The sequence below is a fragment of the Python bivittatus genome, unplaced genomic scaffold (genome assembly GCF_059951505.1).
Source record: "Python bivittatus isolate LINGU-HERP-01145 unplaced genomic scaffold, Pbiv_v1 ctg000330_np1212, whole genome shotgun sequence".
Taxonomy (NCBI): Eukaryota; Metazoa; Chordata; class Lepidosauria; order Squamata; family Pythonidae; genus Python; species Python bivittatus.
The window spans coordinates 51,098,055-51,242,233 of record NW_028277058.1 but is presented as its reverse complement, the minus strand read 5'-3'; the positions used below and the strand labels follow the sequence as shown (position 1 = coordinate 51,242,233).

Below are 144,179 nucleotides of genomic sequence, written 5' to 3'. Positions count from 1 at the left end.
TTGATGTCATTAAAAATAATATGCAAAAGATTCTGATCACATAATAACTGGAGGCTGGCTGTTACAGCTGAGTGGTTCTTGTTGGCTTAATTGAAAATATACAAATGGATGTTGTCACTGGACCTTTTGAAGACTTATATATGCCCAGAGGCCTTAAAGGGTGTGTGGGGGGGTGCTTCTCAGTGGGGTAAGAATAACTTATTGATTTCATTTTCATTGTTTTAGTGAAGAAGGCAAGGAAAATGCTTGGGCTTGCTCCAGCTGGACTTTCAAGACTATTTCATATCAACTTTCTCTGGAAAAGATCCTGAAGAAATTTAGAAAAAAATATCCTTATATGTTTGCTATATGTTATTGTGAATACATTAATGTATTTTGATATTTCTTCCAAGCTGTACTGGAAAGACTTGTATCCTGAAAGATAAAGAATATAAATAATGGTAAATAAATGTTGTATCCCATACTATCCAGTGAGAATTGATATGGCGATTCCCAGGGAATTCAGGTATGTTTCCAAGGTTATATTCTACAGATCAAACATTTTGCAGCTTAAGAAACATTGAACCATGTCTCACATACAGTAATTGAAGGTCATTGGAGAATGAGCATGTATGGCCCTACATCAGTGGTTTTCTGTTTTTCCTGGTTAGGACCCTGAGTAAGTAAGTAAAAGTAGAAGTCCAGCAGTGTTTTTTATCTGCTTATTAGACAGCTGCCAGAAGGAAAGAAAAGAACTTCTTGATCACTATTGTAAGGACCAAACTCTCCTTAGGTTTACTAACACAAAATCTCACTCACGTAGCTGGATGCCCAATCCTTAAGCAATGCTGTGGTTTGGGGTCACCTCCCCAAACAGTTTAAAGTAGCATTCTGAGCTCTTCCTTCTATCTAGCTGCAGGAGGGTTGGACCATCCCAGAGCGCTGAGTTGATCCTTGAGAAGCACAGGATCTAGGGCAACTTCCACCCTGGTCAAGGTCAGTCACATCTTTTGAAGCAACCACATTCATCACAATCCAAACATTGTCTATGTTTTCACTATTGATTGTGACAGTTCTCACCCTGTCAGTAAAAGATAAGAACAAATCTGACTGTTGCAAAAACAAAGAATGGATGGAAACTGGCCAACATAGGAAAATGAAACCCAAGGTTTGAACCATGCTTCTATAAATAGGGCTAGTTCTTACTTATATCTCAGTTTTCTTTCAAAAAATCAAGGTAGTGTACCCAGAACGTCCTCCTCCCATTTTAATCTCCAGTAACAAACCCTGTGAGATGGGTGGGTTGAGACAAAATGACTAGGCTAAAGTCATCCAGTGAGCTTCTATGGTTGAGGGTAGACTAGAATCTTGGTCTCCCTGCTCCTAGTCCAACACTTTAACCACGATACCATATTGGCTCTTAAATCACTGCAGTAATTCTTTTGGAGAGAGGCAGGTTGGTGTAGTGGTTAAGGCATCTGGCTAGAAACCAGGAGACTGTGAGTTCTAGTCCCACCTTAGCACAAAGCCAGCTGTGTGACCTTGGGTCAGTCACTCTTTCTCAGCCCCAGGAAGAATAGGGCAAGGGCAAACCACTTCTGAAATCTTACCAATATCAGGGACTTGATATTACCAATAATCTTACCAATATCAGGGACTGCAGGGACTTGTGCAGGCAGTCGCCAGGGGTCACCACTGACTTGATGGCACCAAAAAAAAAATGGGGGGGGGGGTTATGACTTCCTATTTTTTTTCCATAAATATTACTCAATCTAGATCTTGGATTTTCTTGTGAGCTTTTCTAAGTAGTTGTAGTCCTGCTTGAGTGAGTGAAGCATGATAGGACTGTCCTTTTTGGTTTCCCCAAAGCTGAGAAAATCCTACATTTTTAACACAACAGAAAAGGTGTGGAACTTCCCTAGACATCAACTTTTCTCATTACTGTACTTATAACCTGAACAGATTGATTTGCTGAATTCTTCCCCATCTCTTGCTGTCTATAACATCATCTCCCAGAATTCCTAGCCAGGCTTTTCTTTACCAGAAGAAAATGCAATGTGGGTCTTCTCACTTACAAGTGAGCAAGCCTTCCTTCCAAAGATGGTGAACGATTCACTCCTGTTCAAACTGTACATTATGTCAGCTCTTTTAAACCATTGAATGTATTTATATACAATTTTTAAAATAACCATAGGACAAGGGGGAAAAGACGGGGACTATAGGAAGTTACACCACCACCGCAATCAACATAATGCTTCTGTGTCAAACAGTTCTTGTGAATATAATTCAGACGAGCAAAAATTAACTGTCCTATTATGGATGGTGTCAGATTTTGTTTATGAAAGTGAGTGAATGTTTCAGAGCAATTCAGTTTCCTGTATTTAGAATTCTTCAGAAATGAACTCTTGAGCTTCTTTCTTCTGAATCAGTGAACCAGGGGTCATGCAAAGTGGTAAGTAAATCAAGCTCTAAGCCAAAACTACTAAATTCCAGTCTTTGTGCCCACGATGTATATTCTTAAGAGTTTTCTATCTCTGAAGATGTGCTGTTTCCTGCTGATAAATACTCTTAGGTGGAGAATGGGGAGGCAAAGCATGTACTGTATGAACATGTGGATATACTGGAGCTTTCACCTTTGGCCCTGCCTAGTTTTAGACTGTGGAAGTAGTCCATGTCTTCAGCTCAATAGCTGAACTCAAGAGACAGTAAAAGCTGTCATGTGAGGAAAGGAAGATTTTGGGATCAAGACTGAGGCATTTCAGATGTTTCAGGTGGTATTTCCAACCATTTAATAATCAGGCTGCAGTCCTACAAAACATGCCTTTATTTATTTATTTATTTATTTATTTATTTATTCATTCATTCATTCATTCATTCATTCATTCATTCATTCATTCCCTATCTTTCCTTTCTTGGAGTTCAAAGTGGGATACAAAGCATTCCCTTCTCCGGTTTTTCCCCACAACAATCACCTTGTAATGAGGTAGGTTGGTCTAAGAGAGTGGCTGGCCCAAAATCACCCAGTGAGCTTCCATGGATGAGGTTGGACTTGAAGCTGAGTCTTCCTGGTTCTAGTCCAAAACCTTAACTACTACACCACACAGGGTCTCATTGTGCTATAAATTGGAGTATTTCCACCACTTCATTCTCTAAGTCTATCCCGCTTTCTCTCTATGCTACTATGGAGTACAGTCAACTCTTAGTAACTCTTCCTCTTTCCCCAAGTCTGGTCAATAAGAAGTCCAACTGGTCTACTACCCCAGCTCCACCACACACAGTTCCATGTACATAATAATAGGACACCGTGCTGTGGGACACTTGCTAATCATGGCCCAGTGGTGGAGTTCAGAGCCAGACTACATCAAAGAATATCTGTGATGGATTTTCCCAACATCTTTTTCAGAAAGCAGATAGAGTGATGGGCTGGAGGAGAGGTCCAGATCAAGACTACAACATAAGGGATAAGGAGGCTAATCCTTGTTTCCATATTATTCCCAATTTAGTGAGATTGGTAGGATACAGCATTGGGGTGTTTGCAGTATAAAGCAGAAGGACCATCCCTATATCCCACAGTCTGTAATCTTAATGCAAAATTCCTCTTTTTTTACTATCCTAATTTACATGTGCTATGAAATGCAAATCCAAAGACTGCACTGTATAGTTTCACTGATTTGGAGAGAGACTCCAAAGTGCAGTAAAATTTTCTGGGAGGATGTGTTGGACAAGAACATCCTTACACAGCTAGGCTTTACTCGCTTTTGGCACCTCTCACCTTTCTGATCAATCTCTGAGTTCTTTCTTTTGTATTTAACTATACATCCTGTTCAGGAACTGGGATTCTATCCCACAGAGCCTCCCTCATTGTTATGGATTTTTCTTTCCTCCTGTACTATCCAAGAGGAGATCTTTTTTTTAATGGTGTAGCTATTCTGAAAGTCTCTTAGCTTTTAAAATATCAACCTCTTCCAACAACTACAGCTGTGTCAACTCACCTAACCGACAATGTCACACACACACACCCCAGTAAAGTAACGGTCCTGAACTGAAAATGTTCCTTTCCTGCCTCTCCACCCAAAAAGCATATAAAGTTATAACCATGGATGGGCATTCCACTTCCTCAGGATAAGTGCTCCACCTTTATGAAACACTCTGCTTCCCACTTCCTCCCAACCCAGTCACATTTCCTGTATGGAAGATATTTAATTTCTAGCCTTGCCTAATGACACTGCCTTTGGAGCTATGTATGGCTTTTACAATTTGTGGAAGATGAGTGGCAATAAAAGACCCTCACCCTGAATCTATCCACGTGTCTACTGTTGTATGCTTTCCCCACAATAGACTCATAATGCCCATGCTACATACCAAGAAAAAGGCATTTACAAAATAAATGATTGCACATGTGGAACCCAAAATTTCAGTTCACATAGGAACTGAATCTTTCTGTGGACAAGTCCCTGGGTTGGACTTTCAACTGGCCTTGATCTACACTTGCAGAAAATGAGCTGAGAGAAAGCTGAGATTTCATATTTGTGACATGGGTACCAGTACAAATGAGTCAAAAGCCAAGAAGCCCAATCCATGGGACAAGTCCACCATCAAGACTGCAGAAAAAGGCTATACATTTTTCCTGCTAGTTCTCATTCAGCTGAATGAAAGAGAATCTGTTTTTTAAATGTTTTAATTAATTAATTAGACTTTGGTGCCAGCCAACTCCAGAGTGACTTTGGAAGGCTCACAATGTTAAACAACAACAACAACCAAACACAATAAGATAAATGCAAATACAGTAAGGAACGTCTCTTTCAAAGAAAGAAGGTATTAGTGAAATTCTCATGGGTGGAATGTGATGTTCTTGCAGGTGCAGGGTGGCAAGGGATCTGAGCATCCTGTCTTTGCTTCCATTGCACAATCTTTTCTCCAACAGTCTGCATCTTTCCACGTTTCCTACATTTTAGTTAAATGTTAACCAAAGCAAGAACGTCTCTTTTTTTCAGCTCAGAAAGTGTAGCTATTCAGGAAGTCTTCAGAGAGAAGCAAAAATGGGCAACAGAAAACTAGCCAGCATTAGCATCCTCTACTCCCTCCAACAATTTATTACCCTCAAAAATACCCGAGAGAAAATTTTAAATAACACTCAAGCACCTTGAGAATAAGAGAAACAGGGCTTCTTCTGCTTTTGTGATGGCAAGGTAGATTTTGGCCCAGCATTTTTCAGGATGGGAAGAGAAAAGAAACTGGAAAAACAAAACTGAATGGAGACAAGAACAAAAGAGATATTTAGCTAGGGAAGGAGCCAAAACAGAGAAATTCTCACCAGCAACACTTTCGATCTTCAGGTGATTCTTCAAAGGCATCTACACTTTTCAGCAGGGATGTCCACACCACGGGCAGCTCACCCATTTTCCACTCAACAGTGTTTCAGTTCTCAGCAAATGTGAAACAACTCTTCTCCCTGACTTTAAAAGCAATTGTTTGGGAGAGGGGTTCCCAATTATTAAATAGTGCTACCAAAGGTCCCCAATGAAATTTCAAGAAGCCTGCTGCTGTAGCAAAAAAACCAGTTCTTTATCTATTCACCAGTCCCTTCTTTCAGAAGAAAAAGAAACTCATAGAAAGGTCTCTGAGGCAGATTTAATAAAGAAGTTCAGAGGTTTGTTAGAACTATGCAACCTGTTGCGGTCCTTGTATATTTCAGAGACTTCTTTCAACAATGAATACATTGTCTCTCCCATTTTCAAATTAATGTATCTCTCTAGGAGAGGAAAAAGAAGCTTTTAGAAGCTGAATTGTTTGCAGAGACTGCAGAAGAGATCCTCAGGATAAGAAACTGAGATTTTTTTTTCGTGTTTTAATTCTTTATCAATGTTCAGTCCTATGCACTGATTTGACTAAGAAGGAAGCCCTAATAAATTCAACATACTTAGATAAACATGCCTATAGAATTTCATCCAAAATCACTTTCAATAACCCCTAATCTGTTAAATCAAGCTAATCCACTGTAGGTGGCAGTAGAAGAGTCTTTCTTTAATCAATTTTCTATCCTACAACATTCATAGACTCAATAAAACCACTAGTACAAAATATTCCTCACCCCTGCCAAAAGTCTATAGTCAACTGTTGTTGTTGTTTTTTTAGCAAGCTTGGAAATTACAGTGATGGGCTGTAAATGCTGTTTCTGATTAAGAGCACACAAAAATGCAGTACTGAGATAACAGATTAATTAGCCTTTGAGGTCACTATAGACTGGCTGAGTGAATGCAGGTTGTACAAAATGCAGTAGGCAAAGCTCAGATCTTCCTAGAAGATTATAGGTGCTTCAATTTTCTATTCATAATCTTCAGATTAGATGATACTTTGCCAGAACATGGAACAAGAGGGCCCAAACGTTTCTAAAAGAGAAGAAATCAACATGAGGAACATTCAGTCTTGAGTTCTTTCAGATCAGAAGTGTTATCGATGCTGCTAAAGACAAGCTGCAAAGAAGGTACGCTTGGATTTACAGCTAATTCATAATAGCTTTTCTTTTTTTAATTCTTTGACTGAGTTCACACAACATATTAAACCAGGGGAACACAACTCATAATTTACAGGGGACATAGCAGCACAGTTGGGTGGCACTGGCCACATCCCCTACAGGCCACATTTTGGTGGCATGATTTTGAACTCTTTTAGAAGTGGGGATAAGAGCACTTGACCTTCCAAAGGCCTCTTGCTTCCATTCCCTCCTTAGCCGCACCTCAGAAAAATAATACTAAATAGGTCACTATCCTGCAAATGTCAAAGCATTACCAAGAAGCCTTCTACAAACATGGAGAAGATTGGAAGCCAGATTTGCCCTCTGCAACATTCTAAGCCTTGCCTGTCTCTGTTCCAGGCCAGAAAGACGTTTGTTTTTATTTGATATGTTATGTAAACCAGTCAACCATCATTTATTCAATAAACCATAATGAAACAAATAACAACCCAGCACAATGTACAACCCAGGATCTGAGATTTTCCTGGAGTTTACAGGGGAAATACTTAGGCTGAAATTCAATCCATGAACTAAAACAAGGAGCAGGGAAGTGTTTGAAAAGTGAATATGCTTTGAAAGCTTTATGTTTGGACTGTTTAGGTCTTTGTGGGCATCCATGGGAATTCCGTCCCTATCTTAGAACTTTAATTTTTTTCATTTTAACTGAACATGTTTTGCCTTTAATCCTCTCCCAAGATACATTCCTTAAATGGCTAGCATCTTTGCCAACTGCTCAAGTCTCACAAGAAGCCTGCATACCAGCTTTAAAATAAGCTTCCTTGAAAAGCATAGCAACAGTTCTGTGGCTTACATTTCTATCATTTCCAGATTTGTAGAGCTGCAGAGTGCTTTTACAAATGATAAACTGTGTCTTTGCTGCCAGTCCTAACTCTCTCTCCCTCCTTTTCGTCTTGGTAATATTTAAATTGTGCTTACCAACGCACTTACTGAAAAACCAGCTGCACTAAGTTGCAGGGTGGCTACACGCATGATGTTCCCAAAGCACATTTTGCGTTTTCATGGATTAACAAGCCTATTCTTCAGTAGCAGTGACATTACAGTGTCCAGACAGAAGTCGTATTTGACTTCTGCCTTTCAAAGACTTAGCAGTTCATTTTTTAGCCTAAGCAGGAGATGGCATAAAACTAGGAAATTCATATTTATGTCAGAATTTCTAGCAGTACAAGAGACCAACTATAAATTGCAACCACTGTCATTTAAAAAATGCTTGAAATATACCCTTCCACAGAATACTATTCCCATTTTGCAAGCTAGTCCCTCCAGATGTATTGGTCTCCAATTCCCATTTTCCACTGCCATACTGTATGGGGATGATGGGAATTGTAAGTCAACATCAGGCTGAGGGAAGCTGTTTGTAGCAACTGGATAAGAACCGTGTAGCAACATCAGGCACATGGTGGCATAAACCTTGAATGCATAAGTACATCCCATGCATAGATTGTCATACATAGATAATCATACATAGCATACTATATATAACATGCTATTAACATTATATAACTCATAATCCTTTATTGTTTCTCAAGATTTCTTGTCTGGAAAGAAAGAATTAGGGTTCATCTTCATATCTGCTTACTGCTGCACAAAGATGCCTTGATAACCATTTTCAAGGGATACGTCTTCATGATGACACCTCTGTTACAGTCTAAACTTATCTTCCATTGTTTCCTTAACCATGGTTAGCCAAGCACAGCTGGCTAGATTCACAAAACAGGCTAAGACACAGACCATGGTTTACAAATCACAATGGAAGGATATGGCAAGTAAACTTGATCTCTAACAGCTCTGTGGGAACCCACTCAGTAAGTCTGCAAAGAGCTTCCTGAATTAGCTGACCATCAAAAAACAATCATGTATCACTTAGACATCTCTGTCCCTGTGGTGGCTTTTTTTTAATCCTCTTGATCTATTATCTCTTTTGCTGATCTGTTTAGCACTCTTCTTCAGAGAGGTCTATGAAGCTATCCCAACATGTGGTGGCTGATGGTCGTTCCCAATGAAGATTTTATTCCACTGCTCAGATTTATGACCCTTCTGCAAAGAGAATATTTCATACCCTAAGGGTAATAAGCTGGCTTAATAGAGCAATGGGTTGGATATCAGTTCAAATTTTCACTTAACTGTGCCAAAGGAGACAGGAATGTTAGGTAAGTTGGCCGCCTTGAGTTGACCACAGTATATTTAAAACGTCAGGATAAAAATCTAATAATAATTCCAAGAGCAGTCATTGTAGGCAGTTTACTGATCTTTTAACTTATGTGGACTATGATGAGAAAAAGGGAAATAAATGTAACTGCATTCACATGGCACACTAAACTGCCAAATTTTGATTTCACTTCTCACATCATCCTAACACAAAAAAGGGTCAATTTTCATTAAAACGAGCACAGAGTTGCCAGGAACAGCGATCTGTAATCATGGTTTATTCTTAGTTAAGTAGTGCCAACTGTGGTCTAGCCAGTTAGTTTATAGTTAAGAAACTGTCAATCCTCCAGGATTAATGCCAGAGCGCAGGAGTGAACTGTCTCTGTTGCTACCCTATTATTTATTTATTTCCTCCTTCCACCTCTTCGGCAGGGGCTCTTTTTAAAACAAAAGGGGCGGGGGAAAGAATTAATTTTCCTCACCCTCCATGCAATAACTCTAGCCTTGTTTGGATTGCCATCACCTTTTAATGGTTGCTGTTTACAAAGAAACAGGGAAACTAGCTGGCCAGTTCCATCTACTCAAAATGAGGGAGACTGGACAACCTTGGTTGCCATATTATCTAGCTTGCATACCCTGGAGAGCCCTTAACCATGATCAATGCTAATCTGTGGTCAGGGAGTGGTGTTAATGCAGTCAATGAGCGCTGTTTTGGGGAAAAGGGTCAGTGCTACTTAGACAAAGACTAGGATGCAATCAGAACTCTTTTTCCAAAACATTAGTCTCAACTATTTTAAATTCATTTAAATATATTAATATATTTTTGCCCTGCCTTTTGCTCCTTGAGAGGAGTCCTCAAAGCAGCTGTAGGAAAGCGATGGTGGTCATGAAAACAATCAAAGCAGGGACATGTAGTGGCTTTAAAAATCAGCATAAAACAATCCGGCAGAGGAGGGGAGTGATCAGCATCCCGGGGAGGCAGACGGAAGAGCCATGAAAGCATTTGCTGTAATAAGTTAGTTGGTCCTGAAAGCTGCGGGACCTACTTGCCTGGTTTTCTTGTGACAAACTCAGCTACTCCCCCGAAAAACTGTCTAAACAGGAAGCTTCATAAGGAGGAGTGACTAAAATAAATGAGCCATAAGTGGAATCAATCATGCTGGTTTTAAAAAGTACTAAGTAAGCAATTTTAAGCTCACTAAATTACAGCAGATTTAAAAATGACTGGGTAAGTGTCTGTTTGGCAAACTCACGTGGCTGTTGAAATTGCTTCACTCAAAGGAACTCTGCCCGGCTTTCCCCCTTCAGTCTCTGCCATTTTCTTATTTTTTTTCTTTATTCCAAACTTCAAATGGTTTTCCTCCATCCCTTCCTTGCAGATTATTGTCTTCCAACCACCACCCCCATAAATTGCTTGATTTGCTTTGGCGGGCAAGTCTGTTCCCAAGTATTTTTCAGAGATTTGGTTTGTGTTCTGAGCGAGCAGGAAATGCCTGGCTATCTTTTCTAGGCAAATAGAGAGACTCTATGCCAAATGCTTTGGGGGGCATTTTTTAGCTGTTCAGAAGTAATTTACCCCTCCAGACCTATTGTTTTTCCCTTCCCTCTCCCCCCCGCACTTGTTTTAATAAAATTATGAAGTCCATGACCCCAGCATGTGCCCCAAAGCAAGGATTAAAGCTTTAACCACAGAAAAACAACCATAAATAGTAAAGCCATTGTTCTTACGGCGTTCTGAACCAATCCTCCAGATTAAACGGTAGTCTCATGTAACCGGGTGTTTTGTCTACTTTCTGCTCTTTTTGTACTGCATTGCAATCAATATAGTCATCAGTAGCTTTTTCTGAGTCTAGCAGTATGATTGCCAGCTATTTGGATGATGAGTGTGTTCGGTCTCCGTGTCAGCCTAATCTCCAGTGATGTAAAAACCCTCCGTCTGGCTTGAATTGTATTACTTTAGACTTCGGAAGAGGATCCGTGGAATGAATGCCCCCAGACTGGAGCAATCACAAAAAGCTTCTTTACACCATAAAATATCTGGGAACTAGAACACTTTTAAGGTACAGATTATGGTGGTTTTCTGCCCTTGTACAGGCAGTATTTAATTTGGTATAGTATTCTCAGTGATTTGGGACTAAGACTCATTGCATTTTGTTTTGACACCCTGCTCTTACTCTTCTAGAACCTCATCCTGAGGTGTCTTCAGGGTGTAGTAAAAAAAAATCAAGATGGCAGCCTTGAGGAGCAGTTGAAGCTCTGCCTGTTTTTTATGTGCAACACACATAAGCTTTGATTTCCCCCTCAAGGTTGCCATCTTGACTTATTTTACCATTCCCTGCAGACATCCCTGCCCTCATTGGTGGTCTGAAATCCTATAGCCCCCCCAACATATCCCACATACTTTACACAATGACAGTGAAGGCAGGTACAACTATATAAGCCTCAAATAATGGTGGTAATGATATTTTAATGTACAATGTAGGAATACACAGACACCAATCTGCACAAGACATAACAGTCTTTAAATATTTGGGTCATCATGGAGAAAATGTATCTATGTGGTTACTAGGAGTCAAAAACAACTTGATGGCACATGATGAGTCAATCAATCAATCAATCAATCAAATATTTGGAGCCAGACCCATTCAGACAAATTAAGCAATCAGCTACAATAGCTGTATCCAACTGATGACCTTCAGATATATTAACTTTCTGAATTTTTGTCAATTACGTTTGCTGGAAACTCTGGAAGTTGCAGTCCCAATGTGCTAAGTTTACTACATTTAGAAAGGCTGATCTAGTTCTTCCACACATCAATAATGTTTATGGGTTCCTTGTTTTGTGGGTCTTGTTTTTTAAAAAAAAAAGTTTCTTAAAAAGCTGCCTTATAGCCAATCACCCTCTGTTGGGTTGACTTGGTGCTATGTGCTTTACATCTTTGGTTTGATTTAGGTGTAATGCAAACCCAGTCATTGTAGCTTGTAAACCATGGCTCATGGCTTAATGAGGTTTCTGAGGCCATCTAATTATGATTTATTCAATAAATCATGGTTAAATCAACCATGGCTTAGTAGAATATGCTTGTGCACCCTATTTATCCATTTGCTTCATTACTGCCCAGTCTTACTTAGCCATTTTCTATTTTTTCAGGCAAAGAATAGTCACTCTTATTCTAATCAATACCCCCGTGTTAGAAAGGAGGAATAAGAAAAGTGTTATTCTAGTTTGAATTATATCCTGCCTCTCTGCCTTAGTGGATTCAACACAGGGCTTTCTGAAAGTCAGACGTGTATCCTTCTGTTAGCTTCTGGCTTTCATGATAGATAACCATTTATTCCAGAGAGAGAGATTCCTGTGTGATGATGATGGGAGGGTAAAAACTGTCAGCCCCCCAATTTAGCCCTCCATTCCACTGCAATGAAACAGCTCTGCTTTATACCGATGCATTAGTCATCCAAACATTTGCTATGCTGAAATAACATTTTCCCAAATGTCCAAATAATGCATTGGAAAATTAGCCTGCCTGGCTTCTGTGGAGTCCTTGGGGTTCTCTGAGCTTGGCTGTTTTCTTGCAAACGTTTCGTTACCTGGCTAGGTAACATCTTCAGTGCTAGAATGGAGTGGGGTTTGCTCTCTGTTTATATACTGAGAGCATGTATAAACTGTATAAACAGAGAGCAAACTCCACTCCATTCTAGCACTAAGATGTTACCTAGCCAGGTAACGAAACGTTTGCAAGAAAACAACCAAGCTCAGAGAACCCCAAGGACTCCACAGTTCAACCCTGAGCTACACATATTCGCTTCTCTTGGCTGTCTAGCTTGAAAAGGAGCCACCAGAGTTTTCATGCAGAGTCTGGAACCAGGCCTCTAACTTCCGAAAGAACAAAACATGGTTCTTCCAATGTAAGGTTGGGAGAGGTAGGAAACGTGTTGCTATCACATTTCATAGCCATCACATCTGGCTTAAGTATGCACAACACCTTGTCCCTCTCCCATAAACCAGATGCTCAGCTAGACAATGTGAATGGTTTCACCGGCCTGCAGAGAGTGTCCTCAGGCATGGTTTGCAGCTATTGGTCAACAGATAGGAGAAAGCAATCAAAGATGGTCATGAGAATATCTTTTCCTGAAGCAGAGATGACAACTGAATCCATGGGTCTCACTACACCATAATGGGTTAATTGGTTGGTTTTGACTCAGTTGATGTGTGAATCCAGCCAAGGTTAAACAAACCATGGCTTGCTATGTCAGTGACTGGGTTAACTCAAGATGCAGAACAACAGTATCCTTTCTTTGCTTTCAGTTTGGCATTTTATATGAAACAAGCCCTTCTGGTTTGTAAACCATGACTATTTTGTTTGCTGGTTTGGTGGATTTATATGGCCCCTATATTTGGAAGAGCAACTCTGGGCGATTTATAGTTAGAAGAAACATGAAAAACAGGGAATTAAAAATAAAATAAAACAGCTTCAGAACATTAAAAAATAGGATAGTAGAAGAACAGTGATAACAGTAACGCAGAAACAGTAATATTGCAGAAGCAACCAAACCAACATACCCCTCATTTAAAAATCTTACACACTACATGATCTGATCCCACAGTTTTGCTTTAATACTCAGCTTCCCTAGACTCTAACGCAGGGTTCCTCAACCATGGCAACTTGAAGATGTGTGGACTTCAACTCCCAGAATTCCCCATTGCTGGCTGGGGAATTCTGGGAGTTGAAGTCCACACATCTTCAAGTCGCCAAGGTTGAGGAACCCTGCTCTAACCGTTATCTTACCTCACATCTATCATGTAAACATCACAGAATACCAACCTCAATCCCAACCAGCCACCACCACCATCTGCCCCCAACCACCTAATCAATGTATCCATTCCCTACCTTTCAATCACAGCATTCTCTATCCTCCACATTCTCACTATAAGTGCTAACTGCCCAGACTATTACAATAAGCATTAGGGGTTGTGAAAAACGTGGGAATCACTATCATTTCCCCATTTTTCATCTGGGGGGCCAAATAGTCATGTCCCCACAACATTAGCCCTCCAGTACAGAAAGCCAAAATTCATAATTCACAGTGTTAAAATTGTATGTTCAAAGTATGTCCTTACAGCTTAATGTACTGAGTGAATCCAATAAACTGTTGATCATTGTAATTAGGGTTGAACAAACTATAGCTTAGTGCAATGTGTGAATCAGACCAGGGAGACTCTTTCCATAAGCATAAGAAAACCTGAATCTTATTTCAGCCCTTCATCCTAGGGAAACCATTCTTATGAGATCAGAGAAAAAAATGAGATAGACCCACCACCATCACCACCATAGTTGGGTCATCTGCTCTTTGGTGTCTTCCCTCTCAGAATTATCTCCTGCAGTAGTAATGGTAGTTTTTTCTTCTCTTTCCTCCCTCTCTCCACACCTGTGTCTTTTCTGTCAGAACCACATAATGTGCTATGAATCATTTTAAGGACATGGGCAGAAAAATTGAATACACATGAAGTAAATAAATCGAGTATCATATATGAGCAAACATTGATATTCTTGAATTTAAATTATGATATGGTTGAACAGCCTGACAGAAGTTCCTTTCCTCCTGAGTAGATTTGGGCCCAATGTTGTATCTTTTCAGAGCCAACTGTCTGTTCCTCTTCAGACAGGCCCCAAGGAAGATTAATTGTCTTTAAAGACTTGTGATCTAGTGCCCTTGTGTTCTTTCTTTGCTGAAGAAGAAATGTATTTTTGGCTTCTGAACAGTACCAGAAAAGGATGGAGGGGAGGGGTAAAAAAATATGCTTCAAACATTCAAACCCAGACCAGCTTTATTTTTTTAATCTCCTGAATTTACTTCATATAATGACTAATCCATCTACTGAATGTAAACAAAAATAGATTTCTTTAGGAATGTTCATTACAGAAGAACTCTTGCTCTTTCAGAGACTGTTTGCAAAGAATTTTTAATTTAATTTAATTTAATTTAATTTAATTTAATTTAATTTAATTTAATTTAGGAGAGCATTTTAAAAGATATTTGTCTCCTGAATACAAATATGTATTCATACGAAAATTGTATGAAATGAAATAGTTCATACAATCATCTTAGCTCAAAGGTACTGGGATAATCTGAAGCACAAGTGGCTAACTGTATAAGCACCATGTTCAAGTATGGTGCATTAGGCACAACTGTGATAGATTAGAACAGTGTTTCTCAACCTTGGCAACTTTAAGATGTGTTGAGAAACACTGGATTAGAATATCCAAAGATTAAATCACCACCTTAATATCAGCTTCCTCCTGCATTGGAAGTATAATTCTCACCTTTCTAAAATAAGCAAAGTCTTAACAAAACCTCAGGAGTTCAGTAACTACTATTATGAAAGAAACACAAAAGACTCGGGGCACACCTAAGAAACTCTGGATCCAGTACTTGACAACCAGCTCCAGCTGGCTGTGATGTTCATATTAAGGATTCCTTAGCCTGATTTAAAAATACATTCACACACAATGTGAAACGATACCAACGTTCCTCAGATTGGTACCCACCACATTCGTTGGCATTACTACTAAAAGGATTAAGGCCAACATGGTACTCTAGTAATGTGGGTGCAAAAGGATCCAGAAGGATTGAGACTGGGAGAGTCCCAGTGATATATGTCCAGAAAACTATTAGACTTTTAGCCATTTTGTGTACAAAAGTTATAAGCCCTCAGGACCCCCCAATATCCCCAGACATACTGGGGGGGGGAAGCTGATGGAAGCAATGGACATTTATTTAAGTAATAAGCAATCATCCTCATGGAGAAAATCTATCACTAAGAGTCAACACTGACTTGATGGCACATAATCAATCAATCAATCAATCAGCAATAAACAGGAAATACAGAAAATGCCCATTCAACTTTCCCCCTTGTTCTGGACCATGTTCCAGGTTACTATTAAAATGATTGAATGAGGTGAAGAAGATCTCGAGAATGAGCCCTGATTCAGAGAGGAAATGTCTATGGGATGCCCCACATATAGAAGTCATTGCACATGTTCTCTTTCATTGCCAACTATATAACTGAGCCCAGGTGCAGCATTTAGACAGCTTATAGGGACCCCATCAACAGGCTTTATTTCCTCCAAGGGTCAAATACATAGGCAGCCAGGTAGACTGCCAAGTTTATAGTTAAAGCCATTCAACCGAGAGCTTCCTACCTAGATCAGATTGGGGCCAAGGGGATGAACTTATTTGAATATTTTACTGGGCTCTCTTTCTATATCCCAATATGTTGTATTAATTTTACTCTGTTTTACTATGCTAATGCTGTGTTACGATTTGATACGGTCATGTGACTAATCAATAAACCAGTGTTTCTCAACCTTGGCAGCTTTAAGAGGAGTGGACTTCAACTCCCAGAATTCCCCAGCCAGCCATGCTGGCTGGGGAATTCTGGGAGTTGAAGTCCACTCTTCTTAAAGTTGCCAAGGTTGAGAAACACTGCAATAAATAATAACGGTTTTTTGCAAACATATGACTGTGACTGACCCCTGAAACCCTTAAACTAGAAGACTCCATGGGAACTTCTACCTGATCTTTTCCTTGATCGCTTTGTGGATCTCAGTCCACTAAACCCTGTGGATCTATCTATATCTGCTTTAAAGTCAATCCAGAGAAACAATACTTTGCCAACTGGAAGGGGGGTTATCTTTTTAAAAAAAGAGTGCCAATATATCAATGTGCCGTGAATTCTAATTTTACAATTTTTTAACAACCACCTCTTTTTTCTGAGTTTAAAAGTTCAAAAAAGAGACTGAATTAAACTAAAGAACAAACCCTTTCAGTTGTCCTAGACAGGAGCCCTCAAAAGAAACAGGAGCCACACAATAAATCCTTGAGCTTTTTCATGGTGTCCATTCATTTCTGCAGGGCTTGTGCTCAAAGTGACAAAGTTTAATAAAGTAGCATATTTAGTATATGGCTTCAATATATTTGGCTGAATTTTTATGCAAGATAGAATTAGGGTAGTGGAGTCAGAGCAGGGCTGGGTGTTGTGTGTGTAGGTTGATCCTCAGCTCTGAGAAAGTCCTGATCAAAAGATCCACCCACACAGATATTTAAAATAGAAATAATATTCTTGTTGGCATCAATGGGACTTTTCTTCCTATTACTGATAATGTCAGATGGAGAAATTCTATTAAGCAGATATGCCAGCAAAGGATTAAAGTATGAATGTAAGTTTTCATCTTAAAGTGGCCAAGTTTGTACAACACTGCTTTAACCACTACACCCAACTGGCTCTCTCTTTAAGCATAGCTTATTTCAAAAACTACAGCTGGCTGGGCTTGCACAACATGGTAAACCATACAGTTTACAAACTCTTTCCCCAGCTGATCAATACCTGGAAAAAAGACAGTACATAAATCTAACCCATACATAAAATGGCTGGGGCAATACACTAACTCCAAAACAAACAAGAGACATTATCATTTAGTGTAACTATACTTACTGAAGCTGGGAATACCTTCAGAAAACTGGATCCCATTCTCTGTAGTGGTGTTTTTCAACCTTGGCAACTTTAAGATGTGTGGACTTCAACTCCCAGAATTCCCCAGACAGAATTCTGGGAGTTGAAGTCCACACATCTTAAAGTTGCCAAGGTAGAAAAACAGTGCTCCAAGGTAGAGTATGTTGTCATATAATAAGCAGCCCCTGTAAACAAGGCGGGCAGGCAGGCAGACACATGTACACACACACTCTCTCTCTCTCAAGGACTGGATTTTAAAAAGAAGCTGTCCTTGTCTGGGGAGGAATAGGAAATGTTATTTTGCATCTTGAATACTATTTAATTTTTCAATGTTTAAAATAAACAGCTATTTATTGTGACAAATGCATCAAAAAAACCCAGAGGATAATCATTTCCTCCAGCTGTTTAATTTATTTAAAAACTAAAACAAGGCTAAGTCCGGAATAAAAGGAAAGAGAACAGACATTTTGGTGGTTAGCTGTGGCTGAATGATGAGGCTGAAAACTAGACACTAGTCAGAAAGATTATTCATGGGTATCACAGTTCAAGATGTAACCATCCTGTTTTAATTTCCTTGTATATTTGAATGTGTGACTGTCCTGAAAGTTTCCGTACAACAGACCAGAGTTTAAATTACTACCATATTAAGACATCTAACAAAATGTACCTGCCAGTTGCCTTAAAGCATCCATATCTTTGATTAAAACATATGTAACAGAAAATATAAACCACAAATAAAAACTGTAGAACAATCTTGCAAATATTTCAGGAGAGCCTTTGCCCACCTCCGTGTGGTATGCCAGTTACACCCCTTCCTGGATCGGGAGGCTCTCCAGTCAGTCATTTACGCCCTGGTCATCTCTCGGCTAGACTATTGCAATGCGCTCTACATGGGACTACCTTTGAAGAGTATCCAGAAGCTACAGCTGGTCCAAAATGTGGCCACGCAATTTTGAGTGCCCCAAGAATGGCACATATAACACCTTTACCATGCGAGCTGCATTGGATCCCAGTCTGCTTCTGGGTCCAATTCAAAGTGTTGGTTATCACCTTTAAAGCCCTACATGGCATGGGTCCAGGTTACCTGAGGGACCACCTCACCCCCGTCACATCAACCCGTCCCACCCGGTCAGGCAGAGAGGGCATGTTGCAGGTCCCGTCAGCAAGAGAATGTCAGCTGGCGGGGCCCAGGAGAGCCTTCTCTGCTGTTGTTCCCACCCTTGGGAACATTCTCCCCCCAGAGGTGCAGCAGGCCCCTACCCTACCGGCCTTCTGGAAAGAATTAAAGACCTGGCTCTGCCAGCTTGCGTGGGGTGATAACCTTATACAATCCTGGGGGTGGCTAGCGCCTCAATGATGCTCCCTGAGTGACTGCCAATTATTCTTGGTTCTATTTATTTTCTATTTAAAATTGTAATTTTGTAATTTTAATTGATTTTAACTGTTTTGTAAACCACTCAGTCATTCAATGGGATAAGCAATGACTATATATACATATATATAATATATACACACACACACACTGCAGACTACAATTTCTCCCAATGCAACTTACTTGCAACTTACTTGCAAGTTAACATGGATAGAGCTACACTGAGTAGTAGAGGGTTGTTTGGTCATATATCAAAATATAGGTCTGTTGTAAGCAATGTTTGCAGAATTAAGTCTAGGGGCCAGATGATAAGAGACAGGATACACCACCAACAGTGGCAGCCACTGATCATTTGATCCTTCATGAATTTGTCTAATCGTCTTTGGAAACCATATAAATTGGTCACCATCACCACATCTGATGGCCATGAATTTTACAACTGAACTATGAATTGCGTAGAGAGGCCTGAAACGTCCTAACACTTGATCCGTGTCGAAAGCAACATCAGTAAACTTACCAAGTGTTTTGCTGTCAACTTCACAACCATGATCATACTTGTATCTCCATCTTTTTTTGTACATTTCCATAAAGTGCCAATGTGCCAAGAAGATATCTTTTTCCTCTCTCCAGCCCATTATCTCTGCCAGACAAATGGAAATTCACTACCCTGCCAGCTGTACAAACAGAAGGCATGATAAATTGCAGAAAGCCACAGATAGACATCTGGAACAGAATTATATTGCACTCCACATGGCATCTCTATCTGTGGCATTCAGGCACTCTGTGTTAAGTAGGATGGGCAAGAGTTGCTCCCATTGTAAGGGCTTAATCAACCCATTTCTGTTTTGCAAACCAGGAAAAAAAAAAATAGCTTGATACCCAAGCAAAGCAGCAGCTTATAAATGCTTACCAAGGAGTGAGAGCCACAGAGTAAGCCCTGGGATCGTCTGCAGAATAAGTATGCATTATTAAGTCCAGATTTCTAGAGTTGCTTTCTCTGTGTCTGTATGTACTTGTGAGAATGATTTGTATAAGTACAGATACAGTGGGGCAAAAAAGTATTTAGTCAGCCACCAATTGTGCAAGTTCTCCCACTTAAAAAGATGAGACCTGTAATTTTCATCATATGTATACCTCAACTATGAGACACAAAATGGGGAAAAAATCCAGAAAATCACATTGTCTGATTTTTAAAGAATTTATTTGCAAATCATGGTGGAAAATAAGTATTTGGTCACCTACAAACAAGCAAGATGTCTGGCTCTCACAGACCTGTAACTACTTCTTTAAGAGGCTCCTCTGTCCTCCACTCGTTACCTGTAGTAATGGCACCTGTTTGACCTTGTTATCAGTATAAAAGACCCCTGTCCACAACCTCAAACAGTCACACTCCAAACTCCACTATGGCCAAGACCAAAGAGCTGTTGAAGGACACCAGAAACAAAATTGTAGACCTGCGCCAGGCTGGGAAGACTGAATCTGCAATAGGCAAGCAGCTTGGTGTGAAGAAATCAACTGTGGGAGCAATAATTAGAAAATGGAAGACATACAAGACCACTGATAATCTCCCTTGATCTGCGGCTTGATCTGGGGCTCCATGCAAGATCTCACCCTGTGGGGTCAAAATGATCACAAGAATGATGAGCAAAAATCCCAAAACCACATGGGGGGACCTAGTGAATGACCTGCAGAGAGCTGGGACCAAAGTAACAAAGGTTAGTAACTTCAGTAACGCCCTACGCTGCCAGGGACTCAAATCCTGCAGTGCCAGATGTGTCCCTCTGCTTAAGTCAGTACATGTCCGGGCCCCTTCTGAAGTTTGCTAGAGAGCATTTGGATGATCCAGAGGAGGATTGGGAGAATGTCATATGGTCAGATAAAACCAAAGTAGAATGTTTTGGTCTAAACTCAACTCCTCATGTTTGGAGGAGAGAGAATGCTGAGTTGCATCCAAAGAACACCATACCTACTATGAAGCATGGGGGTGGAAACATCATGCTTTGGGGCTGTTTTTCTGCAAAGGGACCAGGACGACTGATCCGTGTAAAGGAAAGAATGAATGGGGCCCATGTATTGTGAGATTTTGAGTGAACACCTCCTTCCATCAGCAAGGGCATTGAAGATGAAACGTGGCTGGGTCTTTCAGCATGACAAGGATCCCAAACACACTGCCCAGGCAACGAAGGAGTGGCTTTGTAAGAAGCATTTCAAGGTCCTGGAGTGGCCTAGCCAGTCTCCAGATCTCAACCCCATGGAAAACCTTTGGAGGGAGTTGAAAGTCCGTGTTGCCCAGCGACAGCCCCAAAACATCACTGCTGTAGAGGAGATCTGCATGGAGGAATGGGCCAAAATACCAGCAACAGTGTGTGAAAACCTTGTGAAGACTTACCGAAAACGTTTGACCTCTGTCATTGCCAACAAAGGATATATAACAAAGTATTGAGATGAACTTTTGATATTGACCAAATACTTATTTTCCACCATGATTTGCAAATAAATTCTTTAAAAATCAGACAATGTGATTTTCTGGATTTTTTCCCCCATTTTGTCTCTCATAGTTGAGGTATACCTATGATGAAAATTACAGGCCTCTCTCATCTTTTTAAGTGGGAGAACTTGCACAATTGGTGGCTAACTAAATACTTTTTTGCCCCACTGTAGATGGGGGATCCATTGATTTTACAAAGGGATGTCTTACGGTACAGGCAATTTATTTCAATCAGTAAAGAATTCAATTTTTTTATGCTGGCCCTACCCTTTTTTGTAGAGTGAACAGTGGCTGGCGTGTATATGTACATCCATTTATGCACACCCAGGTACAAGAGTATCACACATGCCCCTCTGGCTTAAAATTCTATTTTACCCCTTAAAATGCTTCCTAAGATCATCTGATTGGGGAAAACAGGTATACTTTCTTCTGGATATTCATACGAAGACCATGGTAGGCATAAATCATTACCCATCAATAAATATTTAAGTCAATGCAAACTGGAGTCACCTCTTGCAAATAAAATCTCAATGCTCTGTCTCCCTCTGCTGTTCATCTAGATCCTTACCAAATTGTGAAAATAATTGGCACCTTTGTTTCCATGGATTCCTAAAAGGTGGTCTACTCTCCCAGGCACCTGAGAGGTGTTAGGGAGAGATCTACAAGGCCCTCATCAATGTTTTCATCTGAAGCAAGGTAGATAGTAGATGGAGACAAACTTTTTTTGTTGTGACCTTGTATCTTCCACGTGTGTGGGGCATACTGGTAAAGGCATTGGTCTAGGAGTGTTTCTCGGCTTTCACAACTTTAAGATATGTGGACTTCAACTCCCAGAATTGCCCACCCAGAATTTCACAACCAGCATTCTCACTCAAGGTTGAGAAACACTGGTCAAGGATGATGATCATGGTTCAAGAATATCCTTAGCCACCAAAGCTCACTGGATAATCCTGCAGTAACCACTCTTTCAGACCAATCTGCCTTACAGATCATCTTGAGGTCCTGGAGAAAAGGCAGGATATAAATTGAGCAACAAATACTAATGAGAGTTTACAAGAGTCTTTCAAGATACATTCGGCTGGTACAGCTTTTATTCATCCTTTGTACATGGACACATGTCCATTAAGTCCACTTGGTGTGATTTGCCTCTCATTTTAATGTTCTCAAGTTTTATTTGTATGCTTCTTTGAAGGCTATAGCTGAAAAGTAGCCCATAATCCAAAACAAAAAACAAAAAACACACCGCAGGGCCAAATTCTGTCCTCTTCCAGGATATCCATTCTTCCCTCCTATTCTTTCCTTTTTCCAATCCTCAACATTCCATGGCAGTTTTGAGCAGTTTCTGCCTTAAATTTGCTTCCTCAGAATTGCTTTGGACTTTAGGAAAGCACATTTCCCCGTTCCTTGGGCAGGCATGACACAATTTTGGCTACATCCACAAAAGCAGTCACCTCTAAACACCAAAATGGGTAATTATCAAGGAAGGTTTTTACAGTATTTTTAAAAAGACCATTTTCCAAAAAACATTCCTTCTGCCTCGCCATCACCTGAATAATTTCCAAACACTTGAGTATATAGAAACATTTCTCTGAATTCTGCATCTGCCATTCCCAGGTTATGATATGAAGACACAAGTTATGGCAGCCTAAAACTCAACCAGCTTTGGATCAGATTGATGTCTGGATCTATGGAAGAACTTAATGTACAACATTTCCAGTGCCAAGCTACAAGGGAAGCAAGGCATAGATATAATTCTATATTAAGATTAATGGAATTACTTTTTTCAGAAAGACACACACACAGAGGAAGTTTTAATGTGCAAATTGAATTGTATTTGTCAGGTATACAGATGAAGAGTAGCTTTATTTGAATAAACAAAGTAGTAGTACAGGTAGTCCCCAGTTTAAGAACAAGTTCTATTCTCAAGATCTGTTCTTAAGTTGAATTTGTATATAAGCCAGAACTATGTTATTGTATAATACTGTATAAATAGTATTGTGTAACTCAAACCATTGTGTATTTAATTCACATTTTGCTACAATAGGCTCCGTTCGTAACTATTGGTCATCTGAAACCCAGGCATTCTTAACCCAGGGACTCCCTGTATACATCGTTCAGGTCTCTGCGGTTTCAAATTCTTCTTCTCCTGAACCACTCATAATCTTATAACATTTGTGATGTGTTCACAAAGTTTCTAAAACTACTAATTGGATCCCTTGCAAAATAGTTACCTGTTGACTGCCAAAGTTCAACATCTTTGTTGAACTTTGTATTTCACCGTTTAATTCAAAACAGAGAAAGTTATTGGAACACTTTGTTGTATTCAACTTAACTCCAACTTCTCACTGTCACCTTCTTCTACCAGCCATCCTTGTTCATCTGCCTTAATACTGAATAGGAAAATAGCAAAGGGCCCCTCTAACTTGCTGAAGAATGCTATGATTTTTTGAAATAACGCAATTGACTTAATCAGATGCTGGTTCCAGAAAGAGGACATCACTGTCACAGTGCAACATAAGCTGTTCCACATATCTGGCTGTATGCGGTATTCCAGTTATGCCAGTGTTGTCCAAACTTGGCCACTTTAAGATGAGTGGACTTCAACTCCCAGAATTCCCCAGCCGGCATGGCTGGCTGGGGAATTCTGGGAGTTGAAGTCCACTCATCTTGAAGTGGCCAAGTTTGGACAACACTGAGTTATGCTAAACAAGAGATTTGCTATAAAAAGCAACTGAATCACTTTATACAGACACTGTTGGGCACTTTCTCTAATGGCAGAAAGCAAACAATGGAGGCTGACACTGTTACTCATTTTATCAGACCACTAATATACATGCATACATAAGGGCATCCCTGTAAGTGCAACTGAGTCAAAAACTGTGGAATTATATAGCGAGCCACTCTTTATCCAAAGATTCAAAAGATTTAATTAAACTGAACTGACACATTTCTGTTATATATGTAATTTGTTTCTGTATGTAACACCAAGCCACGATTTAAACCATGTTTGCCAAGCAAACAGCAACAACTCCATTCACCATAATTATTCTGCTGTAAGGGTGGGTTCATATATCACACTAAGCTGAAGAACATGCCACATTATGGCTTAGTGTGTTACGCCTAACAGTCACTCTCCTCCTTCCCTTTAGATGTGACATCCCCATATTTCATTTGGTTAAATATTTAACTTACATACGCTAAGATTGCTGTGAATTTAGCTTTCTTGTTTGTTCAATAAACTCAGACATTCACAGCCAGCGAAACGTGGAATTCATCTCTCTGCAACAATGAAATAAGATTGTTCAACACATACCATACCCTCAAAATCAGTTTACTTCAGCCTTTCCCTCTCTTGGCTATAAAGAAAATATCTGATTGTACTTGATTTAGGGGCAGAACTTAAGGAATAGAAGTGACTAGACCAAGGAGAAGTGACTGGATCAAGAATGCGGGGGGGGGGGTTATCATCTCCTTAGCAGCCTTGGAATAAATTTGTTAGAATCCTCAAGAAGCAGGAAGTCTAGAAAAAGTGAAGAGACACAAAGAAGAAACAGGTTAAAACATGTGATAGGAATTTGCATTAGATATTTTAGAGTGTGTGCGCGCACTGGGCTAAGTCAAGTTTAATACTATCGCTCTGAACAAATCAGAGCAATTAAAATTGCATGTTAATTTTATTTATAATCTTATGGTAGTCTGTATAATAAACTCAATCATTTCTCATCTCATAGGGTGCAAGCATTCATTTGCAGCAGACCAGCCCCATCTTGTGGTCTGCTTGAGCATTTTCTGTATTTCTTTTGGATTTTTTGTTTAATTGTTGATCTTGGTCAAGGCCATGGTCATTTCTTCTCTAGAGTGCTGGACTTATGCATTTTAAAGTTTAAAGTAAAATGTATATTTTATCTTTTAAAAAAAATTGATTGGCCTATCTCCCAAGGAAGAAAGTACAAGCTGAAACCATTAGTCACATGCCTCTATAGTACAAAGCATTACTTATACTATACCCATTTTTAATTTTTTGTCTCTGTAATCACCAGAAAGGCAGCATAAGTTGAATGTCTTATCTCTCACACAAGCTGGGGTTAGAGAGGGCACAAAGTGACGTGCCCCTGGAAGATAGGTGGTAACAGTGAGAATTACCAAGCCTCTAACTCAGAGCAAGAGGCAGGACCAGGAGGTGTGAAAGAATGTCTGAGATTTCCATTCAACAGGGTCAACCATTCCACCCCAAAGACCTTGGAGGTTTAAAAACGATTCTACCGATTTAACTATTCATATAAACAGTGCAGAACTACAGAGGCACATGAACAAAGATATACAGCACAGTGAAAAGCTTCTGGAATTAGGAATGAAATCTTAACATTCTCATTATATCATTTGCAACACAATGTATATCTCTAAAGCAAAATTTAGATATACATTTTTTAAAAAATGAAAGAAGATCTAAACTTATACCATCAACATTTCTCAAGCTTTATGTGAACTTCATTTCTACTGGGCTTCTCTTTAAAATGGTCCTCTCCAACATGAAAAAATAATAACTAGAAAGATTCAGGCAAAGGGAATAAAAATAAGGGCTTTATTCAAAATTAGTTGAACATCAGTTATACAATAAAAGTGGGGCCCGACAAATAGGTTACCCAATGCAAGAGGCTGTCCAATGATAAAAAATAAAAGACTACATTAAGACGGTGAGTGAACCATCTTTGAGAAGGTTTACTATGTGTGATCCTCAGTCCTTAATAATCCTCCTATGAGCCTGTATTAAATCAGAAAGTGTTTTCTCCATTTATTTGCAGAAATCTGGTTCTCACACAGGGTTTCTCTCATATGAAAAGTTGAGAAAAATATACAGAAACATTCTGTTGTTCTAGCTAAAGCCTAATCAATTCATTTGCCACCATGACTCATAGTAGGATATGAAATCCAACCTCCAGAGAGAAACTGCTAAAATCTAACAGCCCTTGTCTAACACTTAGTGAGAAGTGAAAGCTAAGCAAGTAGGCACAGTACAAACCACAAAGTGCCATATTTGCTGCACATCATGAGAGTTACGGGCAAAGCATTTGTAAGGTGGTCTTTATTTCTCAGCCACAGGCTTGGCCTTCCCTTGATCTTCCACTTTCTTGATGGCAGCTTGTATGGCTTCTTCGTCACCAAGAAATTGGTGCTGGCCAAGCGGTTTCAGATTTTCATCAAGTTCAAGGAGAACTGGGACACCAGTGGGAAGAGTCACGTTGACTATAGCCTCATCAGAGATACCTGTAGAGAAGCAAGGAACAAATTTACACACTATCTTATGCTGGCTCTAGGTGGGCTTTAGAACTATCATGAAATGTAACCCCAAGGAGTCAATATCCACAAAACAGAATTCCCTGTCTTTCCCTACTTCCCAGTCCCCCATCTCATATACCAAGAAAAACACTTCAGTCTTTCACTCAAGAAAGATACTATCAATTTTGAAGACCAAGTGGGAAAAAACTGGGCAGCATTCATTTCTGTACCAATAGCCTATTCTCTCATTTGCTCATTCATGCCCCAAAGACGGTCCATTTCCTGGAGTTGCTGATGGGATTGTTTCACATCTGTCACCATCTCAGAAGCAGAGGCTATCATGGTAAAGCTGATGAACAAACCAATGCTTCATGTAGCCCAGTGTTTTTCAACTTGCCAACTTTAAGATGTGTGGACGTCAACTCCCAGAATTCCCCAGTCAGCAATTCTGGGAGTTGAAGTCCACACATCCCGAAGTTGGCAAGTCTGAAAAACACCGATGTAATCTTTGTATTTAGGCAGACGTAGAAAGGGAGGTGCTTTCAATATGGCAGATTTTTCAAAATACATTTCAGTCCTTCTCACGCCTCTTTAGAAACCCAATTTCCTTGAGTAATCAAATGCCCTACAAACATCAATTTGAGAAAATGTAGGCAATCATTTATGGGTGAAATTAAGGTTGCTGTTTTTATTTACAGTTCTAAAACTGCTAATAACCAATGTTCTGACGTAGAATTAAAATAGCATGCACCAACCGAACGAAGCAGAATGCAAAATGCCCTAGCAATTTTGAGCTTATATAAATAGAGGCCAGTTCTTAGATTTGCTAAAAATTTTAGAACCTTTTGCTTGTTTTAAAATGTTCTAAATTAAACCACATGGAGTGTTCAGAAATTTTCTTTAAAATGAAACAAGAAAAATCCTGATTGAGTTAATGCAAGAGAGATGCAAATGAGACTGGGATCAAACATCAAGCTTAGCTCAAAATCGGGGTTTACAACCACAAATGAGATTGGATTCAGTGCAACATTCTGGACCAAAAAAGCCACACCTTCTTATAGATTTACAATGAGCTGAGCTAGTCAGCAAGTCAGTTCTGTACAAACGTATTGAGGACAAGGTTACAAAACAGACGCATATCACATATCCTTCCAAGGATCCATGCAATATATAATGCCAGAACTCCAACCCAGCATAACAGATGTTTTGACAAGTATGAAGAAAGTACTTGTTTTACTTTTAAAAACAAGCAAAACCACCAAGCATAATCTCTGACCCTAACCAATGTGTTTCCTTCTTCGACGTAAGACCCACGCTGGATCACCCAAGGTTCCAGTTTTTAAGAGACCATCCAGATTCTTCTAAGAAGTCCACAAAGCAAGGCAACAGTCTTACCTTGGTATCTGCCCACTTCCCAAAGAAATATACATACATGCATACACACACAAAAGCAACCAGCTTTTGTAACTATTATCCTACAAAAATTGAACTGCCCTCTTTTAAAAGGATATAAATCATGCCTTATGTTGATGAGTTTCCTGAGTTATGGATGCACCATGCCCTCCATGGCCCTTCTCCAATCCCAGACAATGCATCTGGCCTGGTATGTTGGGCATATCTGTGATTCTTCTTGTCCTTAATGTTTGCCTTCTCTTTCTCTTTAAGGAAGGAAGGTTTCTCTGCCAAACATTTCAGGACAGAATCAATGAAGCAGTATGACTGTCAACAATGGATCTATTATAAGAGTCAGAACTTCGTAAAAAGAGGAAAATGCAGCAGGGGTAGCCGTGAAGAAAACGGTGTTAATCCTGCCATACCAACAAGAGCTACATACACTTTACAGGAGAAAGTTACAATATTTTCCCCAAATGTTATCAGTTGTTTAAGAGATGCAGAACAGCTGAGAAACATCCATCTTTCCTTGACGCACTATACAGGACAAACAGGAGAAAAACCCGCTGACAGCTGAGTTGATGGGAAAATTTCTCAGAGCTGTATTCCTGGAAAATGAGTTTGCATTATGAAAGGAGAGTGTGGAAGCCTGGTAAAATTCATGAAATCATTAAAGCTACAATGTAGTCCACATTTGAGAGCAAAATCCAGTGAAATTGGAAGGATGAATCCATCAAGGCTGAGCAAAGTAAGAACTGAATAATAACAAGAGATCAACCTTTTTTGATCCAGGACCACAAAACCGGTATCTTAAGCAGCCATCTTATCCTGTAAAATTGGCAAGGGTTTGAGTGGAGTTTAAAAAAACTCCTAAAAAAAAAAAAAGACTCAATTGGCCCCACTTAGCATCCAAAAGCTGCAGAGAAGAACTACAGGTAGTCCTCAACTTACGACGGCGCTGAAAAAGTGACTTACAGCCAGTTCTCAACTTACAACCATCACAAAGTCCCCATGGTCATGTGATCAAAATTCAGGTGCTTGGCAACCGGCATGTATTTGCAATGGTTGTAGCATCCTAGCCATTTGCGATCTTCCCAGGGGGTTTCTGACAAGCAAAGTCAATGGGGGAAGCTGGATTTGCTTAACAACCATGTAATTCGCTTAATGATCATGGTGATTCGCTTAATGACCGCAGCAAAATAGGCCATAAAATCGGGTGCAACTTACTTAATGACTGCATCGCTTAGCAACAGAACTTCTGGTGCCAACTGTGGTCATAAGTCAAGAACTACCTGTAAAAAAATCCAAAATATAGCTAAAAGCTGTTTGCCCCTGCAGGTAGGCAACCATCTTTATTAAATGCTCCCTTATCTCGACAGGTGGTAGCATCTGGCCAATCTCACTTGCACTCTGAAGCTAAGCAGCATCAGAGCTGGTTAGTCTAGAGATAAGAGACCACCAGGGAATGGCAGGTCTGTAGTGAAAAACAGCTTGGAAAGAGCCAGTGACAAACAACTTCTGAACTGCTGCAAAGAAAACAACATGGACATGTCTATACAGTCATCAGGAGCCAACGTCAATTTGAGGACCTCTTTATCTTTTATTGATTTCATGACCTTAATTTAGCCAATTACAACTCACATGATGTCACACACCAATCCCTGCATGTGCCAAATGGGTGCTTACATTATCACATGCTTGACAAGAAATACATTTCCTTCTTATTTACAAAAGTGACTTTGCTAGGTTGCAAAAAAACAATTAGTACTCAATATAACAGCTTTCCCCAACCAGAATTCCTAGACTAGTTACTGTGAGGAATTCTGGGAAATGCAGTCTACACATTCAGAGGGTACTCAGAGTGGTAAAGACTGCATTATAGTCCACTGAGCAAGAAATAATATAGGAAAGTACATAATGATAAGTAGCCACTGGTCAATCAGGAAAGGTAGGGGAGTTGCTGTTGTGCAAAGCAAACTATAACAGAGCATTACAAATTATGCCTGTTGCAATAAGATGCAGATGTAGCTTCTTAGTGAGTCATATTTGGACCTTCACTTAGAACAGGGAGTTACAGCTATGAACTTTAAATGCACATATCCCTATCCTCCTAAAATAACACTCCAATACACAAAAATCACAGAAGCCCTATATGGGAAATGGTGTCCAACTTGATGTCCTTCCAGATGTGTCCCAATTACAACCAGAATTGGGACCAAACTTACATCTCTAAGTGATGCAATCATTAAGTCGCACCCAATTTTACATCCTTTTTGCTGCAGTCATTAAGCAAATCACCACGAACATTAAGCAAATCACGTAGTCATTAAGGGAATCCGGCTTCCCTCACTGACTTATATTTATCAAATTTGTCACCGCCCATCTCGTTGAAATGACTTTACTTGTTGGAAGCCCCCTGGGAAAGTTCCAAATGGCAATCATGTGACCCTGGGACATTGCAACTGTTGTAAATACATACCAGTTGCCAAGTGCCCAAATTTTGACCACATGACCACAGAGACTCTGCAATGGCTGTAAGCACAAGGACCAGTCATAAGTCACTTTTTTTCAGTGCCATCATAACTTCAAACGGTCATTAAACAAATTGTCGTAAGTCAAGGACTACCTGTATAACCACATCAAACCCATCCAGCACATTCAACAGACATTAGAACTGTTATAGGCCAACATTTCTGGGAAGCATTCACTTACACGAGGTTACTCTCAGATTTGTTTAAGAAATAGTGGGAGATTCAAAAGATGAAAAGCATTTGGAAAGACGGGTGATCTAAGGCTGTTCTTATCTCCATGAGTGTTCACCAGGGCTGAAAATTAGCACTGGCCTATTTCAATAAATTAGTGAACTGCTGGTGCAAAACATAAATGTCAACCAAAGTCAGTGTCCAATTACTTCAAATACTTGTAACATTAACTAGCTGACCTTTCTATATCCATCTCTTTGCATTCTGCAATCCCAGCACTTTTCATCAAGCTAAACCGAATAAAGCAGTACTACTCAGAAGCAGCAGGGAATCATACGCAGCAATCCAATGGCATAGACAAGGGAAGAGTCTTCCCCAATCCAGTGCCTTCCAAGTGAATTGGAGCTGCAAATCCCAGATCTCCCCCAGAATGAACGGTATTTTGGGAGTTATAGTTCAAATATCTTCAGGGTGCCATGCTGGTAAAGGCTATTCCAATATGGGCACTTATTGCATAATTTTTTTAAAAAAATACTGCTAGGCACAGGGATGAACAAGTCTTATGATCCAGCTGCTTAAGAAGCTTACTGTCACGGGATCATCTAAATTAAAGGAATAGCTATCTTTCAAAATGTCATTTAATTGTTCGGCTTTTTAGAGGCAGACAGGCTGATCTGGCATGGGATGGGGTTCCTGTCCTGTGATTTCAGTACAGTATCTGAAAATCTTGTCTATTTCCTATAAGCTGTAATGTTTCTGTGGCCATTTTCAGTCATCGCAGTTTCAACTGCGGCTCAAATTCTTTTACGAATCTAGAAAACTTTATTCATTTTAGGTATAACTACAAGCATCAGTTTTTAAATCTCAGATTAAAACTGACACACATAGATGGTTAAAAATACCACTCAATTTGCAAGGAAAGATAAATATGGCAAAATTGGTTTTTCTTGAGGATTGATATATTTATTTAGATACATTCCTCTGCTAATACCATTCCTCTGCTAATACCTTTAAATTACTTTGAGGAGACCAAGTATTTGAAAAAAATATATATAGGAAAGCTGAACTCCTAGATTTTCTTTATGTAAATTACGACTATTAGATCATGTTGGAGGAGTTAATTTTCCAGACTTTTGGCTTTATTACCAGACACATATTTTTAACTCAATTGCTCTAACTGAATGCAAGTGATCAATCAAAAACTTCATTAAGGGACACACTCAGAAAGTTATGAAACCCTCTGATATCACAGCAGAGGTATAAGGCAGGGCCAGAAGCCAGTCTTTTGATTAGGGCAGCATATAAATATAATACAATATTTAGACACAGCTACAGTGTATTTCCTGTATTAAAAGCTGTAAGGCACATTTGACAGATGTCGGAACAGACTATAATTTCAACTCTTAGTTTACACAAAAAATTGCATTTGGGAAATCCCTGTTTGAAAATAGTAATTAAAACTTACTGGCAGGGGAAATCAAGGGCAAATAGTGGTATTAATATTTTAGATCAGCAAGCAGTGGTGTTTATTTTAAAGCAGCAAAAAACCCCTTTTTCCTAGAATGTCCCCGTTTTCCATGGGAATTCATCTGCTTCCAGCAAAATCAGGCTGGCAGCATTACTAGACGGACTTTCTCCCCCTTTTCAAACCACTGTCTCCCAAAACAGGATGCATTAATTAAAAACGAGAAACAGGCGCTGCCTTTTGACAAGGCATACAAAGCAACTAGAGTCCTAGGAAAAGGGAGGGGAAGGACAACTTCCAGGCCAGAACAAAGAGGCGAGTTATCAAGCAGTGCTTATGTCCAGTTCAAGCCATCTGTTCTTCCCATGCTGGTAGTCTTGCCTGAATAGCAATTGGTGGCCACTGGGATTTTGCTAGAAGACAACCACATCTAGATTCTCAGCAGTTCTTCCACTCAATGTTTTAGGGAAGAGATTATGAGTGTATTCATACTTCCCTTTTACTTCCCTAAATCCACATTTCACTGGAGGAACAGAACAAAAATTGACGCATAGACAACAAGCAAGCAAACTGTTTCTAAGCAACCTTCTGTTCTTTCACTTCTAAGCGACATTATCAGCCACAAGAGCACCATAATTTAGGACTAAGACATATTATGGATTTATGGAGGCCCTTGACTTTGAGCGTAAAAGACCTGCCCCAAATGTGGCAAGAGCCACATGTAATTCTTAATCTTCAACTTTCCAGCATTCCAAGGAACTGCTTGTGTTGTGTAGGATTAAGATGTACTTATTTAATAAGAACTTGACAGGTTGCTCCAATGTTGGGAAATAGCACATTTAAGTAAGCCTCGCTGAAGAAATCATTTTAAAATTACGACATGATAGTTATTGCTCTACTTCTCAGGAGGGAAAAATCTCACCTAAAATAAAAGATGCTACTAGCTCTGGGTAACAGTGAGGAACAAGTTGGTTCTAGGAATGATCTAAATCAAATAAAAGCATGCAAGATTTGGAGACAAAACAGGCATTTATTTACTACTAATTTCCAGGACTCTGTACAGTAATCCCTTACCTTCTTGATGATAAACCTAATTAATGAGACCCCTTGTGACTCTGAGTTTTATTCTGCTACTGGGGCAAGAAAGGTGGTTTAAGGAGGCAATGAAAGGGTGGTGGTAAACCCTGAACATGTATTTTCTGAGCCCAAAGCAGCCCACAGGTACAGTGGGGACACCCATGCTAGACCCAAAGCACATTGGCCTGTTTTGGGTCTGAATGCTGCCCACCTCTAAAGTCAAGCCTTAAGCAGGTAATAAGAATGAGGTCCCTTATACTTTACAACAGTGGTTCTTAAACCACTGTTACTCCAGTGGGGTAATTTGGGCATATCTTGGGGTAATGGAGTAAATTGTGAGTGCTTGTTTGTGAGCTGAGGATCCAGTTTGGGACTGCCACTGCAGAGATGCTTCTGTAAAATAACAGGTTGAGGGTTTTTTGTTTTTTTTGTGGGGGCAATGACATTATTTAAGGCCACAAAAGGAGTAATGGGGTCCAACAGTTTAAGAACCACTGCTTAGGAGATTGGTCCAGGACTACTAAGATGAAAAGCAGATAATAAAGTGGAAGTTAGGTTGGTGATAAGAGCTATGCAAAATTTATGACAAGACTTGCCCAAGGACTTTTGTACCTTTCCAGGCATGCCATAAATTTCTACTACTACTGCAACCCATGGCATCCATTCTTTGCTATCCCCACCTCAAAACAGTACATGACCGGAACAGACAAGCTGGTCTCCTCCAAGTGTTTTTAACTGCAATTTCATCAATTCTGGCCAACATATTAGTCATGAGAGATCACAGGAGTCACAGTCCAAATCATCCGGGAAAGACCAGGTTTGCTTACAGTTGACACTCGATTATAAAATACTCTCTACATAAAATAAATCATGCCCAAGATTAGAGTAGCCTGATGGAGAGGGAAAAATAAGGATTAGATTTAGCTAAAAGAGGTTAGATATGAACACTGTTTAGATTCAGACACGTTGCTTGCTTTTGGATAAGCATATCTGAATGCAACTCACTGCAGTTTGTAAACCACATCTCAGAGCTTAGCTTACATAAAAACCAGGCCACCATGACGTGCTCAACCATGACTGAAATAAGCCATGGCTTGCTGCACCATACGGACCCAGACCTTCTCTTAAAGCCTAATTTGAACAGATCACCAAGACAAAAACTGCAGCCTACATTACTAAGTATTTATCTTGGTATCTGAAGGAGTAACTATGCCACAGACAACACAGTTGAAAGTGCTACAAATTGAAAGTCGATCCAATTCTCATCTCTACAAATACCATGATTTTGGGGAAGGGGAGGAGAAACCATAATTAGGTGAACATAACATCAATAGCATACATATATACTTTTAGCAGGGTCCTCCAGGGTTAGGGAGATCCATACCAAAGAAGATATCACATTCCAACAAGGCTTCCAAACCACTGTGCTGAAGAGGCCTCACTAGAGCCTGAGGCAAAGTCTGCAAGTGTGATCTCTACTCCAAAATGGATCTCTGTAAGCCCAGAGAAAGCCAACTGAAAGTATGTACATCCAACCCTGGCTACGAATATCCCAAGAAAATCTTAAGCATACATTTTTTTAAGCAATTATTTTTTATTAGTTCTGAAAAAGCCACCTTAGCAGTAGCAACACTGCATTCAGAATTTAATAGTACCTTCCAGATGCTTCAGAAGAGCCCTCGTGCTGTTCCCGTGGGCAGAAATTAACACAGTCTTGCCTCTCCTGATTTCCGGAGCTATCCTTTCATTCCAGTAAGGAAGGAGTCTATCCAACACTTGTTTTAAGCTCTCAGACTTAGGAAGCTTCTCCATCGGTACATCACAGTGCTCATACCTGCGATCACTATATATTTCATGATAGTAAGGGTGGACCTCAGTGACGGGGGGTGGGGTGACATCGTAGCTCCTTCTCCACTTTTTCACTTGTTCCTCACCATGGTTCAAAGCCATCTCTGTCCTGTTGAGGCCAATCAGCGCCCCATAGTGTCGTTCATTCAGCCTCCAGGAAGATTCAGTGGGGACCCACTCCTGCCCCATCTCCTCAAGCACAAGCCATGCAGTTTGAATAGAGCGGCTAAGAATGGAGGTAAACACAAGGTCGAACTCAAAACCAAGCATTTTGAGGTGCCTCCCACAGATCTGAGCTTCCTTCACCCCATCAGGACTCAGTTTCTGGTCAACCCAGCTACAGAATCGATTCTCTTTGTTCCAAGCCCCTTCACCATGTCTTAGCAGGATGAGTCTGTGTTTGGTCATTTTGATTGGAACTTTCTTGAATCTGCAGGATCTACTGAGAAGCTATCTATATGGAAATGAAAGAAATAAGTCAGATGCTTTGGACCACTCTCTAGCATTAACATTATGAACTCATCTAGAATTTCTTGAGGCCATCATGAATAGCAGCAGGCATGCTTCCTCCAAGCTAAATTGTTACCAAGACTAATCTTCCTCTGCAACACACAGATTTCTTCCAGGAGAGGATCGCTTTTGCTCTGGAGCTCATTTATAGTCCAACCAAGGCATTAGCAAGACCTAACAAGATTAGCCAATGCCACATGTGAACTGGATGGGAACATGCCTACCATCCAGAATCCTGGGCCAATTCTTATGGCAGATGTGCAGCAATTTCTCACTGACAAGTTGATATGGAACAATTATTTGACAAAAGAAGTTTTGAAAAGTATTGATTGGGGTCATGGAAAAACCACTAGGCACAATATACTGCCCATTGCATTTTAACACCTTACTTCAAGATTCTGTTCCTGGAAAAAACCCTGGGCCAAGCTTGAATGAAATGATAACCAACTTTACTCTTAGTAAGATCCTTCATGTGGTTTAGAGGAAGATTTTGCTTCGTTACAGTTTAATCCAGTTTAGCTCTAACTTTAATCTAAGCACCAGCCTACGGTTAATCTTAACAGAACAAGCCACCTCAATAACAGTGACTTGAATTTTGCTTATTTCAGAAAACCATAGTTAAGAACAACCACAGTCTGCCTGGGATTAAACCAAAATTTTAATGGCAATTCTGAAGGAAATCTGAAGGGAAAGCTTTCAACTTCCTTTTTGCAGCTCCACAGGGAAAGGCAAGGCAAGTGAAGGGTCTGGGACTGACACAGCTTTATTCTTTGTAAACTATGGTTCTCCATTACATGCAGCTAAGGAAAAGGTTAGCTGGAATAGGATCTCCACAAGAACACCAACCTCCAAGGAGGTTCTTCTCAGGAAAAGTTCAGTGCATGCTTTTTCTATTGGCTTATTTTATCCCAGGAGATAATGGAGTCCTTTTTTTTTGAGAATAAGTTTCCCTTTTCACTGACCTGTGATTTAATTACCTTCACACCCCACTCCCTCTTCTGCCAGTTTTAGGCATCTAACAGATTGTTGGTAGATATTTTGTTCGTTAACATCTAAACACTGCACATATCCTTCTGTATATATATGAATTCCAAACACTATGTATAGATAATGTTTGCAATTCATTAGTCGATACTCATAACTCTCAGTATGTGGCAACAGGATGGTGAAGGAGGAGTGTGAGTATCAGAGACAACAATCACCTCCGCACTTGGTTATTTGCTTTGGGGCATCTGATGGTACCAATAAAGATCTCTGCATTTAAAGAATGGTTGCATGTGGCAGACAAAGCAACCAGAATTCTGGTGAAGTCACATTTACAGGAACAAGGGAGTTCAGCTGATTCCACTTAACCATTCCTGTTGGCAAAAGTCATCAAAGAAACAAGAAACTGAAAGCTCAGAATGTCACTCTAACTGGTTTTCCAGACTGGATGCCCCCAAATAAGCCAAGATGTATCAACCAAGAATTATCCCTGATAGGTAAGAGCTGCATCAAGTCAGGACCCATCAACCTTCACTTTGGGTTCAGTTGGCTGTTCATACTGGATGGAGGACCCAAGTGAAAACAACTGAGCAGAGGGTACCAGATGTAGATCACTTACAGTTAACTAGGATATTCCAGAATTCTGACAATCAGCAAAAGAATAATGTGGCCTGGAGATGCATCAGATCACTGAAGATGAAACTAAAACATTAAAAAAAGCAAAAAAATTAATAAAGCTCCAGAACCTGATATTTTTTCTGCATTAAAAGACTTTTCAAGCAATTTTAGTTAAACTATTAACTCAAATAATGAATGACATTCAGAAATCAAGAACTTCATCAAGGGAAGATGCTTTCATCTTTCATTTATAAAGAGGGAAATTACCTGAACCACACAAAGTCATACAGATCTATTTCTTTATTGAATGTACTGTACATTACAATCAATAGCAATGCTTGCAAAGAGAATGACTTAACTAAATATATCCTGATCAGAATGGACTTATTCCAAACAGATATAAGAGATGTCAGATATATCCTAAATCTTAATAAACAAAGTGACTATGATTTTTCTTGATGCAGAGAAAACCTTTTACAACTTGGAATTCTAAAGAAGATTAACTCTGGCTCTGATTTTTTCACACTGGTACAGAGTATTTATTAAGAACAAAAAGCCAAGATAATAGTCAATGGCTCTGTCACAACAATGCCCTATAATGAAGGGGACAAGAAAGGTTGTCTTTTCTTATTTTTATTGGCATTAGAACCACTGGCAATAGTAATACAGCTAGAAAACAAAATTTCAAGAATTTAGCAACTCAAGAAGATAAATTGGATTTCTTAAATCAGAATAGATTTTCAACAGACTAGACATAATTTAATATAATTTATAATTGCATTTTATGATTTATACTGTGTAGACTACTGCTTCTGATAGTGATATTCTGTTTAGAACTTAATAGCAATTTGCAGTTTTTATAAAACAAGATAATTCATTTGATCATTTACAATTAAATTACGACATATTGAATAACTTTAATTTCAAAGATACTTGTAGTCCCCACATAGTCCCTGTTTATTCACATTGTACTATACTTTTGATTTTTTCTTAAAATGCCTAATAAAAACATATTTCTAGGAAGATGAGCCATGACAGAATCATGCAAACTGAACTAGGTAATTTCTATCCCACGTACTACTTTCCAATTTCTTGCCACATATTGATGAAAATCAAACCACTCAATCTTTTAATACTCAGTTATTAGTCACACCCTGTAATTTTTATCTTGATGACCAACCAATTAACAATATACCAAGAGCGCTCTGATCAAACTGAACTCTTCCTAAGAAAATGCTGCTGTTCCTGATTTAAATAATTCTAATAATTTTGGTTCTGAGCATTAAATACAGAAGATCTCCTGCTGTGCAATTTCACTTATTTGAAAATAAATTATATTCATAACTAGGATTATCCATATGGTACAAGTAAACTATATAAACCCATTGCATGTTTATTATACAGCAAAACAGTACAGCAACGGTTTACATCATGAAGTAATGCATTCTAAAACAATATTTGGAGGAGCCACCATAACATAGCCCTACTATACTTCAAACTTCTTACTTATGGACTTCCAGAGGAAGAAATGGCAGACTGAAGACAGCTTTGTGAAAAGTGGAGCTGAAGACCTCAGCAAAGAACGAACAGGCAGTGAGTAGACCAGCTCTTTGAACCCCTCCAGACAAAGAGAACAGGAGATTGTCCATAAATGCTCCAGACAGTTGCTCGTGAGCAGGCTGCAAGACAGCTGTCTCCAGGGTTTTGAGCCCTGGGAGATGAGGGAATAGCCATCTTGCTCAAACTGCAGTCCGTGCCTTTAAAAGGATACTAAGTTTGCATACTTCCTTTTCTAATCACATTCAGAAATTGGTTATCAACTACTTTCAACTATTAAAAACCTTTGAATTGACAATCCTGAAAGCACCAGGTAAGTCTGCCTTCAATCCTTAATGAAAGAAAATTTTAACTACAAACTTAAGAACTTTAAAAAAAATTGAGACAAACAGCAAAAAGCTAAGTAAGGCTTTGATTTTATATAACATTACAAATAGATTAAGAGTCCAAATAAATTTGAAATAAGATTTTAGAATTATAAAGAATCCTTCCTGTGGGAAAGTTGACTTGTTTGAATTTTTTCTAAGACATAAAAGAGATAATTTTAAAAATTGGACACTAGTGGGAAGTAAAGATTTTAATTAAAGGAGAATACATAAACCTGATTAACAGCTACAGAACAACACAAATTATAACATTGGAAATACTGAAGTATACTTTTGAAAAATGGAATCAGAATTTAATATCAGCAATGTCAATAGCAATGTTTGCTTTTACAGATAGACTGTGTCCAAAAGATGTTTTGGAAGATGTGGAAGAGGAACAAGTTTCATCTGACAAGACAGAGACTGAGTTTGTACTAAAAGCAGATCTACAAATGACAGGCTGCAAGAATGAAACAGAAAAAGATGTTTCATTGGACCTACAAAAGAAATTGGTTGATGCTTTAAAAGTCAAAAGGGTATTACAAATAAACCAAAAAAGTGAACTGGATAATTCTTTTACATTGGATTTACAAGAGAGTGTAATCTTCAGCATTTCAACTCTGATTTTTTAGGGAAGAGGGAGAAGATAGAGTCTTATCAACATAATAAAGCTCCACCTGAGACTGAGGCAACAATTCACATGAGATAATGTTCCTCTGTACAAATCCTTCAACACAGAAAGCTATCGTGTTAAGGAGAAAGTTCCAAATTCAGCTTTTCCTAATCTTGCATCCTGATGTCAAATTAATCTCCCACCATAATTAATCACTGGGGATGAGAACAGGTGTGACTCAGCAGTATCTGAGAACCTGAGGTTGGGAAAATCGAGCCTAAATCTTATAAGTATTACAGGTAGTCCTCAGTTAACAGTAATTGGGACCGGAATTTCCATCGCTAAGCAATGCAATCATAAAGCACATCATCACGTGACCACATCACTTAACAACAACAACAATCCCGGCACTCCCCATTGCCATTGTTAACTGAATCCCACCTGGTTGTTAGGTGAAGACCCACCCTGATCCAAGCCATTCCCAGTTTGTTCCCTTCCAGCCCCAAGCCCCCACTTCAACTCTCCCACCCACCTTTCTTCCCATCTATGCCCTTTTGGCCAACTGCCAGCCCTGCTGCCCCCAGCTGCCCTTCGCCATCTTCTTCCTCCTGTTGCTGACAAGGCGCGCCCAGCCTGGCCCTTCAACAAGGCAACTGCTGGCCGCGCCAGACCTCCTTCCGAGGCCACGTGCAGCTTTGTCCAAATCACATGCAGCTTTCTCATGAGGCTTTGGAAAATAGTCATCTTGCATTATTTTGGGCTTTGTTTTAACCATCTTGAATTCTTAAGTTATTTGATTGTTGCATGGTTATTTCTTGCACCTGTGCTGCACTGTGGTACTCAAATTGTAAGCAGGACTTAAACACTGCAGTAGCACAATCCATCTGCAATGGTTTGGGGGAAATTGCTGGCTGGGGAATTCTGGGAGTTGAAGTCCACCCATCTTAAAGTTCCCAACTTTGAGAAACACTGATGTATACTATAGTGGTCTTTTTCTTTATAGTGGTCTTTTTCTTTATATTCAATCTTGTATGAAAAAGTCAATTTTATGCTTGCAATAGTGACATCCTAAACTAATTAACACTGGCAGTATTGAATATAGAGAAAAAAGAAATATTCTAAGTTATCCAATAGAATCTCAATATCTTTAATACTGTATAAATGAAACAATATAATGTATTAATATATATAATAAAGGGAATAAATAAAAATTGCACAGTAAACAAACAATCCTTTGGGCATAAAGATTCCAAAATGCATTATGGTCAAGGGAGCCAAAACTACCATGCTCAGAATAAACCAGAGCCATGCCAATCCAGCAGGAAAAAAATCCATGTGCTTGGAAAATTAAATTACATAATTACATAAAGAGAAGTGTTTTGTCAACCACCCTCAAAACATGTGTTTTGAAGATCAGTTCCTCAACAGAGCCAAAAATCACACCAAACAGGGTCATTATGTAGCTAGCCAATATCAGAAAATAACTGATTCAATCTGCTCAAACAGAGATCTTGCATCAGTGCCAAGGGCCCGTCTGGTTACAAATGGATTTCTGATGAGGAGTGATTACCTAAGCAACCCAGCCTGGACTTCTTCACTTCTCTTATCTACTCAAAGGACCACAGCAATCCCACAAGAGAAGGGCAGAATGGTTTTCTTAGCTGGATTCTCATTTATGGCTGGCTTCTTTGAAGCAGACACATTAAGCTTTGCAATGAGTATTGCAGGAAGCACAGCTGATAATCACTAGAATTAAACCTGTGATTGCACTATAGGCACACTTAGGGTACCCAGTGACAGTGTTTCTCAACCTTGGGAACTTGAAGATGTGTGGACTTCAACTCCCAGAATTCCCCAGCCAGCATGGGTGGCTGGGGAATTCTGGGGATTGAAGTCCACACCCCTTAAAGCTCCCAAGGTTGAGAAATACTGCTACAGTGTACAGACCAAGGAATGTAGCATATAAATATATATATATATATGTAGTGTATATACATGCATATATATTCATATATAATATAGTGTATGGACCAAGAAATAATGCTAGAATTAAAGAACGGGGAAGGAAAAGTTGCTGAAAACAATGAATAGAAAAACCCTAACCCTAATTGAGGGATGAAGAGTAAAAGATTATTAAAAGAGATACAAAATCTAAAGGAGATCATGAATGGATAGAGGGGAAACTAAAGCAAATAAAATGTATGAATGCAAATGTCACACCAACAATGGATTAGCACAATTGTTCAGTAATTATTAGGGTTATGTAGTGCTTTGGATTTAAAGGCCAAATGCTGTTTTGGAGAGCACAGGAGTGCAAATTTAGTACCTATCTACAACCCCTTTATAGCCACACTTTATCCCAGGATTGCACAGGTCACAACTACCAAACAATCCTAGGAAAAAAATAGGGTTTTGCAGACTTTCATCATATGCACATAGTATAATCTGACAAAAATAGTTCAAGATTCAGCATTAGTAAAACATCAAAAAATACTGTGTGATCTGAACAATGTTAGAGTGTGTATATGCCCAAAGTGTTTGTGCACGTGATCAACTTGTGAATGTAAGGGGTGGGAGCATTTTGTGTGTCTGAAATGTCTAATAAAAAACAAGTAGTATCAATTTTTAGCACTAATAAAAAACTTAAATATTTTTCCAATGGTGATTCTACAGATGGAATATATATCAGAAAAGTATAAGTTGCTTTATTTCAAAAAAGCACTTCCTTTGAACCGAATAAAAACTTCAAGCTCTGAGATACAATAGTGAAAAACAAAATGACTAAGTTTACATATCACATTATTTTACCTAATCAGCCATTCTGAATTTGAATATCAACAAATCATGGTTGACAATAAACCACATTTAAGGAAACAACCAGCATTGCAAATTAGTGCCTAGTCTGAAGTCTTACTTCAACTCCATGGCTAACCTAGGATTTGCCTCACTCCAATCTAATTCCTGAACTCTAAATGCTATGTCAACCAGGGCTTAGACTAAATTCCCATCTGCCACAGCCAGAGTAGCCAATGATCAGGAATGATGAAATCTGAAGCCCACACCGTGCTATAGCTTCTAAACTCACTCTTCCAGTTGGGTAAAAAAAAAAATCATTTCCTTTTATGATGAAGGCAAAACAGTTGTTCCTACTGAAACATCTTACAGAAGGTACAGAAATCACAAGTAAAAGAGCTTTTATCCATACTAAAATGGTTAACAAAGCTCATTGTGTTCCCTCTGCAGAACATAGCTAGGCTCTTCCTAACTACAGGCATATTTGGGATGGGATTTTAAGAGATTCCTGACTTTTCAGGTGCATACATTCTTCCTAGCCAGATCTCATGATTTAAAACTTGTCCAACCTATATTACTGAAAAAATAGAGGCCCTGCATTCTGACTGCATATTGCACGGACAAAATGGATTCAAAAACCAATGCTATTTCAATATGACTTTTCCTGATCTCGCAGATACGCATTAACGCTCTGCTTTGACTTTTGCCTAGATATACTTATTCCTAGAACATCCCACTGAATTCAGTAACAGTATTCATACATTATACTACTGTGATTATTAGTATAATTACCCATGGTCTATCAGGTAACTCCTAACTGACTTGATTTATACAGACTAAGCCACAAACTACATTGGCTGACTTTACACAACAGTAAGTCAAAATTAAATATATAATATCATGGCTTCGCAGAGACTTTCCCAACCTGGCATGCTCCAGCTGTGGAGGATCTTTAACATCCCCAGAATTAGAGAATGCATCAGTGGAGAGCAAGTTGGGAAAAGCTGACTCAGCATGGCACATAAACCAGGGTTTTTGGCATAAATCTAACCAGTATGCATTCCTTCATTTACATATGAAACTCCCTTGCTATATCTGAGAAGCAAACAAACTCAGGACACATTCACAAGCTACAGAAAAACACTTTTACAGTAATTGGTATGTTACATGGCTGCCTGATCAGTACAGTCAAGACTAACAAGCCATTTATGTTATTTTAATTCAATTATCTGTTCTATGCTGAACAGGTGCAACCATTTGGCCAGCTCAGAAGCTAAGCAGGGTGGGGTCTGCCTAGGCACTGGATGGATGGGGGACCACCAGGGCATCTGCCTTGAGCATACATAGTACCCAATACACAAAATGAAATTAATATCAAGGTTGCAATGAAAGTAGAAGAGGAAGGACTGGTTTAAAAACAGGAACGAAGACTAGTTGGGAATTTGAAGGTATCATTAGATGGTTACAGAAAAAACAGGTTTCGCTAACGTGATACCCCAAAGCTAGGACCCATGTCCACGAACATAGTAAGATGTGGCTACTCTAATTTGCTTTTTTAAGACTCCTCCCAGCTCGAATGCACAGCGTGGGGGGGAAAAAACCCGGCGTTGGTGACTTTTTAAAATAGCCGAACCAAAATTAGAACGACTTGCACACCTAATCCTCCCCAGGGCACCCAGATTCATCCTTCCTTCCCCTTGCTCAAGGAACCACCATCGCTACCCAGGTACGGACATCCCTACCCGACTAAGCGTGCAATGCTCAGGGACCCGATGCCGGGGAGCCCTTCTTTCAGCGGAGCCCCGAGTGAACAGCAAAGCGCGCGCTCCGACAACAGAACCTACGGGGTGGAAAAGAAAAATGCATTTCAAAGCGAAGCTACCGATGCAATTATATTTCTCGCTGCTGCGGCTTAATGAATACACGCATTTTGAAAAGCAACCTTTAAAAACAAAAGCATTATTTACCTTGAAACCGCACAGCTCGGTCTGCGAAAACCACCAGCCTGCAGGAACAAAGCACCTCCCAGCCGCAGCGCCTACAACAAACAGCTCCCAACAGCTTTGAACGGACTGCTAAAGAAGGGGGAAGAGTTAGTAACGCCTTCCGGATTCTCCCTCTGTTTGGAGGAGCGAGCTATCACTCAGGGTAGACAGCAGCCCTACCACTTATCGGGAGGAACATAACAAGGATCAAGGGGCGGGATTAGGTGAGCTAATAAATCGAACCCTCTCCGGCAATCTTCGGTGGAAGGCTGGTGCTGATTGGCGGAGCAGGAAGCAGCAGCTGCGGCAGCGGCAGCGCTGGGCGGTAATGCCAATCAATGGATCATTCCAGGACACGGAGCAATTTCAGGTTTTGCGGTTAAAGGGATCCGGTAGGTTTATTTAATGCATGCGTCTCCAAAGTTTGAAAACTCGGAGAAGGAAGCACTTAGTGGACTCCTCGCTGATATCAGCCAAGGCAGGCCAAACGCGATTGGTTCTTGGATGGGAGACCACCTCGAAATCACAGGACTGTAGACTAAGAGTTCAAAACAAACAAACAGATGTCAGAAGAAAGCAATACAAACAATTTCCTTAATGAGCCAAGAAAACTACATAGGCATGTCCATGAAATCATCAAGAATCAAGGCTGACTCTAGGGGATCATGGCTATGGGACTGAGTTAAACAGAAGAGGCATGGAGAACTTTGGGGCACACTGAGTCCTAAAGGAAGTACTTTTACTTGAACGGTTTGAGACTGCTTAGAAATGCTCCGCTGCAGCGGTTCTGGCTTTTGACTTTACGACTTCATGTCACTAAGAAAAACAGAGTTTTACTGCATTTAAAAACACTGAGTTGTCTGCAACCTGATTCTTGTCTTCCTGCCCTCATTTGCCTCTGTTTTGTGCTGTGTTTCCTGACTTTGCCCAACTGTCTAGGTCAGTGTTTCTCAGCTTCAAGATATATGGACTTCAACTCCCAGAATTCCCCAGCCAGCATGTTGAAGTCCACCCATCTTAAAGTTGCTGAGGTTGAGAAACACTAGTCTAGGCTAACATCTGATTGCTCTGTATTAACCCAGATAATGTGATTAGTTTATCACTTAGTGTAGGGTTCCTCAACCTCAGCAACTTTAAGATGGGTGGACTTCAACTCCCAGAATTCCCCAGCCAGCATGGCTGGCTGGGGAATTCTGGGAGTTGAAGTCCACCCATCTTAAAGCTGCTGAGGTTGAGGAACCCTGACTTAGTGTACTGTGCAAATCTAGGAAATTGGGTTAATTAAATCCATGGGTCAGTGTGTCTTGCAAAGTCAAATCTTTGGTAGTTGTAGAATGGCTAAATCTGAAGAAATCAGATAAGGAAACTTTTCAAACATAACCTCATTTCATACCCAATCAAGCTCTTGCAAAATGAGCAGTAGAAGGGAATTGTAAAATAGTGGATATATGAAAGCCTAATGTTAGGCATGCCTACAAGGATCTAAGTCTCGCAAAGTTTAATGGGACTTCAAATTTTATCCCAAGGAAGAAGAATGTTAAAAAGAAAAATTACATGCCACCAAGGTGATGTTGACTCTTCGTGACAACATGTATAGAATAATTTGTATTGGCATAGTGGTTAAGGCATCAGGCTAGAAAAGTTGTGGAGATTGTGAGTTCTAATCCTGCCTTAGGCACAAAGCCAGCTGGGTGACCTTGGGCCAGTCACTCTCTCTCAGGCCTAGGAAGAAGACAAGGGCAAACCACTTCCAAAAAACCTTGCCAAGAAAATTGCAGGGATTTGTCCAGGCCGTTGCCAGGAGTCAAAAACTGACTTGAAGGCACCCCCAAAAAAATTTAAAAAGAAATAGGATTGCAGCCTAATTTGTACCTCTTAATTCACCAGGATCTGTTTCTCAGTTGACCTCATTGGAGTTTCAGCTTCTCACTTCCAGTGTTGACAGCATATCCTTAAATATCACAAGTTTATGATGGTCCATAAAAACAATCAACTCCACAGGGGAACTGATTGAAAAATAAATCCTCTATGTAGTTTGTTTACTAAATTGTAAAAAAGTGTAGTTAGAATGTGTAAAGATGGGAAACTTAGACTTAAGATTTATCACTCTATATGTTTTGGATTATACTGTATAGTGACCTAGACTTCATATCGGTATTTAAAATGGATATTAGAGCACCAGGCGAAGAGCAGTGGGAAAGCAATTCACCTTAATAGAAAATATCATATTGAAGAAATATTTTCCTGAAAACAAAACATACTAAGTATCATATAGAGAAACATTGGGTTTTTTTATTATTATTACATGCCACCAAGGTGATGTTGACTCTTCGTGACAACATGTATAGAATAATTTGTTCCTAACCTGGTCTTTCAGGTCTTCCAACATTGACAGAGAAACATACCACATAGTAAAAATTCCAGTTCCTCTTTAAATGTAGATAGCATACAAATATTCCTCTAATCCAGATTACTATAAAGCTATATAATTTATCCCTAAAATATTATTATTATTTATTAAATTTTTCAACCACCCATCTCCCCCCAATGGGGGAACTCTGGGTGACTCACAACAAACATTAAAAACATAAATATATATAAATACATAAAACATCAGTTAAAAGCACTTCTAAAAAAGGGGGAAGGAGAGTCCAAGAAAATGAAAAATCTGAGGCTGAAGACAGGAGGCCTCTATGGGGCTAGCCATCCCCATGCCTGAGGTATTCCCACCTCACCCCAGGCCAGGTGGCAGAACCAGGTCTTCAAAGCCTTACAGAAGGCCAGGAGTGTGGGGGCCAATCGCACCTCTGGGGGCAGAATGTCCAAAGGCCGGAAAATATGGCCTTTCAAAACACCTGCTGGTTTGGCCTTTAAACCAATATACTAATCAGATTTTAACCAAAGAACTTATTTTGCTCAGTTAGAAATAACAGCCTCTAGAGCAGTGTTGTCCAAACTTGGCCACTTTAAGATGAGTGGACTTCAACTCCCAGAATTCCCCAGCCAGCATGGCTGGCTGGGGAATTCTGGGAGTTGAAGTCCACTCATCTTAAAGTGGCCAAGTTTGGACAACACTGCTCTAGACAGAGTTGTAAAATTGCCAATGGCCATGTTTTTAAGTGCACAGAGAGTTTAGTTAGTTGTAAGGCTACATACCACTACTATTGAAAGATCATTCTAAATGATATAATCTGACCCAACTTCAATAACAAGCAGTTCTTCTATAATCTCTAAGGCAAACACACCCACACACAAATCCATAAAGAAATATGAGGAACATTAGATTGGTAACCCATAAAGGAATTTCTTCTTGTGGTCCAGAGAACAAGGTGACATGTCAGCTAGAGTTAAGAGGATGGTAGGCTTACAACATGGAGACCTTCTCTGGAGATTGATGGAACTCCTTAATATCAGCATTGAATGGAAGATCCAGAACTGAGGAAGAGTCTTAACTTCCAAATAATAAATTGAAAGGAGATTGGTGGAATATCCCCAATTTCTAGACCTTCAGACTGTCAGTACCAGAAAATGCAGGCCAGGAGGCTACCCAAGTAAACAGTTCTCAAGAAGAAAGAACTCTAGAAAAGAGAAGGGATGACAGTGAGACCATCTTATTAAAAAGAAATCAAGTGGATTCTACCACTCAATAATCTTACTCCCAAGAGGTTAAATTAATCAGTATCTACCTTTGATTTAAAGAGTTATCTCGCTTTAAGAATTTTGCCCTTGCAGCCCGTAGCAATTTTTTGCATTACAAATCACAGCTGCCCTCGATCTCAGTTTGGGTGGGGGAGCACATCGGTTGATTAGTTCATGGACATGCCAGAAAGTAAAATGATCCTGTGCCTAATTTTGTCTCTGTGGGAGTCTTTTTTTTTTTTTGCTTTTATTTTCATTTACAATAGAAGAAAACATACACTCGTGTTCCTTGTAAATACTTGCTCATTGCAGTAACGTTCTCATCTTTGATATCTGAGTCCTATAAACAGACATATAATGGTTTTTTTAAATAATTAATTGACTGCTTGTATCAACAACTCAATTCTGGTTTAGGTTGTTCTATTTTAACCCTTTACTGAATTATTTTGAATGCACAAAAGAATTGCCCATTTAATTTTTTTTATTTATGTATGTTGTAAATCATTTTCATGTCCTAGAGTAGAGTAGAGTAGAGTAGAGTAGAGTAGAGTAGAGTAGAGTAGAGTAGAGTAGAATAGAATAGAATAGAATAGAATAGAATAGAATAGAATAGAATAGAATAGAATAGAATAGAATAGAATAGAATAGAATAGCTTTATTGGCCAAGTATGTAAACATACAAGGAATTTGACTTCAGTGCAAAGAGCTCTCAGTGTGTTTGTACAGCATCAAAAATAAGAATAAGAATAAGAATAAAATATAATAATAACAACAACAACATTATACTAAAGCTATGCAGTCAGAAGAGGAGAATTAGAGGAAAGATAATACTGCAGCTATTAACTAACATATATTCATTTTTTAAAAAAGGAGAAGCTATTATCTAACACATATTCACATTTACAGAGCATTATCAGTCACGTCTTAGCAGTCATATCTTCATGCACTGTCAACCAGCATATCATGCTGCATTAATTAGGTGTTCAGCAGAGCAATGGCACGAGGAAAAAAACTGTTTCAGTGTCTAGATCAGTGTTTCTCAACCTTGGCAACTTTAAGACCGGTGAACTTCAACCCCCAGCAAGGCTGGCTGGGGAATTCTGGGAGTTGAAGTCCACCGGTCTTAAAGTTGCCAAGGTTGAGAAACACTGGTCTAGATGTTTTGACATGCGGTGCTCTATAGCGCCGCCTGAGGGGAGAAGTTGAAACAATTTATGTCCAGGATGAGAAGGATCTGCAGATATCTTCTCCACCCTCCTTTTGACCCTTACAGTATACAGATCTTCTATAGAAGGCAGGCAGATTGCAGTTATTCTTTCTGGAGACTTAATTATCTGTTGGAGTCTGTATCTATCCTGTTTGGTTGCGGAGTCAAACCAGACAATTATAGAGGAACAGATAACAGACTCAATGGTTCCTCTATAAAACTGTACCAAAAGCTCCTGAGGTAGTTTGAACTTCCTAAGCTGACGCAGGAAGGACATCCTTTGTTGTGCCTTTTTGATGATGGTTCTGATGTTAAGTGTCCATTTCAGGTTTTGAGAGATCATAGAACCCAAGAACTTGAAGGACTCTACTAATGATCCTGGACTGTCAAGTATAGTAAGGAGAGGGGAATTAGAAGAGTTCTTCCTAAAATCCACAATCATCTCCACAGTTTTCAGTGTATTCAGTTCCATGTTGTTATGACCACACCACAAGACCAGTTATTGAACCTCCCGTCTGTATGTTGACTCATCACCATTTCGAACGAAACCAATGTCAGTTGTATCATCTGTGAATTTCAGAACTTTAACAGAAGAGTCTTTGAGGTGCAGTCACTGGTGTAGAGGGAGAAAAGCAATGGGGAGAGCACACATCTCTGAGGGGTGCCTGTACTGATTAACCGAGTACTGGATATAGTTTTGCCTAACCTCACGTGTTGTTTCCTATCTGTTAGAAAGCTGATTATCCACCTACAGGTATGGTCAGGCACAGTAAGCTGCATCAGTTTGTTTAGAGGATTTCTGGAATAATAGTATTAAATGCTGAACAACAGTCCACAAAAAGAACTCATGCGTAGGACTCCGGAGATTCAAGGTGTTGCAGAATATAACGTAAGGCCATGTTAACAGCATCATCTCCTGACCTATTTCCTTGGTAAGCAAACTGCAATGGATCTAGCAGGGGATCTGTGATGGATCTCAGTTGAGCCCACACTGTCCTTTTGTACTGCTTCTGTTTTCAAAATACCCTGGAAAAAGGAATACGTTTTCCAAAACATGTCAAGCCAAATAAAAAACTTTTTCCTCCCTCCCTCTCTCCATCCCTTCTTTGTTTTTGTTTTAAAACCACATCTTAGAAAAAACCTGGATAAAACTTTGTATATTATTCCTGTATATTTTTAGATTATTCGTGATATGTAAAACTATACTAAAATATTTGCTGAGCAAAGACTTTTCGTGGAACTATCATGCCTCTTCAGCCACTAGAGGTCAGGTTCTGATCATAAATAAAAGGAGGCCAAGAAAGAACCATGACTAACTATCTTAATTTGCCAGGTCTAATCTGAATTATAAACTTTGAAGAAGCAGAATAGAAAGGGTATTGATGCTTCTGAACTTTGGTGCTGGAGAAGTACCATGGACAGCCCAAAAAAAACAACAACTGATTATTGAACAAATCAACCCAGAGTTCTCACTTGAGGCACAAATGACCAGGCTCAAATTATCCTACTTCGGACACATTATGTGAAGCCTTAGCTCTCTGGAGAAGACCTTAATGGTGGGAAAGGTGGAAGGAAAGAGAAGAAGAACCAGCAGTAAGGTGGATGGACCGAGTTACAGCAGCAATGAGTGCACGCACCATTAGAATTGCTGAAGGACCAAGTTAGAGACAGATCGTCATGAAGAAAATCTATGTATGTGGTTGCTAAGAATCAACACCAACTTGATGGCACGTAATCCATCTGAATTATCTATTTTTATATGGCAGCCTTCTTCAGCCAGATGCCTTTCAGGGATTTTGGATTCCAACTCCCATTATCCTCCACCACTGTACCAGTTGGGAACCTAAAAGACACAGACCGGGTTTCCAAAGGCTATGTAAATCACCTCTGTCCAATTTTATTTTATGCTTTGGGGGTTATTCTGAGGATGTTTTTTAACATTTTTGTTGCTTTAGAAACAGATGCACCACTGGGACTGCCAATTTCAAAGCTCACTGCTCTACTGCTGACATGATGGATCAATGAGTGTGTGCGTGTTCCCTCCATCTCAGAAGAGCTCTGCATTCATACTGATGTACGTGTACTGACACCTTCATTACAAAGGGCATCAGGGCCCAATCATTACACCCATGATGGATATACAGCAAGCATGCAAAAACAACGTTGTAATGTGAGGCATCATCTAATGGCCGCATCCCTCCTCTTTGTTTCTTAAATGCATACTCAGATCAGCATACATGGCATGGGACCAGGTTACCTGAGGGACCGTCTCATCCCCATTATGTTGACCCGTCCCACCTGGTCAGGCAGAGAAGATATGTTACGGACCCCATCTGCAAAAGAATGTTGACTGGCAGGGCCCAGGAAGAGAACCATCTCTGCCATTGCCCCACCCTATGGAACGCTCTTCCCCCAGTGGTGAGGCGGGCCCCCACTCTCCCGGCCTTCCAGAAAGGGCTGAAGACCTGGCTCTGCCAACTTGCATAGGGCGAGAGGGGATATAACCAACCGTGTGGGTGGCTAACACCTTGAAGATGCTCCCTGAGACTAATAACTCCTTGGAAGATTTTATTATTTATGTAGGAAGTCTTCCTGTAATGTATTTTAATTCATATTGATTCTATCTTAATTTTTATTATTTTTACTGTAAACCACCCATGGTTGCTCTGCAGCAAGACGGGCGGTGACAATTTGAAATATAAATAAATAAGTAAATATTCTGGAGACCAAGAATAACTCTTTAAAAGTACAGTGGAGGATGGGGTGTAGGAAGTACAGATCCTTCATAAAGACAACAGGGATGAGAAGCATATGCGTGTTCTCAAGTAGGTGACAAGTTACACAAAGTTGATCATGGAAAGCTGGTATGATGTGTTAGAGCATTCAACAATTATGCAGGTGCCTCAAAAGATCCATACAGCAGACAATATTATCTCAAATTGCTAATGAAGGGCTGGGATAAGAATACGTTGTTTAGAATCAGTAACTTCATTAACCTGCAAAATTTACGTATTTCCTAGTTATGCCCACTCTATTTTTATAATTTATTCCTCAGGATTATACTGTATGTCACTGTTACAAACCAACGCTTAATCTGTAGGGCCATATGAACTCCCAACAGGAGATTTTGCTTTCTCTGTTGGCTAGAAAATTCTGGCTGAATCCACACACACCTTGCTCAACTATACATGGTTTAGCAATAGCAAAATTGACTCTGCGCACACCCAGAGGTCAGCAGCAATCTGGATGGCAATATTCAACATTGGAAGTTTGGAGGAGGACTATTAAGATGATGAGGGGCTTGGAAACTAAACCCTGTGAGAAACGGTTGAATGATCTGAGTATGTTCAGCCTAAGGAACAGATGACTAAGGGGAGATAAGATAGCAATCATCCAATCCTTGAAGAGTTGTCACATAGAATAGGGAGTGGCTTTATTTTTATTGCCCCCGAGGGCAGGACCAGAACCAATGGATTAAAACTACAAGGAAGTAGGTTCAAACTAGGTGTCAGGATTAGCTTCCGGACTGTTTGAATTGTCAGCCAGTGGAACAGGGTTCCTCATGGAATGGCGGATTCTCCTTCACTGGAGGCCTTCAAGGCTGGACAGTCATCTGTCAGAGATCCTAGACTAGATGACTTCTAACTCTGTGGCTTCCAACTCTACAGCGGTAGTATTCCATCTCATAGAGGTAGTAGTGAAGGGGGTTGGTAATGGACACAGAACAACTTTACTTTTGCTAATTCAACAGGTACATTTTCAGCCACGAAGGTCCACTAACACAACACAATGCTTTCCATTTTTAGGTTTTCTAGTTGTGCTTAACATTTTGAAAATGGCACTGTAGGGAGAAAAGAAAGGTAGTTGTTATGCCATACCAATGTTTCTCAACCTTGGCAACTTTAAGATGTATGGACTTCAAGTCCCAGAATTCTGGGAGTTGAAGTCCACCCATCTTAAAGTTGCCAAGGGTAAGAAATACTGTGCCATATTGTCTGTCCACATCAAAACACCACGTAGCCTCCAGTCGATTTAGCTTTGAGTTTCTGAGAGAAAATAAAAGCACATATCCCCCATGGAGCATGATGCAGAATGTGATTTTCCCATGAGAAAGAACTGTGTGGTTAATGGCTCTGAAATCATTTGCTCTGTTAACTGCCTTGGCTAAATGGCAGCTGAACCTTGGGATTATTTTCGAATAAATGAGGACTATATTTCATTCTTGAAAGCAAGGAGGGGAAAGGAATTAGTCTCAGAGGAAAGTCTGTCCTCAAGGTGGCTTCAGTTTCAATCCTTTAAATCAGTGTTTCTCAACCTCAACAACTTTAAGATGTGAGGCTGGGGAATTCTGGGAGTTGAATTTCTCTTCCTACAGTTACAGGCAGTCATGTATGTATCACATCACTTTTTAATTCAGAGGATCCCCATGGTACTCAATTATCACATTATGGGAGTGTTTGTAACTGGGAAAGCGTTTGTGATTACCCATGATGCAATTCAAATGCAAAGATTTCCTTGTGAACACTATGTACAGTAAAATGTTCCACAAAGCAGTAAATGGATAAGTTGATCTAATGATCCATTGCTCATTTTCAAGGCCAGGATGGTTAGCCCAGCTTAGGATAACATTAGTGGTTGCAATTTTAGGCTGCAATCCTATGCAAATGGAGCTTATTTGCAAGGTTATGTTCCAACATTTTTTTAATTTATTTATTTATATATATATATATATATATATATATATCACATTTATATAGCTGCCCATCTCACACAAAGCGACTCTGGGCGGCGTACAACAATTAAAATAAAATGACAAGTGAATAAAAACAGGCCTATAAAAAGATAAAAAGTTATTACTGAAATAAAAACATTATCACACATTTTTTAAAAATTAGGTTCTAAACTATACAAACCCCACGGAGGGAGCAGAATATCAATGACAGTGGAGCCATCTAAGAATGTCTCCAGTTCCTAAAGACCCCCAGGCCTGATGACACAACCAGGTCTTGAGGGACTTCCTAAACAACAGCAGGGAAGGGGTGAGCCTCACTTCAGTGGGGAGAATGTTCCACAAGGAGGGAGCCATGGTAGAGAAGGCCCACCTCCTGGGACCCCCCAAATGCAAGTCCCTGGCCGATGGAACACGTAGCCCATACCTTCCCTGCCAGATCTAAAGGGATGGGCTGGTGTGATTGGGGAGAGGTGGTCCCTCAGATAACCCGGCACCATCCCATGAAGGGCTTTCAAGGTCAAAACCGGTACCCTGGACCCGGAAACAAATGGCAGCCAATGCAACTCACGAAGCAGGAGAGATGCAATATGTGCTCTTCTAGGAGCACACATAACTGCCTGCAGCGCCGCATTCTGCACCAGTTGAAGTTTCCAGATACTCTTCAAGGGCAGCCCCATGTAGAGTGCATTACAGTAGTCCAATCTGGAGGTGACTAGGGCACAAGTGACTGTGAGCAGAATCTCCCGATCCAGGAAGGGGTGCAACTGGAGTTCTGCAAAGGCCTTCCTAGCCGCGACTGCCACCTGCTCTCCAAGCCGGAGTCGCACCGAGGCACTTTGGCTACACAACCTCTCGGCGCCAACAGGGTACCCAGCCACCACCTCCCCACTCACCACAACGCACTCATACAATCCAACAATCACAAGAGCCCTCCCCGCTGCTCTCACCAGCCCACTAAGGGGCTCTCACCCAGGAGGAGGAATAACATCCGGACTCGGCCAGGAGGTGGAGCCGGGTTGCTCTCTTCCTCCTTCCTCAATGCCTTCCTATACAGGGCTAATCTGGAGGGGGTGGGGGGCAAGTGGCTTCCGCAGGGGGGCGGGGGTCCACAGCAGCCTGCCCCTCTACTGTAAGACCCCCCTCCCAACCACCGCCCACACCTCCAAACCCCACCGACAAGTGAAAGGAAGAAAGGCAGAAAGGGAGAGTCAACAGCAGAAGCGTCCAGAGGCCGGCAGCGTCCAGCAGCAAACAAGGACCGTCTCCAGGCACCGGGCACAGCCCAGCCCATAACCCCCCATCCTCTGCAGCCCGGCCCTTCGGAGAGCCGCCCCCAAACGCTGCAAAGAGCAAAAATGCAGCCCGGCTCAACAAGGCGCCGTCGAGCCCGGGAAGCCAGCATCCCGCCTGACACGCCCCACAGAGAGGCCGCGTGGAAAACGCGGCCACCAACCCGCCCCGAGACGCGATGAAAACGCTGCAAAATGCTGCAAACCGCCAGGCGCGGCCCTCGTCTGCCCCGCTTCGCTTCGTCCCTCTCCGGCCCCACTCCAGCTCCAGCAACCGGACACCCCACCGCATCCTCAAGACACGAACGCCAACAGCAGGCAACCACGTTCACAAGAGAGCTCCCAGCGACAGCAAAACTGCAAGTGACGAGACAGGCATCGGAGGGTCAGGATCGGAAGCCCCCCAAACTGATTTTAAAAATCACGGAAAAGTCAAGGACAAAGCAGTGTGTGCTTTATAAAGGATGCACTGTACTTCATTGCGTACAGAATGCAGAATCCAGACGTGGAAGCTCTCTTCCACCCCAAAGCTGTGGGGTGTCAGTGTGGCCTGAAGGTCTGACCTTCAGGATCCTCCCAGTTCTGCTCTCCACAGCCTGGTGGGTGTCCTTACAGCAGTGTTTCTCAAACTTGGCCACTTTAAGATGTGCGGACTTCAACTCCCAGAATTCCCCAGCCAGCAAGGCTGGCTGGGGAATTCTGGGAGTTGAAGTCCGCACATCTTAAAGTGGCCAAGTTTGAGAAACACTGCCTTACAGGGTTGTAAAGCAGACTCCAGCAGCTTTTGACTTCCACGCTGCACTCTATCAAGAAGTCAAGTTCAAGCCGTCTGCCCATTGGGGCATTCCCCAGCTGCAGGATCTCAGAAAACATCATGTTTGCCTTCAAAGGGAACACTCTGTGAGAACATTTCCCACTCACTCCCCCTGTCAGAGCACTCTATGAAACTGTAATGCTACAGTTCACAGGGAACTCCAGGAAATTGTGGCAATAAGACGGGGGGGCATGCTGTGCATGTACAGAATGCCGGCTGCATCAGAGCCATGTCCCCCAAACCATGGCTACATCAAACGGTTTACTGTGGATAATGAGTCCTTGGCTCTGCTTGCAAACCCGACACATAAAATCATGTTATAAGGCCATGAATAACGCCTATTTAATCTCCATAGGCAGAGTTCAGACGACACCGCGAATCCCCAACAAGCCAACCACAATTTTAGCTGCCGTTCAACATTTGGAGAGCATGTATAGAAAGAAGCCGTTTGACCCTGTCGGCCCCTGAAACACCAGTTTCCAATCTAACGAACTGGCTAATTGGGTGAGCCGCCCAGAGCCCCTTAGGCGAGACGGGCGGTTGTGTACACTGAATACATAAAACGAGAGTTAAAAAGAAATATTTCCGCGGCGCTTGCCCCGACGGCGCTTCGCTTCTGCCCAGAAACGGGCAACGCTGCGGCCGCCTGGGCGCGCGCCCATGGTTGCCCGGTGGACCCGCAGGGCTTTTCTGCAATTCAGCCACTTTCATCAGCGATCGCCCCATTTCGTATATTCCCCAAACTAGGCTAAAACAAGGGCTGGCTCCTTTCGTGGGTCAGAGCGTCACGGAGCCCCTCGCTCCGTCCTGGAGTCTTTAAAGCTGGGAGGCAAAAGGAGAAACGCCTGCAGAGACTCCCCAGCCCATAACTGCCCGCACCAACCTCACCCCAGAGAAAACCTGGCCCCGGGCGACGCCCCCCGGAGGCATCAACGATCCCGCTCTGTCCCTCCCGGGCGCGGGGCGGGTCCGGCGTCCATAAAAGGGACTCGCCGCGGCCGAGCCTGCGCCTTTCTCCGCACTTGGCGCCTGGGGCTCGGGCTTCGCGGGGCGGCTGCCATGGCCAAATACGTGGAGCTGTACACGAAGGCAAAGATGCCCATTTTGGGGCTGGGCACGTGGAAGGTAAGCCTTCGCTGCCAGGACGCCTCTGCTCGCTCCCCTCAGGACGCGCTCGGGCCGTCTGGATGGAAACGGGGGCGCGCCCATCATCCGCCCCTTCCCGCCTCCGTTCGCGGGGCTTCCTCTTTTGCTCCGGCGGTGCGAAAGGGGGGCGGGCGGGGGGGGGCGCGGGGAAGAACGGCTTTCTGTGCTTTTCCTTTTGCACGAGGTTATGCCTAGAAAGAAATTGCAAGCTGGCAGCAGGCCACGCGTCTTGCAGGCTTGCAGCTGGATTTCAGAGCTGCTCGCGTGGCTCCCTGCCTGCTGCTTCCTCGTCAAGGAAAGGGGCGTTTTTCTATGTCGTGCAGAAAGCTTTGGGGTTCCTCGCTCTCCCAAGTGCGAGCGGCGGTTCAGCATTTAGGGGAAGGCCCCTCTTTTGTTGCCCAGCGGCGAAATAACGGGAGAGGGACAGGCACAGACGCACCGGACGGAAATTAAACAAAATGGGTTAAAGTTGCTTTGGCTCCTGGTTTCATGTCTAGAAATTGCTTTGTTTGCACGGCGAGGGTACCTGCCTTGCCTTGAGATGCTGAATTCTCCCAGGAGTCTCCGCTAATGCGGCTTATCGGTAGGGATGCTGGGAATTGTAGTTTTAAGATCATGTGAAGGTTCCGATCCTCACCCCTGCGCTGTATATGCCACTTGCGTTCCGCAATACCAGCTGGAAACCGGTTTTCCTCTCTAATCACTGACGCTTTTTCACAATCTTGAGGTCCAGAATTTGCGTCTGCTTCTGTATTGGGAGATGTTCTTGCCCTGTTACTTAGTAGTAAGTTCTTTTGAGCTGGGTATGAGTTAGTGGCCAGCGTGGTCAAGTGACTAAAATAAAAATGGTAAGAATGAATTAATCTCTCTCCTCACTTTCACCTTTCTACCCTTACAGTGGCATGAAGAGAAGCAGTACTGGTGAAAATTGTGGTTTTCTGATGTTTATCTCCCCCCCCCCATAGGGCGCCCTATACATTTAACTGCTGCATAATAGTGCATATTGATTTTAGACATATTTATTCAGAAATTAGTCTGATTAATATCATGTGGTTGCTTTCGTGAAAATAAAAAGTTGTCAGTCCAGTTCCTTATTTGTCTATTGTGCAGTCTTCTTAGAACCCCATGAGATCTGTTTTGATGGCTAATTCCAGCTATTGCAGGACTTAAAGGTTCTTTTTACTGCATTTAAGAAAGCAATTATTTAAAAGAAAACATGTCCCTGTTCTTTAAAAAAAATAACACATTTTTCACATCGGAAGCTTCCATTCCATTTGGGCCCTTCCTGTATTTAGGTACCCAAAATGGTGCCAGTCTGGCACCGAGGAACGTAGTTAACTGCCCTGTGGGAAATCTGATGACTGGGACCATGAACAGAAGCACTGCCGGGTTCACACATCACATTTAGCCATGATTTGTGAGTTAGGGTTTGTAACAAAACCATAATTGACTTGGTGCGCAGAACATATGAAGCTCCAAGCCAAGGAAACAACATTGAGGTTTTTCACTGTTTCGACTGAGCTTGTCAATATATAAAATTGAAACAGATTTTTAAAAATGTTAAACTCTAATAAAATGGCTGGAAAAGTTGGTAGAAGGTCCCTTAAAGACATCTTTGTACATTATATTTTTAAAATCTTTATAAACCTTGTTTCCACTCAAGAGGGTGATGATGTACAGTATCTGTTTTCCTTGTCCTCTGTATGCAGAAAAGTGTCATCCTTGCCCAAATAGCTTCAAAACAAAAGAGAAATCCATTTTCAGAGGAGAGGTGACAGGCCTTCTGTTGTAACAGGTCAATCTGTTTCACTGAGGAAAAGGCTATTTTAGTTTTTTTGTTTTTTGTTTTTAATATAAATTTTATTACAAGTTAAGACAACATAAAAACTAACACAAACTAATACAGAATAAACAAAATAAAGAAGCAAAGGAGGAAGAAAAGGACAAAGACAAAAGTGCAGAAAGAAAAGATAAAAAGAAATAGAAGAAGCTTCCAATTTCCTTTGCAGCAAATAAAAGTAAATCACAGTTATCTTTTACTCTGTGATTACAAAAAAGCTCACCTTTTTCTTTTATCTATTTTTCTAACCATCAAAACCAAAAGACATAAGTGCATTTTTTGTTGTTTATGCAAAAAGTCTATAAGGGGTTTCCAGTCAGCCATAACTGTAGATATTGTTTTTTCTCTAATCAAGGAAATCAGTTTAGCTATCTTTGCAAGTTCCATCATCAACCATTCCTCTATTGTGGGTAGTGCTGAACTTTTCCACTTTTGAGCATATAGCAATCTCACTACAGTCCATCATATATAAAAACAAAGTTCCATGCCTTTTTGCTAGTTTTCTGTCCATTAATCCCAAAAGAAAAGCCTCTGGTTTCAGTTGTACATTAGTCTTTAAAATCTTCTTAGTGTATTTATTTATATCCAGATTTTTTTTGGCTTTTTTACACGTCCACTATATATGATAAAGTGTCCCTTCATGTTGTTCACATTTCCACCTTTATACATTCTAGACAATTTCTGTGGTAACAAATACCAACAATACATCATTTTATAAAAATTCTCTTTAAGGCCAGAACATAATGAAAATTTCAATCCTTTCAACCACATATTTTCCTAGTGATCCATCTGTATATTGTAGCCAAAATTTTTAGCCCTTTTTGTCATACATTCTTTCACTTTTTTTTATTCTGTCTTGTATTTCAACAAAAGTTTATGCATTTTAGCAATAACATGTTCATCATTTGTACATAATTCTAGTTCAAACTAAGTTTTGTATCCACTTTAAACCATTCTGATGATTGTACATAAGAAAACCATTGACAAGTATATCCTTCTGTTGTCAAATCTTCTCTTGATTTTATTTTACAATCCCCTTGAGAAAATTCTAGTACATCACAATAAGGTAACCATTTATGCTTATTTATCATTTCTCATCTATAAAATGCTTCTTGTGCTGAGAGCCACAAAGATGTTTTAAGCTTTTTGTTTTTCTTCATGAGTGGTTTGAGGAGCAAAGGGTCATCTTAGCCTTTGCTTTTTTACTGTTGCCCATTTCAATGGGTGGGAGTAAGTAAAATGATGGATTAACAATCCAAGATAGCCATAATCTAGCCAAGACAGCATAAGCAATAAAGAGCTTGAATATGGAACTCTGGGTCTCCATCCTTTGTACATTTATTTTTCATTGATGATCAGTGTCCCTCCTTGAGATAACTGCAAATTCCTTGCCTGGGGGCACACATTTATTTAACATAAGGGAGTTGACTACACTTATATAGTTTCTTACTCATAAACATCAACAACCCTAGAGCATAGATTTATTATGATGATAATTAATTAAACTTGTATGCCACCCAACTCTCAACTCTGGGTGGCTTACAACAATCAAATAAAGAAATTACACTAGAGAGATAACTTTATTTCAGTCAACGACCAGCTTGAAATGACATATAAGAAGAACCAGCCACACCGAAGCAACATGTTCAAGTATAAATAAAATAATGCAGGATTGCACTCTATTAAGAACAAGATTAAAAATGAAAAAAATGGGTTAAAATGAGCTACAGAGCATTAGGTATGTGCAGTGTGGGGGCAACTGCATACAGTTGTAGAGAATGTTCTGTAGAAGGGTTCTTTTGTAATGACGGTGAGGAGGAACAAGACATTTTCTCAGAAACTTGTTTTTGATGACTTTGGGATTGAGCGATAATATCTGAAGAATTAAGAGAACCAGGTAGAGTGGAGGTTTCCAACCCACAGGCTGCGTGTGACCCTCTAAATCATTGTGCTGTTTATCCCTTGCTTGCCCACGCAGCAGGTTTCTGATCTCAACCACGTACTGCAGGTGTTCCTTTAGGCAAATCCCTTGAAGAAAATGGCCCTTTGTTCTTCTTGGATGGCCCTTCTTCATAATCTGCAGACAGAGCATTGGTCAAATTACTTTCAATAATTAGCAGTCACAATCATTTCAGCAGGAGCTTTTGCTAATAGAAGTCATCTGTTCCAAACAAGGTTTCCTTCTGTTAATTGTATTTTCTAATAAAGATGGCAGCCTGTAGCTCTGCCTTTGGAAAAGCCTGCCATCCTAAATCAAATATGCGTGATTTGCCTGTAGAAGCAGGATTTGTTCCAGAAAACCTCAGATGCCTCAGATAATTTGCTATTTGTACTGTCCTTGACTTTCTTCATTGGCTTTAGAAGAGAACTACCAATGCATGACTTGAAAAACTGTTATGGTACATGAAGACCTAATTAAGTTAGCTACATATTTTGGCTACAATTTTCATTAGAAGTGCCAGCTGCACTTATACAGGATTCTGGAGCATGGGCTGCACACTGGTTCACCCAGGCCATTCATTTCTGCTTGGCTGCTTTTAATACAAGTACACTAGCTGAATAAATATCCTTAGTTTGAATAATACCCTAAACAAATCATTTCTGCTTTGTGTAACCTAAGGATAGGCAGTAGGGTGTTCTCCAAATGTTTTGGGCTATGACTTCTGTAGTTCTTCCCAATATACTGTTCTGGGCTACTGTGAATAGGACCAGTGCATCTGATTGAGTCTGTGTTGCCCATTACTCACTTATTCATGGTGGTGGGAGGCACAAAAGGGCTACGTTCAAGAGCATGCAGCTCATTCACAATCAGTTAGGATGCCCAGAATCTTGGCTTACTCTTCTGTGCAAATAATGCCACTGATGAAACATAGTGTTCAGTAATACTTTCCCTTTAATAACTAATAAGTGTATTGGATTACATTTCCCATTATCCCCCAACAGCAAGGCATTGGTCAACACAGGGAGTTACAGGAAGCCTCATGCTTAGATTTTTTTTTTCTTCATGCTCTGTTCCTAAGTTTGCTAGTGCAGAGTATTGACTTGTATCAGTGTTTCTCTCAAAAATTGCCAAAAAATACAAGTGGGACTTGCAAATATCCCTTGTTTACCAAAGGAGAGGTTAAGTGTTAACAACTGTCCCCATCCAAGATAGCATAAGCGATCAAGAGTTAACATACAGCACTCTGAGTGTCCACTCTTTATTTTTTTGATAATTAGCCCCCCCTCCTTGAGATAACTGCAGTGACCTTGTTAATTGGCACCCCTTTGTACAACGAAAGGGAGTTGAATACAATTATGTAGTTTCTTAGCTGGCCTATGCAGATATAACACTTTTTGCTTTCCTTGCCTGGGGATATTGGCAAATACTGTGTAAACTAAATTAAATGTTTAATTTAATTGTTGATTAAATGTTGGTTGCAAATCAAGATGGGAAACCAGGGTTAGAGCCTATTTCATACCATGGTCTTCATTAGCCATAGTTAAGTATAACGTACTTTCTATATCTTACCAAGCTTTTTGTTTCCAAACTGACAACAGGTATTGTTGGTGTCTGTTTTTGTATATCTTTGTCAGCAGGATATAACTTGACAAGGTGAATATGTTACCTGGAATCACACATCATCCTACACTATAAAATGATGGATTTTGTTATGCCTTAGCTTTATGTGCAGGCTGAAGGTTGTCCATCCTATAACTTGTGTATGCATCTACCTCTAGTTTTATACCATTTTTGAACCTTCCCCAAAACAACCAACTGTGGTTAAATATTAGACTAATATCATGATATTAGGTAAGATGTTTCTGGAGTTGGGGGGGGGCGGGGAAATAGATATGTGACAAATTAGCCAAATAAGATACTTGACTAGGATTCTTCTGTTGTCCAGTCTCCACCAGGAAAAGTAAAAGACGCTGTGAAGAAGGCTATTGATGTAGGCTATCGCCATGTAGACTGTGCCTACGTGTACGAAAATGAAGAAGAAGTCGGCAATGGTATTCAAGACAGGATCCAGGCTGGGGTTGTAAAGCGTGAGGATCTTTTTATTGTCAGCAAGGTATATATGTTTACATCTTAGGAAAAAACAAATTTGGAGTGTTTTTAAATGGCCTGCAGCAATGTTTGTAAGCTGCCTGGAGTTTAGGAAGATTCAGCGGCATACAAATAAATAAATAACTGTTGTAGTCATTCTAAATCTTTTTCTTATGTTGGATCGTGCTTTTTATTTGTTTGTTTGTTTATAACAAACAAACAAACAAATTTATTATTAAATTTGTGTGCCACCCATCTCCCCCAACATGTGATTATTAGTTCCAGAGATGAAGTCACATAGAGAATACAGTATTTGAAATAGGACGTCCACAGTTACAAATGGTTGCATAATCCACACTAAAAGCCCATGTGTTTCAGAAAGCAGCCTTGCTTTAAAAATGTTAACCCTGCCTGTTGTATTAAGCTCAGAAAGAAAAGAATTGGTGCAGGCTATTCTATACACGTAAGATATGTTCCGTACACTCAGTTAATAATCTCCTTGCTGTCTTTTGTGCTGGCCATAGTTTTTGAACTACTTTCAAGGCTAGCTGTTTGTAATGTGGACTATGGTCAGCAACTGCAGCCAGGCATCTCCAGCATCTTGTTGGGATTGACCTTAAATTTAGTAGCCCTCATCTAATCTATTCCTGATTCAAAGAATGGACTGGTAATTTAAGAAGTTGGTGTTTTTCTTTTCTTGGAAGTTGGTGTCCACCCTCCAGATTTTTCATGTTTCCTATATAAGATGTAGGCTGATTTTTAAATATTTCCTATAATCCAGGGGAGTTGTTTGGACACATTGACAGCCATATGCATAGTTTGGGGGACACAGGGAATAACCTCTCCACGTGGTGTTTTTCTTGCAGCTTTGGTGCACCTTCCATGAGAAGGCTTTGGTCAAGGGCGCCTGTCAGGCAACTCTAAAAGCCTTGAAATTGAACTACCTTGACCTCTACCTTATTCACTGGCCTCTAGGATGCAAGGTACTCCAAATTGCTTTCCTTTCTTTTGGTGGGAAAAAAACTGACACACAATTACTGTAGTCTTCCCAATCATCTCCATATGTTGGGACTACAGCTCTCAAATTTCTGTAGTTCTTCAGCTTTTCTCACCATCAATCAACTGGGAACAGGTGGCCCACAACAGGATCATTGAAGTTCCATCCCACACTCTCCCCACTGCTACCTGATTGGCCCAAGAGAGCTGAAGAGGGAGCATAAGGTGGAAATCCAACTCTTCAGTCTAAGCATCTCCATTCCCACGCATTCAGATGGCTGGATGTGAGGAAGGCTCAGTATGTAAAAGAGTGTAGTAAGAAAAGGCATGGGGGAGGGGAGGAAATCTAGCTCCACCCACCTTTCATGCAGCCCCATCAAACACTGTTTATGGGGTGGATTTTTCTGTTGTTCAAGCAAATCTGCACTTGAACAAGTTTCTTGTTCCTGTGATTTAATACTGGCCATAAGTTTGGCATTCAGTGTTTAGAATACCAAGCTTATAAGAATCCTATCAAAGATACTTTTAATGGAGATTAGAGCAGATTAACCTTGCAGTCCATGGGTGATTACAGTGGAAGGATGGTAGTATAAACCTGGGGCTACCGAGGTAATGCCTGTGGAACACCTAAATGGCATTACACAACCACAAACCATTTTTTAATTATTAGAAAAATAAAAATGGCTAACATCTCTTGTAAGATCTTCAGAGTGGAATGTCCAAAAGCTACTAAGGTGTGGTGCTGTTAACCATTATATATTTTTATTATGGGATGCCAGTGGCATCTGAAGAGGCTGCACCATGGATTCCACCTTCTAAAATCCTTTGCTGATGTCTGCTCTAGATTTTTTATATCAATTCCATTTTCTAAATTAAGTGACTGGCTGACTAGTTTCTTATGAATATAAGAAAGTGCTGTTTTTTAGCTTGAGAAAGGAATGTACAACAATGTATTCTTACTTGGGGAACATAGATTAAGAGTATTGTATCTGTTTTGCAATCAGTACATTCTGTGTTTAGTCTCCAGTGTCTCCAGATAAGGCAATGAAAAATCATTGCCAGGAATTTAGAGAATCATTACTTTTACTGAGCTGGATAGACCACTGCTTTGATTCTCTTTATGGCATCTTCCCAAATTCAGAACCAAGCACATCCCATTACATGTAGTCCTCATTTACCGAATGCCTCATTTAGCAACCATTTGAAGTTACGATGGTGTTAAAAAAAATAGCTTTGCAACTAATCCTTGCATTTGCAGCTATCACAGCATCCCACAGTCACATGATCACCGTTCGAGCAGTTCACAACTGGCACACATTTATGACCATTGCAGTGTCATGTGATCACCATGTGCGTGCTTCACAACCAGCTTCTGACAAGCAGAGTTAATGGAGAACACAGAAGTAAAATCACAAGTCGCAGCCATGTGATGTCTTGCTTAACAACCAAATGGGAAGTGAGGTCATAAGCCCATTGTGGTCACGTGATTTTCCACTTAGCAACTGTGTCACTTAACAACGGAATTACCAGTCCCAATTGTGGTCACTAAGCGAGGACTATCTGTACAACTGAGTTGAGCAGTTTGTGGACAACCTATAGTCCCTTGATACCCTGAGATGATGCCCCTAAAAATTGCAAAAAAATCTTTCAGACTTTTCCTCAAAAGGTTGAAATAGGATCAGGAAACCTCTGGGGGATAGGGCATTTCTAGACCTCCCAAAGGACCCTAAACGTAGCCACTTAATTGCTGAGATTCAGTGGTGCAATTTCAGGCTATTTTTTGGAAGGGTGAAGGATTTTTGATGGTGCAAATGGGAGCAATTTGTCTCCCATGCCCTGTTCTGACCTTCAAAAAAATGAAATAATGCTTGCTTTGATGTCACCACCCTTTTGCTGATGGTGTGCATGGTCCTTCAGCTGATCAGGGACACAACCCTGTCAGGTCCGCTTCTGCATACTGAATAACACCATTAGGGAAGATTTATTGCTTGGTTCTGCCTAAGACAATGTTATCTATTCAGAAGAAAACTGACTTGGAATGTATTGTCGAAGGCTTTAAGGAAACAAAACTTCCAGAACACGGCCACACAGCCCAGAAGACCCACACCAACCATCTGACTTGGAATCTTGCTTTGTATTGACAGGCAGGAGATGATCTGTTTCCTATGAATGAAAAAGGCATGATGATAGCCGGTAACACAGATATTTTAGACACATGGGAGGTATGTTCAGTTACAATTAAAGGGATTTCTTCCCTGTATGAAGTGTTTTTTATGTGGATTTTATATGCCTTGCACTTTTACATTGCAAATGTTTTAAATTTGCATTTGTTGAAATTATGACATAAGTTTTATCTCCTGGAGATTTTTCTATCATTGTAAAATGAGATTATTATATTTTACACTTATGCTATCTTATTTTAATAAGACGTTTGCTTAATTATGGGTCCCTCCTGATCATTTGAGGATATTTACAAAAAGTACAAAATATTTTTGGTTAGAAATATAGACTGAAACCTCCTCCTTTACCTTGGCTATGACAAGCTTTCAAGAAGAGGAGATTAAGGTATTTAATCTCACTGTTCTCCCTCCTATTTAGGGTAAGCAAAAGAACCCAGAGAAAACAAAACAGCTGGTATTTTTATTGTGTATTTATTTACATACTTCACAGGCTTTGCATAATAATTCTTTGTCAAGAGTACATTTGATGTTGCTGTAATCTAATCTTCAATTTATTTGAGTATAAAATGCATCAGGCATATAAATATGCAAAGTAGAAATTGGTAAAGGTGTGTGTTACAACTGGTTTAATCCTTTTTTGAGAGAAAGAAAGCATCTTGAAAAGTTACCTATGTACAATTCAATTTCTATTAGCTGTACACCTTCTATTCTAGGATAGTTTGAAGCATATCCAAATAACAAATAGTACATAATCACTGGAATCTGCTGACCTATTCAGCCTAGTGGGTAATTCCTATTTATACTGTTAACTGCTGGCAGAGTTATAACCTAATCCTCTAACTTCAGCATCAGAAATTGAATTGCTTATCTCTTTCGGCTCTCCCTCTGAAGTTCTCTGGTGGGAGAGGTGGGTTCATGTATTGTACTAAGACATAATGTGCTTTAGTTTCAATGTACGTTGTATGAACTCAGCCAATTGGGACTTATTCAACAAATCATAGCATATAGCAATGTATGAACCCAGTCATTCTAAGAGAGGGCCTTGGAAAATATCAGCTGTCTTCCAGGGCATAATGTAATACTGTATTCAGATGATGATGATGATAATGATGATGATATAAAAATAATGAAAATGATCAACTGCAGCATCTCCCTTTCCCAGTCTGATGTGCTCAGAGGTTTGCATGTTCTTTTTTTCCCAATAATTTTATAAACAGAACAATAAAAGAATACAAGCGAAAAAGAAGAAGAAAAAAGAGTGTAAGAAAACCAAACAAAACAAGAAAAAACCCTCCCCTCCTAAAAAAGGTTTGCATGATCTGAAGCGGTAGAATATGTGCAGCTTCTTTATCTCATATTTGGCCTTTGGTATATTCTTAGGCAATGGAGGAACTCGTAGATGCCGGATTGGTGAAGGCCGTTGGTGTTTCCAACTTCAATCATGAACAGATTGAGAGAATCTTGAAGAAGCCCAAGTTGAAATACAAACCTGCAAATAACCAGGTAAATTCTCAGGAAGTGCTTTGGGGATTATGAAGAATGAATTATTTTACAGCAGAGAGCCAAGGATAAAACAGTCTTTATTGGCTAGATGCCAAGGATTACAGGAAATTTCCGAATGTACAATGGTGCTCTCCTCCCTTAATCTATCATTCTGACAGCTGATCTCAGCATTTTAAAGTGCTTTATCATTCTGATTTGAATTTCAGAGCAGGCTTGTTCAGTTAACTATCATATATACTAGTAGCAGGGTTTGTTTGTTTTGTTTTTGGTTACAATTGAGCTTGTAAAAAATTGAATCTGCCCATTGGTATGGAATTAGAAAAATACAGTATCTTACAGGCACTGGAATTGGAAAAATGCAGTATTTTACAGTAACCTAGGAAACCTCTTTGCAGCTTGATAGCCCAGAGTCATTGGAAAAAGAAAATCTCTGGAGATGCTCAAGATGCTTGTGGCAGTCTGCTTTAAAATAGCTGCAACCAATTTAAGATATCTTCTAACTGACTCTGAGCAAAGTTTCAATATCTCATTTTCACCATGTAGTAACTGCTACAGCTCTTGAAGATGTTGATTTCCCAGTCACAGTAATGTCAGCAAAAGGCTGAAGAAAGTGACTCAGATCAAAAGGTTTTATGCTAAATGAACAAAACCAGGGTGAAGGATTGAGGATTGGCAGTGATGTAAAAATTGGTATGGAAGCTCAGTGATGGAGAAAAATCCAGAATTTGTGATAATCATTTTCAGGTAATTCTGTTCTGTAGGTTCAGGGAAGAGAAAGTATTAGCTAAACTTTTGGAAAATCATGGAAAGAAGTCAATGGAAAGAAATTTGAGGGGCATGGAATCCATCACATCTTGTAATCTGAGTATCTCAGATTATTTAAATGCATGCATTGTGTGTGAGACCTAGGACACTATTGTCCTGAATCTCTTGAGAAGATATAGTCAGTTATCCCCATTTATAGTAAAAACTTGATAACAAATAACAGTTCAAGTAAGGCATTCTTGAACCCACTTCTGTTTGTCTAGTCAGATTTGGGATAAGTGAGGAATAGCTTCCTCATGCAAGAGGATAGCTGGGTTGAAGGCAGATGTAGCATTCTAGGGAAGTCATGATAAGTTGGTCAACTATGCAGTTGAAGACCTACCTACAAGACAGTCGGGTGCAGGATCAGCTCTCAAGCCTTATTCCACAGCATCCAGCATTGGAATGAGTATATTTATATGACCAAAAATAAACACTTTTTCAGTATAGCTGTAAAAATACTTTGGGATTTCAGGCACGGTGCTTTTTCATGGGCTGGCCAATAAGCAGTATCTCAAATTATATTTTCCCCAGTACAAAGGGATGAGGCTGAAACAATTTAGAATAGTTTTTTTCAGACCCTACCCTGGCAGGGAAGAATTGAACACTTGTAATGAATATGGTGGGGGTTCAATCAAAATTCAGTTACAGTGACAATGAGTGCATTGTTGGGAGACTTGAAGAACAGGTCAGCGATAGATCATCATGGAGAAAATCTATCTACGTGGTTGCTAGGAGTCGAAAACAACTTGATGGCATATAATCATCTATTGAAATATCAATCTAATTCATAAATATTGCAATCACAAATTCAAATTGATTAGAAAATGTAATAGTTGCCTTCTTGCACTTCTACAGTATATATTCTGAAAGGAGGTATTGTATGACAGACAAGGATGCTATAGAGTAAAATTACACTCTAAATATAGTTTGCATGTTCTGTCAGATTCTGCTTGTGCACCGTCTTGTTCATTCATTCAGAGTCTTTTTTTTTTCCAAACAAATTTTGAATTTCCAGACATTTCTGAAACAAGGTATCTTGCAAGGCCCATTCAGTCAGCACCTCCTGATTAATAATCAAAATTCATACAAAGAATTTTTGGGAAACTGCCATGAAGTCTCTTTAATAAGCATTGCAGCCAGAAATAGAAATAAACTCCCAACAGCTCTGTAACTCTATACAAGTTGAGCATCCTTGTACACTTGCAAGCAAGAGGAGAACTCAACACGTTAAGACTACAAGAACAATTACTTTTTTCAGAGTTTTGGCAAAAGTATGAGAGACATTTATTTTTATCAGTTAAGTTATGTATTATTTTGACTTCTATATTATGATTTCTAAAATTATTTTTCCCCCATGACACAAAAATCCTCTCCATAGTTGCCATTAATACAATTATGGAATTTGTCTTGGGAAGAGGATGACCTCATTTAGCATCAGGTTAACCTCTCATTCTATCGTGATTTATTGTATGAACAAGACATGGTTGATTTTACACAACCTGCTGAGCTGTAAACTAAACAAATCATGGTTTAACATGGTAGAATAGCCAGGCCAACAAAAAAAGTTGGGCGAGGTTTCAAGAGAAAGTATTGGGCTACCTGTTAATTTTTCTTAAGCAGCAATCAATAAGTACAGCGTTAAAATCCTGCTAGCCATTAAGTAAGGGCTGCAGTATGACACAGTTATATGGGGAACGATTGTGATTGAAATCAAACATGGTGGCACTGTGGAAATCTATCACGTTGATTTCTGAGGAAAAGAACTGTTTGAAACTGGACGTAGTTTTTCTCTCCCACAGTGACAAGCTTGCTGTGTCCACAGCTGAACTTGGCCCAAATGCAGATCATGTTTTTAAAAAATATTGGGAATTATTTTGAATTTCAACCTGTCTTGGGGTAATAAATATAGACTGAAATCCATTTCTGTATATGTTGCAGGTTGAATGCCACCCATATCTTACTCAGGAAAAGCTGATTGATTACTGTCACTCCAAAGGGATCTCCATCACAGCCTATAGTCCCCTTGGCTCTCCTGATAGGCCCTGGTGAGAACATTTGGTCTCTTACTCCATGCTGAGTAAAATGTACTGGAGCTCAGAGGTCTTGACATCTGATTTGCTAATCTTTAACCGCACATTGGAATGCATGAATGGGAAATGGAAATGGCTCAAGAATTAATGCATACCCTGAAATTATAAAGGAAGATCGAGAAATGTGGGTCTCAGGGTATTTCTGGACCAAGGCCAAGCGTCCCCAGCCATCATAACCTGCAGTAAGAAATGATGGGCGTGCAGTTCGACAGATGGAAGACAATGGATTCTCCCCACCTCACCCACTTCTTGAAACCTGAGTATTAGGAGACATTGTATTGTCGAAGGCTTTCAAATCCCCCCCTTCCCCCCCCCCTCAGATCTCTATAAATACCCACAAAAGGGTCACATCACCCTGGGCACAGAGAGAACTGCTCCTGTCTGTGCTCCTGCACTCTGAAGATGCCGGTCACAGGTGCTGGCAAAACGTTAGGAAACAAAACTTCAAGAACATGGCCACACAGCCCGGAAGACCCACACCAGCCATCCTATTAGGAGACATATTTATGTCAGTTATAACTAGCTACCTACTTATGTGATGGAAATAAAACAGATTTATTGAGTTTAATAATTTTTTACTTTCTCAACAAAAACTGTAATTGTGATTAGTAAGAGGAATATGTATATATTACAAACATTCTTAGTTTGTAGTTAGTGACTATTCATAGCATAATATACAGTGAATAACAGAAACAGTAGTAGTTAAATTAAAAACATGTAAGGTAGTGCAGGCGACAGATCTGATGCAGAGAAAAAAGATTAGGAAGCTGGATTCATACAACACATGAAGCCTAAACCATAAAAACCACTTCATGAGCGTATATGTTGTGTGAACCTAGTCAGTGTTGGTTTGCACAACAAACCATAACTAAGCAAACCATAATTTAGTGTGTTGGGTGAACTTAGCCATAGACTGGATTTACACAACACACATGGGGCTGTAAGAGTTTACTTAGCATGTTATATGAACTTAACCAATGTATTTTGTAAATTGTTTCTGGTTTAGCATGTTGAGTGATCTTCATTAATTATAATTTAACTGAATAGCCATGATTCAGCTAAATAATATTTGTGAGAAAGCTCTCCAGAGATCACCAGATGGGTTCAGGGCTAATGTGAAGTTAAGCTATGGGCTTATCATCTCATTGCCAAATCGCTGAACTGAACTAGTTCTCTTCTTTTTACAATTCATAAAGGATGAAATCATACATTAGGGAGAAAAGCTGATTTGGGGAAGTGTTAAAGAGACTGGACTGATGTTGCATTTTCCATTCTAGCTAGCCAGCCTTGCAATTTGATTGTAATACTTTTATTCCTCTTAAATGCCAATTTTCTTAGTGTTATTAATTATCTGCTACCCTTGGTTTCTTTTTATGCTAGGGCCAAGCCTGAAGATCCATCACTCCTGGATGATCCAAAAATTAAAGAGATTGCAGCTAAGCACAATAAAACAGCAGCTCAGGTGTGTGTATGCAGTTAAGTAGGAAATCAGATGGTTATTGGAGGGACAGGTGCTGTTTTGAGAAATAAATCTTTAAAATCTACTTATCACAGCAGGAATAGCTTGCTTTCCTGAATAGTTGATTGAATGAGGAAAAGGATATTTTTTGTGCTTTGATGATAACTCAGAAGCCTTTCTGCTCTGTCAACTCAATGTTAACTGTATCTTAACAGAAGAGCACTTTTTTGTAATCATTTTTGAAATATGCACAGCTGTAATATATATGTATACTGTCAAAATAGGTTCTTGATGACTTGCAAAACTGGCTATCTGCATGCATGTAGAATACATCAAAGTAAACATAATTATTAAAATATTTTTAATAGTAAAATGAATAATTAAACTAGCAGGGGGAAAGAATCTTTGTATCTCAGGTTATCAGATACAGCTTATCCAAAGGAGATCCAGGTCTTGTTCAGAAGATCTGCATGAAAAAGACTGCTTTGTCTTCAGAGAAGTGAAAGAGGATGTCATTCAATTTCAGTGTATTTTTTGGGGTGTGGGGGGGTTCATAGGAGGTTTGTCTGTCATGACATTGTGATAGGCAATCTATTTTGAATGCAGAGAATCCCTAATTTAGGCCCCAGCATGGCGAGTTAAAAAGATTAAGTCAAGTGAAGGGAAAGAATATGTCTATTATATATCACAATGGCTTCATTAGGTGATCAAAGTTCTCTCTTAGTAAGTCAGAATATGCAGAATCTTTGTGCAGCTGCACACAATCCTTGTACGTAGCAACTTTCAGTATGTTAAACCACTGTTTCTCATCCTCAGCCACTTTAAGATGGGTGGACTTCAACTCCCAGAATGTTGGCTGGGGAACTCTGGGAGTTGAACTCCACACTTCTTAAAATTGCTGAGGTTGAGAAGCACTGTGTTAAACCACTGAGTTCGTTGGAAGTATTTCTAAAGAATTATGCAGTGTATTTTGGACCTTGGAATGGATCAAGCAGATTTTATTGTGTTTATTGTTTGTTATATTGTATGTCCTTTTTTCATCACAAGGATGGAGTTTGATAGCATTGTTTTTGTACCTCATAGTAACCATTGCAATGTAGTTCATACATGAGAGTCTGAAATTGTTGCAGATCTATTGCAGTTGCTCCAAAAACCTCTAATGGAGTCCAGGCTATCTTCTGTTCACTCTCAATCAGTTAAGTAAGGAAATAATGATGGGACATACATTTCAGATAATTGGTTGGTAGCTTTTTTGAGACCTGGGCACTATCATGTAATAGTCTGGACATTGACGGGGGAGGAATAACTTAAATTTGTAAGTGCCTCCATGAGAAAACTGGTGACTATCCTGCTTTGCAAGGCTTTAGCAAAGTCATAATATGTCCAGGTTCAGATGCTTACACAATCGGTCATTAAGCAAAGTTATCTCAGTCCACATTCATGATTAGCAAAGGTTCTTAATGTTGGCTGGTATTCAGTGGACAAGACAGAAAGCACTGTTGAGAGTCAACATTTCACAAAGTTTGATACGGCTTCAAGGCAAGGCATGAAATTAAGTGAGGTTGAGCAGTAATGGAAAGCTGCAGCAATCAAGTAGGCTCCAAAATGCTGGAAACTCTCCTCCCCCCTACACAAGCATAGTGGATATTATTCTGCTCCTATTGCAGGATCCAGATGCTTGGGAGCAACAGATAACCCCTGTGTAGACTGTACTGCTCAAGATGCCAAATAGTGCAGAAAAGAACCATTGATTTTGCTGGGAGGGAGGCATCCTGGAAGAGCTTCTATGTCAGCATGTTAATGTGCATACATGATTTGTGGGGGAGTGGCATATGATTTTTCTGATCAATAATCCTTATTTTGTTTGGTCTGGTCTTGGCTATCAGGTCCTGATCCGGTTTCATATCCAAAGAAATGTAGTTGTGATTCCCAAGTCCATCACTCCAGCACGGATTGAAGAAAACTTCAAGGTAAAAATAACATCCCCTTTTGGATTGGTTGGTTCCTACATGGCATATTATTATTACTATTATTATTAGCAGCAGCCCAAATCAGTCCAGTGTAGGATGAAAGGCTCTTCATTGGAGGTTATGGACTGTAATCTACTGTACTAGTCCAGTGTGGGTTGGTAGATGGTAGATGTGTCACTGCCCATCTCGTTAAACGACTGGGTGATTTACAAAACAATTAAAATCAATTAAAATTACAATATTACAATAATAAATACAAAATAAAAAGATCCACAGTAATTGGCGATCACTCAGGAATGCAGTTACTCTCTGCTTTCTGCTTCTGAAGTTAGTTTGTCTACATGAGTTGACCAAGAGTGAGGAAATACTAATAAGACTCAGTTTGAAGACTCTGTCCTTTTGTTCCCAAGACTGAAACAGCTTGCCCCAATTGTGAGATGATGGATATCACTGAAAGTTGGCTTTGAATGAATTATAGCACTCTTGAGCCCTCCTAGTGTTGTTTTGCTACAGTTCCTATTTTCTTGATCATTGGCTATGTTGGCTGGGGCTGATTGGAGTTACAGAAGACATGTCTAGAAGGCACATGTTTCCCAACCCAGCTATAGCTTCTTATAATTGCATTGGGCCTCTTCGTATACCTGGCAGCAATTGCATTTCTCGTGAAAGGTAAGGTAGGCTGTTAGACAAAGGGTTATCTGCATGGAGGTATGCAGAGATCAGCAAAAACCAGCACAACTGCATGTGCACTCAACTATTGGCATTGTAGGGCTTGATGGAGGCAGGCTAATGCAGAGATTAATTACACTAGTTTCTCCTTTACCTTTCTTTTGCACAGGTTGGCTCACCTATCAGTTGTCTAGGCCATCTCATGTGAGCCAAAGGTGGCCAGCCAGGTTGTGGACCACTTAGGCCATCCCAGCCCCATTTTTGTAGCCCCTAGAATACCATCAATTTTTGGCACTACAGTTCCCACAAGAAAGAATCCATTTAATGAATTGTTTACCCTGGCTGATAGCAGTTACACATGAACACAGAGATGGAAAGGAGATTGCCAGAGAGTAAGGCTAAATAGTGTGAAATGATAGGAGTATTTTCTGTGGTTTATCTGGTCTAAAGTTACAGCCTTTGGGAGGAAGGAACACCAAGTCGAGCAGTAACTGGCAAGCATATAATTACTCTAATTTTGCTGTGGCTTTGAGGTTGGTATAAAAAAAAAACAACATTCTGGTTACTCAGGTCAAATAACATCAGTGGAATCTGCTGTGAATTTCCACCGGAGTTGCCAAATGGTTATAAACTAATTTGCAAGCTGGGAGTGGGTTGTGTTTAATGCTGCCCTTATTTTTGTTGGCCTGCTTGCTTTTATTAGGGCAAATTGGGAAGAGGGTTTTGTTAGTTTTTAATTTAACTGATTCAAGCAGAGGATGGCAGACGTAGATCAATACAAACCTTCTACGCTGCTGAAATGTTTCTGTAGGCAGCAGAATCAGGCGCAGCGTGGATTAAACAGAGTACTTAGCAACGGAGGAAAATCTCTCTCTTCTAAAGTAATGAAAAACAGTACTGTACTTCCTTAGCCCTTCAGAAATCTTGGACAATAATTCTTTGTACTAACTGGGAATCCTAAGAGCAAGATCTATGGTATATGATCTGTACATAGGGTATAAGTGTATATATACGTATAAGAACATATATGTATATAGGTATATGATATGATACCTATGGTATATGGTTCAAGATATATGGTATATGGCACCCAATTCCTAAAGGTTCCTGGAGCATGTCATGTCAAACATGTTTTGGGAGTTCTCCTTAGAATTCCTTATTTTTTCCTGTCTGCTAGGTATTTGACTTCGAGTTGTCTAAGCAGGACATGGAAACTATCCTCAGCTTCAACAGGAACTGGAGGGCATGTGCAATGACCATGTAAGTATGGTTTGGAGGAAATGTGGATTGTTGTCCAATTCAGTACGAATTAGCATTGCAGTGCTTTCTTGGGTGACAGCCTGAGAAAGCCCTTGGATGATTTTGCTGTGCAGCAGAACCTTCTGAGATTTATTTAGTACTTATTTATTTAGTATTTATTTAAAGCAACTCATCTCAGCTTTTTGTATGATTTTTTTCTGTATAAGTATATATGCTTCACGTAAATTATCTCAGAACAAAATAAATGGACTGTTCTCTTTGGAATTAGTTTTACTTGTTACTTTTATGTCCATTTTTGAAATGTTATTTGATCTAAATTAATACAGTTCCACAACATGATATTTTTAATTATGTGAGAGCTCCATGTTAACCATGGATCAAACCGTAAAGTGGTATGTGGTAAGTGATTAGCATTATAATAAACAAAGACTTCTCTCAATATAAACAACATGCTGTTCAACCTAATCCGTTTTATCAGAAACAACACTTCCTAGTTGGAGTCACATGTCCCACAAAGCCATCATGTCATTCCTTTGGATTTGGTTTAATGTGTTGTGCAAACCCAGCTCTTGTGGTCTATAAGCTACTGCTTTTGGCTTAGTAAGTTGCATGAACCAACTGATGTCTTATTTATTCAACAAACCAGCAGACAGGGATGAAAGTATTTACTCAATTGCTTTTTTGCTCAAGTTTATATATGTACAGTATCTGGTAATAAAAGGTCATTTTGACAACCTTGTGTTCTTCAGTATGCTGGACTAACTCCCTGAATTTCCAGCCAGCATGGCTTATGGTCCACTATATGTGAAGGACAGCAGGTTGGGAAAGAGTCAGAAGCAGTTGTAGGCTCACTGTACCCTGAGTTGTGAGCATTCAGCATTCAACAGCCATACTGAATCCTTGCCAATGAACTCTATGGCTTGAAGGTGTCCGTGAGTGGTACATTCTGAGGTCCTTATTTGCTTTAAATTAAAATGCAGATTTACTGTGCTTGATGATAATCCAGCCAGGCTTCCACAACAGAGGATCTGCCTTTGCGGTTTGAAGATGATTCCCCCTCCCCCCCAAAAAACAAGTGAAGAGACTCTTGTGTGTGCTAGAGGCTACATTTGCTTGAGAATCACAATTTGTGCAAGCTCCTGCTAGATGTTACCAAGAACTTTTGGAATAGCAAGCTTAGGGCACTAAGATACAGTTCTTGCTTTGGCCCACCCTCCTAAGACAGACTTAAGTACCATTTAATTAAAATGTCTGATTTTTTTCTTTCTGTAGGTGTATTAATCACAAGGAATATCCTTTCAGCATTGAATATTAAAAGTCCTGCAAATCACAGAAATACACAGTGGACTGTTGGCGTTGATTTTGTTGGCATCTTTTTTTGGATCAGCCTCTCCATGCAATCTTTATAAACCTTTTTCTGCCTAGATTGAATATGATGTAAGTGATTGTTCTTATGAATATACCTTTCTCTGGCAAGATCATAAGTGGCTGGAGCTTTAGAAAAATAAGCAGTAATTTCATTAGTTTTGTATTTCTTCTGAAGCCGTTTCAAATTAATGTCTCCTGTTTGAAAAAGCAGAATATCTTTTAACATTTGGGCAAATAAAGTGTAATGATTTGTGTGTGTGCCTATATTAAACTTAACTCTTCCTCTTTCTTTGGCTCCAGACTTGGTCCATTAAAGTTTTGATGGGGTTATATGTTTTTTAAGTTACTCTCTGTGGAACTCTGATTCAAGAATTTGGAATACATTCTTCTAATAGTGTTATGTTGAATAAAACTGGTTATTCTAATGGTTTTTCTGTTTTCTGATGATAGAAATCATATTAGCTATGACTCATTTCAAAAACCACAAGCTTCAAACAGATGTATTAAAAGCCTATAATGTTCACAGTAAATACCTTGTGGTTTCCAGGACAGAATGGTTACCGTTAGACCTCACCCCAAAAGGAATGAAGGTATACCTCTGATAAAGGGCACCCCACCAGCATTCTGGATATTTGGCTCCATAGTTGCTACTTTCACTGTTGCAGTTTTTTTTCCTAGCAGTGAGAAAGTACCTTAACTCCTGCATTTAAATCAATCTATGGAGAGAAAACATCTCAACCTTCTATATGTAACCCTTCAAGGTATCTAAAGAGAGCCATTGTACCTCCATCTTTTCTCAAGCCTAAACGTGTCCTGGTCTTTCTATTCCTCTTTGTGGGATTTACTGAATTTTTTCCCATTTCTCTAACAGATCTTCCTGCAATTTGGCAGGGACTAATACAGTGGTACCTCGGGATACGAACGCCTCTACTAACGAACTTTTTGGGTTACGACCAGCTCTGGCTGCAAAAATTTACCTCGATGTGCGAACTCCGCCTCGGGGTACGGCCATTTTTCCGCCCTGACACGTGGTCCGCGGCCATTTTTCCGCCCTGACACGTCCGCGGCCATTTTTCCGCCCCGACACGTGGTCCGTGGCCATTTTTCTGCCACGCCCGGCCATTTTCGCGCCGCGCCCAGCCGTTTTCCCGCCCCTGACGCGTGGTCCGCGGACCCCAGAACAGATTAACGGTAATTTCATTGAACCTTATGGGAAAATTTGCTTCGGGGTGCGACCAAATTCGGAGGGCGGAACGGATTAACCGGATTTACATTGAACCCTATGGGGAAATTTCCTTCGGGTTATGACCAACTCGGGATTCGCCCAGAGTCACGGAATGGATTAAGTTCGTATCCCGAGGTACCACTGTACTGTCCAGGCAGTTAATCTGAAAATAGATATGGGAATGTGTTTAAAGTAGGGCCAGTTAGTCCTATTTGGTAAACCATATTGTTGCAATATATGAAACTATTAGAATTAAGTTGGTTCAAGCAGTCATAACAGCAAGATATTCAAACCTTTCCAATCTGGTCTTTAGCATCTTAATCTGCCATATATATCTTACTCCAGTCATAGCTGGGTTCACATGATGCACTGGCATAGTTCATGGTTTCATGAGTTGTGTGAACCCAGCTATTTCAATTTTTAATCCACAGTTTATGGCCTAGCACAGTGTTGTACAAAGTTGGGCACTTTAAGATGAGTGGACTTCAACTCCCAGAATTCCCCAGCCAGCCGTGCTGGCTGGAGAATTCTGGGAGTTGGTCCACTCATCTTAAAGTGGCCAACTTTGGACAACACTGGCCTAGCATGTTGTAAATCCAGCTATTTGTAGCTTACTCAATAAAGAGTTAAGCAAGCCACACGTTGAACAGGAATTCCTAAACTTTAGGAGCCTGTGGGCACATTTGGAATTTTGAGGGTATGTTATGGGTATTTTGACAAAAGGTTGCTGTAGTGAGGCCCATCACAACGTGCCTGTATACCAAAGGCAAATGGAGCAGTGGTCTTTAGGCACTATTTTAGTTTCTAAGAATGCCTCTGGTATCTACAGTGCATTCAGAAAGTAGTGAGACTTTTTTCAATTTTGTTATGTTGCAGCCTGATACTACAACCATTCAAATTCATTTTTTTCTCATTAATCTACACTCAGTACCCCATAATGATAAAGTGAAAACAGAATTTTAGAAATGTCTGTAAATTTATTAAAAAGAAAAAACTGAAATATCACATGTACTTAAGTATTCAGACCCTTTACTCAGTACTTTGTTGAAGCACCTTTGGCAGCAGTTACAGCCTCGAATCTTTTTCAGTATGATGCAACAAGCTTTGCACACCTGGATTGAGGGGTTTTCTGCCCTTCTTCTTTGCAAATCCTCTCAAGCTCAATCAGGTTGGATGAGGACTGTCGGTGGACAGCCATTTTCAGGTCTCTCCAGAGATGTTCAATAGGGTTCAAGTCAGGGCTCTGTTTGGGGCACTCTAGGACATTCACAGAGTTCTCCCTAAGCCATTCCTGTGTTGTCTTGGCTGTGTGCTTAGGATTGTTGTCAGGTTGGAACGTGAACCTTCGGCCCAGTCTGAGGTCCTGAGCGCTGTGGAACAGGTTTTCATTGAGGATATCTCTGTCCTTTGCTTCATTCAGCTTTCCCTCAACCTTGACAAGTCTCCCAGTCCCTGCTGCTGAAAAACACCCCCACAGCATGATGCTGCCACCACCATGCTTCACTGTTGGGATGGTATTGGGGAGGTGATGAGCGGTGCCTGGTTTCCTCCAGATATAATGTTTAGAATTGAGGCCAAACAGTTCAATCTTGGTTTCATCAGACCAGAGAATCTTGTTCCTCACAGTCTGAGAGTCCTTCGGGTGCTTTTTTGCAAACTCCAAGTGGGCTTTCATGTGTTTTGCACTGAGGAGAGGCTTCTGTCTAGCCACTCTGCCATAAAGCCCAGTTCAGTGGAGGGCTGCAGTGATGATTATCCTTCTGGAACTTTGTCCCATCTCCACACAGGATCTCTGGAGCTCAGTCAGAGTGACCATCAGGTTCTTGGTCACCTCTCTTACTATGGCTCTTCTCTCCTGATTGCTCAGTTTGGCCAGGCAGCCAGCTCTTGGAAGAGTCCTGGTTGTGCCAAACTTTTTCCATTTGAGAATTATGGAGGCCACTGTGCTCTTGGGAACCTTCAGTGCAGCAGAAATTTTTTTGCAGCCTTCCCCAGATCTGTGCCTTGCAATAATCCTGTATCTGAGCATTGCAGGCAGTTCCTTTGACCTCAAGGCTTTTGCTCTGACACAGTATGCATTGTCAGCTGTGAGGCCTTCTATAGAGAGGTGCGTGCCTTTCCAAATCATGTCCAATTTAATTTACCACAGGTGGACTCCAACCAAGGTGTAGAAACAGCTCAGCAACGATCAAGAGAAATGGGAGGCACCTGAGCTAAATTTCAAGTGTTGTTGGAAAGGGTCTGAATACTTATGCCAATGTGATATTTCAGTTTTTCCTTTTTAATACATTTACAGACATTTCTAAGATTCTGTTTTCACTTTGTTATGGGGTACTGAGCGTAGATTAATGAGAAAAAAAATGAATTTGAACAATTGTAGTATCAGGCTGCAACATAACAAAATTGAAAAAAGTGAAGGGGCTCTGAATACTTTCCGAATGCACTGTATGTGGGGCCCAGTAGCATCTGACTCACTGATTAACTTGAGCAGGATGCTACTTTCCCATTCGCTTTTTTAATGAAAAGAAACAACACGACATTACAGAGGGATAAATATCTAGATAAATCCCAAGGAACATGTATATTGGGCACATTTGTTGCAGAGCATCACACTGAGCAACCATTATATTAAGGTACAAAGAGGATGAATGACTCCTTCCAGACAAACAGTATGAATATCATACAGTTCCCAGTCATTGGGGTTGGAGTCAAAAGAAAAGGGATGACTTCATTTCTTCTACCTAGAAGGCAGAGTCCAAGGCTGCTTCCTGTCTAATTGTGAAAACCTCTCTACGCGGTGCCTTTTAGAGGGAGTCTATCTTCCATAGGCTTCATCCTGGGAGTTGATGGTAACAACAATCCCATCATGAGATACCATCTTGTCATGGTGGCAGGGCTTAAGATCCTTAAGCTAAAGGTGGTGTCATAGACACAGGCAGGGCCTCCAAGCAAGGCAGGCCATATCCAAGAAAACTGGAAAACAAATCTCTATACAGGGTCACCCACCACCCAGGTCGATGAAGCCTGCATCTGATGGTATGGTTCTTGGACACCAGATGACAAGTAGGCTAACGAGGCTCAGATCCATCTGCTAGGCAACCAGGACAAGGAACTGTAAAGCAGCTGGAAATTATGAAATGCTGTCATGTGTCAAATCCATCAACTTGTGGTTTCTAGAAGCAAATGCAAAACTTTGGGAAAATAGCATTTCTGAAATCAAATTTAATTGAATAACTGAGTCTTGGGTCAGAGTTATTTCATACTCCTAAAAAGAGTTTACAAACACTGAACTTCATGAATTAGAACAACGATTTAAAAAACACTGAAAACAAGATCTGAAACTCAAAAAGTGCTACAAAGGCAGTGGAAGAGCAGGTCAATATAAACATCCATTTGAATGCAGCCACTGAAAGTTTTGAACAGCCAATTCAAAATAAGGAAATTGAACCACAATTGTCTCAGTATAAACAAATACTTAGAGAAAACATTTTGGAATGCATGAAAGAAACTGTAAGGCAAAGATTATATCCTTTGAAATCTATTTAAAATAGATAAATAAAAATTTTGCATGACCAAATATTGTTGCCCAATCAGTTAGGACAAAATTGATCAAACAGACAAATCAACTCAAGTGCAGCCCCACCAAAGTAATAACAATAGAACTAGGTTATAAATCGAAAACCAGGTGCCAAACCAATTCAGTAATCAAATGCCAAAGTGGAAACTTAGATTGGAAAACAAAATAAACCAATTTCAAAAAGATATTAACAACCTACAAAACCTAAAGCAAGAAAAATGAGAAAACAAAAGCAAGTCTGAAAAAGGGTACTGTGTAGACATCAAAACAATGGCAGAAGTCATGGAAGGATTAAAGAGTGGTGTCCGCTCTTCCGAGAAAATTGAGCAGGAGGATAGCTGAGAAGGCCATGCAGCTAGGCCAGAAGAGAAGCACCGAAAATGGAATAAAGGAATATAAGGCAGTGTTGTCCAAACTTGGCCACTTTAAGATGAGTGGACATGCTGGCTGGGGAATTCTGGGAGTTGAAGTCCACTCATCTTAAAGTGGCCAAGTATGGACAACACTGGTGTATGGGTTTGCTCTGATCTGGACATAAGAATTGATTGGGAGGGCTCTGGGTGCAAGCTAACTTTCATATATATGTGTACACATGTGTTTATGTGTGTGTGTGTGTGTGAGAAAAAGGCACAGACCACCAGTAGAATAAACCTGTAGAAGTGTCATTTGCTTACTTATTTATTTAATGTATTTCTATCCCACTGCAATCCAAAAGAGATTCTTAGCAGCTTACATAGAATAAATAATATAGTTAAAACATCCAGAGTACAAGCAAAGTTAAAAGGAGAACAATAAACACTATTAAGCCAAAACCACAACAATACCATAAAAGTAGAAAATAAAAAATAAAGCTATATAATTGTTAGAAAAAAAATTCTAGCAGCAAGGAATTGGAAATTACCCTTTTCCAACAAGTAAGACAGAGTTCTGTTCTTCTACTACAATAACGTTATCTGGGTATATAAATTAACGTTGCCAAACATATTCATTTTCCAGTATCTTCTGTTTCCTAAGCAAAAAGTTTACATTGCTTAACTATCTGATCATATCTTGAACGGCTTTATTGTAATTATGAAAGGAGTTTCTTGGTGGAAACTGTAATGCTGTTTCCTTCCTGGCTTCTGTTCAGCATTCCACCAGACATTAAGCAACTATTCATTATCACTGCAGGCCCATACCTGTTTCAAATTGGGACGTGTTTCTAGGACAGAAATCTTACATTCAGGCTGACCCTAAAGCATCAAGCGATCATTATGAGCTGGAAGATTGGTGGGGGAGAGAATGAAGAAGGATGAACTAAAACAGTTTTCTCAACCTCAGCAACTTTAAGATGTGTGGACTTCAACTCCCAGAATTCTGGGTGGGGAACATGCTGGCTGGAGAATTCTGGGAGTTGAAGTCCACACATCTTAAAATTATCAGGTTTAACAAACACTGATGTAGTGTGTGTATGTGTATTGATTGGGGAAAAAATCTATACCAAAATTTGAAAATGCAGATGAATTACCAAACCATTACACTCATTTTTTGTGCAAAGCTTTTTTTCCCTTAAAATCTTACAAAGAAGAATACGTGGATAATTTTATTTCTAATTTTATTTAAGGCATAAACTTTTGTGAACAGTAGTTCACTTCATCAGATACAGATCTGATGGAATGAGCTACTGTTCACAAAAGTGTATGCCTTTTAATAGAATTTGTTAGTCTGAAAAGGTGCCGCCAGACTCCTAACTTTCATTGTGGAGTCACTTTCAGACAAAGTGTTTATTATTTAAACGCCTTCCATCATTCACTCTGTTTTCCAAGTGGTCCCCTTTCAATTACAGGTAGTCCTCATTTAGTGACCACAATTGGGACCGGCAACTTGGTTGTTAAGTGAAGCGGTTGCCAAGTGAAATCATGACCGTGCTTATATCTTGCTTCAACTTTCCTTTGCTTTACAGACCTGCAAAGGTTGTAAAAGCAAGGATTGGTTGTAAAGTCATTTTTTCATCACCATCATAACTGCAGACAGTTGCTAAATGAGGCAGTCACTAAATAAGGACAACCTCCTGCTACTTTTCCCATAGTTTTTCTTTCTGTGAATAAATGTAACTAAACTTATGTAAACATGGGATCTGTGAAAGAGGAAAAAGAACAGCCAAAGTGCCTAATGCAGGGTCTTTTATAGTACCATCAAATCATAAAGTTTAAAGGAGCCGTTGGAGTACTGAATCCAGGGATCTAATCTCAAGCATCCCTAGCAGATAACTGTCTAGTCTCTGGTTGAACATCAGGGAAGGGCTGCTTATCACATCAGTAGGTCATTGGTTCTACTGTCAAACTGTTCTTAACTTTTGGAAGTTCTCATATAACCGTTATTCTGTGTCCTGTAATCTGAAAATCTAAAGAACAGGTTTTGACCTTCCCTGTAACCTCTTCAGATATTTCAAGAGGGTTATCCTATTCCCCCATGATTTTTTCTCAAGGCTAAACATGCCAAGCTTCTTCATAGGACATTGTTTTCCATCCCTTTATCATTCTCACTGCCCTTCTTTGCAACTTTCCAATAGCTTTCCAAATATCACTGGAAGGTCGCAAATGGCGATCATGGGACCCCAGGACGCTGCAACTGTTGTAAGTGCAAGCTGGCTGCTAAGTGCCCAGATCACAATCATGTGATCACTTACAGGGTTGTAAGTGTGAGGACCAGTTGTAAGTCCCTTTGTTCAGCACTGTTGTAAATTAGAACGGTCATTGAACGAATGGTTGTTAAGTGAGGACTGCCTGTAGTAAGAGTGAATTGAGTATATTCAAATTGCAGCAACTACAGAGGGGAGGAGTAAAGAAAGTTAGAGTTTTCCCTAAAAGTTGGCCAGGTAGCTAATGTTCCAAATATCAGACCAACAAACAAGTTCCTTTGGAGGTCAAGTCAGTGTATGTATGTATGTATGTATGTATTTGGCCACCCATGTCACACAGGTGACTCTGAATGTGGTACAAGGATTAAAAATACAAAAGCCCACAACATACAACTCCTGACATCCAAGGATAAACTATAACCCTATTCACACACACAAGGACAAATGCAGTCTAGTGATAGAACTCAACCACCACCTAGGTAAACTTGGTTGCTGTGTAGTACAAAGTGATTTTTGCTGGAAAACGGTGGTAGGCTGAGCTGAGAACTAATGTGGAAAAGGAGGGAGGGAGGGAAGGAAGGAAGGAAGGAAGGAAGGAAGGAAGGAAGGAAGGAAGGAAGGAAGGAAGGAAGGAAGGAAGGAAGGAAGGAAGGAAGGAAAATAAAATTGCATTTGAGAGCCTAACATGAGTTTCTAGCAACCACAACTACCTAAAGATAGGGGCAGACAGAGGCCTGGTGCACTGCCAATGATATTAGTGCCAATGGACAATGGCTGAGCTTATACATCATCCTAAGCAGGTGGTTAAGGTTTTGGCTCAGCATTTTGTATGAACCCAACCATTGTGTTTGTACAGTAAATGTGATTTATATCTTATGGTGCTGCACAAAATAAGGCATTTCAAGATTCAATAATCCATCATCAAGCAACCAGTGATATAGGGTTGGGCTACCTTTTTCCTGATGAAAGCATATTCCTTTAGGGAAAATCTGTTGGGATCTCATAGTGGTTGGGGCTGAAGCAAGCTGTGGGTCAGGACTCCTGAAGGTCAGAACTTCCCTTTTGCTTATGGGCTTTGACATTTGGTGGAAAGCCACAGAATCAGGCTGTGATCCAAGTGCAAATGTCCCCACCCTTAGCTTACTGTAATGTATGAATCAGGTCAATGATCCCTTTGAGTGTGTGGCACACTCTGCTGCCAAGGATCAATAGCTGCAGTACAATTGCAGCCGTCATCATCCTCTTTCACCACTCTCCCTGACTTTACATGCAGAAAGTGACTAGGCTGGAGTTCAACTTTTTCCCATTTGATACTGTAAAGCTGTGCTATATTTTTTTAGGAGAGCCTGATCTAATTTTCCTACCTACAGTACTAGTAGTGTGTTAAAACTTGAAGCATTCTGTGTGAGAGAGAGCAAGCATTCCTGAGAACAGGCATCTAACCAAGGATCAGTGGAACAAGTTTTATAACTATAACAGAAAGGAGATTTATTTCCAGGAAATGCATTGTAAGATAGCTAAATCTTACAATTTAAGATTGTAAGCTAGCTAACTACATGAGGAGGAGAGTCCAAGAGTATGTGTTCCATGCATGCATGCTTGGGAAGAAAAGCAGAAGGAAGTAACCTCAGATTAGCCATCTCTTAGAAAAACAGGTTGAGTGACAGATGAAAAGGGGACCAAATCTAATTACCTATATCCTACTGCCCCTTTAAGTAAGTGGTAGATCATGAAATGTTGAGGAGTCAGTGTCATTGGCTTCGGATCTCAAATGCAATATTCATATCTGCTATATTTTTGCTATCTCTCTCTCTCTCTCTCTCGTTTGCATACCACCAGATTCAACAAAAATTACTTTTGGCAGTTTACCCCATAAAAACTAATGTATTATTTTGGCATATGCATCCATGGGTGAGAACCTTTGCCTACAACGTTCAACTGCCTGTCCTTTGGGAGGTATTAATACATACCTGGGTACAGAAAAACAATGCACCCTTGTAAACAGTAAGGGCAAATGACCATGGAATGCAGGAGGCACAGTTGGTGACTTTGCAAAATGCGAAGGTATAAATGTACCACAATGATCATTCATCACAATATCAGTTGGTGATAACAATCTTCCTCCCTGTTGAATAGCCACCAATCTGCTGACATGACCTGCTTAAGAAAGAGAAAGGAAGAGCCTTCTGGATTTTTTAAATATTTTATCTAAGTAAGGTTATCTCTAGGTTGCAAATGTAGGGGATTTTAACCAGAGCTTTCTAAAGACACCCTAAAAGTCATGGGCCCAATTCCAGATTCCAGGTATTAATACAAATCTATAAAGTCCTAAATAGTTTAGGATCCAAGTACAACCAGTGTACAAAGATTAGCTGGAGAGGTCCTGTTGGTAGTTTCACCAATGGCTCATGTTCTGGTGACCTGGTGTAGGGCCTTCTTCATGGTGACGGTTAAGATTATGAATCCTCTTGCTCTGAGGTAAATATGGCTGGCTTTCATACTGTGTAATAATAGAAGACAATGTAAGATATGTTTGTTCAGCTAGGCTACTGCTGAGAAACAAAGGAACCAGGGCCAAAGTGCCTTTTTAGTAGTTAAAAGAGTTGCTGTTTTAAACTAATGCATTGTTTTTAATGGTTACATTTTTATTTATTTGATGTTATTGTTTTTACTGTTGTCAATAGTTTTATTGTGGATTTTGATTGCGGTTTCTTTTGTGTACCACTCTTGGCTCTTTGGGGAGGAAGGGAGGAAGAGCAGTAAAATAAAATAAATAAGCACATTTAATGAACGACGATGAGGAGGAGGAAGCTCCATATCAAATGAGGCTAATTTACACATGCAGAAAATGAGGTGATAGAATGCCAAGGAAAGAGAGTACTGTAGATTGCACAGCAAGAAGACAAGAAGAGAAGAAAAGCATAAGAAAAGATCACTATTATAAATGCTCCTCTATCATAACAAGTATAAATAAAAAGTATTTATACATTGTATGTATATGTATACACATATACATTTGCATATAAGGCAGTATCTGCAACCCTTATCAGAAATGGTCCTCTCTTCCTGACTATAGCAGATGGCAACACCTAGACAACTTTGGCTAATCTTGAGAAAGCTAAGCGTGGTCTGATATGGTTAGGACTTAAGACACCACCATGAATCCCAGGTCTGTAGAACATCTGTAGAACATCTGAAAAGAACACCCCTGAGGGCAATAAGCTGTGTCTTATAGCTGATTTAAAAATTACCTGGACATGTCTATGCAGTCTCCAAGAGTGCAACTCCATTCATTGAAGTCTCTACCCACTCTGTTTTCTACCCTGCCATCTGAAATGGTTCTGCCTGTCTGTGACATAAGAACCTAAGGAAATCCCTGGTAGGTGAGGCCATAGGACTGTCACATCATACTACGGCTAACTAAATGCATCCAGGAAGTTTGTTGGCCTTCCAGGAGAGTGATGATTCTCTTCCACATTTGCCCTTACAGTTGCTGGTATTTAAAGCAATGCTATTTGATTCTGGAGGTATTGCACAGCCTACAAACAAAAGACTGGAAGCCAGTGATAGTTCTGACCTCCATTTAATTTAATGCACCACATTAAACACCATTTAAATTAGTAGCTATCATTACACTTGATGGTAGTCAATCCTGTAATGCAGCTATGTGCCACCTCAATGTGTCACATTGTCTTGGTGAACCCAGCCTTCCCTGGCACCCCATAGAAATGTCAGACCACAGAGCTCCTCACCCCCAGCCAGCAACTAGAAGAGTAATGTGGACTGTAATTGTATACATCTAGATGGCACCAGGTTGGAAAGGATTTCTTGCTTTGAATTATGTCTTATTTGCACAGAAAGGCATTCTTCAGTTGCCTTCTCCTCAGTGTCAACTGCAAGATGCCAGAAGCTTCCCTGTTACAGAGTTTCTGAGCCAAAATAAAAGCAAGCAGGTGAGACAGTAACCGAAGTGTATAAAAGAACACTGTCCATGTCTGTGGTGTGTTGTTGTTCACAGAGGGGCTTAAAAATATGCTTGCACAGAATGAGAACTGACATCAACCAGTGTGTGTCCCCAAAGCTACATTTCCATGAATTCAGAAGGAGCTTATTTGTAAAATATTAAAGAATGGAAACATGGGCAACATAACTTCTTTCAGACATGTTTATTCTCCTCAGCTAACCTCTGGTTGCAGAGCATGGGTGGAAGGTAGGATTTAAAACAGCGGTTCCTCAACTTTTGGGGTCGGTGGGCACATTTAGCATTTGGGGAGGCCATTATGGACATTATATATATATATATATATATATATATATATATATATATATATATATGTCTTCTTTTGAAACACATAGAATTTCCCATCTTCTCCTATCCCTCTTTACCAAAAATGCTGCCCACTGAATTAATAGGACCTACTTCCAGTTTGGCATGCTGTGACAAAAATGCTACATTAGGTGTGGTATCACAGAGTCCCCTTCAGAATCTGATATATCGACTCCATGCATTTGGTTTGTTTCCCTAAAGACCCTCTCCCATGGGGTCCCATTTATCAATTTCAATTTATTACAGTCAAAAACCAGCCAAAATAATGCAATTTAAAACAATATACAAATCAAAACATAAATTATGTATCCCAATAGCCAGTAGTCACCATTGGAACATCATGGAAGAATGTGAGCCTATACCAGCCACCTTCTGCTCCACCTCAGATATTTATTTGTTTGTTTGTTTGTCAGTTTTATATATTCGCCCATCTCACACAAAGCCACTCTGGGTGGCAGACAACAATTAATTTTTAAAAAAACAGTTGTATGTAAAACATTTTATGATTACCAGAACTGTAATTGCAAGTGTTTTATTTCACATTTATCCCTTCCATTCATTGCCATCATAGCTAGATATCTAGTTTATAATGCACAAACGTGGGATGATGACCTCAAATCAAAGTCCTCAAACTTTTTGAGATTGGTGGGACCACTTGGAATTTTGAAAGCATTTTATGGGCACTCTGCTATAATGGGTTGGCCAATTTCGAAATACCCAGAACCCAAAAGTTAAACAATGCCCTTGCTGCAATCGCCCGCCATTTTCTTTTGTAAGAATGCCTGTGGGACCCGGGTGGAGTGAAGAGGATTTACTGGAAGTACAAGAAACGCTTTGCTGAATGCTCATTTCTCATGAAGGTCTGCAAATGTCTCCCTGAGTAAGGAGAAGATGACAGACAGGCCATCCTTTGGTTCCTTGCTCACTTGAAAACATGATCCTTGAACAAGCTGGGCTGTAAGGGATTGACCAAATCAATGCCTTATCATCTGTGTTAAATAAACAAAAAGTCTCTGCCTGAGATTCAACTTGAGCTTCAGACAGAACTCAGACATTTTGGAAAAGCCTTTTAGAAGTCCCTCCTTGCTTACTGGACAAGACAGCAGATCCTGTTTCTCTAAGACCACATGAGTTCAATAACCAATGCTGTCCTCCTTTGACCTCGACTTTGTGGAAATCTCTCCTCTATAATTGAAATTTTCCATCCTTTAAGCAGAGATACATTGCTGCTTTCTAGAGGAATTATTTAGTGGCTAAAGAGACAAAGGAATTTTATGTATATTTGACCATTGTTTGGGGGCCTTAAATGAATTGTGGAGGCTATACTAACCTAAGAAGTATAGTTCTGAAGTTTGACAGTACAAGAACCTATAAATATCACAAAGCAATATTCAGCAAGACACATGTCCTTCTGAAAGTTTTTCCTGTGCAATTGTCCTGCCTTGTTCATTGGACTGGGTCAAGGAAAGACCACTAGAACTGAGTTTTCATGAAGATAAATTATGGTTGACTCCTTTGTTAGCTCTGTATATGGTGCCAACCCAGATGGTATGGTTACACTCAGCATTTCAAACAAAGCCAGGATTGAATACACCGTGGGTGGGAATTTGGTGTGAAATACACCCATGGTCTTCTATCTGTACCTCTCCTTCAACTTCCAAATGCTTCCATTTTCTTTTTTATTATTTTGGGAGTGGGGGGAATTGGTTAAGTAAGGAAGGATGGAACACCTGCCCAAGTTACTAAGTAGGGCTGTGCCATGTTCAGGGATACCTATGGGAGGGTGGTGTCAAAAGAGTCAAGATGGCAACTGCAACCATGCAATCAAAGCCCCCCACACGCATACTTTATGTGTATCATGAAACAGAGCCTACCTCCCCATCAGATAATCATTCCCAATTTTGAAAGACTCTTATCATGGGGAACTTTTTCTCCACATTCATCAGAATTTGCATTCCTGCAGCTTAAACCCAATTAACCCAGTTTCCTGGCTTCACACAACCCACTGAACTGTGAACTAATCACATGGGCTGGAGTTGTATAGCTCACTAAGCTAAAGTTTGGTTTCCTAGTTAGTGGTTCAATGTGCTGTGTAAATCCTGACATTATGGCAGAACTATTCTGAGCGGAGAGCTTTGCACCTAAGTGGACCAGTAGCAGATGCAGCAACTTTAAGCGCAAGGGACAAACTACAGTAAGTTCTCCTACTGTTCATCTGGAATCCCTGTTTATCTTCTATCATTAACTAAAGAGGGAAACAATGCTGCTTCCTGTCTTGATGCTCTAAATGTCAGTCTCCTGATCTCTTTCTCTGCCAGCATGATACCATCTACAAGTATTTAGATGGTATAACTGCCCAGAGTCACTTCCTCGTGAGATGGGTGGTGTCCACATTTGAAATATAAATAAGATATAAATAAATAAATAAAAATTAAAAAGGAGGCCAAGGGAAACTTGGCATGGAGTTCTGTGGTTTTTGTTTTGTCTTTTACCGGTAAGAACTGGAAACTGGCAAAATACGAGGCATCTCTATAGAAATCCATGGCATAGTCTTCCCATAACCTTCAGATGAATTTGAATCTCCAGGTAGCAGCAAGGCTGATTGCTATGGAAGTAAAACTGCTTCAGTGTCGTTTATAAAGTTTTTCTTTATGATTTGTTCTAAAGCATTGTTCTTTAGTTTCAATATGCTTCAGATTCTTCTCTGTACAGGCACTGAAGTCTATCGTCATCTGCTGGTAAAAGGAGATGTGAGCAGACTGAGAGCAGTACATGAATTAATTTGTTTTTTTTATTGTTCTACAGATAAAAAGTCAGGGTAATGTGTACAATATCCCTAATCCAACTTTATATTTCTTTCTGCCCTTTGCTAGCAAAATCTTGCAGAGAATTAGGCTGGGTTCACCTACTGGGCCCATCTATAGTATGTCCACTTGGCACAATATGTGTATTCCATGTGAGTGCACCTAGCTATGTTTTTTCCCACAAATTGTGTTCAAGCAAAACATGACTGGTGAACCCAGTCATTAAGAAGAATGAGTGGAAAGGCAGTCTTTTCCTCAAAAGTAAAGATAGGTATGTTCAGTTAAAGATGCTTAATGGAGTACAACATGGAAGCTTGTCATTAAAGAATATTATCCCAACTCTTCCCTTAAAATCTCTGACCTACTATGGAACACAAACATTTTATTCTCTGATAAGGTCAAAGAAAGCCCATAGACCACCTCTGGATCACCTTATCTTGGATAAGTCCAAGAACACCTCACTCCACCCAAGAAAATTTAGCCAAAATTCTATTCTCCTATTCTCCCTTGCAATAAATTTCTAGAGCGAATTCTTTTACCCAACTGAATATATATATATATATATATATATATATATATATATATATATATATATTCTCTGCCTAGTTTTTAAAAGGTACTCAGGCTGCCCTCTACTGCCAATCCTTTGGAAATACTGTAGTTCTCTGTTTCTTAGCCCAGCCTGCAGCAACTCCAAGGAATGATGTGTCTACTTCGCAGCAGCAGGAAGAGAAGCAGAGATATCTAATATACCTGGGCACCCTTTCAGTCAAACTCCACCAATGGGCTATTTGGTGTTTTTTGGCCAAGATGAAGCAAACTCAGCAGCTAACTGAGAATGTTCTCTTCCTGCTTCAGCAAACTATTTTCTTGGTATGAACTTTTCTCCCAAACTTGAATGCTTTTTCCACTACTAACCCTCATTTCAAATTGTATTTTAAAAGGGAAAGGTAGAAATTAATCTCAGCCTGAGCACCTTCTCATCTAAAATAAAACAAGTGGTGACACAGCAGAGTTGGAGAACCCAGAACTTGTAAAGTTAGCTTTGGCCTGTATACTTTGCCAGTTGGCCATTACATGAACATAAACAAGGAAACTTGTATCCCTCCAGATCTGATTAATATTGCCCTCTAGAATTCCTCACCATTGACTAATATGACTATGGGTTGTGCAAGTTGCGGCTCAGTATATCTTCACCTCAGATCTCCCAAATCTGATGTTTTTCAGCTGTGTTAAATTCCATATTCCATAATCCTCTAATAAGCAGGTTTCCAGAGTTAGCCCAACATATCTGGAGGGTACCAGTTTGAGAAGGACATATATAATAAAATAATGTGTCCTACTGAGATCCTGTAACCCTAGTCTCTTTCTGCATTCCCTGAATATAAATTCATGGTAGTAAAGCTCTTCTGTAAGGATTAGGTAAGTATTAATCAGCTTTGCTGTTGGTGTGTCTGTACATTCAATTATATAATATTGTCTGAGCTCATAGAGCACACCAAGCCATGATTTGTTTAATGAAATGTGGTCAGTTGGATTCACATACATGTCAAGCCAAAAATGACAACTTATAATACAATGTCTGGGTGCACATAACATGCTAAGTCACAAACCATATTGCAATGGTATGTGAATCTAGAAACAGATTCCTAGGCAGACTGATAAAACATCAAAATAGAAGAAAAAAGATTTAGAGGGAATATTTCCACTTGATATGTTTAGATGTTATCTGACAGGATTATGTATTAAAGATAGTGATAAATCTTGATGTAGGGAGTTCACAGATGGTATTGATCTAAACAAATCTTTTTCCCAATAAAATATATGAAACAAAGCATGGAACAGAAGTTTCATGAGGGCCAAAAAAAGTTTAACGAGATGTAACTAGAGAGGAGCAAAGCAAACCCAAAAGCAAAGATATGGAAGAATTAGAAGCATGTATCATTCTAGAAACTTGGGGTTGTAAAATGGAGATGTTTTTACTTGTCCTCAAGTAAGAAACTCTAGTGCTCGGTTCCACCTTGGTTCTCCCAGCATATACAAACCCAAATTCCACAGCCTCATACAGCAGCTGCAGCTTGCCAGGTACTAATGTCCAGGGTCCAAGATTCTGTTTCAGTCTACAAAAACACCAGCAAACTCCACACCACATCTCAACAGCTAAACCCCTCCAGGAATTCTCCAGCCCCCTACTGGCCCTCGGCTATCACCCAAGGACACAAAGATGAATGGCAGGAATACATAGCATGTCACGCACTTCTCTCCAGGCTAGTGGGATCATTCATGCTGTTTGCCAAACTGCCCATGGACTCAACAGAGCGAGGGAATTTAACTTAAGAAGAGGCAAGATCTATTGCAGTAGCCTTGCTCTTAATGGAGATGACAAAGCTGGGCTGATATTTACCTGGAGAAGAACGTTCTTGATCCAGTGTCCAGGTTTTAAATTTCAAATATGGTTAACATCACAACAGAAGATGTAGCGTTCATTTATAGATGAATCACAGGTACTGAAGCCCTGACAAGGAATAACACTAAGAAGTTGTTTTGCTGGGAGAATTTGGTTAAGGAAGCAGATGACTGTCTTCTAAGCTAGTCAGCTAATTTGTCTTTGAAAAGGTCTTGAAATCTTTTTTACTCCAATGCAGGTGAAGAAAGATGAAGAAAGTGGGTTGGAAGACAGAGCAGATTAGGAACTTCAGGCCAGTTTTCTTAATATTTTCTTAATATTGCATTATTATAATCTACTAATTTTCCTTAACTTTTTACCAGTTAAAGATGTTCCTCTTGGTGGCCATTGGTTCATAAGTTGACAATGTAGCATTAAAGATACCTCCTTAAAGTTAGCTCAAAATCTGCTGAATTAGAGATCACTTTCCTGTCAGAGCATGGGGCAACATATACATTTCTCCCTGGTTTTATCATCACAACAGGCGGAGACATAATAATTTGTCCAAATTCATCTAATGAATTTCATGGCTGAATAAAAACATTAATTTAGTTATTATCCAACACTCTAAATAGTAACAGTATATTGTATCATGTGAAGGTGGAAAACATTAAAGCTATGGTGAAAGAAGAAGCAAAACACCTCACATGAGCCACATCTGGTTCACACATTGCAACAAAACACAGCCTGCTTAATTATGCTTCATGGAATCAGCCTCAAGTGTCTGGATTCCCACAACATGATATGCCAAAACTTAACAAACAACAAATGATGGCTTGTTTTGGTGTAATCTGTGGTTCCAACCTTTGAGTGTAGGATAGACAATTGGACCATGTTATCTTTCATCAAAAGAAACCCCCCCAAAAGGAAAGGATTGAAATTTACATTATGTCTAGCCTTAAAGAGAATTTTTATAAAATGATTTATCATCGGTATTTGTTACCAGAGAAATTGTCCAGAATGTATAAAGGTACTTTGAATCTTTGCTGGAAATGTGAACAACATGAAGGGACATTTTATCATATATGGCGGACATGTAAAAAAAGCCAAAAAATTCTGGACACAAATAAATACATTAATTCAGAAGATTTTAAAAACGAACGTACAGTTGAAACCAGAGGCTTTTCTTTTGGGATTAATGGACAGACAGCTAGAAAAAAGCCACGGAACTTTGTTTTTATACATGACAACTACAGTGAGATCATTATATGCTCAAAAGTGGAAAAGTTAAATATTACCCACAATAGAGGAATGGTTGGTGAAGATGATGGGAGTTGCAGAGATGACTAAATTGACTTCCTTGATTAAAGAAAAAACAATGCCTCTGTTTGTGGCTCACTAGAAATCCCTTATAGACTTTTTGCATGAAACAGAAAAAAAATGCACTTATGACTTGTGGTTTTGATGATTAGAAATAGAAAAAAGTGAGCTGTTTTGTAATCATAGAGTAAGAGACAACTTTGTAATTTACTTATATTTGCTGCAAAGGAAATTGGAAGCTTCTATTTCTTTTTATCTTTTCTTTCTTCACTTTTATTTTTGTTCTTTTCTTCCTCCTCTTTTTCTTCATTTTCTTTATCCTGTATTAGTTTGTGTTAGTTTTTATGTTGCCTTTAAAACGTTTAATACAATTTATATTAGCCTCCACAAAAGGAAACAGGAGGAAACTGCTGGAAAACTGGGCCACAACTCCCCAAAGAAGCAGGGTCCCTCTGCTCCCTCATGAATCTATATTTCCAATCAAGAATTGCAGGTAAGATTAATAGGTATTGACTCAGATATCAAAACTTAAAGAGCTGGCTCATCTTCTGTTGGTTCAGACCTGTCAAAGACACCGGCGTGATCTCCAGATTAACACAGATTAACACCTATCTTTTGAACAGGTCCAGACCAGCAGAATACACTGCATCTGGTGCTTTTCTTCACCTGCATTAGAGTAAAATCAGCTTATTTTGGCAGATGGCAATGATCAAAGGATTGGGAGTGGTACAAAAGGAGGGGAACAGCAACTGAGAAGGTACTCACTCACAACATTCAACAACACTGGGAATAATATCAGGAGTGTATGTTTGTGTGAAACAATTTAGGAACTCATTCTGATAAGCTGCCAGACAATGCCTTAAAATGTAACCGTATCACTGCCCCTGGAGCTAACATATTTTGTAGTGTTTCTACTTGCTGCATAGTTCTAGTGATCAGTAAAGTAATCACTCAATCCCCTTTAAAATCCTCCATGGCATGGGGCCTGGCTACTTGAGGATCCATCTATCTCCTTTAGTGTCTGCCTGTCCTGTTCAATCTGTCAGAGTTGGCATGCTCAAGGTCCCATCATTAAAACACCATCTGATGGGGCACAGGGAGCATGCCATCTCTGCCACCGCTCCTACCCTCCTGCTTTTGCCGATGTGGAGGTACATTGATTTTTCTGGGTCATCATCATCTTAATTGCTGTTTTTTAATGGTTTTCATATTGTATGCTGCAGTGTTATTTTGAATTGGGCAGCCTTACAACTCCAATAAATTAAATTAAACCAAAGAGAAACCAGAGTAGTTAAAATAATCATGTTCTGAGAGAAAGTGTATATATATTCATTCCATTAGAACTGTGCATTTCTCTAGAACAAATGGTTCTTTTGTGGAATAAACAGAATGATCACCTCCATGTTCTGGGGTTTTTTGCACTTGCCTTGAATTAAAAATGGAAAGCGTCCTTTAATTCAAGTTCAATTCCTTTCTGAAATCTTCCAAAGGTGCACCTATCATCACTGCAATTGAGTCCATCCACTTTGCTGCTGGTTGTCCTCTTCTCTTTCCTTCCACCTTTCCCAGCATTATAGACTTCTCCAGAGAGCTAGGTCTTCACATAATGTGCCCAGAGTATGATAATTTGAGCCAGGTCATTTGAAGGACTAATAGTTATGACTGAAATAAGAATTAAAAAGTAGCTGCCGTGGTAATTAAAATGGGATCAAAGCACCAATCTGGATTGGCACAATTGGGAGAAGGAATCTATTCAAGTTATCACTTTCTCCTCTCTTCCTTAGGGACCAGCTAACAAAGTAGCCCTTCAGCAATACAAGTAGTCCCCAGTTTAAGAACGAGTTCTGTTCCCAAGGTCTGTCCTTAAGTTGACTTTGTATGAAAGTTGGAACAGTATTGTATAATACTGTATAAATAGCATTGTGTAATGAACTCAAACCATTGTGTATTTAACTTGAATTTTGCTACAATAGGCTGTTCTTAACTATGGGTTGTCTGTAAACCAGGTGTTCTTAACTGGTTCCAGTGAGTTAGAAGATACTATGGAGATTGCTTTGGCCAACCCCAATCTTCACAAGACTTCTCTATTCATTCAGCAGGTGTTAGCCACTATTATTTTGAGACATTTTAGGTAAGAAATTGGGATAATCCAAAACACATTTAAACAGAGATCTTTTGGGACAAGCGATGCAAATATATCAGAGGCAAAGAGGTGGGGCTCATTTGTGAGGAAGTGGTCCAGTCATGCTATTGAAAACCTATCATCTTGCTGCCAATCACGTATGGGGAGATGAACATAAATTGGAAGCCAAGATGCCCCCTCCTGTTCTGGAGAACTGAAGAACGTGTACCTGTCTGGTTACTAACCTTAATCCTTATCCATAGCTGAGCACAAAGGAAAAATAATAGCTTTCAATAATATCCAAATGTTTCTTAAGATACATGTTTTATTGATTTCTGCATCTTCTTTTCCCTAAAACATGAAAAACTTTGTCCTATTTACAGTAGACATTTCTGTTGTTATACAGGTATGTGTCTAGTCCAGGCATACCATAATATTCCATAATTGAATTAAAACTGATCTGTGATCTGCTACAATCCTCAATTGCATTTTATTAGATCTGCTCCATCAGAGATTTTTTTCTTAACCATCTTTCTGCTAACCTCAAGAAAGCACTTATTAAAGTAGACGCTATAGTACAGATAAAGTACAGACTAGAAATCACTCCCAGTACTGGTTTTCTTTGCTGTAGCAGAGGTCCTGTTCTTAACAGTTGCATGCCCAAAATAATTTATTAGCTGAATTTTTCCTCAAATCTATTGATCTACTCCAGATATACATTTTTCATAAGCTTATATGAAATGGAAAGGGTACCCTGAAGCTCTTGTTTGAAAGCTGTTGCGTTTTTTCTTGAAGATTGGCCATGATCACAAAAACAAAGCCTCCAGCTGAGACAGAACTACAACTTCTATCTGTTCTCTGTATTTATTATAATACAGAGAATATGCAAACAATGTTATTAAAAAGCCAATTAGAGTTTGGATTCCGTATTAACTTCTATTCTTGTTATATTAGCTGGAAAGCCGTACACACAGTCTAATGAAGAGTTCTGGAGAACCAAAGGCATGTTACTATTTCATGACATTTTGACTGGTCCCATTAAAAGTCTTGCCAGACACAAGAACTGACACACTTTCCTAAGACGACACTTTAAGGAAGTGAACTAATATGGCAACTACTCAACTGCTTCATGACATAAATGATTTTCAAGCAAGAAAACATAATTAATTAAAATGTAATATTATTCATAGATGTAGCAATGCCTTATATAGACTGGCTGATGATACTGATTATTCATAAGTAACAGTTGGTTTATATTTAGCATTCCTACATTTTTCACACAAATTGAAATAAAGCAAAATAAATATGTTGTAGAAAGCAGCCTTTTTAGTCAGAATTTGATAATTATGCAATCACTAGCTTGCAGATATCCAACTTTCTAGCCCAATAGTTATCTTTTACACTACATTACTCATCTGTCAGTCGTATGAAAACACCCAAGGAAACCTGAGAAGGTAGTTCAAGTAACCATTCATTTTCAAAAGAGAACATACCTCGGTCATTTCACTCACTTGCCCATTCCAAGGAATTTCTGGCATATGGGTGGCTATAATAAAATTGCATCATCCTCCATAAATTAAAGGGCTGGAGTCATCACATGAACAGAGAAGACCTCATACTATGACTGACATTCAAATGTACAGCAGATTGCAAACTCTTTGGTCTACAAAATATACACTCCAAGTATTCTTCTATTTTACATTGTAGCCAGTCTGTCTTGTTCCTTTCTCTTTCCCTTTCCCCTTGTTTTGCCAGGGACAACCAAGAGCCAGCACTTACGTATATCAGAGGGGTGAAATGGCAGGATAATTATGTGCCATCAAATCCATAATGGTATGTGGGAAAGGCCTTGGGAGACAGGATGAAGAGATGCTGCCTAGGGAATGGTCAGATAAGAGAGAGCATAGTCCACAGCTGGATAATGGGCATGGCAAGAGGCTCAGAAGGGACCCTCCCTAGCTTCCCAGGCTGTAAAGGAGATAGCAGGAGATCTGTACTTTCAGACTTGCAAGATTCTGTTAAGGCAGACTTACAATAAAGTTGAATTAGCTCATCTGGTCATGTTTCTTGTCTGGTCTGTCTGGTAAGGCTGACAAGTCAGACTCAACTGTTAGTATTTCAGGAATGGTGGGATGAACAGTCTACTTTAATAATCAGTTGTCATCCAATAAATTTTATGGACATTTTATTTATATTTATTTATTTATAATTTATTTATTTATAATTTATTTATTTATTTATAATTTATTTGTTTATTTATAATTTATTTATTAAAATAAATTCATTTTATGGAAAAGATGTGAAGCAAGGGAGAGAAAGGAAGAATATAACCAGATGTAGAATCTTTTTTTAAAACAAGCAGCATCTTACAATTCCTATGTCACTTTGTAGAGAAGAGAAAGTATAAAATCATGTCCCCTTTAAAGAAAAGGAATTACTCAGGTCACTCAGACAATGCCATTTCAGGTATATAATTTCATTTCCATCAGGCACACTAATACATATTACTGTTGTGCAGACTAATTTTACTTCTAGGCTAAATTGCGGTCACTCTCGACAACCCCTCCAAGAAGCAGTTAGGGGCAGATTTCCAGAGCTTGTTGGAAAGAAATTCATTCTTTTGCTTACGACTCATTTTCAGGGGTGGAGACTCAAAGTACCAACTACATTCCTAATTCTCCTTTTGAAAAGCACATTTCTCACGTGCATTCTCATTCACTGATGCTGATAGACACTGCTAGATTCTACATTTATTTGGAACGTGTGAACAGGAGCTTTCCCCAGTTATTGTGGATCTTCATCTCCATTCAGAATGACCTGCCATTCCTTCTCATGTAAATCAAGAGGTAAGCAGTTTCACCCCTGCAGGAAGGAGAGGAGGAAATTAATGATGGGAAAGCAATCAACACATAGCACAACAGTCAGGCAGCAGTTAGTTCTCCAAACAACTTCCAGGGGAGTATGTAGAATCATAAGAAGTTGTTTTGTCTGGAATTCAATCAATTTAACTTGCTGCTAACTGGGACAAACAACTTGGTGTCCTCCAAATATTTGGGATTTCCACTCTCATGATCAGTAGTAAAAGAGAGTAGTAGTAAAAGAGAGCCAGTTTGGTGTAGCGGTTAAGATACCAGGCTAGAAACCAGGAGACTGGGAGTTTTAGTCCTGTCTTAGGCACAAAGCCAGCTGGGTAGCCTTGGACCAGTCATTGTCTTTCAGCCCTAGGAAGCGGGCAAAGCGACCAACCACTTCCAAAATCTTGTCAGTAAAACTGCAGGGACTTGCCCAGGCAGTCGCCAGGAGTCATCACTGATTTGAAGGCACCATAAATAAATAAATAAATAAATAAATAAATAAATAAGTAAGTAAGTAAGTAAGTAAGTAAGTAGTAATCTGCCATTCTGGTGGGAGCTTATAAGAACTGTAGTACAGAGCATCTGAAGATAATGCATAACCTCTCCTTGGCTTACACAACTGCCAGAACCTTTTTTTCCCCAAGTTATGTGGGGATGGGATAGCTGATCCAAGAACATTTGGCACATAAAGCATTCACCTTTCCACCTAACTGCAGCTTTTAGTAGTCCACAAAAAAACAGAAGGGGGGATAAATAAAGGTGGTTTCTACAATGGAAAAGCCATGAGCAGAAGTCCAGCAGAAACAAGGAGCCATAGCAAGATTGCCATCATGTATTTATTGGCATGCATATTTCACATCACAAGGTAACTTTCTCTAACCTGAGGACCTCCAAAGGCATTGAGACTACAGTCCCAGAATTCCTAAAAGCCAGGACCTGCACAGCAATCTTGTGAATACAAACTTGGCTCAAGACCAGAGATTTCAAGCCGTCTGTAATGGATACTTTGAGATGAAGCTTTGATCTTGCTACCACCCTGCATCAGTTATTGAATTTTACAGGGCTTCAAGCAGTTTTGTCTTCCATTTTTCAACACTACCTTTTCAATACCATTTCTCCCATCTTTTTTTTTTTTCTAAGCAGAATTGAATATGTTAAGGAAGAAACAGTGAAACAGCTTCACCATGCTTTTTGGCTTAATTCTCCACAACAAGACCGTCTATCAAGGCTACACTCCATTGCCCTGAAACCATCCATACGAAGCCTCCTAGGAAGTAGGGAGAAACTTAGCAAGTACAGTTTTATTCATAGTTTGGCAATGATTAAATATGTCATCCAAACAGGTTTGCTGTGGTTGGAAGTAGAATGTATCCTTTGGAGGACAACCTACTTAACCCTGCCAAACCACTGAGAGCAGTTGAAAGCCACACCTTCCAGGCTGTTCCTGGGAGGAACCAGGAGCCAACCACAGAGGGCACAATGCCACATTATTATTTTATGGCTAATAAAAATGCACAATCAAAGACTGAATTTACAAACTGTATTGAGGTTTGTTAAACCAACCCAAATTGATAACATTTGCACAACATACTAAACCCTATCTACTGTTTACCCTAACACTAACCACAATTGCTGGTTATTTTAATTTTAGTCTGCCTTTCCTTTAGGAATTCAAGGCAGCATATCTGGCACTTCTTCCTCCGTTTTTTCTCCATTAAAAATCACCCTGTGAAGGAGGCTGGGTTGAGAAATAATGACAAGTCCAAATTCACCTAGTGAACTTGAATGGCAGATGGTGGACTTAAACCATGGTCTCCCAAGTCCTAGTCAGCATCTCAGTCACTGCACCACTAGCAGTTCAGTGTGATTGTTGAGCTGTATCCTGTATCTACCCTAGGCCAGTTCATCCCAAACAAAATGTACTAGTCTAATTTTATCCTCCACACAGCCAGCCATATTCTAAGGTCTCCTCCTCCTCCTCTGTACTACTACCTCCATCCTCACCACCAAGCCTTCCAGCTGGATTAGAATAAAAACCCAGCATTCTTCCTTACCAACAGAGAGATGCTCTCCCATAAGTACATTTGACATCATCCCAGGATACCTGCAGAATATAAAGCATAAGGGTCCACATTCAAGGGTATTATTCAAAAACCCTGTCTCACCTATTGAATGCCAAGCCATGGTTTATTTTAATTAGTTTGTCAAACCACCCAGAAACAAATCAATCTATCTTGTAGATGAACAAAATACTCTGGGCAATCTTGCCCAATTTCTGTTTCAGTTTCATTCCTTGTTTAGTTGCTCTTGCCTTGAATCTCTGTGGATGGGTTGGGCAGACATAACATCAACCAGGAAAAAAGGTTTCAGATTGTGGTTTACTGCCATAAAATACTGGATATATTGCACCTCATGTTAAGGCACAAGCCAACTTAGTGCAACAAGTAACCTTCTGTGAAAAATGCACCATTTGTAACTGCTGTGTCCCATCTTTATAGCACAAGTATTCACTAACAGATTACATTTTTGTACTGTAAATATCTCAATATAATCCTTTTTAATAACAACTCTTAGGCAGATTTTAAGTCATAATATGGGTTGCTTGGCTTTAGCTAAGAACAGATATAGATATTGCAAGGCTGAAATATTTATGGGTTTATGGGTTAGAAATAGAAATATGCTCTGCTTTTTCTGTTAAACATGATTAAACAAACCGTGGCTTAGCATTTGCATAAAACCAGTCAGTATGTGCAGATCACCCATTTAAAACTATAATCTGTTTCCAAAATGGAGAATCACTGCCTTTCACGTGACATTGGACTGTCATTCCCATCACCCCTTACTGAACTGGATGTGGTTATTGGGAGTTCAGAGTCCAACACCATCTAGTCAGCCATGTTTCCTGCCCCTGATTTGCTGAACTTCCTAGCCTTCTAATTTCAGTTGCCATCTTGACATTTTTTATCCCCCTCTCTTCCTCCTACCTCTGCAGAAATCCCAGATTCAAGTCAAAATGCATCTAGCAATATTGGAAATGATCGTGATTCTGTAAGACTATCTCAAGGTCTGGCTTCCTCACCTCACAAACACTGGAATCGTTGAAGCAATACCACTTGTGTTCAGAGAGACTCCAGATGTAGGCACAATAATGACCAAAATCAGCTGGTCCTGAGTGTGCAACAACCGCAAAGAGATCATACAGTCCATCACTCTAGAAAGAAGTACACAGCAATACTTTAAAGAAGTACAAACCAGATGCAAAACTTCCTTCTTTTAACAAGGAATGACTATTATCGCAACATCTCTCCTGGACCTCCTACTGTCAAAGGGCAACTGCCCACAACTTGAGCTCCTTTTTTTCAACTCTTTCCCCTAACAAGTCCTGTTCTTTGCAGGCTTACTTTTCACGGAGCAAGGACTAGGGCATTTATCGACAAGGCAACTGTTGATTTTAGGGGGGAGAGCAGGGGGAGGGCTCCTCATGCAAAAGTAGAGCAGATGACTTGGGAATTTTCAGCTGATTTCAGCCAAGGCAAGTTGGGGGAAAAAAAGGAACTTTCTTCACCTGCATCTAACCATGCTCCAGATATGTTGTGCTGGGTGCATGATGTTTCCTTCACCTCATCCTTATCTTTTCTGGCTTTAAAGTGGTGTTTCCCAAATAAGCCATGGCAGGTTCAAGGTGGATAACATCTGATGCACTTTGCCAACTCTTCTATTAGTGGTGAAGTCAGATGATTCACACAGGGTATCACAGCCTGATGTCTACTGGTCATTTCAGGATGGTGCTGGCATGCCCCCTCCCCTTCAGTCTTGGGCATGCTTCTCGGAAACCATTTTTCCTTCTTCTTCCAGGTGGAAAGAGCTGGCACAACGAGGCCCTCAAAAGCATTTCATAAACTCATCTCATGTTAAGCATCTGAATCCACAGAATTCAGCTTTTGTCTCTCCAAGAAGCCAGACTCATATAACCATTTATACAAAGGCAATACTGGTGACAATCAAACTACCTTTATAATTCCACCAAGAGTCATTAAGGAGGTGGGTTTATTCCCTCAATAATTTCTGATTTGCTGACTAGATGCAGAATGTCAACCATGAAGATTTTCATAATTGGGTAAAGCCGGTCAGCCTCTCCATTCCACCCCACCCCACCCCATCCCAAGGCTCATATTCATTTATCCTTTATATTCTACAAAACTGAGTATTAGATTTTTTTAAAAAGAATGTTTATATCTCTTATCCATCTATCTATCTAATTTGTATGCCACTGAATCTTCAAGATTCAAAGCAGCTTTCATATTAACATAAAATGTCCACAGTAAATAAAAATAATACAAGAATAACCAGCAATACAATATCTGATAATAAATAAGAAAGATTTAAGTAAAGATGGGGAACAGTCATTCCACAAAGGCCCTCTGGAAGAGAACTTGTTCTTTAAAATCTTCCAGAAGGCCATCACAGATAGGGCCAGTCTAGCTTCTAGAGGAAACAGGTCCGACACTTAAGGCTTATTCAAGGAGAAAACAGCTAACCAATTTAGTTAGGCTGATTGGGTTATTTTATTTGAAGTGTGTGATTGTTAACTTCTCATTTTCTCTTTTTCCAATACATCTCTTTCAGAGAGAGAGATCTGACTCCATGTGAACATTTCTTATTCAAACCTTCCCAGCATGCAAGGCTGCACAGTTATACCTTTACTTTTGTACTGTAGGACTGGCACAGGACTTGTTAAGGTCTGCATTTCAGGGTTTGGGGCAGGGGGATCCAAAGCACCTTCATTTATATTTTCCTAGAGCTGGGCTGAAGGAAAACATCCAGGGTATAAGGAGTAAGAATTCTCCAGCTGAACAGATTAGAGCAGTGTTTCTCAACCTTGGAAGCTTGAAGATGTGTGGACTTCAACTCTCAGAATTCCCCAGCCAGCCTGAATTCCCCTGCTGGCTGGGGAATTCTGGGAGTTGAAGTCCACACATCTTCAAGTTGCCAAGTTAGAGAAACACTGGATTAGAGGGTGTCAGGAAGTTCTGTTCGGACTGACAGCCTTGATTGGGGGAAATCCATGGGAAAAAGGCTGTTTCCTCCTCCTGGTCTGGAACACCAATTTTGGGCATCTATGTTTGGAGGGGGTTTTAAGAACCATGAGTTGGGGTTCAAGGACTGGATTTACCCCTCAGATTTCAACTGTTCACCCTGAATTAAAGTAGCCTTAATGCCAGAGGAAACATCCTACCTTCTTTTTGGCATCTGGATGATACTGTTCCGGTGTCAGGATCTGGCTGAAATCTAGTGTTTGTGGGAAGTCCAAACTATGTCTGATTTTCTTAGTTCTGCTGCCTTCTTTGGAACAGAAGCGCATGAGGTGCAACGTCAACGTTTGTGGCAAATACATTATTTTCGTCCCCTGCAAAACAAGCACATCCCAACACTGAAAGCAAAAAATGGTACATTGCAGCCAACATAAAGAAGATACAAAGAGGGGACTTCTCCAATTGGACTTTAATTTCCAAAATTATCAACCAGGATGGCCAAAAATCTGGGTCTTAATATTAAGCAAGACTTCCTCCAGGGTGTTTGACAAGAACCATGGAGCTGCCTTGTGGAATTTTTCCAGGCGTAAAGAGACATAATATTATTATCTTAGACAAATAATTTAACCCTTAAATATAAAGAGCATGAAATTGCAAAAAATAACCCTTCCTACCCCACCCAAAACACAGCATTACCTGCAGATGTGTTGTTTTCTTGTCACACTGCTCACAGTGACACATATTTGCTTTAGTTAATTCCTCTGGTCTGAAAAAGCAGCGGAGTGAATTTTCCTAGGAAAAGAGAAGTAATAGATTGTAGAAATCAAGAACAGAGATAAGTTCCTTCCAATGCATCCCATATTTAACACTTTCCACTTAAATTGAAGCCACAAAGCTGCATTTCCCAACCTGCAATTCTCCAGAAGAGTTGGACTATAGCTTCCATCATTCCCAATCACCAATGGCAATGTGAAAGGGTAATGCCTCTGAAAATGCCCCTTTATTGCCTACCCAAGGTAATGAATCAGCTTTATGAAGCACCTATCGTTCATCTACTGTTATACTTCATGTGCATTTTCAAATCCACAAATATGTGAATTGGAACTCAACAAAGTGTTTCCAGTTTGGAAGATCAAGAAAACTGCTGGACCATTCCTGGATGAGCTGGGGAAAATGTTTCCACACTGTCAAGTTTCACACTTCCTAATTTGGAATTAGGATTATGAAAGAGATCCCACTAGCAGCCGTCTACTTCCTTTACACTGTCTTCAATCTTCCACCAACTGCATCGCTAGATGACCCTTATTCTGATCCTATGAAAAGAAAGAAAGCTTTGCTTCCTATTCACTGTCTCTAGATCATAAATACTTTGATACACATCTTTTCCCCCTAATTTACAAAACCTAACATACTGTATTCTTCCTCCGCATTTACTTCAGCCCCAGGTGTAGGGGTTGGCAACATGATCCCTAATGAGACCAAGGTGCCCACAACCATTCTCTTTCAGTATCCAACAGGCCTCTTGTCCCATTACCAGGTTGTAAAGTGAGCTTCATCTTTATTTACAAGGATGAAATCACAGACAGCATTTGTTGGAGGGAGTGCTGAAGGAAACAGTGAAGAACACCCCAGTGATTCAGTCAACTGGATTGGCACCAAGCAAAATTGCCAAGACCTGCCTACTTCAAGGACTTAAGGTTTCTGAGATTGACAGAATGACTGGTCCCTTCCTACAGTAGGAGATTGTTACCAAAAATATTGATGTGATGAATGTGAAAGTTGTTGTTATTATTTTTTGTTTTGGACTTCATTATGATTATTTACTTTATCTGTTTTGTTTGCTTTATTGCCACTGATGACTCATCTGTGATTGAAGGGATCTGTAAGATTAAGCAAGCAATTTTTTAAAATTGTTAATGTATTTATATTTCAAATTTGTCACTGCCCATTTCACTGTGGAGTGAGTCTGGGTGGTTTACAGTAAAAATAGAATAAACATTAATTAAAATAGATAAATATTAATTAACTAATTAAAATATGCTAATAAAAATTTTAAAAATCATCACAAAATGCTCATTCTCTAGAACTTAAATGAATGCACCTCCGTCCCACAACAGCCACTTTATGAGTTCTTCAAATAGTAGATGTGCCCACTGCTCAACGGGTTCCTGTCTCCACCTCAGAGTAACTTGGTTGCACTTTCTTGTCCTTCAAAAATGCCCAAATGAACTTACCAGGGTCCTAATCGGATGAGAATCAAAATCCAGCATTGGAAGATGAAGCATTAGCTGGTTACTGTCTATCTTTGTTTCACTGAAACACTTCTGACACACTAGGAGCTGATGCAGATGGATGGTATATAGAAGAGTCAGTTTTTCAACCTTCAAGGGATGGGGAGGTGGGAAGAACCCAAAAGGGAACAATTTCATTGCTTCAATAGCAAATGTAATTCCGTATCAGCCTTTCCTAATTTGATACCAACCACATGCTGAAGCTGCAAATCCAAGAATCTCTTTCTGCCATGTACACAGAAGGTCTAGAAGGTTTATCTAGAGGGCAGCAGCTTGGAGAAGGCTGTATTGCACAAATTGCACAATTTGACAGATGGATTCTATCTGGTTCCCATTATTGTGAGGCCATCTACTGCAATGCGCTGCCATGTTCAACGTACTGGTATCCAGACAGCTAGAACTGAAGCTCCCATAATTCCCTCCCCCAGCTTGGCCAAAGTAAATCATATCCAACAGAGGTCACTGCTACATTCAACAGAGAGCAGAAGGGGAAAAACAGCTATGATTAAATGATTATATGTTTGGGAAAGAGCCATCTTTAGGCTTCCAGTACATTAGTAAAGGAAGCAGGATTCCACATCTCCTTAGTGCTGTTTTCCATTCAAGCTTCCATTTAAAACTCAGAGCCAAACTACATGTTACACTAACAGCATCTCTCTCATTGGATGCCTAGACAACCATCACAGAAGACAGGAACAGAGGGAGGCCAGATGTTATCTTTTCTGTCCATGAGGCAACCTATTAAAGAATTCTATTTCCCAGCTACTTATTACAAGATAAAATTCATATTATTATATAATCAGGCCCCCGGTGGATGATATTTTTAATTATTTTTGTTGAATTTTATGGATGGGCCACCATGTTATTGTTATTTATATTTACTACTGAGTTTCAACTTGGTGTTATGGATTTCTGTATTTCTAATTGTATCACTGTAAACCACTCATATCATATGAGCTGGGCATACAGAAATGTTGTAAAATGAATGGATCAGTAACTAGATTAAAAAAATGGTAACTAAGCTGATTTACTTTAATAAATGATATGCAGCTCTCTGACAGGGCCTCTGGCAGGTTACTGTTCTTTCTCAGAAGAGAAAGTGGAACCACCTGCTTTGACTTCAGGTCCTTGATCAGGGTAACCATCAATTCTGCCATCAGCCAACAATTCCGGTGGGCACCAGGTTGGGAAAAGTGAAAGTGAAAAGCCTAGCAACTGAGCTTTACTTAAAGGGGGCTACAATCAATTAGTTCATCATGCCTATATAAAACCATAGCGACAAAAGTATTTTCTCTTTATAAAATTAGGATTTTACCAGGTCGGTGTTTGTGATTTGGTCTTTAATTAGGTTCCAGAGTTTGCAATAGAGTTCTGAAGCATCGCGGAGAACAAACACTAGAACAAAAAAGACGACAGCCATATTTAGCACAAGGAATCCTACATTAGCTTTCCAAATTCTAATACTCTCGTCTACTTCCATTACTATATTCTTCCAGCTTCCAATTCCCTACATGTTTTTAAACCGTTTTTGACTGTAAGACCAATGACGTTTTGCCTTCACCAGTTAACACCATGTGTTTTCCAATAAATCCCTAAACGCTATGCCATCCAAATGATACCCCAGAGGCTCCATATCTTCCTTACATGTGATACCATGATGGGAAAGGCAGGAGAGAAGATTACAAGGGTACACAGAGTTTCCCTTGGCCCGCTGCATCTGTTCCAACAGCAGAAGCATTTGGTAAGGGACATGGACCTTCTGTTCTGCTGCTCCAAATGGTATTTTGATCCTGCAGTGAAAAGAATCAAAATATGATTGTCTTCCATAGTCAGGAAAAACTGGGCTCATACTTTAAGGCCAAGTCCCAACAAAAACCTAAAAAAGAAATAAAAGCCTGACATATTTAAGGTATTATACAGATATTACGGTTTTGCCAATACTGTAAAGAAGAGAGAGGACGCCAAGGATTTAAACACAGCTTTAAAACTTAAAAATATAAATTTAAAACTTTATTATTTTTATAAAATAAAATAATATTTGTTTAAATCATAAATATTTTATTAAATATTAATGTACTGCTCTTGCACACTTGGTTTAAAGGAGCAACAACACATTCATGGTTTCAATTAATCATAATACTTAGCCATAAGTTAAATAGGAAATGTCCAAAACATTCTATTCCCTGTAAATTAGTACCAATTTTTCCATTCTGCAGATGGGGAGGCTGAGGTTGAGAGAGGTGGCTTGCCTAAAAGCTCACCGAGAAATTGTTAGAGAAGAGATAAGAATAGGTATTTCCCGGTTCTCATCTGTCTGTAAACATTGTTGCATGATTCCCTCAAGGTTTCCCTTGAATGGAACTTAACTCCTCATAGCCACTTGGACTTGAGCATGTTGTTTCCTTGGCAAAAATATGTTAATAAGTTTACTATCACCTTTTTCAGGGATGTCTGTTTCAACTTCCCCGTTAGCCCTGCAAGGTAGTCCAGACAAGAAGCACAACCAGAAATACTAGCTCTATCTTTATTGTAAGGTTATGTTAACAGAATCTTGCAATCTTGAATGAGTTTTTCCCTTCCTTTCCTTTTACTTTCTGGAAAACTGGGGAGCGTCCCTTCTGAAATGTTTCTCACACTCTCCCTCCTTCCGTGGGCTGAGATACCTTTTACACGCCGGTTGTCCAGTCTGTGGCTCTCCCTCCTGTCTCCCAAGGTCATTCCCACAAACCATTACATTCTCGGTCTAATCTAGGGGAAGTCTCTCATCCAAACACTAACCAGGCCCACTCTTGCTTAGCTTTTCCAAGATTATCCATGGTCTTCCAGGTGCCGCACCTGTTATGACAACGTCATTTAAGTGTGCTATATGATTCCAGGTGTTGGAAGAGGAGCCCCCTTTCAGTTGAGGCTGATTAACTGCACTCTCCAAGCCTCACTCACCTCCGGAGTATCATAGTGAAGTATCTGTTCATTAAGAAGCTTTGAAGCAATGAGTTGACGCAGCAGCTCAACCCAATGTTGTATAAGCCAACCGCACCTGGAAACGAGACCGTGAATTAATTCAAATGCTGTTTTTGTCCTATCCCCTTGAACCACCTTTGAGAGTAGGATCTCCAGCACATCGCCAAAACAGGGCCTCAACCCTGCCCTTGAAGAAGCAACCATCAAAGATTTAAGATGCGTGTGTGTTTGACATATATCAACTCTCTTTGCCTAAATCATTCTTCAGAGTACCCCAGAACGTTTATATCCTCCCTTCAGAAATTCTCAGATACAAAAATTTTGTAAAAGACTGACCGTGCAGAAAAATAGGGACACTGCCTGACTGTTGTTGTTTTAATACTGCATCTTTTAAAAATGTATTTTTTTAGGATTGCATATTTGATATTATATCCCAGTACAGTGGTACCTCTACTTACGAACTTAATCCGTTCCATGACTCTGATCGCAAGTCAAGTTGGTCGCAAGTCGAAGTAAATTTTCCCATAAGGTTCAATGTAATTACCGTTAATCCATTCCGGCGTCTGCGGACCACGCGGCAGGGGCGGAAAAACGGCCGCTGACCATGTGGCAGGGCGGAAAAATGGCCACAGACCACGTGGAATGGGCAGAAAAATGGCCGCGGATCACGTGGAACGGGCAGAAAATGGCCGCGGACCACGTGGCAGGGCAGAAAACCGGCCGCGACCACGTGGAACGGGCGGAAAAATGGCTGCGGACCACGTGGAACAGGCGGAAAATGGCCGCAGACCATGTGGCACGGGCGGAAAAATGGCCACAGACCACGTGGCACGGGCGGAAAATGGCCGCGGACCACGTGGAACGGGCGGAAAATGGCCGCGGATCCGGTTCGTAAGTCGAGGCGAGTTCATAAGTAGAGGTAAATTTTTGGGGCCAGAACTGGTCGTATCTCGAAAAATTCGTAAGTAGGGGCGTTCGTAAGTAGAGGTACCACTGTATAAGGATATCTGTAGCATAACAGCAGCTCCTCTAATTCAGAAAAACTCAAGAGGTATTCCTCCTGATGACTCCTATGTAAATTACCTACCTGCAAACAAGGCACCCCAAATTTTGTGCCAAGCACCACATTTTTGCCCAGCAACTCGTCAGATGTCATGCTGCTGTATGAAAGAACCCCAAAAAACTGTAATCTGAACCTAGATATTTTCCATCTTCCATTTACTGCATCTTCTAGTGATCATATGAAATTCCATGTAAAAATAATACAATAATAAATACATAAATAAATAAATAGATGTAAATAAATAAAATATAAAGTTCACTGAGTCATATACTTGGACGTATTTTAATATTTCAGTATTTTATTAATATAGTTAACTAGTATTTTAGTACTTTTAGCAGCTGGGCATTTTAGAATTCAAGGATTTTATATCCCAATATAAGGATATAATTACTACACAGTAGTAATTTGCAATATTAGCTTTTATTTTGTTTCTTTTTAGTATTTTATTATCTGCAGTTACATTATATTTTAGCTAATATTTGATCTCTTTGCTATTGCTGTTTGTTTAGCAATCTCTTTTTTCCTTCTAATTGTGCTTTGCGCTTCATCATCTTTAACACAACTATACACATTTCTGGTTGGTGACCAAATAAACGGATCAGTTGATTGAGCAACTTTTATACATTGTCTCTGTCTAAAGGAAGTCAGCAGCTTACAAAATGATGATGCAATAATAAAAGCTGGTATCATACTAAAACTCTATCATGATAGGGTTTATCACGAATGATTAAATGAAAAATTATGTATGGGCTTCCTTACATAAGGAGTTAAAGTAATAATGGGCAACAACAGAGGAAAAGGGTAACAGACAATAGAAACTGGCAATAATAACTGCCCCGATCACCTGAATCCAGACTACTGTAACACGCTCTACTTGGGGCTGCCCTTGAAGACTATCCCAAAGCTGCAGTTGGTTCCAAATTCAGCCACTGCGTGCTTTCAGGCGCACGTAACACCAGTTTTGCAGACCCAGCATTTGAGTCGCCTTGCCTTCTTTTATTTTCTCCCCATTCTGGTAGCTTTGTTGGTTTTTCTTTCAGTATGGGGCTTGTTTTACAATGTATTTTGCTACGCAGGCTGCCAAGAGTTCTTTCTGACGCCGGCAGTGTACAAATAGGTCAAATAAATAAATACATAAAGCACAAATCAGAGGCAACGAACGTACCGTTTCTTAAGTCTGCCATTCCCAAGATTTCTTCGAGCTGCTTGCTAACCCTTTCCAAATCCTTCTTGCTTTCTTCTTTCCTCTCCCATGTCAAAGTCTGATAATCGTCCAGTCTGAGATATCTGTTTTCCTCTGGATGTCCAGATTTCTGACCCATCAATGTTGCTGTGCAGAAAATACACAATAAGCTAGTTACGGTACCCCCAACTCTGGCTTCTTCAATAAAGTAGTGTAAGCAAATGATGGCTGACCCAATTAATAGCAGTCAAGACCAGGTATTTGGCGGATTTTCAGCTACAACGTTCCCTGAACAATTTGCATGGGAAAACCAGAGTGGGATGGGAGCATGAGGTCTTCCCCACCCACTGCTCTTCTTCTACAACTTTCCCCAGATGACTGATTTTTTTTTTCTGAAAAGAAGAGATGCCAACAGCCTGATTCTAATTCATAGGCAATGCCCAGGTCACATTTACCACACAAATTAATTAATTACAATAAATTAAATGTAATAGATAAATATAAATGAACTAAATACTGTTCAAATTACAGGGAAATCACAAGGGCCGTGTGGTGCAGTTGTTAAGAGGTGTCAGACCGGCCCTGGGGACCCACAGGTTCTAGAAGTGATTGGGGGACAGTCTTTCTCAGCCCAGTCTACCTCACAAGGTTGTTGTTTGGGGGAAAAGTGTGCTCTATGTATGCCATTTTGTGTTCCTGAAAGAAAGGCAAGAGAAAGATCTAAGAAAGAAGGCAAGGGAAGGAGATGAAGATCATCAGAGGTTCTCTAATCCAAACCAGGAAAGATGCTTGAGGCCAGGAAGAAGGAAATGATTTAAGCCAGGGTGTGAAGAGGCCGGGAAGAACAGGGTTCTCCAGCAAAAAGAGGCGAGGCACTGGCTGTGCCATGCCACAGTTTGCCCAATAAACAACAAGCGTAAAGGTGACACAACAATCTTCCAGTCTCCAAAAGGAATCTAAAATCAAAGCAGACATGATGAGAAAGGAGCAGCCACACAATCCCTTCTTTTAACTGAAGCCAAAATGCCAGTTTACTATTTATTGATTTATTTATATTTCAAATTTCGAGACCGCCCATCTCACGAAAAAGCGATTCCTATATAAAAGATCCACATACGGAGGGGGTTAAAAGAAAGGAGGGAAGAGCCGTTTTCTTTCTCTTCTCGAGGGGCATCAGCAAGGTAGGGTAAAAATAGTCAAGGTGGCACATGATGGTACAAAGCTCCACCTGTTTATGATGTGTGTCAAACAAGTGATGTGCATAAATATGGGCAGAGCTTCCGTCACACCATCGTCACGAACATCTGGACTTTTTTGACCACACCCTACGGACAGCCCTGTCCCTCTCCCACCGGCCCTGCTGAAAGACCAAAAATTTTCATAGTCAGGTTAATGTTCCTATTTCAAGTGTAGCTGGAACAACCACACAGCCCTTGGCCTCTCGGTACCGAAAGAAACACGGCAGGCAGCCATTTTCTGCATCATGCCTTCCTCTGGCATTGTGGAACATCCGTGGCCACACAAAAGCTATAAAATGGGGACAAAAAGCAAGAGGCTACCAGTGTTAAATCGAACGCCCATTTCTTCCTGGTTTGTTGTCCCTCATCGTGCAGAGAGGAACAAATCAAAGAGACAAACAGCATCTGGAGTTAATACCTCTGCCCTATTCGGAGCCATACGTGGCTTTTCCACACAGTGTTGCTAATGGAAAAATCATTTCTGCATTCTCAATTGCATTAACCAGCATCCACAGATGGCACACCTATCACAAAACATTTTTAGCGTCTCCTTTCCGAAAACCATTGTCCTCACTAGATGGAGACCTTACCGTCCACTGTGGTTCCTTTCTAAATGCATGCAGATACCTTGCTTCAAAGCCAGAATCTAAACAGAGCTACCTATAGAAAGAGAGCTTAATCCTACATATCAATCCCAGGGAAATCAGAAGAATTGTAAGTAAAGAGAAAAAGAGCAGACTACTGACATTTATATCTGCGCTGCTTGAGAACAATCTTAAGAATGTCTCTTGGTTAGCATAATCAAAAGAACAATGGGACATTATTTCCTAAAATACCTTTAAAAATGAAGTCTCCTTTGAATCGAGCTTAAGTTCTGGTGACTACAAGGACATACAGGTAGTCCTCAGTTAACAACCACTCATTCAGCAACTGTTCAAACTTACGATGGCGCTGAATGAGTGGTACTTATGACTGGTCTCGAAGTTCCAGCCATTGCAGCACCCCCATGGTCACGTGACTGCAATCCAGGCACTTGGCAACTGGCTTGCACTTACAACAGTTGCAGCATCCTGCGGTCATGTAATCACCATTTGTGACCTTCCCTGCCAGCTTCCCACAAGCAAAGTCAAGGGGGAAAGCAGGGAAAGTTGGAAGTGACTCCCACCCCCACAGCTTTTTCTCTCAAGGATCCCAGCTACAGAGTACAAGATCTCAGGGATCCTAGGGGATCTCATGTTTCGTAGTGTGTGTGTGCACCCGCAGCGCCCCCCCCGCCCCCACTCCGTAGCACACGCCCACCTACCTGGCTGTGCTTGCACAGCGGCGGCCACCAGCACACCTTCCCCCACCCGGCAGCAGCCACCGTCCACCCCGCTGTGTTCACGCCACGCCACGCCACGCCACAGCAGCCACTTACCCACCCACCTGCTTGCGAGCTGCAGCTGCAAGGGGCTTGCGACTCCCTGCTGGCTTCCACATCGACTTCGCTTGTTGGAAGCTGGCAGGCAGTTGCGAGGAGGTCCTCACTTAACGACAGCAACGGGGACTGCTGGGATTGCCACTGCTAAGCGATGCAGTCATGTGACATCGCGCTTTACAACAGCATCACTTGGTGATGGAAATTCCAGTCCCAATTACCGTTGTTAAGCGAGGGTTACCTGTATTCATGTTATTTTCTTTGCAGCACAATGCAGCTTATTTACCACAACTTTTTCCCAGTGACTTTCTCGACTGTCTAGTCTAGCTCCCACACCTGGCATTTCCTGGTGGCCTCCCATTCAAGTTCAACTGCTGAGTTGAAGGGAATCCCCCAAGATCTGCTGCCATCTGTCCTATTACTTTTTAAAATGTCTGCTGTTTATTTTACCCGTCTTGACTTGTACTTCATCATAACACTATCAGCAATGCCGATCTTCTCCCTGGCCCCAAGTTTCCCACCTCAGTCTGAGTGAAACAGCCTCAGCTTGTATCACTTTTAAAGTCATATTTTTCCCCTTAAACTGACCGTCTCTCACGGCAGAGTTCCCAAATGTGTAAAATCTGTTCTTTGATTCCAGAAAAAACAATATCTACATTTATAGCTGACTGGAAACCCTTAGAGACTTTTTTCATAAAACAGAAAAAAATGCACTTATGACTTGTGGTTTTGATGATTAGGGGAAAAAAAAAGAGATAATAGAAAAAAGTGGGCTTTTTTTCTGTAATCACACAGTAAGAGATAACTTTGTAATCATACTTGTACTTGCTGCAAAGGAACTCAGAAGTTTCTTCTTTCTCTTTGCTTTCTGCACTTTCGCCTTTCTCTCTTTCTTTCTCTGTTTACTTTATTCTGTATTAGTTTGTGTTATAAATTAGCTTTTATTTTCTCTGTAACATTTTTAATAGCATTTATATTAAAAAAAGAAAAGAACGTGTAAAATCTGTAACGGCTGGCAACCCATTATCCCGGGGATGAGGTCGGGCCCAGGGGTCTCTCTGACTATGCTCTGCTTCAAGTTCTTTCTCTACCGACTGTCCTCCTGGCTGCCCAACTTTGCTCTAGAATTGCAACCAGAGCCAGGAGGCAGCAGAGATCCACCATTTTATTGGGGAAAGAGGAAAGGTTCTTTGGGCGCCGTTCTCTCAAAGGGTATTCTGAAATCATCAGATCAGTTTTTTTCTATTTGGGGAAGAACAGGAGACTTTTTCATGCACTGTTCCACTTCAGTAGTATTCAGCAATCTATCTTCACCTTCAGATGTCTCGGCCACGCTTCTCTTCGCATCGGTATGCAAAAAATAAGGGGAGGGTTCCAATTTGCCAGTTTCCCCGTATGTGTCAGTTTCAATCACTTTCACTTCTCAGCAGAAGTCCAGCAGCTAAGCCCTCTCATTTCTCCTGCTTTAAGGAACCTACCTAGCTAGTTGCACAATCGTGGCAAGATACGCCTTTCTTTTTTGTGGGATATGCCAAATCCTAAAATGAATCCCTCCTGATTGCTGATGCAAACTCCCTCCCCCTCCCCCAAACTGGTGGATGTTTTCCTCCCTGGCTGGGCATGCACTGAAAGTTGAAGGCAGCAAAAGCAGAGGAGAAACCTCATCAAAGGAAGCTTCCAATTACTTCTGCAGCAAATACAAGTATGATTACAACGTTATCTCTTATTCTATGACAACAGCATTCACTGACCACAACAACAGCGTTCTGCAGTGATTTGGAACAGAGCTGACACTATACAAGCAGCAAGGTGTTGACAAAGAAGACAGCATTTTATGTAGAGTTTTGTTCCTAATCCGGGTTTGTACCTTAAACCAGCAGTGGGGAAAGGTCTTAAATTTCCTTACCAAGTTCAGAATCGTAGGACTAAATAAAGTTTATAGTTAGGATATCATACGTGTTCTCTGGCTTTTGAACACACTAAGCCACAACTGGCCCAGCACCTTTTAACCCACCAGGTCGGGTGAACAGAGCCTGTCTAGTTAGGTCCAGTTCATGCACGCAACCGCAAAAAACGGGATTAAGTCACTTAAGCAATCTATTTCCTTTGCAATTCCACAAAACAAAGATGCAGGAAGATTTTTCTCCCAGGACAAAGAGGGTGGGGAGCAGGAATACGCCCTTTACCAACTTTTTTCTGATTTAACTTGAGAATAAGCACTGAAGAAACACGAATGCTGAGACATTTCTGAATAAAACAGGGATGGAAACCTAGTCCGCTTTGCAATCAGTGTTTATTAAAATACTAACCAGGCTGGGTGCATTGGGGCAAGCGCATCGGTCCACAAAATATATGCCCCCTTCCTTCCTCTCCCCAGCCCCCAGTGTAGAAAGTGTCAAGGAGCAATTCCAACCAGGTTTGGACATACAATATTAAAGGTAGGTTTTCTGATAGGGATGCCAATAAAGATGTCATAATCATCCAGATGGTCATCTTGGTACCATAGCTATAAAAAACACAGAGGCTTCTCCCAGTGCCTGGTTCAAATGACCAGTCCATTACTGAGAAGGGCTTCTAAATCCTTCGCCTGCGGACCACGCCCTCTGCGTAACTCCAAGGGAGATTTTGCAAACTCCTTGTCCAGCAACGTCTCTGTCCTTGTAGAGTCAGTCAAGCAGAAGAGATTGTTCATTATGTTCTCCACTGCCCCATTTACACGAGATGAAGGCTAAATTATTGATGGCAGTGAATTCAGGGGCTTGGACATCGAAAAATTGCACGATCTTCTTGCAGAGGTGTTTCTAACTGTTGGCAGTCATGGGGCTCCTGTTTATTACTTCATTTTATAATCTTACTATTCTACTGCTATTTTATTGAATTTTATGGTGGGCTCGATGTTATGTGGCTCAACAATAAATGTCCTTACTTACATCGCAATTAACCTTCCGGCCGAACCACAGTTCAGCTCAGCCTCCTGTGCAGACTTAGTCCGCTCCGTTAGCTCAGGGGCTTACACACGAGTTGCTTTCCCATCGCTGCTCGATTTGGGCTTAGCAATACCCGTCGCGCGACCCCGCCTCCCCCGGCTTGCAAAAACTTCGGGGAAAGGAGTTAATCCAACGGCCGGCCCTTATTCCATGCCGGGCGTATGGCTTGGGTGATGAGCACGGAAAACAAGCGGGAAAGGAGAGAGGAAGAGGAGAGGCTGGGGCAAGGCTTGCTTACCAGATCGTCTCGGCTCCCCTTCTTCGCGGACAGCCGGCGGGCCGCCCGCCCGCGTTCCTTTTCAAAGCTTCCTCCCCACCCCGCCGCGGAGTTTTGCTTTCCTGCGGTGCTTGGCAGCCAAAGTGGAAAGCGAAACTTAACTGCGCTGGAAACGGCTCCTCCTCCTAGTTCTCCGCGCTGGCAGGGAAAGCGGCGGTTCCACCCGTCACAAAGCAGAAACGCCAGGTTTCCTTCTGGTGTTTTCTGTGCGATGCTTTACGGGGCAGTCTGGGACGTGGGGAAGGGAGAATTATTTCTCTCTCTCTGTCATGTACTTAAAGCAGTGTTTCTCAAAGTGTGGCCCGAGGACCCTGAGGGGTCCCCCAGAACCCTCTCAGGAGCCTGTGAAATCAAAACGCTTTGCCAGCCTAAGTCGAAAAATAATACGATGTTAAAATCGCACCAAAAAATCGTGGGCAGCGGTCGCGGCAGCCACTTTTAATATTTCCTATGGTAACTAGGATCAATATAACCCATGCAAGCGAAAGCTCTTGGGGCGGGGGGCGTCTTCCATCGTTTTTAAAAGTGGGAAGGGGTCCCGAGAGAAAAATACGTTGAAGAAACACTGACTTAAAGGACCAGTTGGGAGGTAGGGCCGAAGTGAAGATGGCTATCTGGGTGAAGTCATGCGAGGGGGCTGCAGCCAGGCTTCCCACCCGCCACCGTGACCCCCTCCCCACTTTTAGAGCCATAAAAGTGCTCAAGAGCAACATTGCTGAAGAGCAGAACTTGGAGCTTGGCCTGCATCCCGAAAGGAGGAACCAGCACCGAATCCCAAGGACAGCCAGAGGTTTTCGAGGGAGGCAAAGGCTAAATGTCACTTTACAAACTTTAGGACTTTTACCTGCAGCAAGGAGCGAGCATCAAAGGATTATTTATGTGGCTACATCATCTTGTAAAGCCTAGGAGGGTTGGAATTAACAGACTGTTGTTGAAGAAGGTATGTGCTAGGATAAAGCATTATTACAGTTCTCTTCTAGGCTGCGGTGTGTCCAGTCCTTGATTATGGACCTTTCAAACTTTATTTAAAAATAACAGTATAGGTATAGCAGTCTGAGCAGTCTATAGTAGTGTTTCTCAATTTCAGCAACTTTCAGATGTGTGGACTTGAACTCCCAGAATTCCCTAGCCAACAACACTGGTCTATAGTATAAGGCAGTGTTTCTCAACCTTGGCAACTTTAAGATGAGTGGACTTCAACTCCCAGAATTCCCCAGCCAGCCATGCTGGCTGGGGAATTCTGGGAGTTGAAGTCCACTCATCTTAAAGTTGCCAAGGTTGAGAAACACTGGTATAGGGTGTAAGTTGTTTCTCTTTGAAAATGTGCATCAAGGAAACTTCTCATGCTTCATTATGGAACGATTTTTCCCCCTTGTCCCTCTTTCTCACTGTCCCCAACTATCACCTATCCCCAGGCTAACCATGGAAGTGGGCAGGAGGGGGGAGGCTCAGGAACCATAGTGGACATAAATGGACAAGGTCACCTCCAACTCACCGCCAACCCCCTGCAGAGGAAGCTTGTATCTGCCTTCACCTATTGCACTGCTCAAGTGGGACTTTCCCAATTCTTCTGGCCCGAGAGGTGTGGTGAGGCCCATCTAATGTGCCTTGCAGCAACAAGACCAGCCCTGCTTCTGTTGGCCATCGGAGGGTACTGAGGGCACTCGTTCCCATCCCCACCCTCGTCCCAGGACACTGATTTTCGAGTCCATCAGGTTTCTGCTGTTATGCCGGAGGGCCATCTCCCCCACTTCTCCCTGCAAGACCTGGCAAGATAGAGCATGGCCATACAAGTCCTGCTGCTTTTGTATGTACCTCAACACACACACACACACACACACACACACACACACGGAGTCAAAAGAGGTGGGGCTTGCATGGTGATACACTATTATCCTGCACATTTTGACATCACACACACACACATCGCACAGATATCAGTGCTGGCAGTAGATCCTCAGGCTACCAGGTCTCGTGGGGATGGCAAGAGAACTGAGTGGGTGGGGGAATAAACATGGGGTTTTAGCCACCAGTCCTCCAACCTCACAGAGATATTCTGGGGAAGAACAGGGGAAAGGAGGTAGAGGAAACGGCAGAACAGACACAGCCATACTTGATCCACAAGGCTAGGCAATTGCAGCTTTTAACACATGTGCCGCAGTCTTGCAGACGACTTTTGAACCGGTGCCAAACAAGCACCTCAGATGTGATCCAGGTACCACACCTGATCAACAGGGGACGGCTATTCTGGAGGGAACAGCATTGGGGAGCAGATCTTTTACTGTGGGTCAGAGAACTGGAAGAAAAGGAGAGGTTCCCTCCCCCACTTCTCTTCCCCTGAGCTGCTTCTCCTGCGCCACGCCATGCCCTCCCCCCATGGCAAGAAAAGCAGAGGGCAAGTGATGAAGGGGAAACGACCTTTTTGGGTGCCAGGTCTCCCAGTTTCAAAGAGAGATGTTTCCTCCATGGTTTATCATCCAGGGGTGGCAGGTGAAGAACTATTCCCCCCCCCTTCCCTTCCCACTTCCCTTCTCACATGGAAGAGGAAGCAAGGAAAGCTGCTTTTAGCCGCCCCTCCCATGAGATAAAATGGGGGGAGGGGATGAGATTATGATGCCGGGAAAAGCTCCCTTCCCTCCTCTTTCCCTCTGCAGAAGGGGAGGGGAGGGGAGGGGACGTGAAGCCGAGAATCCCATGGTTTTATTGATGGCCAAGAACCCCATTATGCAAAACATTCCATTTTCTGAGTACTTCTTTTTACAATTTATGAGTGACTGATTTGTTGTAACTTTCATTTCACAGACTCACCAGAAGCCCACGTGGAATACGTCATCCTTCCTTAACTCAAATATTCTTTTTCCCTTTCTTGCACATACTTGCACACAGAGACCACAATCAAAACGTTTTCCTTTCCTGTGGTAATGGTGGCAGCATCTAAAACTGCATGACTTATAGCTGTTTCGGAAACTGCGTGTTACTGAATGGGTTCTTCCATATTCCAAATCAAGAAACCAAATCTTATAAACGATCTGCTTGTTCTTCAGCTGCAGTGTGGGGAAGGTGTTGACTGGCACCCGAGGACCTCACTTAACCAGGAGCTCATCCCGATAATCTGGTAGCTCCCCTTCTGTCAGCCCAACCTGTATGTCACAGGCTTGTTATGTGAATAAAATGAGAGCTGTTCCCCAGCACGCTGTCTTCAGCTTCTAAAGAAAAGTAGACAAAGCAATCTAAAAATAAAGATTGACTCTCAGGAGAGATGTTGGAATAGAAACCGAAATGGGAGAAAGGATTACACCGGCAATTTTTCTCCATTCCATAGATACACGTGCTGTCCACAAAGAGTTTATTTCTAAAAAGAACAAGGAAAGGAGCCCAAATTGAAGACATTTAGCATGTATGAGTCACACTGGATTGAATTTTCTTAACAACCTCACCAATGCAAAGTAGGGACATGTTTCACCAGGGAGACCTAACAAACACAGCTGTAGCATTGTAGGTGTTACATTGACTTTTTTGACTGCCCTTCCCTTTTTAAATGTTCACCATTTTTTTTTCTTCCAAGGATCTTATGACTAGGGAGCTGAACTTTAGTGGCATGATCTTTACTTTCTCTTATACTTTCCCCACAATTTGAAAAATACCTGTGATAAAGTATCCACACACTTTCACAAATAATTCCAGGAGATAAGGATTATAGACATTATAGTCCAATACATTTGAAGGCCACTTGGTTGGCAGAGACTGGTCTAGTCCTTTTATGCATGGGAAACAAAAGTGGCTGGACTGACATACTTTTCTAAGCCATAGTTTGCTTAACTATGATGGTGGAATAAGTCACAATGGCTGGATTCATACATAGCATCATGGAATAGGAAGAGACATGTAGATGATCAAAGATACTGTATGCTCAATTTAGGAGAATACATGAAGTCAAAAGCAAACATAAGTGAGTGCAGTATATGAATATAACCTAGTATGTGTAGCCAAAATTGAACCTAACTGCTTGTTAAGAATGTCCTTTTAAGTAATTTTAGGGCATATTAAGCTCTTGTGTTAATCCTACGCAGCCACTCCCTATCTCCGTGAATCCTTTGTGACAACTTACTGGAAATGTGCATGCTCCAAGGGTTCTGCTACCATCCTTGCTTTCTGTGTCTATCAGACCAGGTAAAGTATACTGAAACTAACGTCTATAATAGTTGTTCTTGGAATACTGATGGCAGGATGCATTTTACTTGTGATGTGTGACCTAAGGAAGGAAATCACAGGAAAACACTTCTCAGACTGATGATATAATTACAAATGCTGCTGGAGTAGAGAAGAATGCAGTTGAACAGGCTCATCAGCTATGCATCTTCGGTCCAGCAAAGAGTTGGGGGACTCCATTTATGGCACAAAGATGCACAGCTAGGGACTGTCTACATTCTCAAAATTCTTCTCCATCATTTTCTTCTTCAAAAGAATCTGTTCCAACTTCCTCATAGTCTTTCTCCAATGCAGCTAAATCTTCCCGGGCCTCGGAAAACTCTCCTTCCTCCATGCCTTCACCCACATACCAATGCACAAAGGCTCGCTTGGCATACATCAGGTCAAACTTGTGGTCCAACCTTGCCCAAGCCTCGGCAATGGCAGTGGTGTTGCTCAGCATGCACACAGCTCGCTGCACTTGAGCAAGGTCACCCCCAGGCACTGTGGTTGGGGGCTGATAATTGATGCCAACCTGGAAAAGAGGAGGAGAGAAAAGGTCATTCAAAACGTGGCCTTTATAAGAAGTGCAGAGGGGAAAAAGAGCAACAAGAAACTAGCTAATTCTATGGAGGGAGATTCTGATGACACTGTAATGGATTCATTCCCCTAATTCTCCCTAATAGTTAACTCAAGTGACACCATATCTCAATTATTTTATAGAAAAAAAAATTGGTTTCGGGATATTTATGGCATGCAAAAGCCTGTGATGTTAAAAGAGGTTATTTGCATCTCCCCTAAATTGACTGCTAAGAGTATGAATTCTCCTACTTTCCTCATCACTTAATTTCAGTCGGCTCTAGGATAGAACAGTGTTTCTCAGCCTTGGCAACTTTCAGATGTGTGGACTTCAACTGGCTGGGAAATTCTGGGAGTTGAAGTCCACACACCTGAAAGTTGCCAAGGTTGAGAAACACTGGATAGAAGATGACCTATACACCATGTTTGTTTTCTCTCAAAGCCCTCCATGTTCCATCAAGCACATAGTGAATTCACCTACCCAACCTTCCCTCTTCCTCTTTTCCCCAGGAATAGAGCTTTCTGGGAACTGCATAAAGCTTTGATCAGTGTTGTCCAAACTTGGCCACTTTAAGATGAGTGGACTTTTTATGGCTGGCTGGGGAATTCTGGGAGTTGAAGTCCACTCATCTTAAAGTGGCCAAGTTTGGACAACACTGGTTTTGATTAATAAACCGCTAATATGATCAACCCTCCTACTGAGCCTAGGTGAAGGAACTTCCACATGTGACAGTTCAAAAGCAGCTCCAAACTTCTATGAATCCACGATGTCAAGAATCTAAGAATCAGATCTTTTCTGGCTCAGCTGTGATATTGCCCAAATTGTGAGGCACACAATACTACAGTAGTCAGTGTTTGTGTAGTTCTGAGTTTGGTTTATTCTACTTTCCATAACTACTTATAGAACAATTGTACATTATTCTACCTGCAGACTATTATTATTCTAACATATAAGCATTTTCGAGAATGCATGGGGGTGAATGAGAAACAGGCAAAAGAAATGAGCACAAGTGAGGACAAATAATTTATTCAATATGATTATACTAAAAGTTGATTTTAGGTCTCATGTTTGGATTATTCAAACAACCAGACTGCATAGCTAGCACTGAAAGAATGTGTGTGTGTCTGTGTCTCTGTGTGTAGTGGTGTTGATACTAACAATACATTTCATTCCTTTTTGTACAGAGTGGAGATGTTTTGTTTTCAGTTTTGATGCTCCGAGACCTGGAGAAAGTTAGGAGGGTCATGGAATGAATTATATTCATTGTAAAACACTGAAAAGCTAAATATTTCCACTGAAAGGGGAAAAGTTATTTGAAGTATGGGGCATTTGCACCGAGACAGATCAGCAAATAAGAACATTAGTTGAAGGTTAGATTAATTTCTGAATATATGAAGAAAGGTTTCTTAGTTGACTTGCATGGTTTCTTTAAAGCAGTAATTTCTGTTTAGTTCAGGTAGGTAAATTTATACTCTGCACTTTGTAGCTTTTCTGGAGGGTTTTTCTAATTATAATGAAATGTGATAAACTAGCTTATGATAAGTAGATCTTATTTAAATTTAATATTTGCATTGGGACATGGATTATATCCCGTTCTGTCAATGTGCGTCTTTTTAAGACTGAAGGAAGATATTTAATTATTGCTCCTCACCTTGAAGCCAGTTGGACACCAGTCCACAAACTGGATTGTTCTCTTGGTCTTGATAGCAGCGATTGCTACATTGACATCTTTGGGCACCACATCTCCACGATAGAGCATGCAGCAAGCCATGTACTTGCCATGGCGGGGGTCACATTTCACCATCTGGTTGTTGGCCTCAAAACAGGAGCTGGTGATCTCAGCCACGGAGAGCTGCTCGTGGTAGGCCTTCTCAGAGGAGATGATTGGTGCATAGGTCACCAAGGGGAAGTGGATGCGAGGGTAGGGCACCAGGTTGGTCTGGAATTCAGTCAGGTCCACATTGAGGGCACCATCGAAGCGCAGGGAGGCAGTGATGGAGGAGACGATCTGGCTGATGAGACGGTTCAGGTTGGTGTACGTGGGACGCTCAATGTCCAAATTACGTCGGCAGATGTCATAGATGGCCTCGTTGTCCACCATGAAGGCACAGTCGGAATGCTCCAAGGTTGTGTGGGTGGTCAGGATAGAATTGTAGGGCTCCACCACTGCTGTGGACACTTGAGGGGCTGGATAGATAGCAAACTCCAATTTGGACTTTTTGCCATAATCCACGGACAAGCGTTCCATCAACAAAGAGGTGAAGCCTGAACCTGTGCCTCCTCCAAAACTATGGAAAATCAGGAATCCTTGTAAACCAGAGCAGGAATCTGTCTACAAAAAAGTATAATCCAAGGTGAGTTATGTGTATCTCAACAATTATTTTTATCTCACTCAGTATTCGCTACATCCCAAAACCATTTCCACAACTGAAAATCTAAATCAACTTGACATCTCATTTATTGCTATGGTTTTGATCCAATGATCCTGTGCTTACCCACATGCAGCAAAACAGATCTGATCTACATAATTATCTTGGTATACACGACAGTTGTTCATGGACCATAGTGGGGAATCTTAAAAGTGAATTCTCTACTATTTTTAATACTTAATACACAAATATTGTTATAATTTAAGGCTTAATAAGGATGTGTCCAGGGGACCTTTCCCATTTCCCCATTTAAAGCAAGTCTCTTAATTCTTGACAAAAGGTAGTTGAGAGGTGATATTTCAGTGGGAGATAGAATTATGGAAAACTGAAAGCCAGTGGTACTATGAGTTCCTCTTATTGATGGGCAATAAGGTTTTCAATAAAAACCTAGATTGTGGTAAGCAAACCTTTGTGAATGACCATTTGTTCATTACTAGCAATTTTTTTCTACATGGCACACTCTTAGCAACAGTTGCCTTTTTAAACCTTTCTGAAATAGATTATAGCCATTGTTAGCCACTACACCTTTAAACTTTAAAAACTGTGATATTTTCACTGCCACCTCATGCCAGGAAGAAGAGAGTATAAAATAACAGTTTAACAGTTCCTCCTCCTCCTCTTCCTTCTCCTGGCATGGACTGACAATAGCGTTAAGACAGCCAGCACAGATGGAAAAGAAGGAAACTGTCAGTCAGATTAAGGGAAATGCATACTCATGAAAACTTTCACCTCTGACCACACTGTCCATAATTACCAAAACCATCTTTTACTTAGATGCACAAACATTTATGAAAAGTTCTCATTTTGGCTCAGTTGTAGGATTTATAAGACTGGTCGGTGCTATCTTCTGAATGAAACATGTCTGCTAGAACAATTTCCCCAATGTGGGCACCTTCCTGATGTGTGAACTTCAGATTTCTCAGCAACAGCCACGTGAACTATTTACCCAGTTCATTCCATATACTAACTCAACTCATGACACACCCAACTGTTGACTGGAACTGCATTAGATTTCTGCTTCTAGCACTAGATTTACACTGGATTTCTAATGCTTTCTGTCTCAAAATCATTTCACTTCTAATTATCATGCATGTGCTTACCAGCTTGCGAATACGATCGAGTACCATATCAATACTCTCCTTTCCAATGGTGTAGTGACCACGGGCATAGTTATTAGCTGCATCCTCCTTGCCAGCAATCAGCTGCTCTGGGTGGAAAAGCTGGCGGTAGGTGCCAGCCCGCACTTCATCTGTTAACAAATGTCAATATATTGGGATAAATATTAGGCAACTTTCAAGAATCTTGATGTGTTTCTTCCTAACTAAGTCCTGACACCATCTTTGTTTGCTAAACAAGCTTTGCATGTTATTTTGGCTTTAGCTTCATTTAAGATGATTCCAGGCAGAGATTGTTAATGTCAAATATGGTCTTGCTCAGTTCTTAGAAACCAAGTAGGAACTATGACAATACTTGGAATGATCTTTGATAGTCCAAGCTACAGAATAGAGGATAGGATTATTAACACTGGTGGCACATTAAAGATTTATTGCTATATCAAAATAAACTCTCCATTCTTTCTTTTTTTTTCTTACAATACCTTTCTCTCTCTCTCTCTCTCATACACACACACACACACACACACACACGTACTGTGTAACCTGGACATTTAGAAATCCAGCATATCAAAAAGCTCTGCCAAGTAAAATCCTCTCCCAGATGGATTTAGTGAAATATTCACCTGGGGTGGCCAGCAAGATGCCCTTCTCTTCTTCTATTCACTCTTTCAAAATGAAGGGGAAAGAAATATTCTCATATTTCAAAAGCTAAGAAAAATATAACTGCCAGAAACAAAGTCATACAACCTGCAACTTCTAAATAAAAGCAGAGCTAGGAGCACTCCATAATTTTTTTTTTTTTAAAAAAAGATAACCGGTTTACAGCCTTGGTGTATAAACTGGTGTTCCAAAACCAGTCAGCCTCTGTTTATAGTAATGTTAGGGTTAGGGTATAATATTATATAGGGTATAATAAATAATTATGTTATGACTGAAGAGATAAAATGGAATCCTAATCCGTTAAATTAGGAACATGCAAACTGGTACACTCCCAACATCAACGAAAAAGCAATATAATTGAATTTTTACAAAACATTCATGTAATGAAAAATATATAATTAAAGTGAGTCAAAGTACATTTCTCTCCATGTACTTAAGTACTTAATAATTTCCTTTCTCTCAGATTAAAAATTACAGGCACTATTTTTGGAGAGGGTATGTGCGGGACTGGGACTACAGATTACGTTCCTCTAATCTTTATAATTAAGCAGAGTTAAGTTGGTGCAGCTAATTTTAAAAACAAGAAAGGGCAGCAAACTCATTAGTATATTTTTTTCCTGTCAGGAAGGGAGGGAAACTGTACATGTAGGATTTTTTGCATCAGGTATCCAGATTACCTGACTGATCGGATATTATTGTTTGATTAATTGTTCAATGTGATTCATTCATTCATTCAATCAATCAATCATTCATTCCATTTGTCTTCTGCCATAATTCAGTCAAGACTCCAGTGGTTAAAACCATGGCATTTATCCTCCTCTACCCAGTTAAGGCAGGAAAATATCTTAGGTTAGCTCTGTAAAAATATCAGCAAGAGAGAAGTTCCCCCTGCCCAAATTAGGTTGCTGCAAAAGAGAGTAAAAGAGCAAATTTCAGTGCAAATAGACTTGTAAGATTGGTTTTAGCATTAATCATAAATTCTGTGCCTAAGCATATGCGCAGAAGAGCTCTGATTGTTAACATGTTGTTAGCACCTTGACTCCCTCAGCAGATCTCAGAGTTCAAGTACAGGAAGTTTCTGGTACAGAACTCTGCATAATAGGACCTGATGCAGACAAGGGAGATGTCTTTGCACCCTTATGGAAGGCTGAAGAAATTCTGGCAAATGGATTTTTTTTTTCACCCTTGAACAGCAAGCTGCACATGCCAACAGAATTTCCCCCTCCATAACTGGTAAAAGACTAGAATGGGTTAGTCTGAATACCTGATCTCTCCACTGCATCCCCAGCATTGGCAATTGCTCAATAACCCCATTCTATTTGCCATCACTCATGATTTCACTGACCTACTACTGTGGGTTCTAAGTCCACCATAACAGCTCGTGGCACATGCTTCCCTGTGCGTGTTTCACTGAAGAACGTGGTAAAAGAGTCATCATCATTAAACTTGTTGGGTTCAGTCTGGAAAGTGCCATCTGGCTGGATGCCATGTTCCAGACAGAAGAGCTCCCAGCATGCATTACCAATTTGAACTCCAGCTTGTCCAACATGAACAGAGATGCATTCACGCTGTGAGGGAAAAAATAAAGAGAAGATCAGAGGAATAGGACACATACAATACCCATTTATCTCCCTACCCACTCTTCCAGAGAAAATTATCATTGGAATTTTAGGGATAAAGAACTTCCTATTTTCAAATAATTGTTTCTTCTCTGCTTAAAGACTTTTCAGAATAGAAAGGTATCATTTTCTGATTTGGTACTGTTATGATCCAACCTGGAGCCCTTCAGATAAGTTGGATGAACATCCCATCATTTTCACCTCATAACCAGCAGCTGAGTTGACTGTGCATGACCGAAACCATGTCCGTCACACTTGCAGGATACCGTGTTAGAGAACACTAATCTAGACAGTGATCTAAAATTTCCAAATGTCAATATTTGTGTAACCAAACTGATTAGGCAGTCAGAAGACAAAGATTCTAGCAGACTTGGGTAAACCCCTGTTTTGAAGAAGTACGAACAACATTGGCAAGAATAATCCATAAGAAGAGTAACCACCACTCACAAAACCCAATGAGGAACAAGATTGATTTTTGTCCATAAAATGCTATCAATCTGTTGGAGGAAACCAGCAGTGAAGGGGAAAATAGAATATTGCTACACTCGTCCAACATTTTTATTACAGTGATGATTCTATAAATAGGTATATTATGGATGCTATTTCAATAATAGAGCCAGTTTGGTGTAGTGATTATGGAACTGGGCTAGAAACTGGGAGACTGTGAGTTCTTGTCTCACCTTAGGCACAAAGCCAGCTCGGGGGCCTTGGCCAGTCACACCCTCTCAGCCCTAGGAAGAAGGCAATGGCAAGCAACTTCCAAAATCTTGTCGAGAAAACTGCAGGGACCTTTCCAGGCAGTCACCAGGAGTCAAGAGTGACTTGAAGGCACGAAAGAAATTTCAGTAATAAAGAACAACATCTATATTCATTTTTATTGGACATATGCTGAAAAATACAGAACTGGGCCACAGCCAGCATACAAAAGTTTTGCAGCAAAGCTAATGTAATAATAATGAAAAAGTGTGGGTTTTTCAGGATTTGTTAAGCATTCTCAGGTTGCATCCTGAAACAAAAAGCAGCCTTAATATCATATAGATTGTAATAAATCTCAGTCCCATAGGCTTAACGGGTTTATTTTTATTTCTGCCTGGATCTTGACTCAGCTAAATGGTATTTCTGCATGGACTGTAACTTAAGAAGGTTGTAGTGCCTTCTGATTCTTCAACCCATGTGATTGGTAGAAGGGTTGGCAAGGCTTCCCCCGCCCCCCCCCCAAAAACCTGTTGTTCTTTCTATCTCACACATTTGACTTGAAAAATTAATACTCGCCATAGTTATCAGACATTTACTGGCTATAAAGATCAGGTTAAAAAATGCTAAATGAAGATGGTTCCATTAAAAAGAAATTAATTTTCTCTTTTTTCTTGCAAAACCAGTTTAGCAAATTGGAGCTATCCAAGTTGGATGGGAGGATGGCTAGAAAGCCTGAAAATAGATTGTCTCTCAACTCTCTAAGTTACCTAACAAGGAACAAATTAGTTAATTTGTATTGTTATTTCAAGTTCAAGGGTACATCATCAAGGGGGAGTCACATACAGTCTACTTGATGGTTGGTGAGTGCTAACCCTTTTATTGGAAAAGTAAGCATATTGCTGTATACTGTGATTTTTAAATTATGTGTTGAGTTATGTAGTGGTGCAAATCATACATTATGCTAAGCCAAAATCATATTCTCGTGTTATCTAACTTATTTGTGGCATCCTACCACACCTTGAAGTTATGGTGGTGGATTTTTGAGTAGCTATTTTGGGTATTTAAGGGGTTCAGAGGGTGGGAATTGTAGTGGCTTGCTCCCATCCCCAAATATAAATACCCCCACAAAAGCTAAAAGAGGACAAAAAAGCCATGGGCAAGTCTCTTCCAGTGACGGCACCACAATGACCTCTGACAGCTTTCCAGAAGGTAGAAAGACTGACTTGAAATGTATGATTCCTTAGAAGTTGCCCTACTTTGGCTTAGTGGGATAGGTGATCCCAGGCAGCGTATTGGAAGACTTGGCCAGAAATAAAAGTTGATGCTCCCATTGAATCTCCTTTTAAGGCAGCCTTCCACATTCTGTTGCCTTCCCATGTGTTCTATTATAACTTTCTGAGGAGGAAGAGTTCTGAGTTGGTAGCGGTAGTCTAAAACACCTGGAGGGCATCAGGTTGGGGACAACAATCAAACTTGTCCACAGAATTGGATGGGATGGTATTAATCAGATTCTCTAAAAAAAAAATGCCCCTCACATGAAAGGTAAAACAATTACTGAGTACTTCATATGTGGTCTGTTTGTGCAAGAGAGATACAAAGATCGTAACTCAAAGTTCCACTCCTTCCCAACAGTTTTTTACTCAAAGCAAGAGGTTATAACAGACCCTGCAGGTCAGAAGATATTTGTGGTCATAAACAGTAGAATGGGTAGCCATCAAATTCCAGCACATCTGTGATGAAGGGAGGGATGAATAGTTTGTAAAAGTATCAACATAACTTTGTCGAAGGCTTTCACGGCCGGAATACGGCCCGGAAGACCCACACCAGCTATCAACGTAGCTCTTTGCTTTCATACCAAAAGCAATCTTTTCCAAATGATGGAGGCAGAGGCCTTCAATTATATAGTCAACTGATTTTTGCTTCCATGTTAAGAAGTTATAGCCAGTGGAAGTATCTTGGCTGAAACAAGATACTTTTCACTCTAGCCTTTGTCAGCAGGCTAGATGCAACTATTTCCTGTTTTAGGGCAGCTAAGATAAACAAATTTGATTATATGATTCTATAGTGATTGGTTGACATAAGAAAGGTGTGTATAGGACATTAGCTATGTTGTATGGGAAATGTCACCATACAGAGCAATATTCCCACCAAATACCCTCCAGATGTGCTACATTTCAACTCCCAGGATTCCCAACAGTATGGCCAAAGATCATAGTGGCTAGGAAGTATGGTTGCTGAAGTCCAGCACATATGGAGGACATCGTGTTGAAGAAGCCTGGGGTAAAGAATATAAATCCATCCTTTTCTCTTAGGTGTTCTAAGAAATCTGATACTGAATCACACTGTCATTATCTACCTGTGACAATGGTCTCCAAGATTTCAAAGAGCTACCTTTTCCAGCACGGTCTGAAGATAGCTAACTTGGGGTATTTGTGCTGGATCCATAAACAACAAACTACAGCATTACAAAACTGCTAGTTTTCCTTATGGCTAAAATACATACTGCATATATTTGAATTATTATTTGTATTTGTTAATTTGGAAGTAGCAGAATCAGCAAGTGGAGGAAAGTTTGTAACTATTAACCAAACATATAAAAACAACATTAAGGATTAAGACCAGCATCAGAGAATAAGATATACGATGTGGTCCATCCAAATCTCTCTATGAGAAAGACTGAAGAGCACAGCAATTGTGCGTTGTTAACTGGGGTTTAATATTTATTATGCCCTGTGAATGCAGCCATTGTGGTCACTCTGCTGGACCACCAAATGTTGGTAGGACAGCGCAGTGTCCTGCCCATTTCAGGCGAGAAATATAGGAAAACTCTAAAGTAGTTTAAAAAAAGAAAAGAAATTCCACTGCAGTCATGCCCACATCTATATGATGTGACATAGCCTTGCCTTCTGCCTTCCTTAGTTCCATCCTCAAGATGCTAAGTGTGGCCTTGATCACCCTAAAATTGCCCACCCTTGTCTGCAAAGACATCACGGCATTTGCAAGGGGTCCAAAATGGCTTTTCCCCAGATGCCAGAGTTTACATCTATGCTCCATCGGTTGCCTCTGTTCAGCAATTGAGCCACAGGATTTTCTTGCTGCAGTTTTGTTGACTTCTCAAAGCCAGTGGTCACCAGTGGCTCTTTTAAAGTACAAATGGAAATTGTTTTCCAGTGTGATTATTGTGGCTTTTTCCAAAGAACCCTGGAAACTTGACATTCTAATCTCTTTCCTCTTGTTTTCTATCTTAGGCCCCTCGGCTGCAAGCCAGGACTGGTGTGATGTTGGTTGAAATGTGTAGGTTAGATTTTCTTGGTTCTTCTGGGTGAATGGGGTGAAATGATATAGACAATATAGTTCAGTAACTAAAATCTCAGCCTTTCACTAAAAACTCCACCAGTCTTGGACTATAGTCCTTCTCAGATCAAATGGTAAAACAGGAATAATACTAAATGCTTCTTAAAATTAAATTCCCCTTCCAGGTATGGGAGTGTGATAAATCTCAGTACCCAGACATCCGGGCAGGTTATAAATTTTGAGTTTCTCAGTCATCCTCAGGATAAAAATGTCATTACTCTTGTTGCAATCCACCCTAAAGATATTTTTACTCAGGCTTTCTGCTGACTTCTGCTACCTCCTGTTTACTCCCAGGTAAGCATGCTTAGGACTGCACTTGTTAGCCACTTCAGTTTACTATAGGGTCTATGCCAGAAACCCTACAATCTATCCAAGAGGTAATCCCTAACTTGCTATGGGGATAAACTTTAGAACTTTTTGGAGCAAGTGGGTGTGAATTTCTCACTTCGTTCTTGTTTCCCCTCCATTTGTTTTGCTTACCATAATGCTCTGATTCTGGTTTCCCTTCTTGATCAGGAGCTAGAAGACTTTGTTTCTGTTTTCTCTGTCTCTCCCCTCCTCCTTCTGTCTCCCTTTGAGCTGTAATGAAGGAGGAGACCAGCACCAAACACCTGTTGTTGCCTTTCAGTGTCATAGAGCAGGGGAGGGAAGAGGTCATAATTCCCAACATACACCCTCCTTGGACCACTTACATCACCAGCCTCTGATAGTCATAGATACAGCAGCTTCATTAAGCACAAAGGGGTGCACATCTTAAAAATCCTAAATTATCCATTGATAGGGTCTAATCTGCCTAGCCACAAAAAATAGTAGTTAGGTAAATTAAGATCTCAACTTGCATGCAACAGCTATGAAAAGGCAAATTCCATGCTGGGTTATTACAGAAAGGACAGAAAATAGAAACATCAATATTGTAATGCTTTTATGGAAATCTATGGTACACCCACACCTGTAGTCCTGGTTGCTGCATTTGAAAAACAATGGAGCTGGAAAATAATGAAGCTGGAAAAAAGTGAAGAGGACAACCAAAGTGCTCAATAGGCTCAAGGGATGGCTAAAATGTTTGGGACTTTTTAGCTTAGGAGAAAAGGCAAGGAGAAACATGATCAAGAGTTATAAAATCATGCACGACATTGAAAAAAAGAAACAAGGAGAATGTTTTCTCCATTTCTCTTTTTAACAAACTAGACCGGATGTAATGGTTGGTACCCAGGATTCAGCAGATGGTTTTCTAAACAGCCGCTTGCAAGCTCTGTTATTATCAGTGAAAAGACCCACCAATTCACTGGTTTACAGAAAGGCAGTAAATAAAATGGGGAAGATTGTACCCAGATGTACGTTGGGGATATATTGGTTGTCAATGGGAAATAGTTCAGTTGCTGGAATTCTTGTAACCCCATTCCTTCTTCCTAATAAAATCTTGCTCAAGAGTCCCTGTGAGAGTTATACTTGGAAAAGAAAATCACTTTTGGTCTTAGGCAGATAACCAAATTGTTAAAGCAGCTGCATCTTTTCCCAGCTGGCCTGGAATCTATTTCAAGCTGAGTCTAGGAGCTTATGTGTTCACAGCCTTTTTGCATCAAAGAACTTGCATAGTTTTTTCTATGAGAAACATTTAGTTAAGTGAGCTTCCTTTTGCGATGTGAATTAGTAGAGCCCTGACATAAGGATTTTAAGCCTAATTCCCACCTGCAATTCCTACCTGTGTATTTGGGTTCACACGTGGCACTGAGCCAAGCTAAACAATGTTTGCAGTATCTGTTGATATTTCTGTATACAAGCCATACAAGGAAGAATTGTACATTCAACCAACTCTCAAAAAGAATGCATAACTGGTTAAATTCAAGAACTACCATCAGTTCTGGAGAATAGCTTAATTCAGATTCATGGTCAGTTATAAAAGCTGTTGGGAGCTGTAATTCAACATCATTTGGAAGAACATGAGTAAAATTCAGAGTTGTCATAAGGAGCTTGATCTGATCTACCAAACTTTTATAAGGCCTGGATGTTTTGTGGAAGTAACCTGCCCTACTCAACTGACCACATATACTAACAAATTAGAAGTACTTTCTGTGAAAGTGATCCAGGAGTGAAGCAGACTTCTACTAAATGAGAAAGTCTGGTTAGGTTCACACAACATGTTGACACTAAATAATAAAGTTTGGTTTGGTTTGCTCATAAGTTTGGCATGTATGTGACTCTTAACTTCATGGTCTGAAAATCATTTAATGCTTTTCATGAACCTGTTCAACTGTGGTTTATTCAATGAATCATGGTTAAACAACCTATGGTGTAGTACAATGTACAAACCCACTCAGTATGTCTCCTGCACTGCATGTTTTTGTATTTCTTTAATTGCCACCCCTTTTGAAGCAAGATAAATTTGCTACTGCAGGAAGTCTCATTAAGTCATTGTTTAGATAATATCTAAAGTACAGTATATTCTGGCCATTTGTTGTCATTTTAACAGATGTAATGTCCCCTCACAATGACACAATTTATTTGCAAATGTTGAGACTACACTTACGCTGCTCTATTCACTAAATTACTAACACACAGCATGCATTTCTAGTATTTGTTTCTCTTTCCCAAAAAGTAGTGAGTAGAAGAGTTTAGGCACATGAACATCTATACCAGTGTTCCTCAACCTTGGTTACTTCGAGATATATAGAATTCTGGAAGCTGAAGTCCACACATCTTAAAATTGCCAAGGTTGAGAAACATTGATCTGTACAGATCAGCCAAACATGAAGTTTACTCATGTAAGACAGGGATAAAGGCTGTGCATCCTAGTGAAGAAAACCTGTGACTTTTCTGGTGCCTCTGAACTACAACTCCCAGCAACACCAGTTAGCATGTCCCATGTGGAGGGAGGTGGGAAGTATAATTAAGCAACACCAGGAAGGCCAGGTTTCCCTAATTCTAACCCACAGCCTTCACTCACGTAACTAAATCTGCTTGCGTTTACCTAATTTATACAGATGTTCTCTTGCCTAAGCCCTGCTATATGTATTATGCTAGAGGCCATGTGAATGAAACATTCCCATGCTTTGCAACAGGTATTAGCTGAGTAAGTTTCTGAACTAGAGCATATGGTGGGAAAGAACTATTTCTTCTTATAATTAGTCTTGTTGATTGTGGCTGCTGGGAGTTGAAGTTTACCAATATCTAGAGCAGCATTTCTCAACCTCAGCAACTTTAAGATGTGTGGACTCCCAGAATTCCCCAGCCAGCATGTTGATCTAGGGCAGTGTTTCCCAACCTCGGCAGCTTTCAGAGGTGTGGACTTCAACTCCCAGAATTCCTCAGCATCTGGGAGTTGAAGTCCACACCTCTGAAAGCTGCCAAGATGAGAAACACTGATCTAGAGTGTTGTGGATCTCTCCCCCCCCACCCTACCTCTATATTAATCAATCACAGGAATTCAGGCTCAGTGCCTTGATTGCCTTGAATAGTCCTCATGAAATTAAATTGTTAATGATTTCATGTTATGTGTTCTGTGACTGAATGGCTGTCATTCATTTAGGACTTCACTGGAAGGATTTTTTATTTGCCAGGAAGACCCATCTGGCAGGTCCAGTTCCTGGGTCTTAGTATTCAGCAAGAGCAGGTACCCTTGTTCCCCAAAGCAGTGAAGAAACCTGGCTAGAAAGCTTCTACAACAGCCCCAAGTTGGAGTCACACATTGAATTAAGTCATGCTTGCTAGTGGCCTCAGATGATATGTCAACCCATCCAACATGAGTTAGCATTATATATTAAGTAACTCAAAATATAGTGAAAATAATCTTGGTTAAGCAGTATAAGTGAATACTTCTTAAAAAAAAAAAAAATCTTCTGACCTGCCCTAGCTTGTTGAAACAGGAGGATTGCTTAGTTAGTTCTCACTTAGTTCTTATTTGGCCAGACCTGGTTGATATCACATAAGCTGAACCTCTTACCAAAAAGATCTTTGTAGGCATGAATTATGGCTCTAGCCACCCACATAACAAGTCCTCTTCTTAAAAGTCTACAAATGTTTCTTTTTAAAGAAGATAACAGCAGAGACAAGTTGGTGCAGAGAGAGGAGCAAACTGTTAAATTTCCTCGTTGCCAAGAACTGACTCAAAGGAATCAGTTGCCACTTCCTCATAATCTTTCTCCAGCGCAGACAAGTCCTCTCGAGCTTCTACAAACTCCCCTTCTTCCATGCCTTCACCCACATACCAATGCACAAATGCTCTCTTGGCAAACATGAGGTCAAATTTGTGGTTCAGTCGTGCCCAGGCTTCAGCAATGGCTGTGGTGTTGCTAAGCATGCAAACTGCACGTTCTACTTGGGCCAGATCTCCTCCAGGGGTTATGGTGGGCGGCTGGTAGTTGATGCCAACCTGGTGGGATTGGGAATAAGAAAAAAGCAAAACAATATAGGCACTCTCTTTGATACACAGAAAAAGGCAAAAGTTCTCACTGATCTTTGAATTAAGATCAAAGCCTACAATTGTTCAATATTCTGTATGAATGCAGAGAAGTCCTTTTTTTATCCATTGCATCTCGAGGGTTATAAATAAATGTGTTGCATGGGAAGCCAGGAGTGGAAAAGCAGTCTCATTTTAGATCAGATAAGGAATCTGATAGGAACCCTGTGGCCCATAAACATGTTGTTGAACTACTAGTTCTTAACAGCCCCAGCTGGCATGACCTATAGCAAGAGATGCTAGGAGCTTTCATTCAGCTACATCTGAAGAATCATAGATTCCCATCCTTGTTCTAATCTTTATGGTTTTCCCACCCACTAAGGGTGATATTAAAGCATTTCATTTGCAATAAAGCTGAAAAAGGTATTGGTTTAATCGAAGCAATTATACACTAATGAGTTGGCCCTCGAAACAACTTCATCAAATCCAAACAATGATAGTATAACTAAATATTCCATAGTTTTAATAAAACTGAACAACAGTACCACTCATATATACTGTATTCAGAATGCTCTGAATCTCTCCTCCTGATCAACAAAGAAAAACAAAGCATCCAGCAGCAACTTTAAAAGCAACAACAACTCAGCAATGTTAAGAGAAGTTGAAGGAAAGATCTGCCATGGAGTCAGCATGTTGTCTAGGATCTTGCCAACTTACAAGGGTCAAGAGAAGATGGAGGTTTTTTTCTCTGCTTTCCCCCTCTTACTAAAATCAATAGGATGGTCAATGCCTGGATATTTGCAAGGAGTCTGCTCCTAGCATCCCTTGGGAATCAGGAGAAGCCTTTCCCCCAAATAGCATTATTAAGGGACCAGCTGCAAGGGACTATTTCCTGTGGAAGTAACTGAGATGGAAGTTTCACCTTGGCACTCGCTCGTCTCCATTCACAGAGAGGTATCTCCATTTTGTGCCCTCCTCTTCATTCAGCAGATCTGGATATTGCTTTCCATCAGATTTAGGCGCAACTCTGGACACTTAAATCAGAGGTCTACAAGTTTTGCAAGTGTTGTGCAGCACTGGGAGATTTTTTACATGGTTATGGTGCAAAAAAAATTCTATTTGTAAGAAGTCAGCAATTTTAAATTGAGCGTCAGCAAGCACCATTTAGTGGTATTATGGCATGTGGGCATCCATGAGTGCCACATTGCAGTCCTCCACATTAAGTCATAATGTGGTTTGTTCATGGCTTAGTATGCACATCCAATTGATAAAGGTTTATCCAAACCATGGTTCAGTTTCATGTAATTCAGCCTCTCAGTATCAAGTAATTCAGGACTAAATTTCCTCATAGTATATGGCTGAAGTAGGGGATCATCAAGTAAGGATAACTAGATTAGTATGGACTTAGGCCCAAGCCCTTCTCAGGAACAGAAGACAAGAGGAGTACCCACTACAGTCTTATGTTTGGTAGGGAGTAGATATTGCATACGGGATGGGATATGAGAGCCAGCATGGTGTAGTGGTTAAGATGTGGGCAAAGAACGAGAAGAACCAGGTTCTAGTCTATCCTGAGCCATGGAAACTCAGTAGATGACTATAGGCCATTTACTTTCTCTCAGCCCAAACTTCCTCACAGGGCTATTGCTCTCGAGTGAAGGAATGGATTTACTGGCAGTGAGAGAGGGGGATCATCTCTGATGACAGAGCCTATTACCTCAGTGTCTAAATTTGGAAGGAACAGAAGAAAGCAAGCTAAGGTGCTTTTGCTACTGCTGATATTATCCAAGGGAGGAAACTATGAATTTTTTTTTCACTTCCTTTTCTACAACATGATGCAGGAACCTCATCTAATTCCAATATCAGTGTGGCTCTGAGTTAAAGTAACAATGGTGAGACAGGCTTTTGACTGGGTGGAGATGAAAATGGACCAGTCCTTTCTAACCTGGCATTCTTTGGGATCATGCTTGCTGAGAATTTTGGGAGCTAGGGTTCAACACATCTGGAGGGCATTGGATTGAAGAAAGCTTATCAAGACTGATGAGTTTTTCAAAGGCACTGGGCTTCACACATTGTCTTAAGCCACAGTTTACAAACCATAACTGCTGGTTTCACATCATAAGTTAGGCCGTATACTATGATTTGTTTGGATTTGGCATAACCTACTATGTGAACCCAGTAGCTAACTCTATCCAGAAATTACAAAAGACTGTACCATTTTTTGACTCACCATAGAGGGCCATGGAAAAAAGAAACCTAAATCAGTGATAGTATAGAACTTCTCATCAAAGATTGAAATAAAATTAGGCAGGTCCATTTTTTAAAATATACCCCTGTACAAATGTTTAGCCATAGCTCAATGTTTAATCTACATTTTAGAAAAGATTTCTGATAAGCAAATATTATTTAAACTTAATACTTGCATTGGGACATGGATTATATCCCGTTGTGTCAATGTGTGTCTTTTTAGGACTGAAGGAAGATATTTAATTATTGCTCCTCACCTTGAAGCCAGTTGGACACCAGTCCACAAACTGGATTGTTCTCTTGGTCTTGATAGCAGCGATTGCTACATTGACATCTTTGGGCACCACATCTCCACGATAGAGCATGCAGCAAGCCATGTACTTGCCATGGCGGGGGTCACATTTCACCATCTGGTTGTTGGCCTCAAAACAGGAGCTGGTGATCTCAGCCACGGAGAGCTGCTCGTGGTAGGCCTTCTCAGAGGAGATGATTGGTGCATAGGTCACCAAGGGGAAGTGGATGCGAGGGTAGGGCACCAGGTTGGTCTGGAATTCAGTCAGGTCCACATTGAGGGCACCATCGAAGCGCAGGGAGGCAGTGATGGAGGAGACGATCTGGCTGATGAGACGGTTCAGGTTGGTGTACGTGGGACGCTCAATGTCCAAATTACGACGGCAGATGTCATAGATGGCCTCGTTGTCCACCATGAAGGCACAGTCGGAATGCTCCAAGGTTGTGTGGGTGGTCAGGATAGAATTGTAGGGCTCCACCACTGCTGTGGACACTTGAGGGGCTGGATAGATAGCAAACTCCAATTTGGACTTTTTGCCATAATCCATGGACAAGCGTTCCATCAACAAAGAGGTAAACCCTGAACCTGTGCCTCCTCCAAAACTGTGGAAAATCAGGAATCCTTGTAGCCCTGAGCAGGTGTCAGCCTAAAAAGCACATGACAATTTAGATACTTGTTTTCTGCATGCATAAGTGTGTGTTTTTTTACATTGTTGTATTTCCCTCCTGAATTCTAAAGTAGTATTCAGGAAGAACTGAATATGTGTTATTTTGACTAATTTTAATAGGCCTACATCAGTGGAAATCCTGGAGGTATGTTTCTATTCCCTTGCCAGATGTGACAACGAGAGGCTGTCCTCTTTTTCAAACTAGAAGTCTGATAATCTTACTTTGATTCAACTGCATTCTATTTGCAAGGACTGAGATGAAAGCAGGGCACTTCAGCAAATGTTGCTGGATGGAAAGACACTTCCTTCATCCATTGAGATAGGATGGAATCAAAATGTGTGCAAATCAATACATCTTGTATTAACAATAAATAGTTTACCATATCTGGACAGGGCTATGACATTTTGGACAATCAGGACAGAAAAAGGAACTCCTTGCTACCATTATGGCTATCTGGATTTTGGCAGCCCATATCTGGTTATCCTAACAAAATGCCATTGGTGTCTGATGACTGTCTTCCAAGGAAACTGAACCCTTTGTAAGTGCAGAGAGACTCCTTCGTTTTTTGAAAGTGCAAGTCTTAGTGCAGAAGATTCTTACAGCTGCGTGTGAGTTTGGCACAGACGCTGTAACCTGCCAGGTGACGGATCGTTTTCCAATCCTTTTCCCCTTACCAGTTTTCGAATGCGATCCAAAGCCAAATCAATTCTGTCTTTACCAATGGTGTAGTGACCACGGGCATAGTTATTAGCCGCATCCTCTTTGCCAGTGATCAGCTGTTCTGGATGGAAAAGCTGGCGGTAGGTGCCAGCCCGCACTTCATCTGTCAAGTTTAAAAGAGAAACCTTTTAAACTTGGTGTCCTAAAAGAATGACTTAGAAGATCAGAGGCATACATTGGGAAAATTCAGATCTACGAGCCAGAAAGGTATTTCAACAAAGACAGCAATACTAACTTCCCAAGGATCTGTAAGCTATGGCAAAAGATAGCAGCCTTCTGGTTATAGTTATAATTAGAGGAGAATTTTCTATGAGAATCTCAAGGTCCAACATGCATTTCCAGGCGCACAAAAAATAAATAAATAACATATTTTTAACAATGTACTCGAAGGTTAAATATATACTGACTACCAGAAATGAACAGTAGAGCTACGTGCGCTTCAAAAATGATTTGGAAGAATTGCTGCAAACCCCCTGAAAGTACAATTACTACCAGCCCCATCCACAAGTAGGGTCAAAATTATCAAGACGGCAAGCAGAATGTTGCAATGTAAGCCCCACCCCTTTTAGGTTTGGGTTCTGTCCACCATCTTGGCAATGTTGACCACCACCACCTCCCCACTGTGGACACAGATGCTGTCTGCTACTCCATAAAATAATCTAACTTTTTCAGGCTTCCTCACATGCTGACTGGTAAATTCTGGAAACTGAGATCCACACGTCTTAAAGTTGCCGAAGTTGAGCAACACTGCTTTATTTAAAAGCCAAGACTTTCAAAACACTTTTGAAGCAGGCACAGCCCTACTGAACAGTGCTCACAGATCTAACTTCTACCTACACTTGGCCTCATATATGCAGTGACAGACATTTGTAAGCTCAGAAACACTAATTGCACTGATGTTTATGCACAGGCCAGCCTTCCCATCTGGTGCTCTTCAATGTATTTGACTCCTAATTCCATTATCCCCCCATTAACATGGCGAAAGGCTGTGTTAGCTGGGAAGTATGGGAGTTCATATCCAAACAATTGGAGTACCCCAGGTTGGAAAAGTATGTAAAATGAATATATTTGCAGGGATAGGAGATCTCCCTCATTCTGGAGATGGAATGGAAAAGATCACAGGTCACAGCTAGGAATTTAAAGGGGGCAGAGGGCAAACAAGGCAAACCTTCAAATTGGGCAAATAAATACGTTAGTGTGAAAGAGGTGGTAGTTTTGTGCCTCTAGATCAGTGTTTCTCAACCTTAGCAGCTTTAAGATGTGTGGACTTCAACTCCCAGAATTCTCCAGCCAGCATGGCTGGCTGGGGAATTCTGGGAGTTGAAGTCCACGTATCTTAAAGTTGCCAAGGTTGAGAAACACTGCTCTAGATCCTGTGGAGTTAGTACTTATAATCCATAAGAACTGGGTTCACACATTGCACTAAGCCATTATTTGTTTAACCATAATTTAAACTGACTAAGCCCCAGTTGGTTCAGTTCACACATCACTAAGCCTAAAACCACAACTTACCAACAATGCCTGGGTTTATGCAACATGATGAGCTCCATACAAACAAACCACGCTATGGCTTAACATGACACATAACCCCATTTCCTAAATCAAATGAAGGCTCATCACTGAAGCCGTAGAAAGTCATGGAATATGATGCAAGGCACGTTCCTTAGTGACTGACTCACCAACTACCGTTTGCTCCAAGTCCACCATGACAGCCCGCGGCACGTGCTTTCCATTGCCTGTCTCTCTGAAGAAGGTAGCAAAGGAGTCGTCATTACTGAATGTGTTATTCTCAGCAAAGGTGCCATCTGGCTGGATGCCATGCTCCAGGCAGAAGAGTTCCCAGCATGCATTGCCAATCTGAACTCCAGCCTGGCCAACGTGAATAGAGATGCATTCACGCTGCATAAGACATAAAGACATAAAGTGTAGCATTAGATGGCACACAACACATCATTTTATGCCTGTTATACATTGGCTTCCTCTGGAATCCCTTAAATTAAGTTGTACACATAACTTATAAAAGGCTACTTAAGGATTTAGGGTCCAAATATGATCACATGAGCTGAGCAAATTTACAAGTGAATGCATATGGTATGATTGACTGCGGGGAATGATCGTATTATGAGTGGTCCTGAAAACAGAAATAAGTGGATTCACACATCTTACTAAACTTTGGTTTGCTTAACTGCAGTTTGGTTAAATAAGCCATAATTGAATTCACACATCGCGTTAAGCTATAATACATGCGCTGGGGAGGAATTTTGCTTTTGACTTAGTGTGTTGCGTGAATTCAGTCCCTGGGATTTGGAAATCATGG

The 144,179-nt window shown here is 40.4% G+C and overlaps 5 protein-coding genes across 10 annotated transcripts; 1 reads left to right on the top strand and 4 right to left on the bottom strand.

Annotated features, from left to right (window-relative positions):
* Positions 1-25,591: 25,591 nt before the first annotated feature.
* On the bottom strand, positions 25,592-44,352 carry BPGM (bisphosphoglycerate mutase). Of its 5 annotated transcripts, XM_025169126.2 has the most exons (5): positions 44,199-44,352; positions 43,974-44,071; positions 36,905-36,987; positions 34,599-35,245; positions 25,592-26,295 (listed from the first exon to the last, which is right to left on the bottom strand). In XM_025169126.2, exons 4-5 carry the CDS (start codon positions 35,197-35,199, stop codon positions 26,114-26,116), a joined length of 783 nt encoding a protein of 260 aa, XP_025024894.2. In that variant the 5' UTR covers positions 35,200-35,245; positions 36,905-36,987; positions 43,974-44,071; positions 44,199-44,352; the 3' UTR covers positions 25,592-26,113. The 5 variants fall into 5 exon arrangements, with proteins under 5 accessions (XP_025024894.2, XP_007432185.2, XP_025024897.2 ...); XM_007432123.3 differs by lacking the exon at positions 43,974-44,071 and having other exon boundaries at positions 44,199-44,335; XM_025169129.2 differs by lacking the exon at positions 43,974-44,071 and having other exon boundaries at positions 34,599-35,241; positions 44,199-44,335.
* A 12,506-nt stretch (positions 44,353-56,858) lies between these two features.
* On the top strand, positions 56,859-77,640 carry LOC103050065 (aldo-keto reductase family 1 member B10-like). Its single transcript, XM_088141299.1, has 10 exons — positions 56,859-57,022; positions 62,771-62,938; positions 63,780-63,896; positions 66,054-66,131; positions 67,470-67,592; positions 70,338-70,444; positions 71,870-71,951; positions 73,835-73,918; positions 75,765-75,847; positions 77,120-77,640. Exons 1-10 carry the CDS (start codon positions 56,957-56,959, stop codon positions 77,160-77,162), a joined length of 951 nt encoding a protein of 316 aa, XP_087997425.1. The 5' UTR covers positions 56,859-56,956; the 3' UTR covers positions 77,163-77,640.
* A 20,246-nt stretch (positions 77,641-97,886) lies between these two features.
* USP18 (ubiquitin specific peptidase 18) lies at positions 97,887-119,015 on the bottom strand. 2 transcript variants are annotated; one of them, XM_007429166.4, is made up of 11 exons: positions 118,863-119,015; positions 112,965-113,129; positions 110,716-110,812; positions 109,420-109,565; positions 109,091-109,170; positions 107,719-107,865; positions 106,181-106,276; positions 105,688-105,858; positions 103,531-103,662; positions 102,506-102,555; positions 97,888-100,458 (listed from the first exon to the last, which is right to left on the bottom strand). In XM_007429166.4, the coding sequence occupies exons 2-11, from the start codon at positions 113,119-113,121 to the stop codon at positions 100,404-100,406; spliced, it is 1,131 nt and encodes a 376-aa protein (XP_007429228.1). In that variant the 5' UTR covers positions 113,122-113,129; positions 118,863-119,015; the 3' UTR covers positions 97,888-100,403. The 2 variants fall into 2 exon arrangements, with proteins under 2 accessions (XP_025023023.1, XP_007429228.1); XM_025167255.2 differs by lacking the exon at positions 107,719-107,865 and having other exon boundaries at positions 97,887-100,458.
* A 4,315-nt stretch (positions 119,016-123,330) lies between these two features.
* Positions 123,331-129,261, bottom strand: LOC112540734 (tubulin alpha-8 chain). Its single transcript, XM_088141561.1, has 4 exons — positions 129,219-129,261; positions 127,199-127,347; positions 125,321-126,001; positions 123,331-123,624 (listed from the first exon to the last, which is right to left on the bottom strand). The coding sequence occupies exons 1-4, from the start codon at positions 129,244-129,246 to the stop codon at positions 123,331-123,333; spliced, it is 1,152 nt and encodes a 383-aa protein (XP_087997687.1). The 5' UTR covers positions 129,247-129,261.
* Positions 129,262-137,617: 8,356 nt separating this feature from the next.
* LOC103049817 (tubulin alpha-8 chain) lies at positions 137,618-143,782 on the bottom strand. Its single transcript, XM_025167254.1, has 4 exons — positions 143,542-143,782; positions 141,817-141,965; positions 140,440-141,120; positions 137,618-137,911 (listed from the first exon to the last, which is right to left on the bottom strand). The coding sequence occupies exons 1-4, from the start codon at positions 143,780-143,782 to the stop codon at positions 137,618-137,620; spliced, it is 1,365 nt and encodes a 454-aa protein (XP_025023022.1).
* Between the last annotated feature and the right edge of the window lie 397 nt (positions 143,783-144,179).

Excerpts from the sequence above, each read along its gene's own strand:
- BPGM (XM_025169126.2), bottom strand. The coding sequence starts at position 35,199 with ATGACCAAACACAGACTCATCCTGCTAAGACATGGTGAAGGGGCTTGG. Across the intron at positions 26,296-34,598 it reads TCTTCTGAAGCATCTGGAAG|GTATCTCTGATGAGGCTATA; the intron begins GTACTATTAAAT and ends GCTTCTCTACAG.
- LOC103049817 (XM_025167254.1), bottom strand. The coding sequence starts at position 143,782 with ATGTCTTTATGTCTTATGCAGCGTGAATGCATCTCTATTCACGTTGGC. Across the intron at positions 141,966-143,541 it reads CTTGGAGCAAACGGTAGTTG|ATGAAGTGCGGGCTGGCACC; the intron begins GTGAGTCAGTCA and ends TAAACTTGACAG. Across the intron at positions 137,912-140,439 it reads GGTGTCCAACTGGCTTCAAG|GTTGGCATCAACTACCAGCC; the intron begins GTGAGGAGCAAT and ends CAATCCCACCAG.
- LOC112540734 (XM_088141561.1), bottom strand. The coding sequence starts at position 129,246 with ATGGTGGACTTAGAACCCACAGTAGTAG. Across the intron at positions 127,348-129,218 it reads CTTAGAACCCACAGTAGTAG|ATGAAGTGCGGGCTGGCACC; the intron begins GTCAGTGAAATC and ends ATTTGTTAACAG. Across the intron at positions 123,625-125,320 it reads GGTGTCCAACTGGCTTCAAG|GTTGGCATCAATTATCAGCC; the intron begins GTGAGGAGCAAT and ends CCTCTTTTCCAG.
- LOC103050065 (XM_088141299.1), top strand. The coding sequence starts at position 56,957 with ATGGCCAAATACGTGGAGCTGTACACGAAGGCAAAGATGCCCATTTTG. Across the intron at positions 62,939-63,779 it reads ATCTTTTTATTGTCAGCAAG|CTTTGGTGCACCTTCCATGA; the intron begins GTATATATGTTT and ends TTTTTCTTGCAG. Across the intron at positions 66,132-67,469 it reads ATATTTTAGACACATGGGAG|GCAATGGAGGAACTCGTAGA; the intron begins GTATGTTCAGTT and ends GTATATTCTTAG.
- USP18 (XM_007429166.4), bottom strand. The coding sequence starts at position 113,121 with ATGGGTCAGAAATCTGGACATCCAGAGGAAAACAGATATCTCAGACTG. Across the intron at positions 102,556-103,530 it reads ACGATTCCAGTGTTTGTGAG|GTATCCTGGGATGATGTCAA; the intron begins GTGAGGAAGCCA and ends TATATTCTGCAG. Across the intron at positions 100,459-102,505 it reads GGGAGAGCATCTCTCTGTTG|GGGTGAAACTGCTTACCTCT; the intron begins GTAAGGAAGAAT and ends TCCTTCCTGCAG.